Raw genomic sequence first — 144,179 nt, forward strand, 5'->3', positions numbered from 1 at the left:
ATGTGATCTCATGGGATGGCGTTGTAGCATGTTGCTTTTAAGGGCATTTTGTGTGCCATATCTATGCATCTACGTCATTGCATTTTTGGAAGTGAAGGAAAGGTGAGATTTGTCATTCATCATCATAGTCATTAGCGTTATCATCGTGGTAATGTGAAACGGTCGCTGTTTGGTTCAGGTAACAAAGCCACTTGGTTTGGTTTTGACGAAGATAATGGTTTGGGTTAAAGTAAGTTGTTATGTTACGTTTAAGTTAAATCTCTCAGCTCTCTGAGCTCTATAAAAGAAAAATAAATCTATAACTAATAGTTATTAAATAAGTGACAGTCAATCATGATTAATCTTGTGCTTGATATCTTATTTTATTATTATGCACGTGCCTCACAGCAAGAAGGTTGCCGGTTCGATCCCCGGGTCAGGCGGGGCCTTTCTGTGTGAAGTTTGCTTGTTCTTCCCGTGCATGCGTGGGTTCTCTCCGGGTACTCCGGCTTCCTCCCACAGACCAAAAACATGCTCATTAGGTTAACTGATGACTCTAAATTGTCCGTAGGTGTGAATGTGAGTGTGAATGTTTGTTTGCATGTGGCCCTGCAATCGGCTGGCGACCGGTTCAGGGTGTACCCCGCCTCTCGCCCATTGTAGCTGGGATAGGCTCCAGCCCCCCGCAACCCCGAAAGGGATAGGCGGTATAGATAATGGATGGATGTTATGATATGTATTTAATTATCAAATTTCATTAATTCATTTAAGAGAAAAAAAAATGCTAGTAGAATAATAATACAAAAGTCCAAGCAACATCAGAACAGTAAGGGGTTAACTATACATGATACCATTTTGCAACATTATCAGACATGGATTAAAACATGCAACACAGAGACAGAGCAACCAAAGAACATGTGCATCTGCAAAAGTAAGATCACTCTCATGGAAGTACGGTGGTAATAAAATGAAATACAGTGAAAGAGATAGATTGAAAAGGAGCAGCTGGGCCTGAGATCTGATTTAATCTGTCTTAAACCCCTAAAATGCCGTATCCTACATTTCCCATTATGCAAGTCAAGCGCGTCCTTCAGTGAATTGTGAATGCCCACATCTTACAAACTTCTCACCCAAAGTTTGCGACATCGGGACTATCTCAAGACCCACAGTCATCTGACTTGTGTGGTATATTTTTAGTAACTGTCAACAGTACCCAAGTGAGACTGAAGTTTATCAGAGCAAACTGGGACATGCCTGGTTAATGGTCTTTCCCCGCCATGGATACAATGCAGTAACTCTGATGCTTTGCTGGTTTTCCCTATAATCCTTAACATATCAGTGATATTTAATATTTATGCTGGCAATGTCAACAGTCTGAATAATAGAAATTTGATATTAAGAGATAAACAACTGTGAAGGTTTCTTACATAATTGTGGAGTTTGGATTTGAATCAAACATGTTGCAAGTTTCTGAGCCCAAGCCTGATAATCTCATCAGAGAAGCTCCCTCCAGAGCCACAGAAGACATTTCAGGCTGTTTTCACAAGCTTAATAAAATCACCTCTGTGATGAGCAAACCAACCTGCTCATTTGTCATTAGAGTAAACTGATTGCATTGTCCTTATTATTTCATAGACTTGACATGTGGTCAGCTGAGTAATGCCATTGTAGTATTAACGAGGGGATAACTTCACACAGATTAATAAATCAGAAATGGCGGGGGATTGTGTGATAGAAAAAAAAAATCGTGAGAATTACAGAGCAGTGGGTTCGGCCACCAGCAGAGCATTCGATGTAGAGTCTTTTTATATTGCTCTGGCATCCCTGAGAGGGTGCTATGGATTTGAATCTATTGTACTTTTTGGTTCCAGTGTTGCTCATTGAGAGGCATTATTGCCTCAGTAAATGTAACGATACATGGACGGTTCAGAAAGTCCATCTACAGGGAACAAGGTGCATCGTCTGCTTTCTCTATGAGCTCTACACACCGTGCAGTTACAGTAATTGAAAATCTGATACATTTGCAGTCTGTGCAGTCCACAACAAGCACAAAAAAAGCTCATTAATCAATTTAGTCTCTCGGGAGTGTGATATATTAAGATATTATTTGCTTTGACTGCTTAAAACTTGTGTTCAAAACTCGCATGCATTTGTAAATACATCACAGGTCCAGAGCTCTTTGCAAGTCAGGCTGTCCAAAAAAAAGCCCCCCTTTCTCTCTCTCTCTCTGTTTGATAACGGTGTTCAGTTTGAGCTTTGTAACTACTTAAATGGTGAAGTGATGAGAGCTGAATTGTACTTGTTACTCTCCGGAGGCTTGATTCAGTTCTTTAGATGCTGGAGGCCTTGATGCAAACAAGAGCTTTACCAAAAATAACATGCCACAAACTTTCAAAGACAAAGTTTTTTTTTTGTGTGCGTTTTTCAATTGAAGTTAAGATCTATTTCCTGCATTGAGCTCATACATTTTTAGAGTTTTTTGATGGCTAGAAAGAACAGAGAGGAGCACTCTAGAGCTTTGTTGGCAAAGACAGATTTAGGACGATACGGGATTTGAATTATTTTGTGCCCTTGATGATGACCACAAATAAGTTCTAGACTGCAGTCTGGAGCGACAGCAGAGATCAGATGCACTCTATTGCTTAATTTAAACATTCTTTATTTAATTGTTTTGAATCACTTTTCAATTAAAATGTTTCTCCTCGATGGTTGCTGAGCATGTTGAATTTACACGTCAGTGAAATCTGATATATTTCTCTTGCTGCTAAGGCCTGAACACTAGATTGTGGAAGCAGAACCCAACGGCTTCAAAAGACCCAGTGACATACTTTCAATCGTCTGTCAAAGGCAAAGAGGCAAATATTAAGGGCACATCTAAATGCACCATCCTTTTTAGAGACGCATTCTGAATACTGTACAAAGCTGACTTTCTGTGGTAAGAGATAAGAGAGAATAACAATTCGGTATGAGTGCTGCAAGAGTCAACAGGTCAGGGGCTATGAAGCTTCCTCCTGGTCTTTTTTGATGATTTTCTCCCATCCAGCCATTAGACCCCCACCAGCACAGTCCCTGGCCTGCAGAGACAAGCGTGCCCTCATAAATCTTGCTCATTATGCAGATTATTTTGTGGCCTGTCGCAGGTCTGCATTACACTATTTGGCTGGCAGCTGAGGGCAAGATGTCTGTCACTCCTCTGCCTAAATGCCATTTTATAAGCCTATCGTCTCTTAACACAGAGTTAAAAAAAAAAAAAAAAAATCCATCAAGATAAAAAAAACAAAACAAGTGAGAATGGAAATAACAAAGCTGCAGGTAAATTAGACTGACCCTCAGGGCAGCATGCAGATGTTGTATTTGACTGTACTGTGTGCAAAGGGTGTGAAAAGACTTGCCCGTTGTACATGTTCATTATCAGACTTGTTCACCGTGTTGGAGCTCAGTGTTTCAGTTTGACTACTATGCAAGACTGCTGTGCCGTTTGTGAGATTCATTCACTCATCTTCATACTTGGCTTTTACCCAGCAAGTCTATCTTTATTGGCCCTTTGAGAAAAATAAGATTGTGTGATAGTGTCTGCGATAGAAATGAAACATACAGTAAATAGAGCATAAATAAGGATTTCCTGTTTTAGTGGGGTGTTTTGCTGCTATTCAATATTCAGTATTTATCACATTATGCTTCTGAATTGCTCACACAGGGCTACACTACATAATATTCCAACAGATATTACTCCTTCAGGAAATAAACTATCAACAAATAAACCGCTTGGAAGCATTTTTGTCAGTCATGGCACCACTGTTTTGCACTTGTGCATATTTATTAATTTTGCAGCTGCAAATGTGCGTGGGAGGGTTGGGTGGTGCAGGGTAATGTGTACAGTCGCACAACAGTCCTCCCAAGAAGAAAGACAGACAGTTGTTTCAGGAAGTTCCCCAAAATGACATATGTTTGCGCTGCAGTGACAAAGCCCTCTGACTGCCATAAGAATTATGACAGGAGCAAAGGAGGAAGTGTTGTTATTGCAGAGCCAACAAAGGCCATGTGATGTGGGAAGATGGTCGGAGTGGATGGATGGGTAAATAAAAACTCGTATTTTTACATGGGAGACATGTCGATTCCACATTTCCTACTACAAGGATCATTCTTAAACCGTACTTATTTTAACCCAAACTACAATCTTTCCCTGAACCTTACCAAGGAGTGTTTTACATAAACCTAATCAAATCTTAACAATAGCTTTGTCATATCAGGAAACAGCAGAACTGCTATGTTAGCTTCAACTACTGTCTGTCATTTAGGGATGTCTATTGCCAAAATCTAAATATCAGTATCTATATAAATAAAGATTAGTTTCAAAATAAAACTAAAAAGATAGAATGGCTAGACTGTATGTGGATAGTTTTGTCCTTGTCTCCTTTCAGGAGCCTTACTCTTTCCACCTTTTCTGGGATGGGTTCAGCCGGGTTTGTTAGCTACAAGTCTTTTGCTGTAATGCACCGGGCTACATCGGTCGAAATTTAAAAAAAGGGACTACATTTCATGCCCATGCAGTCCTCTAAGAACCAGAACAGAGGACAGGTCAAGGCTTAATGTTTCTTGAACATTAAATACCTAAGAATGTGTTTCCTCTGAAGCAAGACTGGAAGGTTTGAAGGACAAACCAGGAGGCATGGTAACTGCCAGCATTACATTTTAATATTGCTGCCATGACTGGAAGCCACCTTTTCCATTTTGCTTTCAATGTTTGCTGATCAAAATGTTCACTGATCAAAATATACATTATAGCGAAAAATTAAAGCCTCATTCACACACAGGTCCTTGTAGACCTATTAAAATGCATAATTGCACTTTGCCAAACTTGAAAAGACTGATTTTAGTATATCTCTGGACTGTGCCATTCAGAGAAAAGCCAACCCACACATGTTGTTGCACAAGAGGTACTTAATGCCAAGGCTAAAACTGAGAACTGAATACAAACATCAGACAAGTCTCTCATTAATTTCCCAAACTGAGGACCCAACTGAACTCTGAAATGTAGCTTTAAAATATTCACATCTCTCTTGGGACCTAAAAGAATTTAGTTTAAAACCAAGGTTTATCAAAAAGCCACATCGCAGTCTATCAAGCTGGGATTCACTCCTGTAGTTTCCTATACTCTCCTCTCCTGTGCCTTTCACCTTAATCATTTTACTATCTGTAATGCAAGTCAAGTACCCCAAAGAGAACTTTTAACAAGAATAGAAGAGAGGCAAAAGATATACAACACAAACACATTCATTAATAAGCTCATGTTCTGGGCACACAACCAATTCAAAGATTCTTCTTTTGTACTTCTTTTACACTGGCTGCCCTGTTCCCTGACCTCTAACTAGCTGAACACACTGAACTATGACAGCTTAGAGAGATAATGTGATGCAAACCCAGAGAAACTTCACTTTATTCTACCAAGAATGAAATAAAATGGCAGTAATACCAATCTGACACACCATTTCAATCACCTCAGATGGTTTAGCCCGTAACACGTCTTCGGTCAGACAGTTTCGGACTGCAATTCACTTATACACCACTTGCCGTGTTTCCATCTATTGTCAAGCGAATTTTAAGCAAAATTTTGAAATGTTGCAAAAAAATAAAAACAAGGAAAATGCAAATTGGTCTCATTTCCACAAACTGGTTTGAAGGGAATAAACCTGCCTATACAAAGCACAGTTTTGTCAGAGGTTTGCGGTTTAAGCTACATTACGCATGGCTATAACAAACAGAGTGGGAGAAGAATGTTGAAAACGAGAAACAGGTGGCCACCTGAGAGAAAAATGGAAAGAGGTCTGCAGGGATTCGTTTCGTTGGGCAAGTTGTAATCGTTCTTTCATGAAAGCTAGCATTGGCAATGTCTCGTGCTGTCTGGAGATGAAGATTATGAAGACAAGGAGCATTATGGGAATATCTGGGAGGACCATGACAGCAGAAACAGCTTCTACTTTGGGTTTTGTAGTGGAAACAGCCGATGTGTCATGTGAGTTATGTTTGGTACATCAGAACTTTTTGGCATAAATGTTTCCATCTCCCATTTAAAGCATTAAGACTTTCTTTAAAAAGTCAAAAAACACCTCAAGACAACGTAAAAACTTTTTTTGTGAATTTTTTTTGAATGCAATATTTAAAAATGCTCATAGAAACACCTTGATGGAAACAGCAACTGTCACTGTACATGTGCATTTGTTATGATGACACTGCTCATGATCGAAAACCAGCGAGCTGACAGCTTTGCTAACACAGCCAAAAATCAAGCAAGTGCAACAACAGAAGACATAGCAAGCACTGCTGAAAACACCGTTAAAACCACGCTGCCATCTTGTTGCAGGTGTGATATATGGCGTCATCAACCACGTTTTCAGTAGATAGCCGTTATTACCTAGCAGCCACCCATCCAGAGGGGTGTCCCCCTGAAAGACTGTAGGGACGCTAGAATTCGCCAGGATGAACAAGTCATGTGGCGACCCGGGGAAAGTGGCAAACGTTTGTCACCAGGCAATTTAAGTCACAGTTCACCAGACATAAATGTTTCACCTGTATGTCAGTTTGAGTGATCATTGCGCATGCCGAACAAGCTTGCGATGTGGTCAGATGAGATACTGATCAAAATATATAAATTTAGGTCTGACTGTATGTGCTGCCTCCGATAGTTGCATTGAATTGTGGCTGTTGCTAATAATTGATCGCAGTGAAATGCCAGACACTGTGGAAACCTGACTGTGAGGTACGAGTGACATGAGCGCACGACTGCCAGTTTACGAAAATCCACTTGCCCAGCGGTACGCCGCTGGCGCACAGAGTTGTACGCCGCCAGCATGGATCGAAATGGGACGAAAATCCGAATGCGCCGGCTGATTATGCCAACACCTCCCCCTACTGCACGCTCACCTGCACTGCACGAAAATACCACTGCGCTGGGTGTGCACCCTGCGCCCCGCCAGCGGCGGGGACGAAAATAGGGCCCTCTGTGTGTCACTCTTTGCCAGTTTGGCGATTGTTTCCTCTGTGTTTGGACTTTTGCTCTGTTGGACCTTGCTTGTTTTGGGGGTTTTGAATTCTCTTCCCTTCATTTGAGTTTGTTTGCCTTGGACTGATTACTTTGTTTTTGACCTTCAGATGCCTCGTTTGCATTTGGGTTCTGCTTCTGATTCCTCTGTGACACATTACAACAAGTTCATCTAAGTTGATTGCAAATACTTATGCCAATCCCTCAGTTTCTTCATCTAATTTGTTTGTGACATAAATCAAGCATAAACAACTCTCAGTTTAATAAATTATTTTAAAAACTGGGACCAAGAGGACGTAAATTAAACAATTGTAAGTTGTTGGGGGGGTTCCATAGTTGGATATGTAAAATTACCTTGTGTAATCAGCCACTAAATGTGATTAAGGTTGGTAAAAGGTTTTTCATCAGTTGTTTGTGAAAAATGTGTTAAAAATCTGACAGCACTTAAAGTAGGTAGCAGCTTTGTGTTATTACACTTAAATTACAGTTAAAGCCTTATCCATCAACCCAACCTCTAACACCCACTTGCCCCCCATTAGAACGGGTCTGATATACCATGTTTTCACCTGGAAGCTATGTTGCTTATATGACCAGTACAAATTTAAATTTCCCTGCTGTGTTGGAGCTTCAGTGAAATCACTTACCATGGAGCCTCATTCTTCTCTGATCTGCTCCACTTTGCTTTGTTATGCTATAAATGAAGTCCATTCCTCCCTTTCAGTACTAAAGGCCCTGCCCGGTGGTGAGTTTTTGAGCAGCACTCCCTCAGTAAATTTTCAAATAATGCGTAAGTTGTGTGTGTATGTGTGTTCTGCCTTGAGAGGCTCTGCATCAGAAAGAAGCACCAATTTAGACATGAGTGCTTTGAGTCAGGTAAAGGAGGTTGGATTCTGTAGAGTGATTGCACCCCATGAGAGAGACTAAAACCTCCACATGAGGGAGTTCAAGATGGTTTGCAATCAAAAAAAACAAAAAAGCAGGCTAAAAACCCAGACATTGAAACCTCAGGTGAAATGTCCAGCTTGTTCACTGAGCTGCTGAAATGAAACTGTTGAAGTTGGATCTCATTAAATTTCCTGACAGCGTTTTGGTTGGAATTTGTCTTACATGGCAAAGTTGAATGAAAATGACTTATCCACCAATGATGCAGTTAAAAGAGGAGTTTGATCAAGAATTGATGAAACCACCTCAACAGTTTTAAAGAATATTTCTGTGCAGTAACTGCAGAAAGAATCCACTTCGCTGCCAAAGCAGCACATTCTCACTCCCACCTGGTCACAAATGGACTCTTGGTCAGGACCCCTTGGCATCACTTTTCAATGCACTGGGTACCTATTTAGCACAAGTTTTCAATGTGCAGGCCTCTGCAGTCAAGTTAGCAATAATAATTATTGTTAGACTACCGGACCAATAATCAGAGATTGGGTGATGAGACAAATCTCCAAACAATGACACAGTAGTTTTCCCTGTTTAATCTGGATTTGAGGACAAAAATCTATAAAATGAAAGGAAAGGAAGATGGAACCAGAGTTAATGAAATAGTTGGTGAAAGCTATTATTTGGCATAAATAACCAATAAAAAGGGGCCAGAACTTAGAAATCCAAATGATCAAGATTAAATGTAAGCATGTGTATGAGTATAGTGCCACATCCATCCTTTAATCTTTGTTTTAGGGAGGGCTGTTTTCTTACTTTTCAAGCACGGAGCACTATTTGCACATCAGTGAACCTCATTTCATTGCATTTCTTGAAGCCAAGCTATTAAGTCTACTGCTGACCTTGAGGTCAGGAACTCTCATCTGCACCTCCTGCAAGCTTTGTTTATGCAAAATGTGTACAATACCAACATCATATTTGATGGAGCCTTCTAAGTTTCTGCCTTCTTAACTGACTTATCTCTCATTATGCGGCGCTGTAGCAGAGGGGGAAGGCTGTTGATTAAGCATAAGCTCATCGCCCTCCCATCAGGGGGCCGGGTGGTGTCCCTGCTTTCCCTCTATTACACTCTGCTGCTCCAGCTTTCTGGTGGAAATAAGCATCTGTTTGGTTAAAGCGCTCAGATTTTGACCAGGAAACCCTGGTGACCTTGAATGTGCATCTTCAAATCTATCTGTGCCTGACACCCAGCAGCCAAGCTTTGCTCTCCTCTGTTACAGAGGGGTGGACTCTCCCTCTACTGAATCCCATAACTGTGGGTTGTTGTGGTGGAAAACCCTTGCTAAAAGCTTCCCTGCTGGCATCTAACACGCTGCTGTTGCTCTCCTCTCTGTTTGAAAAGAAAGCCTTGAGTTACAACAACAAAGTCTAGGAGATGTTACTCAGCACACTTTAGCTACTAAAGAATTTGTGAATACTCTCATTGAGTTTGAAATTTGACCATGAATGCATAATCATAACTTATTTTTTCATGTTGGACAGATAATTCTGTATTAATTTGTAAGTTGTTGTAACACTCTTACTATAAGATTGTCCTACTAGCATCTCAAAAGAGGTTGCTCAGACACAGTTTGGAGCTGTTCATAACATTTGAAATAAATATTGTTTTAGGGCTGAAGTCCATTTACTATTTAATGTTTTTTACACCTGCCACAGTTCTTCATTTTTCCCTGCCTGGGTGCTGATGTTTTCTAGACAGTGTGTTGTATAAAGAGCATCTAAAAGAAAATACATTTGGAAACACACAAAAAGACTGCGTGAATGCAAAAAACAAATAGAGCAAAATGTGAACTATTTTTAAATGTTGACTGCTCATTTCAGGTCAAGGGGAAGGCACGGTACAGTGTGTAAAAGGAAAATGCCAAAGGGAACAGGAAAAGGGCTCTCTCTGGCTTTCCATAGAGGGCAACAATTGTGGATGAAATCTACTTAAGGTGGCTCCAGACTGTGGCAGGATATTGCTGAAAGCCAGTGGAGGTTGTATAAGGACAGGACATTTTACATCCCCAAGGAGCTCCATTACTTACAGTGGATGTAGGGATACCAGGGCCATAGAAATCGTTGCTGGGTTAAAAAAAAAAAAAAAAAAAAAAGAGGAATCGAGAGAGAAGAGGGACAGAATTGCAAAACATTAAGAAACAACTTCAGAGTGTCTCACACCCATGAATTTTCCATTCCCTTCCAGTTGAGAATTTCAGCCCCACACCACCATCACACTGCTTTAAAGGTCACTGAGAATCAGACACTGCGTACTTACCAAGCCACCTGACCTGGCCAATCAACCACCAGCCACGGGCTTTTTCACACAGCCTGAGATGAGGTGAGCTGTGTGCAATCAGCTGAAAGAGGCTGACCCCTCAGCCATGTCAGACCTTTTTTTTTAACCTTTCAGATAAGGTGTGTCTTTGTGGAGGAAAAGCTGGTACCCTTCCAAAGCAGGGCATATGTGGTGTGTTTTGATATGATGCTGCTCACAGCATTTCAGTATATCTTGCACAGTCTCGTGTAATAACTTTGATGAATATACACACTCTGGTTATGTCTTTATTCTGCAAAAATGGGTAAATGCTAATAATTCAGCTTATGATAACCAGTGCTGAATTATAAGTGAAACATGTCCATTAGCAGTTAGCAAAAGGGTCATCACCTAACTGACACCAACAGGTTTAAACATTTGATAAATAAGTTCCGGGTAATTTCTTGACAATTGCGTTGACGTTACTCCAGAGGGTGTGTGATCATTGGAGGAGAAAAGTAAAAGATAGAAAGACCTCATGTCCTGAAAACCGATGTGAGCCGGACTGTGAGCGGGCCTGTCATGTTCCTCCAAGGCGGTGATGGCATGATGTGTGCATCTAAAGTGACAGCAGGCTGAAGCAGACGGATCTCCCATCTCTGTGACACTGACGGTACTCTTTCGCTCAGGGTATTTGGTTCACTCAGAACAAGTCAGCTGTGTTCATCAAGTTTACTTTCATAGTGTTTGTATGACAGCGCAGTCTCCCAAAAGTTTGTAAAATGAACACAAACTCTGAAATGTAGGTTATTTGGCCGCTGCCTTTGCATTTTTCTTCAGGTTTTTCTCCTCGTCTGTACCTGTTCAATATATTGGTGACTCACTGAGCATCTCGGGTAGAGGAGAAGCACACTTGCAGAAACGTCGCTGGCAACACTGTGGTCTAATGCAATTTTAGTGTTAAAATTGACAACATTTTCCATCATCAATCTCCTTTCTGTTTTGACATCTTAAAGGGGAACTCTACCAATTTTACACATCAAGCGCTGTTTATAGGTCTTGGGGAGTACTACTGCGTAAGTGGAAAAAAAATCTAAATTTCTAAAACCCTTTATTTCTCCAGAGGGAGCTGCACAACATCTGACAAATTGCCTGTGATGTCACCTGAGGCAACATTGGTTGGAGCTGAAGACCACAAGAAAATCTGTAAAACCTCTGTAATCTGCTCCACATCTCTGCTTCAAGAATAACACCAGACTCTCTGGCTGAATAGTTGGTGGTAGAGTTACGTGTTGGGTAATGTAGGTATATATAAAATCACTGTTTCATCGCCGTCTTTGCTTGAAAGTTTTGTCTGCTGCACCTTTATCCACATCCTTGCTGGTGCTCAGTAGCACGAAGCTGCTCTTTGGCACAGATTATATTTAGATTTTCTTCTCCAAGACGTTTTATTTTTCGGTCAATTTTGGATAAATACAAGAAACCATGATGCTGCGTTTTGTGTGTTAAAATTGAGACGGTCATGATTTATGTCTTGGGCCAGTTTCATGTCAATAGCATGGCCTTAACAGCCTCCTGAGTACTTGTTGGTTTTCTGTAGATAAAAGAGCTTGGTCTGTACCAGCTCTATATGGAAAGTGTCCTGAGACAACTTCTGTTGTGATTTGGCGCTATACAAATAAAATTGGATTGAATTACTTTGGTGTTGAGAGCCATAGCAAACTGATGAGTGCATCTACAGCCACAAAAACCAAAAGTTGAGATATTTACCAGGGAACAGGAGAACAGACGGGTCAGAAACAGGCAGGTTACGCAACGAGAGCTCAGTCCATATGAAATTGCTGGAGAGTCTTGCATGAAAACAATGACAGTCTGACCAAGAGCGAGTGTGGCACAGCAGCTTAAATACTGCACTGATTGCTATGAGCCTCAGGTGTGTTGACAGGTAAGCAGGCAGGTAGGCACGGCTGAGAGTGGAAAAGTACTGTACTAAATCTACACAGTAAATACTGGGTAGATTTATTTCAGTCAGGTGGTAACATTTCCAAAAATATAAAACAAAATCCACAGGACTTCAACTGTAGAAGGGTTGAAGATATTTTGTTCCTCTAAATGCTTTGTTTCTTGTTCCTATATGCTCCTCACTGCACTTAACAGCACACACACTACAGCTCAGATGAGGTTTCGGTACATAGACCATTGATGAGCCTGAAGCACTGTTTCAGCCTGCTGGCAGGTTTCAAAAACCCCAGTATTTGTGTGAAACTTCTGAGAAACTCAATCCACAAGGGAGGACAATCTCCTCACACGTCCTGAGGGAATTGTCACAGTGTGATCACAGATCACAATGTGGCTCACATTGTGGTCTGTGTTTATTGTTGTTATGGTGTTCTTTGTGGATTGTGTTGCTATTTTGAGGAAACGCCAGTGAGGCTAACCACAGGCTGTCAAAGCATGCTGAGTGTGATTGTGTTCCCTTTCTTTGGACTCTGTGATTGCAGTCCTGCAGGTGGTGGAAGGTCCAGATTACACTCATTACTGTGAATTTTAGTTTTAGTTTAGATGTTTGGATGAGGGTTGAAATGTCTTAAACCGGTCAGTTACGGTCCTGCCCAGCAGAATTTGCATGCATTTTTGGACATCTTACCCTGACTAAAACAAATTTCAAGCTCGTAAAATCTTCCAAAGGGCACAGACACAACTGCAGAATGAGACAAGTTTATTTTACCATGTGTGTTTTCAGGGTCATCAACAGCTTGCACCAAAAAGCTGTCATTGCTAAGCACCTGGAGACACAGTGCAGAGGATAAAAATGTGATTTAGCATGATCACATTGTTCTGCTGGATTTTGCTAACCTTTCTTTGTTTTTTCCTTTGTTTCTACTTGCAAGCTTCTGCTCAGTTACACACTGCTGTCTTCGTAATCATGATCACTGTCCCAGTGGACAGTATGAAACAACTATTCTATCTTTGTGAATCGTTCAATCATATCAGTCATTTTCAAAGGTTTTCTAAGTGAAATAACAAATGCTATTGAATGAAGTGAATAAGTCAATTATGATTTTTGCTTGGCCACTTGTATCTGGTTGTCTTCTTCAGTCCATCACGACTTCCAGCATGATGGCATGAATTGTGGACAGAGACGGCAGAGTTGTGAATGGATGCATCAGTCACTGTTAGCCTGCAAAAATGCCACTTGCAATGTGTGACTAGGGATTCTTGTTGTGTTTGATGCATGAGAATCATGTTCTTATGTTCCAGTTGGGTGTTGGTACTGTCACAGTTGACATTTGTCAATTTTGACGAGTTGCCAAGAAGTCTAACCTGATTGTAGCCAATCTGAGGAAAGATGCCAGAAGGAGTGTAGAGATGGATCCATGAGAGTTGCCTGTTTGCTATGATAGCAAGGAGCAAGTTTTTATTTGATAATGCAATAGACAATGTATGATAACCCTTTCTACTTGTGTCTTGTGTGTTTATTTTAACTCTAAATTAACTTTGACCAATGCCATCTGTGTGCAAGGTCGACCAACCAGTCGAGTGATCCGTGCTGCAGGGGATGAGTGGAGTGGCAGTGGAGAGCGAGCAGACCTCAAAGGGGTTCAAGTAAGGCATGTATTCTTTTTTAGCTGCAGGCAGCTAAACACATTTACAGTACAGTATGTTGTATGGGATTCAATTACCACAAGGCTTTGGGGTGACTGAATCCCCTCGACCAGGCAGCAGAAGATTTTGGACGAACTGCCAGCACTGACAGTTCCTACCAATTCAGCATTGTGACGACCCGTCCACATTACGCTCCGCTTGATAAGAGTGAATGCCATTACCAGAAATGCACTTTCATGAAGTTGAAAAGAATGATCACAATCGATGCAGCTATTATTATGCAAAAGACACTGGATCTTGCACTTCCCATAATGCAACTTGATAACATCGTTCTGGAAATGTCCTTAAAAAGTTTAACATGCTGATTCCAGCAAAGTAGGGACACTCTCTACTACGATTTAACAGAATGTAATAACTTATTAATCCTTTTTGATTCAATGTTTGACCTCATCAGCTTAATTGACTTTTGTAAATAAATGATTATTCTGAATTTGATGCCAGCAACACATTTCAAACAAGTTGGGACGGGAGCAACAAAAGACACGGAACATTTTGGAATGCTCCAAAAACACCTGTTTGGAACATTTCACAGGTAAACAGGTTCATTGGTAACAGGTGAGAGTATCATGATTGGGTATGAAAGGGGCATCCTCAAAGCAAGGATAGGGTGAAGTTCACCACTCTATGAAACACGATTCTATAAATGATATTACTACATAGGCCTGATAACTAATGTTGATTTTTCAAATATATATACTATATACTCTGGTAAACAAGACACTACAACTCCCATCTTTAGATGTTTATTTCTGATATCATCATCAAAATTTTTACAAAACATTTTCTGACAATAATATACTCAAAGAAGAGCCATATTTTTGCGCTTGGACCAGGTCTCCACAAAAATGCTTTAGGTCTGAATACAGTAAAAAGAACCAAAATCCAAATAAGAAAAAAAAAAAAAAAAAAAATCAACAACAAACCAACTACCAAAGAAAACAATGCAGCGCATATTTACACCCTACAGAAGTCAGTGCTCTCTGTAGGAAATGGATGAGAGGGAGAAGGACAGCGGGGATCCCCTGGTTTATGTGGAAAGCGTTTAAGAGGCAGCAATTTGATTTGAGCCTGCAAGGAACCATAGACTAATTCTGATATTACTTTCTATCAGTCTCTCTCTGTTTTCTCTCTTGCTGCATGCTCAAGTCAACTACAGGAGCAGAATGCAGGCCATTGAAATAAAAAAAAACCCTTCCTTTTTTCAGTGCTCACATTAAATCCAATTAGGGGCGTAAACGGGCTTTGTCAGACAAACGAAAAAGTGTGTTTCCCTGACAGAGGTTAATGATCATGCCTTCCCTTTTTGTGTCCCCTCTGACATGAGCAATGGCAGAAAAACAGAGTCAGGACAATGCCGGTCAGAGGTTAAAGACTTCCTGCTAATGTGAAACAGCATGGAACAATAACAATCAATGGGGACCGGGCTGGCCTGAACATCAGTAATGGTGACGTTGGTTCAGAGGAGGTAGAGGAGTAGGTGCTGCTATAGACACACACACATGCACGCACGCACGCACACACACGCACACACACACACACACACACAGGCCATCTGGGTACATGCGGGGTAGCTAACTCACTAGCAATGCTTCCAGTCTGTCTTTATGCCTTGCATGACAAAGTTATTAATTCTTACCACTTTGCAGTCTGCACACACAGTAATGACACACTAACGAAAATAGAAACTCAAATTTGGAATCTGGAAGTGGCAGATGGGGAGCTTTTTCTTTTTTTTCTGTTCATTCCCCCTATCTGTGTGTATATGTACTGACTCTCTGGAGTCATGACTGTGTGCTCTATGGGTATGCCCCAGCGCTGCCTGCGGGTAAGACACAGATGTATGGCGGAGGAAGAAAAGCTGCAACTCCACGTCTTGTTCAGAATTCATTTTTCAAATCTATTTATCAGGTAATGGATTAGAGCCTACTGAACCGTCACCGATGGCCTTGGGTGAACTGCAATGAATGGAAGCGTCAAAAGCTGGAGTACTTTATTATCATTTATCAAGGAATGTGCGTTGCCTGTGTTTGTTGGTATTTCCATTTGTGTGGATGCATTTATGTGTAGACTGTTCTGCAGTTAAATGCAGACACTTTAAAATGGATGCTTAATGTAAATTATGAATTCAATTCAAATAACAGATGAGTGTGTTTATCTTTGTACGGGAGCATGCATAATACATACAGTTTAGAAGATGCAGCTTCATCTGAGTAGGCCTCTTGTTTCATCTGTGTCATATGTAGCTCTAAAGATTACCCGTGTGTGACTTGCGTGTGTTTGAGCTTGGCCGAAGCAGTTTGTGTCATTTCTTACAGTGGCAATAAAGCTGACTGGGGCATTCAGAAACATCACAAAGCTTTTATTGTAACAGAATAAAATGTCCTTGCACTTACCATTTGTCCTTCTATATCCTCCCTATTGTACAGCATCTTTGGCTCCCCCCTCCCATCACCTCTGCTTCCCCCCTCCCCGAGGAGATTTGCATTTAGCTTTCCTCTGCGCATTAACACTGAAATATGAAAGTTTTCACTGCAATTCTTCAGACCTTTATTCACCCCACCCAAAGCAAAAAGGAAAAGAGGGGGAAGATAAAAAAAAAAGAGAGAGAGAGAGATGTTACCAGTGGGGACTTGAGCCCAAACTCAAAGAGTGAAGGGGGGTGGGGAGCTCAGGGTGTACAAAACCATAAACAAACAAAGCAGAAGAGAAAATAAAGCCTGTTGGCATTGCGGGGCTAGCACAGACGGCCGTTCACGGAGTTCAGCTCAAACATGCATCATTAGCATGCAGCGCCTGTGCTTCCAGCTCTCTAATGGCAAAAGAAATGGACAAAAGACTAAATAATTACTGGCAGCAGGATTCGAACATTCCGCTGAACATATCGGATTTTATCAGGGAGGTAGTCATGATTAATCAATCACTTATTAGTAGCTGATTTAATTGTGAACATACAAAGATTTTATTAGCATTTTCTAATTACACATGAAGGGCAAAATAGCTTTGATCATTGTGTTTAGACTGAATTGAACCATTATCACTGTTCTGAAAACAGAATTACTTCATATGGAGTACTGGGCTTCAGCAAGAGACTATTAAAGGGAAAGTCTGTCCCAGGAGTGAGTGCCCAACACAGGCCTCCTTCCTGTTTAACGGCCTGTATAGTGCCAGGAAATTCTACCTTGGGCAAGACAGGGGCATGAATGGGTCAGCAAACAAGTGGCTTTAAAAACAGTGAAGTTGTCCATGACACGTGATGCTGGTTCTAGGGCACTCCAGACAGAAAATATCTCCCATACTGTTTGTCTCTGGTTCAGCGCTCCTCCCTAACTGGGCATACTTTCCCAAAATATCGGCATGCGGACAGAAATAGAACATCATTAAACAGGTTCACCCGAGTCACCAAGAGGCAGACATGAAATTCAGGCCAAGGAGTTAGCAGGGGTGATATAGAGCAAGGCAAGACAATACATGGATAGAATTGAGAGAGCTCCCATTATAAAGACATTGGCACAGCTGCTATTACAAAGTAAACTCCACCAGCACTATTAAGCAACCGTACTGAGCGAATCAACTGCTTTTTATGCATTGTCCTGTACACGAAGGGGGCTGAACCCTTCTTTGTCATGAAACCATGAAACCTTTTGGGTCGCTTGTTGTTTTGGGGCTGGTTTTTGGTAAAACATTTAACAAAATAATGGCACATCAAAGAGAACATCCTTCACAAGTTAAACTCTTGGTATAAAGAATAGCACACTTCTTCTCCCCGAGTAGACTTGAAATGGCAGATGGTGTTTGAACTCTTAAACAAGAGGAGCACATTTGGATGTCGCTAACGACACGTCGTACGGCCACCTCCTGCAAGATGAAACATGTCTGAAGTCAGAACAGAAAATATGGACCTCTCTGACGTTTGACGCTTGAAGTGCATCACAACAATAGGGCTCCCGATCTTCCCTTCTTCATGTGATTGAGTGAAATGATTAGATTTGAGAAATAACCTCAGGAACATAATTTGTGTGTAATGGTAGAGTGGTGAAGGGAGCAGATAGAAAAATATTTATCATTGAAACAACAGGAGCGTTTCAGTAGGAACCTCTTCACCGAGTCATCTTGGTAACAGATTCCCACTGGAAAGTGAATAAGGCTCCTCTTCTGTTCACAAGCAGTTTGTGTTTCAGAAGAAGTCAAGTTCATACTTTTTTTTTCATCTTTAAAGATTCACTATTTACACGATAAATAAGTTCTATTCGATTTTGTCCTTTGATTAGTCTTATAGAATTTCTTGACATCATCTTTGAACACCTCAAAAACTGTCTCTTATGCTCCAAGCCAAAACGACAAAATAACAAAACAGAACAAAACAAAATTAATTCCCTATGTTTCTCTTATCTTGAGGATACACCCACTCTTGTGGGAAATTTTGGCCCCTCGCAGTTTCATCTGATAATCAATCAGCTGTGCCGTGGGTGGACCAAGCACAGTTTCCACAACTCCCGAGAGTATGACCACTGACATGTAGAAAACAACCCCAGTGCACTGCTTGGATTAAGCTGCAGATGATATCTGAAAGGCCATCGCAGCCGTATCTGAAGTCCTCATCAGCTCCATAAGTCAGTGAGTAGCAGTGCTTGACGCGGTGGCCAAAGGGTTACTGAGTGCAATAAAGTCCTGCACTGCAGACCCGCTTTCTGGAAAAAAAACAAGGAGATGTCAGGCAATATTCCCAGTACAGCCCATGGGTTCATACGCAGGTGAAAGAGAAGTCAACGTGCTGGTTCAACATGTCCCCACTCGGCACTGTTGTTCTCTGTGGTGGAGGAGAAACGGGAGCACATGGCCAGAGCTTTGCCAACCCAGCAAGACGGTGCTCTTCAAATTATCCAGAGTGATGAAAGTCAAACATTGACTCAACAACGTTTCAAATGACTGTTTGGGGCAGTGAGAGTGGTTCGACCTTCAGTAAAGTGGAGACCTTTTTTAAGAATATGTACAATACTTGCATTCAAATGTACTTATTTTATCACATAAATTCCCCATGATTACCTCTTTAAAGCATAGTGAATCATTCAGCTGGGATATGATCATATACAAAGACCTGCCATTCTGCTGTGAAAAGGGCCCCTGTATGTTCAAGAAACGTGTGAAACGTATCATATCTCCTTTAAAAGTGTTTCTGTGTTCATCACTGAGATCACGGATAGCAATTGAACTGACGTTGGGAGAACCAGGTAAAATACACCATGATGATAAATATCCTTAAAATTTTAGTTTCACTACTACTTCACATGTACGTATCACATGGTTACTCTGCTAATCTGTAAAGACAAGCCCAGTTCATCTAAAACCATCAGGGGATTTGGTTGTATTTATGAATGTGAGCTGGCAGAGGCTAGTTTAGTAGACCAACTGGCATTTTAAGAATGCCCTCAGCTAAAGCAGCTTATGTGCATCAAAAGAAAAAAAATATAACTCTTTGGTTTGACATGCACATTATAATGGAATTCAGCAAGAGATCCCACATCTACAGAAACAAAAAGTTAAACAAAAGAAAGAGAAATTCAATATAATTACTTGTATTGAGAAAATGACTCATTTTTATGAGATGATGAATGGATTTGCTTTTGTTAACAACTACAGACTAGATATTTTAATAATAATCACAGTAAGAAGCCCATTGCTCTTCACGTGATGTTCAGCTCCGTCTCTTGAATCTTTTATGTTTCTGCTCTTACTTTCTGTGATTGAGAACTCATGTTTATTGCACTTTTCCTTCCACTCCTGACTCAGTGCAAGTGGACTGCTGTTATGCTGTGAACATGTGCCCCACGATGTTGTCGGGGACATGGCAAAAAACAGATCTGGGAACAAGGTAATGCTTTTGTCATATGCTGGATTACCTCCCATAATTCAGAAGTAAGGAGTTTTTTCTATGAGGTGCTTTGGAAAAAGAAATTAAAACGATCTGCAAGGATGTCTCCCCCTCTATATTGGTGAGACTGTGTGTTTCAGATGCCAAATCCCTTCAGGCAGAATTAGAAAATGTTATCCTCTGGTTCACATACTCATGTTCTGAAAACAAGGCCCCACTGAATAACCAGCTCGCCTGCCCCTTCATTTCAAAGTCACGGTGAATCTGAGGCCCTTGCGCCACTTCAAACAGCCAGGCCTGCTAGCGTCCAAATTTGAGTGTGCCGGTGCGCTCGGCGGGAGGGAAAGGACCGCCGCTGGGACCTTCGGCCGGTGGTCTGAGGGTTGCTGGAGGAGAGCACGGCCCTGGCACAGGGGCACCTATGCTGGCAGCTGAGGGCACGGCAGGCAGCGCCACTGTCTGTATAGTGCCCCTATCACACGGCCCCAGGTCCTCCAGGCCCTCCAGGCCCTGTGGGGGTCCCTCATAGCCCATGTTGAGCCGCAGGGGCTGATGGGCCTGGCAGTAGTCTACGATAGGCTGTTCATAGCGGTAGAAGGTCAGCGCACCCAACTGGTGGGGGACCTGTTCAGACAGAGTATAGAGGAAAAGATAGATGGAGAATGTGAGGTAGATGACACGTGCAGGATTGGACAAGAGTGAAGAAAATAGAGAAAGAGGAGGAGGGAACAAAAGGTGACAGAGAGAAAAAAAAAATGTTAGCGATAGAATTTCTGTGTCCGTCAGATATACCAACAACAGAAAAGATGTTTATTGTGTTCCCACACACCCAAAAGCTGTTTCCTTCCACAAGAGGATGCTATCACAAAAAAAGGCTTTCTGCTTTTCACCCCAATTCAATTAAGGTATTTAATTTGTGGTTGCCATAGCATCGACAAATTGTATTTGAGAAACTGAAAAGCAAGACTGACCAGAAACAATGTGTTCCAATAATCCAATAGTCTTGCAGTTTTTATTGGGACCATTTATTGCAGTGTAGCTCCAGTTGCTGTTGTTTACTATGTATTAGTGGACCGACCTTTTAAGATAAAGAATAATTAATTGCTATTTAAAAAAAAAAAAAGCCCTACATAAACTGCATTTACTGCAGCCACAGCTGTTCACTTTTCAAATAAATAAAACATACTTTTGAATTACGTTTCATTTTCCAAAGCAGTTAATTTGTCACACAACATTTCATTGTGCCTGTGTGACTCCAAGCCTACAGCACATTTAGTTTGGCAGCTCACTGCTGGCCCTCTGTAATCATCCTCACATGGTGACCACCTGAGCCTCCAGCTTCCCAAAACCCATTTGCTGCAAACACCCTCCAAAATGTGTGCTCTGAAGCATCTGCGACAACTGCTTTTTACAGATGTGTGAAGCATTTAATGAAGTCTGAGTATCCTTCCCGCCCACGACTTGCACTGCAATGCTGAGTGACTGTCAGAAGAATAAGAAGATGTGTTTTGCATGTTTAGATAGGCATGCCTGTGTGAATGACACACGAGGCAGGCATACGACATAACCACAGAGGCTTTTGTGCTCAACCTTTGGTATAAGAGCTGGAGTAAACAGGCCTCTCTCCAGTGCCATGTCACATACTATGTCTGCTGTGTCACAGCCAGGAGCACACATCACATCTGGCTATGTGTCTGGTCTTGTGCTGCCTCTCCCCCAAACCTTAAAACGGCGCCAAACAAACAGATGAGACTCTCGTGACACCCTGTCTCCCTAACTTTAAATCACACACTTATTCACCTTAAAAAGGAGGCCAATTAAGAGATTTTTAACACGCCGTGAAAACAGCAGGGTAAGATGGCAGCTGACCTGGATTAAACACCGCAGCCTGGCAGAGCGACAGATCATCAGATCAGTTCACAGGCGACAAGAAACACACAACAACAGCAGGAGCTATGACACCAACACGGGAGACATGAATAATACAACCCCTGACTCTTGAGGAGGTGTTGGAAGCGGAGCAAGTGTCACAACTGCACCATCTTTCATGCACATCCTTGACATTTTATTTTTAACCATAACTGATGATAGTAACCAGATCTTGAGAGTGCTCGACAAAATACGATACAGATCCACTTTTCCAAAACCCCCCCAAAATCTGTTACACTTACAAAAGACATACTTTTCCACATATCCATGTAGGTATCAAGTCATGTTGATAGTTGTGGCCAAGATTTTCATATATCTTGATCTGTCTTCTGTTGTGCTGTCCTTCCCATATTATTAAGTTGAATCTCATTCCCCCAAAGCATTAAAACACAACATTCACCAGAAAGAATCTTCTTGTCATTTTGAGAAAATGTTCTTTTCAATGTGGTGAACTGACCCTTTAAATAAAAGTGCAACAGAAACAGGAGCAAATAGGACGCAAATGATACTCTACAAGCAATCCTAAATGAATAAAGTAAATATAGAAATAAGAGTCTTCAGCACAAGTAACCTAATAAATGCCCCCAAATGTCCTTGTGTATTTATTAAAAGGATCAGATATAGTAATTCTGATTGGACTAATCATATATGAGGGAACATAAGATAATTTAGCAGATTTTTTTTTAGAGGACCATCTGTGTCAATGAAATGCAGATATATTCTGGTTGCAAAGGGGAACTGGTGTGTGTGTGTGTGTGTGTGTGTGTGTGTGTGTGTGTGTGTGTGTGTGTGTGTGTGTGTGTGTGTGTGTGTGTGTGTGTGTGTGTGTGTGTGTGTGAGCACAGATTTCAAAGTCAAATGGAAACAGTCCGGGCTAACGCAGCTTGGCAGCCCAGGAATTATCTTGAACCATGGGGCTAAGATAAAGCAACTCTGAGAGCATTAACACCAGTTCTGTTTAAGATAAAAATAGTTTTATTTGTAGCCTCAAGCTTGACTGTAACACACTTCCATGATTCAGTGCAACATTTAGCAATTGCTCATGTAGTCATGTATTCATATAAAGCAGCTGCTGAGAGCATGTTTGTCTAGTCTAGTGTTAATACAGGATGCAGTATTTTCAGAAAATCCCCATTCAGTCCTCCAGCCTTGCCTTTTTTCAACTACATTTATGCACCTCCAGAACTACCACCTTCTTTCCGTCCATACCTCCTTCTTCCTCAAATGGACTCCATTAAGCGAGGCTGACTCATTACATTATAGGCACTCAGTGGATTACTCCCCTCATTCCCCTTTCAGTTTAAACCCTTCACCAACCCTGATGCCGCCGCCGCCGCCGCCGCCCCACCACCACCTCATCTCCTGCCACACACCCCAGTCCACCTCAGCTCTGCTCACAGCTCCCTGCCCAGGTCCAACGAATTAATTAACTGATATTAAGTCAAACCATTTCAGTGGATTCTGTCAAATTGTCAGGGCGTAAATCTGGCCTCGCGCGGAGTGTGTGTCTTGTATTTGTGCACATTTGCCTGTCTGCGACTGCACTTGATAGAGGAAGGGACAGAAAAACAGAGAAAATGCCACAGACACAGCAAGATAAGAGTTTTTAGACCAGTTTGACATTCTGCCTAAAAATTTCAGCAGTCGTTGCCGCTGTGAAAAAACAACATGTGACACTGAAAGATGCATGAATATCAAACGGCCTGACTTGGCTTGTTGGACAAAGTTGTTGACCCAAAACGCTCTTTACATCAGTTTCCGAGAACAAAAGGTGCTATTGATATTCACCGGCCATCCGTGCAGTTGCAAGGTACAGCTCGCTCATTATGAATGCTTTCCGCCTCTCTTTGTGCCTCTCAGCATTAGGAAATTATTAATTCCTCACACTGAATAGCCTGTTGACAGTGGAGACAGCCAAATATGTAAATGGATAACATCTGGTCAGAGTAACAAAAATACAAAATCAACACTTAAATTTATTTTCCAAATAAAAAAAAAAAATATGTCGTTTGGGTCCAAATGAAAAATAAGTTGGGGTTTACCTAACAGACCAAACACTGTGGAGAAGTGGAGACATCACAGGGCCAGTTCTTTCGGTTTGTGATCCCTCCACTACAAATCGAATAAAACACTTGAAAACAAATCGAGGCTCTCTTGATCCTTTACCCACCAATGAAATCCTCTTCCTGCCTGCAACTTTAGTTTCTATTATGCTACCTGCATGTAGCAGCAGCTGGTTTCTGCAGAAATTTGAGAAGGCACGTCATACACAGCTGCAAAGCATCTTCCCAGAATATTTCATATCATTCAGATTTCAGCATCTTTGCACTGCATTGCCATACATTAGAACTGAGTCGAATATTTTAGTGATCAGCATTCAGGAATGCCTTTGGTTGGACACATTTTCATTTCTGTACTTTTTCCAGTCTTGTACTGATGAGTGCAACCTGAGGTCCTCAGGCAGAAACGCTCCCTTAATTCAGACATTCAATGCTAAACAAGCACTCTGGCTTGTTTCTCCAGCTTGAGCACATAATTTACATATTCACCTCTGAATGGGCATCCAATGAAGCTGCCATTATGTGGAAAAAGTGGCTCTGACATAGTATTTTGCCGGTGCTTGAGAGATTTGTTAAATTACCACCGCTTGTCATGTTCTATAAGGAATAACTGCTGTATATATTGTCCTTACTTTGAAATATCCAACATTAATTAAACAGTCCCAGATCTGTCTTAGGAACAATAGGGGCTGCGCTTACCGCAAGGTGGAGCACAGAGTACAGTACAGGGAGTCATGTCACTGAGCGCCAGGTAGCGTAAGGCAGGAGGCACTGGGACATTTGAAAGGCAAAACAATGATCCAGTCTGTATGAATTATGTATTTCAGTTTAAAATAAAAGAAGGGACTGGCAATTATCTTCCCTCTGACAAGAAGACATGTATGAGTCCAGCACTGAAGAGTTCTTCTTGGATCCATTTAGGTCATGCCAATGGACGGCTGGCATCTCGAGGGTACATTGAAAGGTCACCAACAAACAAGGTTAGAGTTGAAATTGATTGAATTTACAATCTGAGCAAGGTGCAATACTCAGTGTCACACTACCGTGAGATTTGTCATCTCCTTTGGAAACCAATGACTCATGCACAAAGCAGTTCTGTTCCTGTTCATGTGCATCGTGTGTGTGACAGCCCTAATCAGTGCAGGTGCTTCTTGTATTTTGTATCATACACCCCCCCCCCCCCCCCCAACACACACACACACACACACACACACACACACACACACACACACACACACACACACACACCCCAACCCCAACCCCCAGACCCCAACCCCACGACTCTCTCTCTCTCTCTCACACACACACACACACACACACACACACACACACACACACACACTGGCTGAATACAGACGAACCAGCTGAAGCTAAAGACAGCACTGCTAGCACTGGGGGCTGCCCACGGCCCAGGCCAGAACACCACAGCTTGGGTGCCCTCCAAACTACAGGAACAGAACACATTTACATGAAGAAAACAAAAGTCTCTGAACTCCACAAGCTGCACTGCTGGATGAGTTTTTGCTCCTTTGGATCTCTGCCATGGGTACCTGCATGTGCTTCAAGTGACAATGACTGGCATCCTGCCTCTTCCTGGACCTTTATCTCTGTACGCCTGAACACACAAGGGTGGCCAAAGCTTTCAGACAACCTGCCAAAGAACATTAAGCCAATCAGGCCAGAGTAGTGTTGGGCAAGTTACTTAAAAAAATGCAATGTATTGCATATTACCAGTTACTTTCATTTGAAAGTAGTGTCTCCCAGTATTAATAATGACACTATCGCTGCTATAGCCTCGGCATAACCTGGTCTCTATGGCAGATTAGCTTGCCTCATGATGGTTTTTACAGGTATTCTGCTGACACGTTTTATCAGATGCATGTCTCATGCAACAGATACGCGCTCATTTTAATCCATCCAGCTGTCTGCAGCAGCTCCATGCAGGCTCACATTTCAGCTCTGTATCACGGGTGTTACGGTGACCCGCCGCATTTACTTACACTTCAGGTTGGTTTTTCAGCAAACATGCATAGATGCAAGGTTGACGCCCAATGAAAAGGCACTGAATAAATATATTTATCTACATTTGGCACCCTGGGAGGAACAGCGTATGCAGAGTAATAATAATTAAACAGAAATCTTGTCAGTAATGCCATATATTACTTTGTTAATGTATTTGCCCCAACACTTAGCAAGAGTTATCTTTTAAATCTTTACTTAAACTGTCTTGTCTGAGGCACTTTTGCTGCTTTTAATTTTATGGCTTTCTTTTTTTGCATGTCAGTATCAGCTTTGTTACATTTTGTTGGGAGGAAAATTTGGTGCTGTTCAATTAAGTCATTATTCTATTGTTAGCATGTTTTTTCTGTTTAGTAACCCCACTGTGCACAAACACAAACACACCTAATAACCCAACATTGTAAAAACCTGATCAGAGAATTGCAAAAGATTTCCTTCATCCATCTGTGGATGCTTAGTTTTGACAGCACTTTCTTGCAACAGCTCTAATTTGTTAGAGGAGTAACTTAAAAAGCCCCAGATCCCATAAATTCATTTTTATAGTATTCCAGCAGTGCTCAGAAGTTGTGTTTCTTTTTGCATTCACGCTTTTATGAGCAGCTAAGGAGGCAGTAACTGTGCCACAGGCAGACAATGTTAATGCCTCCCTGGGCTTTAGGAGTATTATGGCTCAAAAGTCTGCTGCTCTCCCAGCCAAACATTTTGATCCTCTCAAGTCACCGTATTGTGGCACACACGAGCATAACAACATGACGAGGAGCTGCAACGGACCCCCACTGAAATGTTGCTTGGGCTGTTACTTTTCTTATATTTTCATTAATGTTTCATTTTTCTGTCTGTAAACTCTTGAATTCTGTTGGATATTGCATCATTTGGAGTGGGAAGTTCATTTTTTTGTCTCCCTTTGCGGATATCAAACTAAGTTTTCGAGAAATATAACAAATCTTATTTCTTTTGTTTTCATACGGTATGAAATAACCCTATTGTTACTGACTACTGCTATTTTTCTCTAATGTTTATCTATGCTTGTCTACACTGCGTTATTAGTCTAACTAAAATGATTTGTAGGCTTACTGTTCAGCTTTGGAAATTATTGAAACAAACTACAGCCAATTCAATGAAAATAACTATTTAATTACTCTATTCTTTGCCTGTTTCTTATCCCTCTAGTCCTCTTTGTAGAAGTCTAGAGAAAAATTACCATAATTCATTTTGGTCCATCTATATTTAAAGTGGGCTGTGATACATATTTGATGTAAAGGTCCAGTATTTATGCTGCTAAAACTCTTTCAGTATAACCATGTCCCACAGTTCTGTGTTGTTGTACAAAGTATTTGCTGCCACTGAGAATAAATCGCAGTTTGGAGAAAGCTCTGTGTTTTTTTCATACGTTTGCCACCCACTGCAACATTGTTTCCTTTGCCATTACATTATATTAGATTTGATTAGCATTGAGAAGACGAAATGCATCTAACCAGAAGTGCAAAAAAACAGTACAGTGCAGAGCAATGTGTGGAGATATTTGAATAGCAGTGAGGCGTTACAGTCAATACGCTAAAAAGGTACAATATTAACATTATTAATACTTAATGTCAGTATTAACAGTATAAAAACACATACAGCCTGTGCAGCAGCCACAGCAGGTTATTACAGGTAAGTGTAAATATACAGTACAAGTGTAAGAATGAGGAATGGTAGTAAAGGGTCAAACAGGGTGAGAAATCCTTGATGATGCTGCACAGCCTCTTCAGACAAAGCTTGCACTGGGCAGCCGCCATTTTGGCTTATTTTCACTTTTACTGTCATATTACTGAAAGCTGTAGAAAGCAGCGCCATAGTATTGAACATAATGAGCCTAAAGCTCCGTGTGGAGCCAGGGCGCACTTGTTTTGTGCTATACGCCATCATAGGGAAAGAAGCAATTGGAAATTTATCACAAGTTGCAGGATTTTCTGCCACTGAATCAGACTTTGACTTTCTCCAGCTCTGGCACAGCACTTAAACTAAGTATGGAGATAAGTCTGTCTCAGTGAGACTTGGCTTTCACCATCTGAAAAGAGGCGCACAACCATCTGCATGTGTAGAACAGCCAATAGGAAATCTCTGTGTCTAAAATTACCTGTGATTGGCTGAGGCCCCCTGTTGCAGGCCAGAGTTTCAAAAGCCTGAAAACAGAACATAATGTGCAGGAGACCACTTGTATTACAATGACGGCTAAAATAAACTGCCGACCATTCACAAAGCGTGTGGGAGGAGTAATGATGGTAATGGCAGAAGTACTCTTAGATATAGGTAATGATGGTGGCAGTGATGGTGGCAGTAGTAGTAGTAGTAATGGCAGTACCAGTAGTAGTAGTAGTAATAGTAGGGATGGATGTGGCAGTAGTAGAAGCAGAGAAACTAAATCATTTTGCAAGTGGGATATAATCAAGAATATAGCTTATTTGCTCAGACACACAAACTAACAACATTTAGAAATATTAAGTACAAAACTGAAGAATGACAATGCTATGATGTGAAAAAGGATTTCAGAATACGGCACTGCTCAGTACCTGCATCAGCAGGCTGCACTTCAGTAAAGCAGGAGATCAAACATGCAAAACAACTACAGTTCACAAAAAGCTGTAATATTAACAGTGCATTTGCAAGGTGTGTAAATATGTACATACAGTAGATGTATTAATCAGTCCACAGGGGGCTATGCACATACAGACATCTCTCGTTCATCAGCGGTTTGTTATGTGCTGAACCAAGTATGAATCATAAACCTACAAATTAAGTCTAAAAACCCTCCATTAATTGAAACAGCTAAACCATAATCATGTGCCCTCTGCAAACTGTGCGTGTGCACGTGCGGGGCTGCCCGTGCATGTGGTTGTTCGCACGTGTGTTTGTGCGTGACTGTGCATCCCCGCGTGGGCGAGTGTTGTCTTTCAAATGTACGCTGCTCCAGCATGCGGGGGTAGTCAGCACAGATGTTGCTAGGCGGGCATCAATGACACGGAGCCCACCAGTCAGGTTTTCAGCAGAGCAGTGTGCATGGATGTGTCTGAGAGGGTGTGAAGCTAAACACCATCAGTTTGTTTTCAGACAGCACATCCCGAGAGGAGGACTTCCCAGCTGCATGGGTAAGTGTGTGTAATAGACTTATGCGTGTGTAGTAGCACACATCTGCCTACGTTTTAGCATCTGTGGTAATTAACATAATCGAAGGCTCCATGTAAGACTGTTGGCGTCGGGAAATCAGCATTTCCTCACAAGAACATCCTCTTTTAAGATAAATTAAAGGAAGAAAATACCAAGGAATCACTTGTCCCTGCCAACTAAATAACGCCCACTTTCAAGCGGTCAAATCAAGCCTGATCAAATCTTTTCTGAAACTATGCCCTGCCATTATGTTCCATTTGACCTGGAAATTTGTCACATTATAGAAGCTAAAGATGCCCTGATGGCTGTTTTACTGTGCCTTTAAGACCAGCTCCCATTGACTGGGATGAAAGAGGCCTCCCAGGACTGTACTAGTGGAGTCATAAAGGGTCAGTTAACTTCAGAGGCAGAATGTACAACCTTGACATTCCCTCGTAGTGCTCAGTGTGAAAATGAGCCCACATGTCCACATTTTAAACTAATTGATTCTCTAAACAAGCCGTTAGCCTCCCACTAATTCCTTAATGACTGGAGGTCCCTTTATGTGCAGTGACTCTTGATTACAGGTCTCTAGCACAACACACACACACACACACACACACACACACACACACACACACAGATAGATACACCCTAACAAATACATGCAGGACTCAATTCGGAAACCTGCTTTAAAGTGAGGAAAAGTGAGTGAGAAAACAGGGGAAAGACAGAGAAGGAGAGAGCAGGATCGAGGCCCCCTTCACGCACCAATGAATGCCCACTGTCGGCTCTTCACAACCTCCTCCCACTCTACGGTATGTACAGTAAAGGAGCTTCTGCAGACCACAGCAAATGGGCCATGAAATGTTACTCAATGCTCAACACGTTCCTCTGCCCGGTTTGCTTTCACACATACACACACACTCACACACACATCCAGCACAACATGCAATTACCACAACTAATGAAGGCGGGGGCTGAGAATCTGTGGAACAACGGAAATGAGACAGAAAGCTTGCGGTGTACAGTATGCGCTCACTGCTGGAAAGGTTTGTTTCTGAGCCTCACGTTGTCTCACTTCTGTCAGTGCAGATTAAGGCTGCAACTCCTGATTATTATCGTTGTTCATTATTTGTCGCCATCACTTGTTTACTCCTAAATGTCAGAAAACTGTGGACAAATGCCATCACAATGTCTGACAGCTTCACGTCTTCAAACAGCTTCTTTTGTTCAACAGTTCAAAACCCAAAGATAGTCATCTTGATATAAAGCAGCAAAAAAATCAGCAAATTCTCACATTGGAGAAGCTGGGAGCAGCAACTTTTCGGCATTATTTTGTTTTGCATTGTAGATTTATTATCTGTCAACTGATTAATCAGCTAAATGAATACTAAAGCAATCATCTGAGCCAAGGGGGTTAGGACTTTTACTGCCCTGGGCTTTACCTCTCAGGCTACATTCAGCATGATAATATTTACTGTGTTCCTGCAGACAAATTTAGGGGAAAAAAAGCTTTCTTATAATCATCATAATGACTAAATGAATTAGGGGTGTTTCATTTATTACTTGCCACTGCAAAGTGAAACAGCACAGTAATTTTTAATCCAAACTTAATCTGAATACCTATCAGTGACATTACATGTGGGTGGTGCTTTACACAGTGACCTTGCACACCTAAAACCATATATGTCCTTTTATTTTTATGTTATCCATATACATGCAAATGATCAATGTTAGGGCATGCTGATGTTATTTAATGGCTTAACAAACAAATTTAAATTGCCTCCAGCTCCACTTATACAATAAATCACCTGCACCCGTTGCCGAGTGCCCAAATGAAGGCAGAATGACGGGTTGTGTCAAAGGAGAACAATTTGTAGTTTCATTTCTGCTGTCCTATATTGAATTCAAAGTTCCCAAATCTCTTGGCTGGCGATGTCTTGCATTATGTGCTGCTTCCAGTCGTGGCGGCACTGGCAGTGTGTCTGAGTAATGAGCATGACCCAACATAAACGCTGTGCGGCCAACTTGGCTCTACACTGGAAACGTCAGTCGCACTTTAATCAGGGATATTGGGGAGGAGTGTGCCTGGGAAGGCAGGCCGAGGCTTTTAAAGACCCGACTAATAAGACATGTCAAAGGGAGCTGGGCCGCGGCCAGAACTGATATGCAGACTTTCTATCTGCTTCCCATCCTGACTCATCATGCACCGCCTCAACAGCATTTGGACACAGATGGCCTTTTAACAAAGCTAGATATTTACTGATACAAACAAACAACGCAAAGCATCTCGAAACAGCATGTGGCTTTTGTGGTTAGTCATTTCTGCCACTCTCCCTTGGCTCTTCTCATATTTTTTCCCCTTGTCGGACTGTTTTAAAAGCTGAGATAAGATCAGGAACAGAAGTTTTTGCCCCCCCATAACTTTTTTTAATAGTTCACCACAGTTGCATTTCTTGAAATGAACACTTTCCGTCTCCTAATGAAATGTGTGAAATACCAGTTTGTTTACTGCTTGGCAAAATGCTTCTCACTTGCTCCTGGGTCTCTGTAGATTTGCGTTACTAAGACACACACAAGGAGGCACTGCATGTGTACCTGTGCTGTTCTGTTATATAATATGTATGGTACTGATCCTCAATCTCAAGAAAAAAGATTTTCAAAATAAAAAACATTTATTTGAACCAACAATTGCTGATGCTATTGAGTGGTGCAAGTTGGATTATACTTGTATGACTGACAGGCTTCTGATGAGACATTCAGATACATTGCAGCTACTATATAATGATTGTACTGGTGAAGGTATATAATTTATTTGTAATGATAACTTACAAGCTACTGCTATAGGCTTTCATGTAGAGAGAGCTCATGTCTGGGAGAAAAAAAATAAAAAATAAAATATATCGACTGTGCGCACATAGAACATGAAAATTCTTTTGAGACAGAATCACAGCCACTAATTTAAATTAAAGCGATAACAACAACTTATTTGGCAGTAATTATGATAGATTGTGGAGTGTTGAATTAATGAGGAGGCGTATGTTTTCATCTGAAAAGGTAATTAGCCATAGGGCTTAAGTAATCGCGGGAAAATCCAGGTCGTTGCAGGCAGCCCCTGGGGGTACAGTTTTGCATACACTCGTGGCAGAGCAAATCCCTCAAGAGAGAACCTATTCACTGAGAAACCTTGACCAGACAGTTCCTTTGAGGCGAGAACATCTCCAGTCTGAATTTCAATAAGAGGCTATGCAAATGGCACTAAACTCGGCAGCGCTAAGAAAGCTATTCATCTGGAATGCAGAGAATTTATGGCAAATAACCTCTTTGATCACCTTACCATTGTTTGACAAGAAGTGCAGTCTGGAGCCTGTTCCACCCTTCTTCATTTACTTTGATACAAGGAATGTAATTCTCCACCTCAGAATATAAATCCACCTGTGTCTATTTTTCTACCTCTCTTGGATTTATCATTTGGTATTGAATTTACTGCATTGCAGCATCATCTAAATGATGTTGGAATAGAATCAGATAGTCTTTATTGTATCCCATCAATCATCTACCAACACACTTTACATCTTGTCACCCCCTTCATCTTTGATCTCTCGCTTGACCCACAGTTGTTGGTGTTTATTTTGTAGTGTTGCTATCTTGTATTGTGTGGCTGAAAAGTGTAATAGTCATTCTGTATTTCTAGTACCTTGCACCATTTCTACCACAAAGGTCCTGCAGTATATAGCTGAGTGTGTCTCTCTACTGTAATTCAACTGCTGCTTCTGCCCACTCTCTATGTGACACCTGCTGCATGTTTGTCATGGAAGATGGCTTCTTCTGTAGAGGTTTTGTTTTTTCTGAAAACAGGGTCGAAGGATTAATGGTGTCAGATGCTCAAGATTGTAAAGCCCTTGGAGACAAACTTATGTAACAAACTGAAGCTGGTTTCACAAAGAGATTTTAGACTGGTTCTGTAGTGTTGGGCCAGTCTTAAATTTGCTCTTCGATTAGTCTAATGCAAGTTAGACAGTTTGACAAAAATAGAGATGGACTAATTTGTAACGTGTTGTAAATATGCATCAATTCACCAGCGTCATTGTGAGCCTGACTGATGACTTTACCAGAACTGAGCCCTGCCCCATCAGGAAGCCACAGCACCTCCGCTCTGCCACAGGTCTGCATGTGCTAAAGGCAGTTTTATTGAATGACTGTATTGTGTTGCTCTCTTCACTGAAGTTTCACAGTAAAATATTCTTGTAACTGCCAGAGGACAAACGTTTTCTGCTAGGGTGAACAGAGCTGAGCAGCTTGACATGTTTGACTGTTTTTTCCTTTGTTTTGTTTCAGTGTTAATATACAGTACAGAGAATTCATAGCAAATTGGCCCTAATAAAGATAGTCAAGAAATCTGAATTTAGATGTCTATCTGTAGTCTGAATATTAGTTTAATCCAATAGTCATAGCCAATCTCTGGACTTATGCATATGCCTGTTGTACTATAATATGCAGTATTATAAGCAACTATAAATGAAGGAAAACCAAACATTTGGCTTTGTAGACAGACTGATGACTTAATGTTATGTTAGTTTACTGTATTCCTCTACTCCTAATGCAGACTGAAAACAGAGCAAAACATGTCGCTGTAAACAGAGACAAGCAAACGCTGAATGGCAGGACTGATGGCACCATAGTAAACCTTGCGAGATGCCTGTTTCGCAAATGGTAATTAAAACCGCCTGAATCCTCAAATCCCTGATAAATATTTCATCAGGTGGCTCTTGGTGATTGCTATTGTAATGGAGCAACAATATTCAAATTGCCTTTAGTGAAATTATTACAGCGCCTCTATCAGCACCCCCTCCTCCTTGCGATCCGCCCACCCACTCTCCCTCACACACACTTAAACACACAGACGGCGCAAGCCACACAAAAACACCAACACACGTCCTGTACAGACACATATCACATACACACACTATCAGTAATGGTGCATTTCATGCTCATACACAAACACAGACACACATTCACAGGCGTTACTGGCTCGTGTTTTAGGAGTAAATGATCACATTTTGTGCTGTTTTTAGCATCTTTTCAGGAACATAAAAATGTGAGCAAATTAATATTTCAATGCAACAATAAGCAACAAAGATTGTCTAACAATGCTTTGACAAGGTCTGCTGGACACCATAAGATCTGCAGTACAACACTGGTCAAAGAAAATGTTTCAATTCAACAACACAACATATTGTTAAAGCACCAAGTATATGTGAAGGCATAAAAAAATCTGCACATTACTCATTCCTTGCCGTTTACCCAATGCCTGCTGGGATAAGCGACTACTTCTCTGACTGCATAATAAGAATCTTGTTTGAAAAATGAATGGCCTAATGCATCTCACACCAATACACAATATGAACCGAGTGTCAATGGAAACAAAAACCTCAGCTATTCTGTTGTCAGCGAATCAAAGATCTCCTATTTAAAATTCAGTCTGAGTGATTGCCCTCTTAGTTCAGCATCACTTTTTAATATTACAGTTACACTCTCAGTTCCAAACCATAAAATGACTCTTGCACCACCTGAGGAGTTTTAGGCAGGGCCACTGCAGGATTTCAGAGCATTTCTGTTAACAGATGAGGTTACACAACCAGAATAGGGTGGTCCAGGGGGGATCCAAACCTGACAGAATTTTTTAACAGCAAAATACCCCAGTCTGGTGCACTTTGACCGGCAGTCTGTCCAAGCCTACAGCGATATGTTTCCATGCACTGTCAGGCTCCCAGTCACTGTCTCTCGCCTCCCTCCTGTGCTTCTGAGTTGTTGTGTTACCTCATCTCATTTCTCTCGTTCCCTCATCTGTACCTGCCTATGCCACCCCATTCCTTCCCTTGTTTAGTTGAGGTTGTACAAACGAGCTGCAGTGGAAGTATGTGTTCATTCCATCACCCTCATTAGTCTCTTTTTGTTTAAAGGAAAATGGATTCAAACTGATCAAAACTATGGAAGATGAAATCTAACTCCATCCTTAAGCTATTATAGGAATCAGATGGCTCGTGTCATTTCCATGCGCAATCAGAACCATGGGCCACCTAATTGCTGAGAAACTAATGAATAACCTTATTAAACATAATGCACAGGTCCAAAGAGCTGCTGATGGTGGATCCTTTGCAGTGTGTTCTGTTAATGGAAAATCAAACTCCCTGCAGCTGCCTCACAGTGCATCTTCCCAATGAAGAGCAATGGCTTAGTGTGAAGCAGCTGTAGGATGACTCTGGACACTTAGCTTGCAACAAGACAAGAATTTGGTCTTAATTCATAGTTTATTACATTTTAAATCATGTCCTTACATTACACCGCATTTTTCATTACATTCCACCTCAGATCCTCCTCAACACTTTTCTCAAACGCTTCCGCAAGCCAGTTTCAAGTTGAAAACGTTGCGGATGTTTCATCTGAGGTAAATCGTTGTCATGATTTAATTTTCTCGGCTCAAAGAAATGTCGGGACGAACCTGACAGGCCTGTCCTCCAGTGACTAGCTGAGTAATGAGCTGGCAGACTGCAGACAACAACAGACATGTTGTTAAGAAGCGTCAGATTCAATAGTGACTCCAGTAAAAACACTTTGCTAGATGTCATGTCTTTAAAAACGTCTTTTGTGCTGGGAAACAACAAATAGTGGAGCTGTAGCTTGTAGGCATTTTACCACAATGCTCCCAGCCAAGTCAAGTGTCAGCCCAAACTAGCAGTCCAGAGTCCATCTGGCTGATAGTGACAGTCAGCTTGCCAGGGCACAACTGACTGGTTTTTGCTGTCTTTGCAAATTTGACAATCAATCGCTCATTCAGCCCAACCGACAAATAGATATTCAGCCTTTTGTCGTCCAGAATTAGATTCATATACTTCATATTTAAATTAAAAAAAAAAAAAAAAGGACCAACTAACTACTAGATTACATCCTCCATATTCTTGTGCAGTGCAGATCTGTGGGCACTAGTCATGGACCATGGATGGTGAAAGGTGACAGGGAGTCATTCTGCAATGGTATCACAGACAAATTCTGTTGTTTTTGGATATTAGAGAAATAAAGATATTCATTTATACAGTCACAGCTGTCTTAGGACATGGTCATACTGCACTGTAATACTAATACTGAAATTCATACTCTATTGAGACCCTGTCAGATTTTAATAGAGTGAATTTGGATGTCCTTGTCTGAACAGTTTGTTATCTCTCACAGGCTAATGAAAGTTCCAGTGTTATTCCTTTTCGTGTTGTTACATCTGTATGGGATGATCTGAGGGTAATTTGGTTTTAGATTCATGCCTGTTCTTGTTTCTGTCCTAGTTGCAATTCGAGCACAAGTTAACATAGTAAAACTCTTTGTCTGGGTAATTACACAACAGCCCGTGTCTGTATGGCTATTTGCGGAAATATGGTAATTATTGCTATAATTTTTTCTCCTCACTCCCTTTATTTACAGGCTTATGACATCATCACTGCCTGTCTTAGCTATCATACTGTACATTGCTTCATTAGGATAGGTTAGTCTGCTGAGTAATGCCACCAATTTGCATGTGATACACACTATACATGTAGACTGTTCCCATGAAAACGAAGAAAAATTCAGAATTACTTTGGCATTGTTGCTGCTAACAGGCAACAAAGTAAGCCTGATTTCTTTTGATACTGACGAAGAAAAATGGACTATTATGAGGCAAGATCTGAAGTAATAAGGAGTGTGTTTATTTGAGGTGATTTACCAGCATTTTGTCCTCATCAGTCATCAAAGACATCGGGTACTGTAGAGGGTAAATTCTTCTGATTTTGAGCAGGGTGTTTATGGTGTTTGCATGCTGCAGTTTAACTGAGTACTCACATGAATGGGTTTGTTTTTTTCTTCCACAAAGTGCGTTAATCGGGTACTTAGAGTGAACGCCGCAACTTATCTTGCAGTGGTATATCTTGCCACTGTGGATTAAACACTGATATAAATAAAAGACGGATTGAAGTGAAACACAGATAGACAGTAAGAAGTTAGAAAGGTCCAGTCTGTGATGTGAAGGCTCCAAAGACAAATCTGCTCCAAAAAAATATCACAGGCTCTGCAGAATGTGTCCGATTTACGTCTTCAGGTAGACATATCTCTGTATAAGAATCGGCTCCTTATCAAATGCCAGATGTCGGCTGTTCTTGATATGTAGCACACTGATGTACATGACATGCAGGTCTACTGATGATGTTACAAGACTCTTATCACATCTAAACACCTCAAAATACAACACATTGTGCTAGACGCAGAGGGGGGAAAAAAATGAAAAGAGGACGCTTTCTTCAGCCTGATGTGTAACATGGATCCATTCCTGCACTTCCTGTGCGCTAGTATAGACATGAAAGTGGCCTGATGACTTCTGCTTTTTTACTGCCTTTCTCCCAGGGTAATTGCAGTTTCTTCCTTACTTTTAAAGCCCTGTCAGTCTGGCTGAACTAAATGACAGCCTAGTGGTAACTGAATTACAGGGAGGAGAGGGAGCCAGGAATCACCTTACTCTGACTTGCTTGCTAAGTGGTCTGATTGTGTGGTCATGTCCTGTGCATTAAGACGACTGTTTCCATGTCAATTTCTCATTTCTTAATGCTAAGTATTTTAGCTAGCATCTCAGGAACAACGGATTATTTTAGAACCTGTAGAAATCAACCCAGCGCCACACATTTCACCCAAACACAGGATAGCAACAGCCGCTTATTAGCTTTCTTTTTTAAAATTTACTTAAATGGCAGTCGGACTGGAAACAGCAGGTTCTTGCAAAACAGATGACAAAAACAATATGTTCATGTTGAGTGTCTTCAAAAAATATGCAAAATTGTTAAGAGGGTTTTCACTGCCATGTTACTGCGATGATTTGTCTCATTTGTGGCTGTGAAATGCTGTTTGAAATCACAGAATGTGGCACCCTGGAGTAGCTGTCATTATTACACTGTTTATGCATAGCAAGTCGTGTAAATGTTCAAATTTCTCTGCGGCGTGCTTCTACAGCTAGGGTTTGCTGAATTTAATATGAGGCATCAGGTCTGCGTTTTTGCACAATGATTCGGCTTTGTGTTTTTGCTCAGAGAGGCAGTTCAGATGAGAACCAGTACACTTCAGCAGTAGGTCAAATGGCCTTAAAAGACATCTTATAATTGTCTGATCATGATAAGACAAAGGTCTTATGTTCTGAATATGAGATAAACATAAAACTTATCCAACACTACAGTATAAGCAGTACATTACATGTGTACAGCTATCTGTTGGTTTTATGGTTTTTATGCAATGAGACCATTAACCGAAATATCAACCAGACAGAAAATTCAACATAGCTGCGCAATAAAATGGCAAAAATTCATGCCCCACAGGCAATTCTTAAATTCAGTGAATGCTAATAGTACAGTAAAAACATGTGAAAATGATGGCCAGTTTCACATATTCAAGGATTAGTGGAAGCCTGGGCACGGCTGCTGACTTCAAAAGTGAGATAAATAAATTAAATGCATAAAACCATCAAATGCTGCTGCAGATCTTCACACTTTGTCCTAACTGTGGTCAGGCAAGGATCTCCATCCTATCAGCAGGGGACCACATGACCTGGTACCCAATATTGAATGAAAGGAAAACATCAGTCAAATATATTGGCAGCCTTACTATAGCCTAACTCACCAGATGTTTGACTCTAGATAATTCCACCATTGGTTACAGCAAGGTTTTGGCTGGCTCCCTCTCCTGCTCTGCACTGTGTGTTAACATTTTCAAAGTCCCCCCACAATCTGCAACAACAAAGCTAGCAGCACAGCTAGCGGCGGAATACTAGCAAGTTTATGCTGGGAAACTGCAGCCAACAGTTTGATCCAGCCCTCATGGTCTATGCTATTCAAACAGTTGTTAGCTTAATTACAGCAGAAGGGCAGCTTGCAGGCTTATGTGATAGCTCTTTACATTTCCTTTTGACACTCTTGCATTTGGAAGGAGTGATTTGTCTCTCAAGTTAAAAACAGATTCATTCGTCAGTCCTGGTACAAGGAAACCAAAGCAGTGATAATGCAGCTTTGGTGGCTAAATTCTAATGAGTTTTAGTTAAATAGAGTGCTTTTTAAAGCCAATTTACAAAGTGCTTTACAGAGACATATTAAGATTAAAACATTTTAAGACCAGGAAAATGCAAAACAGCCAAAGATCATAAAATAGGAATAAATCACAATTACTCCAAGGAGTATAACCTATTCTACAGAAAACACTAAAGAAGAATTGATTAAAGAATTGAGCAACAAAAAGCCAAATTATATGGCAATCCCTTGTTGAGATATTTCAGTCAAAGCCATCAACGGCGACCTGCTTGTGCCGCTAGTGGCAAAGTCAGGGGATCATCTGGATTCACTCTCTGGGGAAAATGAATGTCTGTACAATATCTTAGTACAATCCATTGAATAATTGTTGAAATATTCCAGTCTGGACCAAATTGGCTGACAGGCATGCCACATATGGATACATATCACTATAAAATGAATTTGTGACAATGGCAACAAAGTGCCTCAGTTTGGGATCACAATATATTATCATTATCTACTTTCATGTTCCTTTAGTCGTGCAGTCAGTTGGGATATCTAAACCTCGGGTAAATGACACATTATAAATATAATAATGTCTCAATTCTGCAATGCATCAACACAACCTAAATGAAAAGGGTGAGATGGTATATGTCATCATCATGTTGAAGGTTGAAGAATTCCTGAGTGGTTCTAACATTAAATTGGAATGCAGCGTTTCTAGCCATGCAATAAGTGGAAGCAGGCTTCCGTCTGCTGATTGGTGCATAATTGTAGATTTGACTGTTATCATGTTCATGTCTCTGTGTGTCAAAGTTCATATTTAATCACAGGGATTTAAGCTGAAAGGTTACACAGAGAGCATTTTTCCAGAGGAAGATTAAGGATGAAATTGTATCAGCAATGGTATGTTGATGTAAAACTGATAAATACAGAGCCTCTGAGTCGCCAAAGAGAGGGAAAAAAAAAACATGTTTTGAGACCACATAATTATATTTGTAGTACAGAGAGCCACACGGCAAGATACGTCTATTGGTGATGAGTTTATTGTAAAGAAATTGGGTTGAAAAAATAATAGATTCTATACAAGTGGTCTCACTGATAATTGTACAAAAACACACAATTTCATCACTTCATTCATTGATTTAGGTGAAACTGGATCAAATTTTAAAAGTTGTGATGGATAGCTCCCTGTCCATGCAGTCAGCTAATAGGATTGCTAGCTGCACAGCTAACGGAACTAACTAGCTAAAGGCAGCTAAAGTCAGCAGCAGCTAGTGGTCACTTTAGCAAGAAAAGCTATCTGCCCCTCAGGAAACTCCATAACTCCTCCAGAAACATTTCACTCCAGAAGTGTCTGCAGTTTTCCTAATTCTTGTCTCAGTTGTGGTCTTAAAAATAGAAATTTAATAAAATTCAGTTCCCCATTTTGCTATTTTCCAAGCGACTGTAGCTGTCACCTGCCCATGAAATAGCATTTCGAGCACTCGATGTAGAAAAATGTACTTCCTGGTGGTTACGCTGAGATATGGGGAGCTCCCTATAAAAAAGCCACTGCACTCTGACTTTCTGCTGTGTTTTGTTCCTGCTCTCTGAAAGACAGCTACCATGACATATCACTGAGCTTTGCTGCGTCTTCATGAAATCCTGAACTGCATTTAAGTGTCACGTTGTCATGCCACCCATTGGTCCCCAATGCTCTAACATGTCAGCAGTCACATTCACCCCCCCCACCCCCATTTTACTTTCCTGTCATTTCCATAGCCTGTATTTATACAAAGCTTTGAGAGCAGAACTCTCATTGACTGTTATACAGCACCTTAAAAAGGAATCAGGTTTTTATTGGTATTTTATTATGCAGCACATATTTCACAAGACTGTAGAAAATCAAGCAAAATTATATTAGAAAGCCAAGAAAATTGCAAGCGTGCCAAAAGCAACAAAATTAAAATTCCAACAAAAGTTGATCATTTTGTGAAAGGCTTTCTAGTATCGTTAGTATTCAGTTGTTAGTAATCTCCATTTTGCTGTGTTTTCCACTTAAGCTAAAGAGGCTCTGTTTAGTTCAGCACATACACATAGGTCATATCATCTGTGAATTACACTTGTATGTGTCCTGAAATATCACATTTTCGACAGCAGTCCTTAAAACCACTTTTAATATCGGAACTGTATTCATTTTCTGAGATACAGTGAACCTCACTTGCTTTTATGCTTCATTTAGCATGTAAAGGCAACTGGAAATATGAATAAGAATGAGGACAAACACATTTGTGTAGGAGGAAAAGATTGATATGCAGAGTAACACATACAAATGAGAATGGAGATGGCGAGGGGAAAAAAAGAAGAGTGAAGGGGCTGGAATAAAGATAAATTGGGAAAGGTAAAAAAGAGTGAGCGAGGAAGGAAATGCAGGGAGAAGGAGAAAGAGGAGAGAACGAGAGGACACATGAGAATACAGTCATGCGCCGACTGAGCTGCAGCGCTCATGGCTGGGCTGTGGCACTCATTATTGATGTAGTAGAAAATTTGTGCCGACAGGAAACAAAGCTGCCAGCTGTCCCCCCCCATTATGACATTATCTCAGAAGGATGGCCGACAGCAGCAGTGTATCCTATCACCCAAGCCACCCCTTGGCATGTCCAGAGGAGAGCACGATCCCACAGTGGACACGCACACTTACACATGTATACACATGCGTGGGGGCTACAAAATAGAGAATCAAACAGGCGTTCATTCACAGATGAGCACATCACAACAACACTCACAAATACACTGGCTGAAAAGCAATGATTACCAACAGTATGACTGTAACAATGCCCCCACATACAAACAATACACTTAGTGATGCGGGATGCAACCTGGAGACTAACGTGATACCGTTATCAAAATAGTGAGCTGAAGAAAGCAGAACTGGAGATGCAGCACGCAGCAAATTTGTTACGTCTGATGTGCTTAGTCTGTAATATTCCTCCCGTGTTCGATGGATACTGACTCTGAATTTCATGGTTGCAGCGTTGTGCAAGCACACGAGCAAATGAGGCAACATCAGAAGAAATAAGCCTGTGGATAGGTCCCATAATAAAGGGCTGGCTCACCCAAATGACAAAACACATGCACTATGTGTACTTTTGCATTGCAGCAGCAGGTTGGGAAAGTCAATTTCCTGTTTAAATATGATAAAATGAGTTTGATGTGCAAGACCTTGAATGACTTATGCAGAGCACTGGACCTCAACCACATGAAACATCATTAGGATGAATTGAAACACAGATAGCAAGGATAGTTGCCTGCACATTTTGTCTGATGTTGACACCAGCAACTGGTTTTCACATCCCATCCCCTACTGGTCTCCTACCAGCAGTCAAGGTTGGTTTCTTTTGACCATGAACACAAGCTTTCTCTAACCTTAACCAAACAGTTTTAGCGGCTGAAACTGAACCAAAGCACGTTTGTGGGCAGTTTTGGAAGACATCAACAAACAACCTATGGTATCATTTAGGTATGAGGGCTTGTTGTAAAAAAAAAAAAAAAAAGAAGAAGAAGAAGCGGAGCTCATCATGCAGCAGACAGCAAATTTGCTACACAGTACGTCTAATGTTCTTGGTCGATAATGGTCCTCCAGTGTTCAAAGGATAATAACAGTGAATTCCATGGATGCTGCACTTTGGAAATATGAAAGAGAAAAGGCAGAGTGAGAGAGAATAACCCTGTCATCCAGGCACACAGTGTAAGCCATATCAAGGCATCCCAAGCACCTCTGCCTCACTGTTAACATGCTGCCATGCTGTTCAACAGATGAAGGGAAAACCTAACCAGTTTCACATGGACAGCATCACAAGGTGAGAAGTAAGTAAGTAAGTAGTAAGTAGGTTCACATACATTTGAACACGATACATTGAATATATTCACACAGAAAGGAATGATATGCACATAATAACGCCGGCTCGGATGGAGGGACAGCATACCATTTGTACATCTCCCTGCCACCTTATGTTTTATGCACATACTAATGAGCTTCCTTGTGCCAAGACAGTGCAGGTGATGTGTCTGTTTATAGGGCCTGGATCATTAAAACAGAAGAACAGACTTTTTCTGGTCTCGCCTTGGCAGCTTCTGTTACATTCCTGTACACCCTTATAGGTATGGCTGACATCCTGCTGAGAAGGAGCCACCCCAAAATGCGCCACACAAGACAGAAATAGATGTGAACTCTGCCCAGCAACTAGCCGGCACTGCAGCTCCCTGCACCAAGTGTGTGCCACGCTAGCGGGCAGACCCCCTTGGGGCCCGGAGAGTTCACCAAGCAGGACAGATGGAAGAGGATGGATGTGAGTAAGACCTCCTCCGCACCAGCTTTCCACTTGAACTCTGCAAGTGTCACAAAGATTAATGATTTTTTCTGGATTATTTTTGACTTTTGTCCGTGGCAATAAGGCCAAAAAAGGCTCACATCGAGTTTAATTGAAATCATGAAGAAAAAATTGTTTAAACTGTTTATTGTAAAGAAATTGGGCACAACAGCTTTTTCTTTTCTTCACTGCATTGCTACTGCAGCCTTGACTGTCACTGAGTCATCACCGAGGTAGATGGGGAAGCATGTTTTCCCTAATTAACATTTCTCGCGACAGCTATGTAGTATCTTCACTGTACTGCCCGGTGAGACCTGAGAGTTGTGCTCTTAAGTGCAAAATCTCATCATCACCGAAACAAGTGAAAGCAGTCGCTGACCTCTGTAGTGTGAACCCCTCCGGTAGAATACAAGGCTGTCAGCTTGGGTTATACCACAGGAAACACAGAGATACACACTAAAATAGCAGCACACACACATATGGGTCCAATTCATAAAAAAAGCGTGGGACATTGGAGAAAAGTTTGAAAAAATTTAAGATTTCTTCAAAACTTTACCAGCCTCAGTTTCTTCTTACTTCTTAACTAAATGCCAGAGCATCTCCAAAATGCATCTTTTACATCATGTTTCACTTTTACTGATGGGACTTGGCATCAGGCTGCTTATTAACTAATTACACTTACTGTCTCAATTGTCTGGGCTTCTTTTATTATGTGATGGAAACTTTTTAAAAACGCTGTAAAGGTCACAGTCTGAGGAGAGCCTTTGTCTTCTTTTTTTAATTACTGCTGTCATAATGTGGTACAATCGCGACGCTCAATATGAGCACTGATATACTTTTGGGAGTGCACCCATCTATGTTTAAAATCGAACCTTTCGCTCACTGAATCTGAGGCATCTTAGTTTTTTGAGTGACAGTGACAGGTAAATCTCTTATTTTTCAACACGTTGGCAGCATGTCTCTGTGATGTCAGTCTCTCTAGCAGTTGACCACTTTGATACAGATTGAAATATCACAGCAAACTATTGGATGAATTTTCAGGAAATGTTGCACTGACATTCATGGTCCCAAGAGGATTACGCCTAATGACTCTCCTGTCTTTTCCTCACCGTGACGTTAACATTTGCGGTTTTGAGTGAAACGTCTAGAACACTGTTGGATGGATGGGCATGACATTTGCTACAGACATTCAGGTCCCCCTCAGGATCAGTTGTAATTGTAACTGAATTGTCAGGGAATGGATCCTTTATGTTTTCATTTAATGCTATCATCAAGTCTGTACTTTGGTTTATGAAGATTTGCTCACCTGCAAAACTGATAGTATCCCCATCACCCTCAGCTGTACTTTGTGTTTGCACGTTAATATGCTAAACTATCATACACATTTAAGACATTATACTTGCTAAACATCAGCTTGTTAGCATTGTCATTGTCAGCATGTTAGCATTCACAGCCTCAGAGGTCAGCCTGCGCGACTGTAGACTTTGAGTCTTGTTTCAGTGGATTTTGCTCTGGCAGAGTAGCATTGTGGGTGTCCTCCACAGCATGGCATTTCTGAGGTGGCACTGTTATGTAAATGCATACTGCACTTCTGTAACCTTTTCCTCTCCTCTCTCATCCTGTAAATTACACGTGCAGGGTTTTTGGTTCTCTTCTCACTTCTTTTCAAGGGTATTAACCGCTTTGTTTGGCATGAAATGGGACATCAATATGTGCACACGTGCACTGATTCCCAAGCACTTTTTTCTCGTGTTACAGTGTTTTTTTAAAGTGCACCCATGAATAAGGCAGTGACTGCTGCAGGAACCAAATGTGTGTTTTACAGTTTTTCAGGATCACATTTGATAAGATCATGGCTCCATTTTCTAGGGAAAAAAAGCCAGACAAAAATAGACCATTACAGCTAATTTTATGTGCTTCAGTATGCCATTGAATTTTCTTTTTTACTTTGCTAGCTTGAGGTAAATGCCACAATACATGTACTGCAGATGCTTGTAATGAAAAAAAAAAAAAAAGAGTGTGCGGGTCACATGTTTGTTCAGCAAATAGGTAATGCAATGTGCTCTTTCTGCCCCTCGCATGAGTATTTACAGCTTGCCTCTAATGGGATCTTGCTGCACAAAAGAAAAAAAAAAAAAAAAAAAGCCAAGTGATCAGCAGGGCTCTCTTGGAAAAAGAAACATTTCTCACTTTTTACCATTGTGCTGTCTGGGGAGTTTCACATGGACTGTTTTTGACTCTCTTTCACCCCCCATGTTGCACAAGAGTGCATTCTGGAGGTCCAATGAATAAAAATGCCATGTCAACTAGGAAACAAGAAAGAAAATCTCCACTCAGAGCTGTCAGTGATTTTCTCTTCTTGCCTTTACCATGGAAAGCTAGTAAAAAGTTCACCTTCCTCACATAAATTGGCTAGGAGATTTATTTCTCGCCTGACATTCTCTCTGGAGGTGCCACCGGGAACCTGGGCATCTGCTCTTTGGAGGTGGATGACAGGGCTATTGTTAGGGGCGGCGGTAGTGGAAAGCTATTCTCCTGCTTCATCCCCTCTGTCCCTTTTCTATTTCTCTCTCACACTCCCTCTCTTTCTTTCTCCTTATGAAGCCTTTCAAAAAATGATGACAGCCACTTAAAAGGCAAAGGCCAAGGCTCACATCTATCTATTTCACCTTATTAATTTCAAAATCATTCCACTTTATCATACTCAAAGTCCCGTGAGACAATCCAGCCAAATCATTGGTGTCAGGTAAGAATGCGCATTATGACAGCTGCAAAGTGTGACACTCCCTTGGGTTTAAAAATATTCTGAATAGTAATTATCTTGGTCCATCTATCACCACCCCTCTTTTTTTCTGATGTCAAAAGATGAAAAGTGATATATGGATAAAATATAAGAGAGAAAAAAAAAGAAGATATTTAACAATCGCTCTATGACAGCTATAGTTCAGGAATGCAGTGAGATATGTGCCAGGCATTCACTGCCTGTAAGCCGCTCATGCGATGCTATTGTATTCAAGAATCTGGCTGACTGGGTCAAATCACGACTGCTGCTCCTCCAACCAGCAGAGGCCTCTGGAAAGGCGGCGTGGGTGTCACAGCAACCGGGACTCACAAACATACGTCATGGGGGCCAGATTAGGGGAGTATGACAGGGCAGACCCCTAATCCATCATCTGGGAGATTACAGGAACATGACACAGCGCGCCACCAAATCCCTTTAATCATCCAAATGTTCCATTCTCAGAAAATGGTGCTGTTGGAAGAACAATAAAGGCTCAGGGGAAAGGAGCTGTCGCAGAATATTTTCTCCCCGGGCCTTGCTGGCTTGCCTCATGACACTCACAAGCAGCTTAGGTTTCAGTAATATGGAAGAGCTACTCTGGATGGGGCCAAGTCAATTAAGCCAGACCAGTGTTTTTATAAGAAGGGATATTAAAGAGACAGGGGATACAGGGATGAGCAGATTGCTTGTCTTGGATGTCCCATGGGTTCTTCCAAATCCCTCCGTGGCACAGTTGCGAGAAAGGGCAATTAGTCTGATGAAGCGGGTGTGTCATCTGAGTCAATCTTATTACACCCTGAGAAAACAGACCGTCTCAATTATTTTCCTTCAAAAAAGATAAGATTCCTGTCTTCAAAGTACAGGGATGTGTTCCACATGATGGAAAGGGAAACAAAGGAAATATAGAGACAAAGGCAAAGATGGAGGTTTAAAGCAAGTTTTCAAACACAGACCATGAAACACTGAAGGTAGTTTGTCGGCGCCATCTAAAGTGACTCATGACTCACACAGAACAAGTGTTTTGTTATCTGCCTCCTCTATAGTTTGGAAACTGGAACAAAAACCCGTTTTTTTAATATTGCCATCGTCAGGAAATATTCAGAGTTTTAATTACATTCATTAAAAAGTAATCTTGCCAACATTACACGTCACGTCAAAAACATATTTGCTGTTGCAAATGAAAGTAAAAGTAACGTCTAGGAGGCAGGGTTGGCTGGGTAGACCCGGTGCACCTCCTCTAATTCCTTCCTACAAACTTGATTCTTCCTTTTTTTTTTTTTTTTTTTCTAGATCTGCCAAGAAAAAATTGAACTTAGCTGGGTCCCAGTACCCTTGCTGCAGGGAGTGTGGATTAGCACTGGACCATGACCATAGACCCACTGGCCTTGTCCATACATCTAAGCCTGCCCGGAAAAATGTTTAATTGCATAGATTGGATTGGATTTGGACTGGATTGATGTCACTTTTTTAATTTCTATGTAATACTGATACGCATCTTTGAAAGATCTTTATAGCTGCAAGCGCAAAAACTATCACTAAATGGTGGCTCCAGAGAACCCCTCTAACAACGGGCTTTTTCATAGACACAATCTAGGCTCAGTGGAAAAGATGACTGATACCCTCCAGCTATAGAAGGAAAATGGTAATAAACACTGAATGAAACAGAATCCTTAGAACTTTCATGGAAACATAAAAGACTACAATGTTTATCATTGCTTAAGTCTTGTTTGTGAATGTTATTTTAATCATGTGTTAGTACTATTAAGTAATGAAGGTGCTGAAATTCTTGTGAAATGAGCAAAATCTGTATGTGTTAACGCCAAGCGATCAGACTGCCCTAGATCTCCTGTTTGTTCTTTGCTAAAGTTGTAAAGTTGGCACAGAATATAACCACCCTGCAGCACCCTGTTTTCTGAACGTTTCCAAGGACTAGACTGCTGTCACTGTTGAAGGATCAATGTATATTTTATGACTCCACATGCATTGGACACTCCACTTTTTCATGTTCTTACTCTATGCATGAATTAAAGAAGTCTAAGCATATCTCCAAAGTAACTGTATTGCAAATGCGACCTGAATTTCCAGAATTTCTTAGCTCACTTCAGGTGACTGTAATTATAAAAAGCCTTTCTTCCAAAAGAACTCTGGAATGTTATTTTTCCAACATTCTGAAGACAAGGTAACATGCACTTCGGTGGCTTTTCATACTTCATCAAGAAGTACCTATTTTTTATTGATCCAGTACTATTTCTGAATGTGTAACTTGCACAACAATGAACTCCACAGTCTTTCATATTTCAAGCTCATCTCGAATTCTACACCCACAATCCACTCAGCTTTCCTATGTATGATACGAGTTGGCTATTGGTGAAGCTGCAAGGTACTGGACATGTCATAAGGTTATCATTACTTCTATAATAGCAATTTGAAAATTTATAAAGCTGCATTGTGTATTTACCAAAATAGGGAACACACAGTAATGATTGTTCATACTCAACACGGGAGGAGTTAACCAGTGATCAACCTTCAATCAAATAATCAACACAAAATTCATCAAAACATCAAAATGTGACACGTGTACTATGAAGAGGTTTATTCAATCGACACTTAGTTTGCAAATTACATACAGTACTCTGCTCCTGTGTCCCCTGTTTTTAAAGTACATCTTGAACTTAACTCAGTAAACATTTTATTTTTCTTTTTTTAAGTACAAGCTTACGACTCACACAGAGACAGAACAATCTATTTAGTCTGAAAACCAAATGGGCAACATGGCAACACAAAGGCTGCAGCAGCATTCAGTAGGATCCTCATTTCTAGCTGCACACACACCAAAATACACACAGATGCACACACACCTACACATACACTTACTGTACAAGGAAAATATAAAAAAAAAAAAAAGAAAGAAAAGAAACAATAAATAAGTCAGCTCCTTGTGTTCAGTCAAACGTGTTTGGACAAGCTCAAAGAACAGGGCCCTGTTCTTTGAGCTTGTCATGGATGGCACTCCTTTGAAGCTATGTTGCGGGAAAATAACGTGTTTACCTTTGCGTACTTCTTTTTGTGAGTGATGAAAGAAAACCCTGTATGAAGTAAATACTTGATACAAAATCTACTGTATGGAGAGGAGAACTGACACAGCGAAGACTAGTTGGTGTTTCATGTTGTGAAAATGACTGTAGTCTCCCAAGCAAATAAGGTTTTCATCACCCGAAATAGAGCCTGACCGATTCTTGATTTTTGAGGCCGATGCGGATACCGATATTAGGGATATGACATCAGTGCACTAATACAGTAAATCTCACTGGGAATTAAATTATTAAAAATGACCTCAAAGCATCTTTTTCTATCAATTTCTATTAATTTTTCGTCATAAATATCATCAGCTGTGGTTAAAATGTGAAATAAGAGGATCAGTTCTCGGAAACACACCAGTGCATTTGTTTCCATTAGAACTGTTCCTCTTCATTACAAAATAGACACAATACTGCAGTTGTATCATATAACTTCTTAACTGATTAACAGTTTTCAAACTTGAGTCACTTTTTTGTCGTGTTTCATCGGTTTTAACAGCCCTTGTGAGGCATCATGGTAACCAGTTATAACAGTTGCCAGCATTAAGTCTTAATGGTGACAAATAATGTTTCTGCTCTGGATTTTGCAATCCTTTACTCAAACTCATCCACCTTAAAATAAATAGGAACTGTACATCTACTGCTTTGAAGATGTTGAGCTCCTTGGCTGAGTCACTGCTTATTATGGGCTAAATTTGCTGCTGAGGAGATCATCTTGATAGTGCAAATGACTTCAAACACATGCTGAAAATTCAATAGCTCTGCATAAATCTTTTTCAAATCTGGTAATTAAGCATTTATGTTGCTTATTAGAGCTGACCTTTTTGCTCCTCCTCAAGCAGACATGTGTGATGTCAACATATTGCCTTGAGCTGCTCTATATTACTTTGCAGTTATTGTTTTACTGTTTTGATTAAACTAATATCATTACATTTTGCTTTGAATGCTTTCAATGAAGTGATTATGATGCTCGCGAATGAGAAAACTATGGTGCACCCCTCAAATCAATAACCATTGCTTTTCAATGTTACTCTTACAATCTTCTTGGTTGTATCCATAAAAATTTCATCATGCATTCCTACTCTACCCTCATCTATAGAAATATGTTTTTCAGCTGTGAAGCAGAAGCACATGGCAAGATTGTTTTTTTTCTTTTTCTCTCAAACACAGCAAGTGTTTAGGTGTCCAGCTGCGAGTCAAACAGCCTTGATGTGTTTTCTTCGAACTGTCAGCTGAGACCAACATGCTGTAACTGCTTCCAGGAGCTCTAGTGTAGGAGAAATGTAAAAAAAAAAAAAAAAACATATAGAGAGCTCTTTACATTTATTTCCCAGGAGGACGACACTCTCAGCTGAATAATTACCCAAATGACACATCCATGTTATGATGCCGTTTTGGTTCTGAGTCATATGTTACAGGGTATAATTGCTTGGCTTATACCAGCTACTCAGATCAGCTTGTTGAGGTTCTGTTGTTCTATTCTCACTTGTATGACTTCAGTGAATTTATATCACGCAAAATATGCTGTTCAGATTGTCGCGAAAAAGTGTTTGCCTGTGTCTTAACTTCACATCTCTCACCTGCCGTGTGCCGTGGCTGTGTCAGATGAAGGGTGTTAGAGGATAATTCGACTTTATTAAAACTTAAGACCTATTATAATAGATTTGGCTGTCTGTTCTACCACTTATGGTAACACCGTAATCACCAAAGTAACTGCTCTGGGAACATGCTGTCTATCGTGGTGTGAAAGAAACAATGGCCAAAACTACTCCAATAAGAAGAGAGTTATATTGGACTAAAATGATTTCACCTGTGTCGTATCTTTGATATACAGCAGCATACTGTGATCTGTGCACCAGATTCTTTAAACACTTATTTCGTGCTTCCATTGGAGCCAATTACAAAAATATAACAGCATTTTGTTGACTTGGGTTTCAGGCGGCGGGAGACCAGAGCAGACCTGAAATGAAGTTAAATTTGGCTCGGTCTTAAAGCACAAAATGCTGCCACAGTTAGTGAGGAAGAACAAAGTGTAGCCAGTGAAGCACCCTGACCTGCTGACAGAGCCGGGCATGCGCGGCCGTGATAGCAGCTGGGTCCGTCTGCCGTGTTCGGGGCAGCTGGGGTGGCTTCGAACAGGCACATTCCCATCACTAGTCATCACCGTTTCCCCTCTCCTCTCCCCTGCTGTGTTTGCGCTAGACAATGTGGTTATGTAGGCACATGAGAGAGTGTGGGCGAGTGAGAGAGAGACAGAAGGAGGGAGTGTGAAAGCAAGCAGGAGAGAAAGATAAAGAAAGGTACAGTGCATGTCTTCTCCTGATGGTGCGATTTTGTGACATGTTTCTGCGCCTGAGTGGCAACGTGCTGCACATGCCTCATATGAAAAACAGCCACTCAAGGCTCCTGAAGTGACCCTTACCATCACTGTAGGAAGGAAAACACATAAACATGGTAAATATATATACTGTACTATGTGTTAATGTCAGTGTATATATTAATGGCCCGGCAGTGGGTTGACTAATGGAGAATGGCGTGTGTGGGCCCTGCAGTGCCATGTGACAGGGGACAATCTGCACACCTGTGTTCTCATCTGCTCTGCCGTGGGTGGACTGATATTAAGTCATTACTGCAGGCGCTGCCAGCACACTCCGACTGCACACATGGCTGCCAAGGGTGAGTGTGCTGCTATTGGATCATGCAGGCTGCGTTTTTTCATCAGTCCAGCATCCTGAGCAAACAATAAAGAAAACAAAACTGCTGTCGTGGGCACTTGCGAAACTTACAAGACCTTTTGGTAGTGGAATAGCCAAAGACAAGTATAGGGCACTATTTTATTCTTATTTTTTACTCCCTTTGTCTTGCATGAATGGGGAATCAGTAGGGATGCAGGAAATGGGAAGCAGCTGAAATGTAAGATGGACGAATTTGCAAATAAAACTTCCAAGCACTGTCTTGAAAAACAGGGAAACAACAGCTAATTACAATCATTTCAACTGACTGACTCACCCCACAGTGGACTGTAATCTGGATCTAACAGGATATTAAGGTTGCAAAGGGCACACACAAAACATGCCATCCAGCTGTGGTGGAAGACGTACTACGATCTTTTACTTCAGGGAAAATTGCAATACCACAGTGTAGAAAGTCCTGCATTTAAAATATTCAAAGTAAAAACACAAAAGTATTAAAAATATGAAGTAGAAAAAGTAATAGTACTCATTCTGCAAAATGGCCCATTTCAGAATCATATACATTATACTGTGGGATTTTAATTATTCATGCATTAATGTGGTCAGCATTTTAATGTTGCAACTGGTCAAGCTGGAGCTAATTTAAAATACTTTATACTATTGGGTCGCTGGTGCATATCCCCCCAGGTGAAATTAACCAATAATAATAAATCATCATTTCTTTGTTGATTATATTATGAATTATTGATCTGAATCTGCAACCTAACTAATGGTTAAAGGTATTTAACAAATCTTGTAGAGTGAAAAAAGTGCAATATTTTAAGAGAAGGAAATGGAAATACTGAAGTAAAGTATGTAAGCTCAGTGTCAGTGGCTCTGGCTGTCGCCGTCTTGGCAATGCCTGACTCCGCTAAACTCCCAGCTAATCTAAGAATGGGCAAAGAGGTGAAGCGTGGTTGATGAAACCTAGCTGCTAGCTGTCACTCAAAGCAGCCATGCCCATAAATTTACATAACTTTAAGTCTTAATATAATTCAAATGAGTGAATTATGTGAGAATTAACCATAACTTCAACATGTAGTTGGGCACTTTAATATGAGGCTCTAAGGAGACTGACTGCTTTTGGAGCCAGCCTCAAGTGGTCATTCAAGGAACAGCATTTTTTGGCACTTCATTTTTCAGCCTCGGAGGTTGCCGCTCGTTTCCATCCAACATAGCAGTAAAGGCAATACCACCCACTTGGTGTTCTGTGCAATGTGTCGTATGTTAACTACACTGGAAGGCAAACTCCCCCTCTGAAAAAACACTGTTGCACAGCAAGTACCATGTGCTGCCTTTAGGCCAAAGATTTCAAGGATCATGATGACACCATGACGCCATTTGTCTTCTCTCACAAAGCATCACACCATGAGCCTTGGAAAAAGTAAACATTTTTCACTCCGGCACAATCGAAAGAGATAACTCTTGTTTAAAAGTACTTCACGCCAGCAAAAGATTTTTTTTGGAATATCTAAATGCTTCAAAAGGAACAAATGAGCCAGTTTTGTCACCAATGGATGGACAAATGAAATTTCTAATGGGGGTTTAAAAGCAAGCAGACAGACACACATCCACGAACACACCTATGGTGATGAAACGCATCTGCCATTGCCCCTGTCCTCCCTTTAGAGAGGTGTACGTAGAGTTTACAATAATTGTGTTCCCTGTTTCCAAGAATCAACCTCCGGCTATTCTGTTGGTTTATTCATGAGATGGATGGGGGAGTGGGGGGAGGGATGAAAGAAAGAACATGAGACATGAGATGTAGGAAGAATTCCTAACAAGATAGGATGAAAAAGTAAACACAATCTCCTGCAATTTGACTATCAATCAGGCCAGTCTCTGGGAGAGGGGGCCTAATTACGGCCCAAATGAACATTGACTGTTTTCTAATGGAATTATTCAGACAGCCTGTGTTTGTATATGCCAGTCTCTCATTTGCTATTCCCATTCATTAGGGCTGCACATTACACTTTGGTGGTCTTTGGCAAATGATATTTTTTCGTCAAGTTCAGAAACCAGATCGCCCTCACACAGAATTTGCTTCCTCACCTCGTTGTCTCCTCCCATCCAGACGGCAACCTGTCACTGCCCTCGTTTTCCCTTTTTTTCTCTGGGTGGCTTGTCAGGAGTGACTACCATTATAAGCAGCCTGATGAGTTGGGCAGAGGATTACGTCTCTATGGCCAGGCGTTAACCATGCGTTAAAAAGGGAAACATTCTTAGATGAGTGGGTTTTCCTGATGCTGCGCGGAACGGAGCCGGGGTGACTGAGGGTAATGTGAGACAGTGGGACATGCTAGTCCTACGGAGAAGGATTTAGCTGTGGGAGATGGGGTTGAAAATAGGCTGAGCAAGAGTCAGGGACATGTTGGTGGGTTAAAAAGAAGCTGGAACTGGAACTACGTTGCCTGCACGTTAACAAGTAGGATTTGCAGTTTGTGGACTTCTGCCACCATCACTGCAAATTGTTCTAAGAACCAAACCTGGAAGAGAGAGAAAGAGCAATGCAGTGAGACAGCATGTTGTGCATGTGTGCAAAAAGACAGAGAGAGGAGGAAGAGGGAGAGACTGAAATATAACGCACCAGGCCTCATGTATGCTCTCAGACTCCTCGGGCCATCGCTGCAGACTGAGTACATCCATTGTGCTTACAGTAACTTCACTCTGCAAAATGACCTCCATTTGAGTTATTTTAGGAGCAGTGGTATAGTTCAAGGTGGCTCGAGGCCATGCTCCAGTAAGTCTTTTGGAAGCGATGCTCTTCTAGTTGCAGCTCATGCTCTTGGATAGTGGATTTAGGATGGGGAGACATTGCACAGCGAGCGATTCAGCATCCTCATTTGGAGTCGACGGGGCTTTGTGAAGCCTGATGAAAGTCATCATTAAAGTTGCATAATGCCTCTTGACTGCCAACGACAATAACTTATGACATCTGTCTCGCTGTTTCATGTTGGCTGTCACAAGCAGTTAAGAGCCATTTCTTGCGGTAATCACTAAGAAGATGGATTGCTGGGGATTTTGGAAACCACTCCTACATTGTTTGCTGTCATATGGCAGGAAGACTTAAATGTTATGAATAGCAAGGTAACACTGTCAGCTTAGTCAGACACTAATGATGGCAGAGTGTGCTAATACATTTTTAAACAGGCTATTTTCACACATTTTCATTTGATGCATACATAAGTTTGGTATCTCAACATATTTTCAGTTTGTTTGTTTTGGTTTCTAATGAAATAGAGGGAAACACACAATTGACTAGACACAGATAAAGCAATATGTCAGGCTTCAGCGCTTAATGGTGTAGAAATATAAATGGAACCCAACTTAATGGCAGAATTGAGATGCTTGAGGGGGGCTGTTATTAACGTGACACCTTGAATCAATCTGTCCCCTCAGTTTAGTCTCAAGTTAAGAAGAAAGAGTCAGATAGCCTGGGATGAAAGGCACGGTCGGGGAGGGAAAACATATGCAGAAAGGACTTTGCTATGGGGAAAGGTAAATCTATTTACAGCGGCAATGTCTTGGGAAATAGGAGGGGAAGAGAGTGGGAAAAAAAGGGCTTCAGGAAAGATTTCACCAATGTAGAAGGCAAACACAACAAAGAACACGAAATGGAGCAAGAAGTAGAGCTTCAAAGCTTCCAGGTTGATTTTCAAAAAGAATCCCATTAGCATATTGTCGACTGAAGGACACTGCTTAAAAAATAAATAAATAAATAAATAAAATAAAATAAATAAATAAAAACACACAGTAAAGCTATTGGACCGCATGATGAAGCCAATTATAGCAATAGCAACGATAGTAATACGATTACCTTATACTCTAATGATAATGATAATTAAACAGGAGCCAGAGAATCATATAGCTATCAGTGAGAATATGCTGGGATTGAAAGCATGGTTAACAGAATTCATATGCAGATAAAGCACATGAGAGGCACTTAGTTAAATCATTAACACTAGCTGAAGAAAAGGCCCGTAGCTCATCGACTGAAATACAAATCATTCAGCCTCCCCTGGAAATAATTAAGGACTGTCATATCCATGAAGACAAATGGTACATAGTGATGCTGTTGGGGTTGTGGCCTCAGACAGCAGCGTCTCTGTCTTTTCCTCTCGGAATCAGCAGCTTCTCAGCTCCCTTGCTCTCCATGTCCGGCTTTTACAGGCCCTTATGTCTCATTTTAGCACCTGTCAGATGTGTTGGTGCAAGTGTTGTGGATATAGTAGAGTTGTCCTCTTCTGTTGGTTACACATCCTCTTAACCCACATAGCTTGGTAAATTAGGCGGGGATGAGGACGGCTGTATGCAATTTTGCTATGTTGCACCGATAAGACGCGGAACAATAGCAACTTCTGCATTTCCAATCTTGGAATCAAATAGTTCTTGCTCTCCTGTGAAGCACCTATGCGAGAAGTGGCTCTCCAAGCATTTTGGCAGATGTCTTATTCAGAATCTATCAGCGAGTAATATCCCAGGGCAACTACTGTATATCTGATAACTGATGGTGCACAACCCCTCACTTCCTCTTCCATTTCCTGAGAGGAAGCCTTCAGAGGGAGCATTGCAGTGCTGATAAAACTCGCACAGCCCTTTATTTGTCTGCTAAAAGATTACCGGAGCAAAGAAGCATTGTATAAGCTGATGGCTTCTCTGGTACGGTAGCGGATGTGAGATTTCGTTGCTCACCTGAGAACAGACTGGACGCAAGCCAGGTAGGAAATAAGGGGATCGGATCCATCCCACTGCCACAGTTTAATGGGCAGGAACTCACTCTTTACACACTAGAGAGTGCCACAACCAAGAGTAAAATGCAGAGATGCAAGCTGCAAAAACACAGCCACGTAGATACGGGAACATCTTTTGTGTGTCATGCTTTTCAGTTCACAAGGCGGTGCGAACATTAACAGATTTAATATGCATCCACTTGAATTGTCATCGCTGCCTGCTGCTGTTAACCATTCTTTGAGAGAGGGAGAAAGGTCTCTTGCAGAATGGATGGCAGCCGTCCGAGTGCACAGTGCACAGGAACCAATTTTAGATGAGAACCCACACAGGGGCAAGGAGTTTTCTTTTTCTGTGCGCTACATTTCCCTTTGACATCTTAAAAGCCATTAGTTCAGCAATGCACACCAATGCTTTACACAATAGGACCTGGAATGGTGCCTTTTAGACATTATATGGGGACAAGTGACAGAGCGCTTGCATAGAGGGATGCACAGAAAAGACTATAAAACAGAAATACAGTAATTCAGACTGGAGTGATTCAGGCAGGGAGAAAAGTCCAGTTAAAAAAAAAAAAAAGAGAGAGAGAGAATCTTTAAAAACACAAAAAAACTGAGATTTGTCCTAGCCAACCAAATCCATTAAGTTTTAATAAAAAGACCATCACAAGGGCAATAAACTTCTTAGAGTCTGTAAACCTTGACATGACTCACTTTGTATTTTTTATGGTTTGACAAAGTACATTCAACTACCCATGAAATAATCTTTAGTCTCAAACTTTTTAATAAAAGACAATGACGGATGTAAGCTCACCTCTTGAAGAATATATAACCACTGAAGAAACTGAAAAACCTTCATGTTTTGAAGTACAGATCCTTGTGTCTGTTGTGATGCGGCGCATTGTATAAGGGCTGATGATGATCATTTGTTCGGATTGGGTGTCTGACCGTCAGGTACATTATCTCACCATATCCACCATTAAGGTCAGTCAGATGTCAGGGCTTTCTTTGTCTGACCCAGATAGGAAACACATTATCAGTCCCTCTGAAGTCTCCTGCACTTCACTTAAAATTCCCTTCCCTTTTGAGGTTCTTTTCTCTCCGCTCTCTGACTTTCAAATTAATCAGTTTTAGTTATCTTTCCATCTTTCAACTGTCTCTCTCCCTTTCGCGTCTGTATGTAAATGGATGCCCCAGATAGGGAAGCGTTTGTTGTTGCATTTACTGGCATCGGGTAAGTCAACACAACACAGTGGAAACACAGCTTCATGTCTAAGATGATTTCAAAACCATCGGCAATCAGTGCAGAAGTAAATTTCGGCCTGGATCAGATCACACAACCACACTAATATATTAGGATATTAGTTTAAGGTTTTTTCCTCCACCATTTTCAGGCAAATTACAGTCAGTGATGAGATGTCCATAACAAGAATAGCATGAAAACCAAGATTCAGAATGATATTCAGTACTAAAAAAATTGGTTTGCTTTTTGGTTTGTATCTTAATCTTTATTTACATAAAAGCTGTAAACAAGCCCAGTTATGAATCCCTAAGCATGTGAACAGAAACCCTGAACATAAATACAATGGAAAAAAAAAAAAAGTAAAAAAAACAACAACAACAACAACAACATATAAAATAGCAAAGCAACAAGCAGCAAGCAAGAGACAGTTTGGTATGGAATGTGTTTGAAATGAGGGCATGCACAACTCAGCATTCAGCAACGTTTACCACCGCTGACCGGGAAGCATCATTTGATCAGCACTTAACGACACTTAACGCAATCGCTTCAAGACAGCCCTGCTTATTAAGAGTGGAACAGATGTTTTACCAAAGCGATCTTGCAGTTTTAATTAGCCATTGATACTAAATGCATTAGCACCAGCAAACAGTGCAGTTTGAAATATAGCCATGTGCCACAGGAGCTGAACCCCGTAGAAAATGTGAAGAAGAGCTGTGGAATTGAGGGGTGGAGATGAGTAAAGGAAAACCATCAATGGCGGTTGTTAAGAGAGCAGAAATTGTGGGGTGCTGTCACAAACAGTGATTTGACCATATACTCGTTCTGTCATTCGGGGCTTGAGCTGCAGTTAAGAAGATTCATAGCCGAATCTACAGCACTGAAACATCTGGTGGTTTATCTATGGAGTGTGCCCCATGCTGTGGCTGCTGAGAGCGTCTCTAGGAAAGAAACAATCATCATTTCTTTCCCAATATGATGCTGCTTAACAGCACAATATTGCGCTAACCATTATTCATTCAAACAGGTGCACTCATGAGCCCAATTCGAAACTCAAGAGTACAGATGGCTGCAGTTGGAGGAATAAAATAGAAGTATCGTTAACTTCAAGATTGGAAACCTATAGCTCAACGAAAAACAATTCCAGAGGCCCGTGACACTATGAGGTGCAATACACTCAAAACTATCAATTTACAGTGGAGAATTATTGAACGGTCTTATTCTTGACACCAGGACTTTATTCTAACCACAACAAATTCTGAGGGGATTTTCCAATGGATGTCTGCTGAGGCTATAATACCAGTCCATCTACTGCGGCACACTCCGGCTCCCCTGAAAGCAATTCTCAATGCCATACACAATTCCATTCTCTGACTGATCCCCGTTTCACTTGTACAGGAGTGTCTGCGTCATACACACAATCATACACACACATACACAGAGACAAACAAAGAGGGCACGGTGCTGATTGCCTTTTGTCCACCCCTGAAAGGCTGGCCACCTGGCTCCTGCTCACCTTCAATAGGGTTCATTTTGTCGGCTGTGCACCCGTCCAGCTGCTGCTTTACTCTAAAGACACGCATCTGTCTTTCTGTCTTCACCGCTGGCTCTCCATTGCTCTTACAGCCCTACACCCTTCACCTTGTGTTGGCCTGTCACGCCACAAAACGCCCCGGTGTTGTTTCCGAGCACTAACCAGCCTGTCTCTTGTCTCTACCCCTGCCCCCAAGGCCACATCTTTAAGTCGCATCACAACAATAACCATTCCTCCTCCTCCTCTTAAGATCTCGATCTTGGTGTCTGTAAATTATATACGGTTGATGTGAATGGTTTTCCCTTTAACGGTGACGGAAATGAATCCCCTGTTAGAGATTGCTGTGGCATGTAACAGCCCTTGAGCGGCTCGGTTTAGAGGGTTTAACAAGGTTAAATGAGTGCGCTGGGATGGTGAGAAAGAGGGGGGGTGGGGTGGGGGTTGACGGTGGGGTGCAATCGGGAAAGGGCGTGTGGGCAGTAAGTTTTCATGTCTGAATTTATAAAAGCATGATGATGCATCATGAGTCTTTATAAACTCACAAACACCCCCGCTCGCACCACAGGCAGTGAAGGCAATGCGACAGGGGAATGACAGTAAATGCAGCACAAACAGACTCCAAGCCGGTGGCTGTCTCTATGTAAAAGCAGAAATAATAGAGAGCTTTTAATAGGAAATGTCCCCACTTAGACTTTAATCTGCCCAAGCATTATTATTAACCAGACCTGGTAATAACTCAGAGGGAGTAATGCACATGGTGAAATCACAGCATGAACTGTACAAAGGCTGCAAAGCTCCTCCTGTGGCTTCACTCAGTCGTTGATCTTTTGGTCACCCCCCCCCCCCCCCCCTTACAAGGATTATATTACTTAGACTTGACTGACAGCAGGAAAATCTGTGGATTTGAATTTGCATTTTCTCGTGTGGCATAAACAGATAACATACCTCAGCTCTCCTGCACAGCCTCGCTCTTTTCTTTTTACTCAGTGTCTCTCATTCTTATGCACACATAGAAACACGCACACACTCATCTCCGAGTGAGACAGAGACACTTCCTGTCGTCTTCACAGTTTCTTTAAACAAATCCCTGGGACACCCTAAAATATTAAGGGTGTTTTCACAGTCCTTTCTAGGAAAACCACACTCATTCACACACACTCACTCAAACTTCCCTACAGGAGGACGGGGATGACATGAATTAGCCTCCACTTGTATTCACATTGTCACTCCCTCTAAAGTATTTAAGCTGTGGTCCCAAATGTCCCCAAGCACAACAATATCTGGTAAATTTATGAAATAATATGGTCTGACTTTGGTCAAGTTTATTTGATTTTAACCACTGTCCCTCTGGAAAGGCTTATGAGAACAAAAACCACCAGGATCCTATGACTGCAGGTCCACAGACATGCAGCTTTTCATTCATTTTCACTGCCTAAGCAGCTGAGGTTGATGTCATTTTAAGCTCAAGTGCTAGCCAGTATAATAGCAGGTAAAACATTGCTGGTGTATGTGTGTGTGTGTGTGTGTGTGTGTGTGTGTGTGTGTGTGTGTGTGTGTGTGTGCATCTCGCATTCTCCACCAGAGTGAAGCTAAATGGAAACTGCTACTTTCTGTCTCTGCGTGTGTGTGTGTGTGCATGCGTGTGAGTGGTTGTGTGTGTGTTTGATGGGGATTGTGATTGTATTTTCCTTTCTCCTGTCCCCTGAGGAGGTGACATGGTTGGTATTGTAATTCCACTCTCATTTCCTACGTTGCAGCGGCGACTGCAGACTTGTCACTCAGGAGGGGCAGAGAATAGGCCTGTCAATCAGTCAAGGACCCATTACCGGAGCAACGCCTGAAAAGGCTGCGTTTGCCCCGCTCCTTGTTAGCATAACTAAATTTTAACACTTTGTCCAGCTGCACACACTATGATTTGGGCGAGCACAAGGAAATAATTGGGAGCAAAAAGATGGTAGAGTGGAGCGCCTAATGGAAAAAATGTGTAAAAAGGGTGTCATTAGATTACACTGTCTTTGCTGAAATACACCAGTGCAGAGAGGGGAATGTTGAATCGCAGAGAAGTTTTAAGAAATGTAAAAACAGCTTACATGTTTACTGGAGGAGACAGTGTTATTAAAGGGTATCACCTTATGCTGGAATGATGGCAAAATGCAAATGTGGTAAGAATCACAACACAAAGTATAAGACAATGATGGACTGTCTGCAGCAGACAGATGCACAGCAGGAAGAAAAATAGCGCCAGACGAGAGGGAAAAGCCAACAAATGGATGGAGAGCCACAGCAAGGCTGCTTTGAAAAGGAGAAGCGGTAAGAGAAAATCCTAAGTAATACAGGGTGACGTGAGCAGGGTGCGGTGCGTGACAGGTAGAGTGGGAGGTGGCGGGGTGCTTCTGTCCCACTGTGTGCCTTAAACAGAGCAGAGCTCTAACCAGAATACCATCCATCGCACAGTCAGTCACAAGTGTGACATGACAGGCGAAACCGTTCCCTGTCAGGGCAGAAAAATACGGAAGGAGAGCGCGGGGCGGGGGTAAGCTAAAACAAAAATAATAGAATATGGAAAAAAAAGAAGCTGTGATTAAAAGGAGTGGAGATGCTAAGAACAGGCAAGACAGAGGGAGAAATGTGAAATGTGAAAAATCACTTTGGATAATTTCACTGTATCCTATGCAGGGCTGGAACCTTGACATCTCAAGTCCTCATACAACCATCCATCCATTCATTATCTATACCGCCTATCCCTTTCGGGGTTGCGGGGGGCTGGAGCCTATCCCAGCTACAATGGGCGAGAGGCGGGGTACACCCTGAACCGGTCGCAAAGACAGACAAACATTCACACTCACACTCACACCTACGGACAATTTAGAGTCATCAATTAACCTAACCTGAGCATGTTTTTGGTCTGTGGGAGGAAGCCGGAGTACCCGGAGAGAACCCACGCATGCACGGGAAGAACATGCAAACTTCACACAGAAAGGCCCTGCCTGACCCGGGGATCGAACCGGCAACCTTCTTGCTGTGAGGCACGCGCACTACCTGCTGCGCCACCGTGCAGCCCCTCATACAACCACGTTTCCAAAAAAGTTGTGATGCATACCCAATCGTGATACTGTCACCTGTTACCAATGAGCCTGATTACCTGCGGAATGTTCCAAACAGGTGTTTTTGGAGCATTCCACAACTGTCCTAGTCTTTAGTTGCTCCTGCCCTTGTTGTTTGAATCATTCAGAATAAGCATACTTTACAAAAATCAATGAGGTTGATAGGGAAAACATTAAACATATTATCTTAGTACGCTTATTGTTTTTGTGGCCCCTTTTAGCCTCTTTAGCTTGTTGTTTTGGTTTTATGGCACATTAACTGTATGGTTCAGTCCGGTCGCACTCATCAACCTCATTTCAAGCAGCTGCTTTTGCAAAAAACAGGGATTTGATGGAGACCACACCAGAGCTATAAGGAGAATGAATACTGAACTTACATTCATTGTGGTCATGAAACATGATCCTAAACGAATGATGAATGACGTTGTTTAATGTGTGCTGGATGTGTAGGTAACTGCTAACACATCAGTTATACCATTTTTAGAAGGAAACAACATATCAGAGCTGTGTGTTTTCATCTTGTTGTCTCTGTATGCAAATGTGCCGCATCTGAAATTTGCTTTTTATTCTGTCTTAACTCCCCTTGAGAGTGTCAGACTATGTCTGCCCTTATTAGCTGTTCAACCAAAACATAGTATGTTTCAAGTGGTGCGAGCCAATGACCAACACTGTCATTTATTTCAAGAACGGGCTCTGTTGGATACTATGTAGCATTTATTCTCACATACACCAGTGAAGTCTAAAACAGCCAAAATCCATTTATTGGTGGGTGTTTGGAATCCCTCCCATAGGCCAGTGTGCACCCTGGAGAGAGGGATCATTCAGCCTTGTAAGATGGTTATACTTTGTATTTTATCTTATGTAATTCATTTCATGGCCAACAGTTTTCTTTAATCTCTTTTTTATGCTAAACAGAAAAAAAAAATCGCTTTTCCTTACTGCCAGACCGCATGTTGGAACAAAGCACACCAGTGAAAAGCGTTTATTGCTCAAAAGGCCGCAACAGTTATGATTTCAGCGCCGCGATGAAGAGCAAGACAAATGTTGGTTCTATGAGTGTTGGACTGAATGAGGCCACATGTGTTAGAAAGTCCCAGTTTGTTTGTGCTGTAAAGAACAAACAAGCTGCTGTTGGGATGAAAAAAAAAAAAAAGGAATCAAGTGTGCATCTCACAGGATCTTCAGGGGATATAGTACAAACTAGCCCTCTTCAGGAGAAGCCCCAGGAGCCATTAGGGTGAGGAACTGCAAAACACTTAACCCTTTCATCAGCCGGACCTCATTCATCCTCTCCATTCATTTTTGTATTCAGCTCCATCCCTGGTTCTCTCCCTTCACATCATCTCTCTCTTGAGGGTTAGTCCCTCCTCTTCTTCTCCTTTGTATGCTCTTTTCCGCTCTCTCTCTTTCATTTTTCATCTCTTCTTGTCTGTGTCACTCCATCTCTGTCTTCCTATCTCCCCCTTCTCTGCTGCTTCTGGCGCACGGAGCAGAGGGCTCCACAGGGGACCAGTTATCGATTGAACTGAGTCAGCTATGTCCACTTTAATTCATTAAACCCCCGCTGTCAATGCCCATTGGGCAATTCCAATAATGTAAAGGGACGAGCCAGACCCTATACATGTTGGGGTTATGAATAGGCGTATGCATAAGGACCACATGAAAGCAATAACATCATAAGAAAAGGACACTGCTTTGCTCCATAGCTCTTGGTGGGAAATGAAAATGAATAAATCAAGATGTAGAGGGGAAATGCAACTATACTTTCTTTTAACTTCAGCGGATACTAATAATTGGACTGAATGCAATGTAATGCATATGGTAATTCACAATGTTCCATGCGTGTCCTAGCTTGCATGCATGGATTGCAATTCACACACCTATCTGACAAAAAAAAAATAATATTCTTAGCTGTTAGACAAGCACCGCTCTGAATGTCTAGAAATCAGTTTTAGTTGAAAATCAGGCTCCACAGAGCGAGTCATTAGCATGTCAGTAATTTATGACTTTACATTTCAGCTGGAGTGGCGAGTAAAAAAAGTAGGAAGAGGAAAAGTAGGAGTAGAAACAACAACATAAGGAGTAAAGCAAAGCTAATCAGAGTGGATTTATCTTCAATCAGGACCTTGCTCTGTTTCATCTCTTCCTTGCCTAAAAGGGCGAGTGGTATCAAAACCACTCTGATCCCTCTCACAAACTGTTCGCCCTGCTGCGTGAAAAGGAGTCTCAAGAAAATAGAAATGGAGCTGCGTGCATGCAATCACATTACACACTTGTCAGCTTTAAAGGTCAACATATTAGTTTGGTTCCAGCTCCATTTGCAAGCAGCTCCAGTCAAGTCATCATACAAACTCAGCACTCTTGTATTCACTTGCTAAAAAAGAAAAAAAAAAAAAAATCTATAGAAATGTTCTGTATTTTCTATATGCAGCTGATGGCATTTCATATATTTCCTGGTGTTGATCAAAGCAGCCTCAGAGGACAGAAGGAGAGAATTGCACTACAGCCGGGCCAGGCTTCCATGCGGAGATGCATTACACACATTTTGACACAGGATGTTGCTGAGAGTAAAGAGTGTGACAGCAGCAATCCAGTGAGTGCATCACAGCAAGCCGGCATCGCCGCCGCTTCCACATTTCAAGATCGATCGTAGGAGCAGGCACTGTATGTGTAAACATTATGCATGACTCTGCTTTCATTTGCTTTGGTCAATATGAGGCAGCATTCATCTATCTGCATTACGCTTCACAGATGAGTCTCCTCTGCCTGATGTGCCACCTTTGGATGTGTCACATCACGCTGCAGTCGGCTGCTGATAGGCAGCGAACACTAATACAAGCCCGGTGCAGTGTTTCACCGCCGCTGCATCCTCCCTGTTCCCTCCCTCTCCTCATTGTCAGTGAGCTCTGTGCTTGACATGTGAATATGTGAAAGCGCTCTTGTATTCACGCGGCCCACCCTCGCTGCTCTTGTATGGACAGTAATGGCATTACAAAGTGTGCAAGGGTTTCCCTTGTGGCTGTCTCTGCCAGCTCCTTAATTTACCATTTATAGATTTACTTCTGAAGTAATTTAATATCTAGAACATATTCACCAGTGTGTCTGTATCTTTATAATACATGGAGGTTTTATATACATACCAGGCATTATTCGGTGCATACACACACCTACACATGATTTGTGCCTCTACCTCCTTCTTTATACTATGTGTGCATGTGACCAAAGATGTGTGAATGCGTGTGCTCGGCTTCCCTGGGGAATGAAGCGGTGGTATTCAGCAGCCCTTATTAAAATGCCAGTCTGGCCTAACAGAGTTAGGGAAGGCACAGGCGGCTGTCCTTGATTTTTCTCATCAACCCTCCAACCCCAAAAGACACACACACGCACACACACACACACCCTTCTCCCCCCACGCTCTCTTCACAGTAGGCCAAGACCCGATGAACTCAGTTGTTTTCTCTGTCCGTCCCTCTCCATCTCTCTCATGCTCTCTTTGTCATTGTCTCTCCTTCAGCACAAACAAGGAGGTGAAAACCTAGGAGGTGGGGATTGATGGCCTTGCTTAGATGCATTATATATGTGAGAGTCTACTGGGATTTCTACATACTTAATTCATGTCACAAATATTAAATTTAATATCAATCCATCAGGGTGTTGTTATCTCTGTATTTACACAACTTATCAGTGAAAACAGTGGCATCTTATATATCACTGATATAATATAATATATTCAAGAGTTACTTACATTAAAATGTACTTACAATAGATGTACAGACAGTAGAAAATTGGATTAACATACAGCATTTACATTTATGCTTTACTGGAACCAAATCTGTTGAAATGAAATTGAAAATCTAATTAGTTGTTACATGCTTCCTTTGCAGTTTCAGTCATAGCTAAACATGATGACATTTCGTACCAGTTGCGGAGTAATGACTACGCTTAAACATGACCTTTTTGCTGGTTGCAATCATTCACAACTCGATTGTGCTCATCCACCAGCACATACTGGTTTGACACTGTTAACTCAAAGAAAGGACTGAAACTATTGTCATTTTCGAGCCTTTCGTTACTCTTAATTTGAGTAGATGGAAGCCATAAGATGATGTTTGCACCTCAAACTTTAAAACTTCAACCAATTTACACAAGACATATTGCAGATTTCATTAAAAACATACCTAATCAGATAGAAATCTTATGACACATACAGATGCTATCATTTAATTAAAGTTAATTTGAAGTTTCATTTAAAAGTTTCATTAAACTAATGAGTACCACCAATTGGGATTGAACTCATTGCCCAGTACTGACCAAAAATAATCACTTGTGATAATTCAGGTATCATGATACATAAAGAAATGATCGATATCTCTTTAGCAAGCACCTTGATTGCTGCTTTGCATGAGGGTAAAAACAAACCTAAAAGGACAAATACACAGACGCAATAGCCAGCCATTGTAGGAGAGCTCAAGCATTTTAACCGTAAACCTAATCCTGTACTCATCAGACCGAGTACGGTCACATATCTGCAGTGACAAACGCTCATGGCATTAGCTATTGCTTTGGTCTGAAGCAGCAGGAAGAATCTGTTTTTGTCTCGTTCCGCTGATTGACGCATTCAGGTGATGCCATAAATGTCGCGTTTGAAGTCTTTCCACAGATGCACCTCAGTTTAACATTGTTGGCACAGAGGTTGACATTACTGCAACAGCGACTGTGAACATTTGTGTCACATTCTCAATTCCAGACGCGTTACACCCCTAATCAGGTTTGGAGGTAACACATCACAAGAGCAACATGTAACAACAAATTATTACCTTTTCCCAGTAATGAAATGACAGTAACATCTCTGTCATTCAATACACTGGTGTAATAGCGAACTGCAGTAATGCTAAAACTATAAACCAGCACAAAAATGACAATTATCCACATAAACCACCATGTTCTAAACACACACATTAATGCCTGTAATGCTTGCATCTTGGAATGCAAAACAACAAACCATTCAATCCAGCGCAGCATGATGGGAAATGGGAGACGTTGCTATACCTCCAGTTTTCATGAATAGGTGTGTATGTGCAGCTGTTTCTATCCACAGAGTAGCACACTCTCGCCCTAGGTTGCAAATTGTAGATAAAAATATTTATTCAGTAGCTTTATTTAGTCATCAACTTCACTTTTATGAGCGAATTGTTGAAAAAGAGAGACTTGAAGTGTAAATAAATGCTTCAGATTGCATTTACACCCATGAGACAGAGCAGAAATGCGGGCCAGCAGTGTTGATGAAGACAGCTGCAGAGATTGAAATGAGAGCGTATCTGTTGCAGAGGATGCACAAGTAGGAAACACTGACCAGATAAAGCTTGTTATCAAAACCAATCATAAGGTAAGCTGACACTAGCATAGAGGTCAGGTTATGCTGAGGCTATAGTAGTGACAGTGTTATTATTACAAACCATAATATAATCATTATATATAGCCATATATATAGCATGTTTGGTGTTTTAATGATTAGAAAAAGAGACTTAAAGCGGAGGAATCAAAATGTTCACCCATCAGCAAGAAGGGGTGGGATGGTAGGACTGTTTGATTGATCTGTAACCACACGGAGGACTTACCTGAGTGACACTAGACAGGGCTGCTATCAATACAGTGCACAGACTGAACATGCTTTCCAATTGAAGCACATTTTCACAGCCTGGTATTTTGTTATCCCTGCAGACCTTGTGACTATTTACTTGCAGGCTGTCTCTTTGAGGAAGCCATGGTTACTGATCTATTGTTTACTCTGCACATGAATCCTCAGCTGCCAAGACCATTTTTTTTTCTGTTCACATACGCACCTAAAATTTGCTACTGAACTGCTCACTGTCATCAAAAATAAGCAATGGTGATTGGACTCTAGTGTCTCACAATGTGCATTTGGCTAGTACAGTAAAAAAAAAAAAAAAAAAGGTCTATATGTTGCCTGTTTAGTGTGTTTTGGCAATGCATTTTTAGAAGCATGCACAACATTAACAACACAGCACAGCAGTATATTGTGCATGGAGTGAATCTGTCCACAAATGGGAAGCCTGCTCCACCAGCTCTTTCACACTTGTTCTGCATTCACTTCTGACACTCTATCTCTATTTGTCATTCACTTATACAGAGGAAGACAAGTACCTCTAAAGCACCACATCCTCTCACAGAGAGCTCACCTTCAGAGCCTAATGAACACGTTGAAATTCAATGAATTTTAATTTGCCGTTATATTAGGGACAAGGGATAAAAGCGGGGAATTTATTAAGAGGGAAATTGAAAAGAAAGGGCCACACTTCTTGATTTCTAGCACATTCTCCATGAAACGAATAAGGATAGAAAAAAAAAAACAATTAGCTTTGAAACTATAATCTTCATCTTAATGGATAGAGAGGTACTTAAAGAGGAGTCTGAGCTTATCATCCTTGCTCAGTTTTTCTCATGCCCTCTAATAAGTCTCAGTTTGCCACAAAGTATGGTGCACACAAAACAAAGAAAAAAGAGTAAAATAATAGAAAAGTAGACAACAAGGTGTTGACTTTTCATTTTCTCCCCTGCAGGTTTCTCCTCTTGAAAGAATGTAGTCGGAGGAAAAATAAGGTCATGGAACGCATCTACAAAAGGTGAGATTTGACAGGAAAGTCTTTGCCCCTTCTCTTATATTTCCGACGAAACATAACGAAACATAATTTGTGTGTGTTTTGATTTTGTGTTTGTAACTCTTTCTACATCTCTATTCTCTGCCTCCTTTTGCAAGCAATATCTCACATTCGGGTGCTAATGCTAATGCTAGATTCTGGGAAACCTGAAGAAAAGTCTTCTTTTCATGTGCGCTAAGATGCTGTTTCCACACAGACATGAGGTGCACTTGCAAACATCCACAAAATATGTCTCTATCTACACAAACAGACGCACACCCCACCCTCGCCTTTACTCACACACGCGCTTCAAGCGCAGAGGTGCCCGAATGTACGCTTGTGCAATGCAGCGTAGTTATAATTAACAACTGGCCTAGTAATTCCTCCCTGTAAGTCTGCCCACTAGGCACACTACTCCTCCAACATAGAGGGAATCAAACCAAGGGCTGACCCTGCCTGGGTATAAGACATTTTTAGAAACCACCCCGCTTTACCTCTACATGGCAGCACTTCTCAGCAGCATCGTTGGCAATGTGGCACAAGTGATTTTTACACTGCAGAGGATATCAAGCCACATCCACAGAGAGGGCAGGCTGCAGGTAGTAGTCTGTCGGCCACTATAAAGCATGGCTTTGTCATTGGGGGTGTCAGCATGAATTGTCACCGGTGAGCCACATCCATCATGTGGAACTATCTGGCAGTCGGTGTCTCATCTCCCTCTCTAGCCTACTTGCTGTGCTGCCTTACTGCTTTTCTGAAGATGAAAAGGAAAACCAAGTGAAGGTAAAATGTACACATCTTAAGAGTGCGTTCTAATAGTCGCTTATATACTTACACTTATGAAAAATCAATCAACTGACAAAGTGTAATGTTACAAGGGTCACCTGCAGTGAGACTTGCAGGGAATAGCTCTGCAGCTCTACAGAGCTTTTGATCTCTGATAAACCCACTTTATGCTGACTTCCCATCTCCAAACAGAAGGCAACATCAGTCAGTGGAGAAAGTGGAACATAGCAGCTAAGAGCTAGCTACTGAAAAAAGAAACAGAGCTGAAAGAAAAGTGAGTACTGGACTTACATTCATCAGATGAACAGTGGGTCTCAACAGCTTTATACGGTGATCATATGTTAGGGTTATGTGTCTGTAAGCTTGTTGTTAAGCTCTACTGCCCCTAGAGGCCGAAAAATTAATGATTGCAGCTTTAAGTATGGTTGCAAAGCGACAGCACAGTCAGTATATTGTGGTGGTCTGGTCATCTGGCACATTTAGCTGCATTCAGCACCTACTGCACATCCGAAAGCATGTGCAACATATTATTGTGAAAGAGAAAAAGCAAAAGTATAACATACCACAAATCATTGCCTCCCAAATGAATGCCTCTGCACCCTTTGGCAAATGGTCTTTTTTTGTTAAATACATTTTTCAAGTAGTGCAGCAGCAGATAATTTCTCCGCAGCCACCATATTGTCAAAGTTGAAACTTTAAGAAAAGCTAAACGCATGGATACTTTGGGACTCCAGCGGGTGTACTTGGTTTACTGCTCGAGTAATAAATTAAAAGATGAGTGGAATGTGTACCCACAGCTACACCTGCACGGCTTCTTTACACTGTTCATACATTGCCCCTTAAAAACTGGACCGCATGGGCTGCTTTACCTAAAGTGTGAAGTAAATTTGGAGACTACGGGAACACCTGTGCAGTCTGTTAATATTTTTTTCTACTTGAAAAAAATAAAATTAAAACACTGGAGTTTATTTTCTGCACTTGCAGCAGTTACAACAGCAACAAGCACATGAAACATGTGCTCTCTGTGTGCGAGGGCTGCTTTATAATATTCTCAATACTGTCATTTTATTGCAACATATACTGTATATTGTCACTTAGTACTGTGCTATGCACACCAGGGAACTGCAGTGGCATGAGAAAAAAAGACAAATGAACTCTTTAATCTATCAGCAGAGCAACTCCACCAATGCATCAAATTGAACAGCTAAAAGCTTCTGTGGCAGAATAAACAAAGAGTCAAAATACATAATGCATCGGTAGCTCTTATAATCCCCAGTTTGATATTCTGTAAATGTCAAAAAGGTGGAAAAAGATGAGGCCAGTAAAGAAATAGTTATAGTAGAGGGCAGATGTGAGAAATGTGTCAAAAGATGATTCACTGAAAAGGCTTATTATTAGAAAAGAAATGAAAATAATAATATAAATATATATATCATTTATTTATTAGGAGGGTGTAAATGACATAATACTATGTCTTCACATGTATTCAAGGCTGACATGTCAGATCCCACTGACAAAATTAATTGCAAATAACTGATAACTCCTCATAATAAGCGACTGAGAAATTAATCATAATACTCAGAACAATTAATGGCCCCTTGTGCCTTTAAAAACAATTATTTCTCCAAGCTGTCATTTTTCTTTCTCTGGCAGTAAAAATCCAGCACTGTTTCTGTGGCAACTCCATTTCAAAGCATCAATGCTGAATGCCAGACATCACTGGGTAAATGAAGGTTATGTAAGTCTGATTCCCGGAAATGACTGCAAATTGAAGACTGGTGGGCAGAAAACAGAAACATGTAAAGCAGGAGAAATAGCAAATCAGTTGAGAGACATAGAAGAAAAACAAAAGTGACCCCAACTCTGTAGAGATGTGGACATGACACACACATATGCATTAAGAAAAAGACACCGTTCTAACTAACTTTGCACCCACACTTGATTTATCTCTGTGGGGGTTGTACCTAGATGACATCAAACTCCACCTATATCTCATCCCCCTCCTCCTCCCTCTCCATCCCTCCTGTGGTAGGAGTGAACCAGTCCTCCCACACATCACCCCCCCCCCCCACCTCCCCGCACCCTGTTTGCTCCTCGCCCACTGGTAAACATTTCATCACTCCTCAAGGAGAGTCATAAAACACAATCACTGCTCAGCGGATGATGCACCAGGAATCCACCAGCACAGAGTTCTGCGTTTCAAGGGAAAGTCTGAAAGGATGGGCACAAATTTAAGGACAAAAATATTATACATGAGTCTTTAATTTAAAAGTAAGACGGGGTGTTCCCTGGAGCAAACGAGATAAAGAGTTAGAGACAGAGCCGGAGAGAGAGAAAGGGAAATGTTATGTGGTTTTCTTGTTGCCTGGATACAGGGAAAGGGTGGTCATCTCATCTTATTGCTCTGTATCTAATGCTTACATTGGAATACACACGCTTTTCACAGCACAATTTTCTCACACAGACATGATACTTATCTGCTTTAGTGGTTCCATCCATGCACGTTTCAGCCGCTTCCTAGTGAAAACAGCCTGAAGTTGCACTTCTCATCAATGCAGTGGGGTAAACAAAATATATCACATCTCAACCGTTGGTGCTGTATGGAGCTATATTTCTGTACCGCTTTCTTGAGACGTTCATTGTTCATCAAAATGGAGTGTAAGTTGCTCAAACGGATTAACAAACTTCCCCAAACAAACAATCCAATCTTCTCAGTAGTACACATTTAGAGTGGGAGTCTGCTTGCACGCCGCTCTCACTCGTGTGTGAAGTGCTGATTTCTTGCTGCTGAACCCAGAGGAGAAAGGAGCTCATTACAAACTCTGAAAGATTTACGAGCTATTACAGAACAACCCCAACTGTTCATTTACTTAGATGTGCTTTTATTTGTTTACTTCTGTATTAAAGCACGGATTAAGTGATTAAAACTAAACATAATGAAGGTTGTTGTTCCTCTCGGTGGGGGAAGAGGACTGCTGTGTACCTCTGTACCTCGGCTTGTAAGGAAGCGGGATGTGAAGGCAGCGCGACAGCTTTATGGTGGGAGTAAAGCTTTACTGAGAAAGGGAAATCATGTGCTAAGCCGTTAAATTAGCATCTAAAGTGGCCGGTCTTAATTTCTCACTGTCAGATGGAAATGTCAACAGTGATGAGGCACGTGGAACCTCTCTGGAATTAACTTCCTACCTTGCCCACTTTGAACACTATAGAATTTGTTTGAATTCTTGTTAAGCTGATCACAGGCATCTGTGTAAGTGGGGACAAAATAACATTGTAATTTGCTGGTCCAAAATTAGGGTTTTGATAAACTACTTTTTGAGCGTCCAAGGGGATGTCCATTTTCATTTACTGTAATTGTTTCTCAGTCATGTGTAAAGAAACCAACTTGTAACTGGTCTTGTGGGACACCTGATCAAGGACGGGCTGATTGGATACATATGCTTTTATAAAGAAGGTTCAAACCACAGAGGATGGACTTAGTTGTGAAGGAAATGGGAAAAGCTTATACAATTACTAACCTCTGCAGTCCCATTCGCGATGGAAGCAACAGAGGACTTTCTCTTCCAATAAACTTGCCAAAAATAGACATAGAACCATCTGCCTAACATCATGTCAAGATGATGCAAGACCATGAGAGAAAATTCAAAATTCAATTCAAAATTTCATTAAGCTTGCAAGAAAAATGAGGGGACAAAAAAAGCTGAAACATCTTTTTTTTTTTTTTTTTCAGAGCATGGCACCCAGCCAGCTGTTGTCGGGCCCAAAGTAGCATGGGTTAAACCAATAATGCATTAATAGGACAGGTGTGACTTGTAAACGGTCCAAATGTGTTAGTGGGGTAGGAAGGTGTTGAGAAGGGGAACAAATCCGAACCAGAAGATATAACATTAAGTGAAGACAATGAGGTGATAAATTGAAAATGGATAATTCTAGTTATTTCTCTTTTCGGTTCATTTGGGGTTTTTTGGCCATCAGTTCTGATGGCATTGCACTCACCAAAGGATGACGATGGGGTAAACAAAATCACAGTGGGAAAAGAAAGATGGAAAGGCTGAGATGGGCGGAGGGAAGAGGAAGGAGCGAGAGCGGAGGAAGGGCGGGTTGAGAGAAATGTTATAACTCAGACCCACTCTCTGGGGTAAGGTCTCTAAATTACAGTGAGATGTGGACAGCTTGTCAATGCCGAGGCCTGAGCCAGAGCTGTGGAGCAACACCACACACACACACACACACACACACACACACACACACACACACACACACACACACACACACACACACACACACACACACACATACACGAACACACTGCACGCTTTTTGTGAGCTTAATGCTTTCATACAGTTAGTCATCTATCTATCTATCTATCTATCTATCTATCTATCTATCTATCTATCTATCTATCTATCTATCTATCTATTAGTTATTTGGTTATGTATTTTCTTTGCTGACTCTAACCTGAAGTCCCCATGTGTTACCACTAAAGCATGGCCTTCCATACATACAGCTAACACCCACAGACATCTACTGAAGCATAAAATTGGATGGCCCATCCAAATTCCACGCTGGCCACTTTCCCTTTCTGCAAAGAAACATTCTCGGTGCATTAGCAAAGGTCCTCCTGCCTCTCAGCTCTCAAGTTGCAATGACAAGTGGCTTGCATAAGAGTTGACTAGGACGTTTTTATGGTTCATCACACCTTCACCTTAAAAATCAATCTTCTGCAGCGAGAGTTAAATAAAATGTATTAATTTGTCTTAAAGATTCCATAGCTGCAGTCTACAGAAACCTTACAATGACTGCGCCTTCTTGTAAAATCAATTTCAACCCTCTGTGTATGGCTTCAATGAATGCCACTTTTCGCATTGAAGTGTCTCTCATTAAATCAATAGGATGACCTCAGTGCAGACGTTGTGTATCTACTGCAAATGAAAATGGATATTAGCTTTGGATCAGATATTGTTTATCAGCATTACTCAAGAGGATATTTAAAACGTATTGAAATGGTGTACTGGCTATAATCCCCTAGCTCAGAAAGTTTGCTTTAGAGTTCTGCATAGAGAATAGAAAGGACAAGGTCTTGAAGCAAGACGAGAAAATAAATTATTTCTGCTAATATTGTTGCCACACGACTTCTATCTAATTAACAAAGATTGTTTTGCAGTAATTGGTGGACTGGACAGCAGAAAAAGTGAACACATGTTATTTGGTTTTCTTAATTATATGAATGAAGCAGAAGTGGGCTTTGTATTTGGTGGATAAAATGGTGATCCAATTATAGAACGTGTAATAAGTCAAATAAACACATTATGCATTCTTCTATCCAACACCACAATACACCAGAATTTGTAATGATGGTCTCTTGTTGGGTTCTTCAAGGCTTCTTTTTTCCAGTGCATGTGCATGTTCTGTGTGCAATATCAATTATTTAGAAATCATGGTCTTGTTAAAAAATAATAATAAAAAAAAATTCCTAGTCCAATGTTGTGGGCTGGAGCAAATAATTGGAACACGTACTTTAATACATGACTGATTCTGCTGCTGTGTTCCAGCAAGACCATCAAGCCCTCCTGTCTTGCTGCAGGTATACATCTCTATTTGTTCAATAATTCAACCACTGAAATGCTTTATTTAGTAGACCCCCTCGGCTCCATCTAATTCTAATTTCTGCCCTTGGAGTGTGGAGACAGTATTTATAACGGCAAAGAAAACTCCCCAAAAACCCAGGGTGCTGGTGGTGATTCACAACATCCACATAGTTATGGAAAAGACAAAGTGAGAATCACTGAGCCGAGTTCATGCATCTCTGCCAAAACATTCCAGCAGGATTCATCATTTCCAGCCTATCTGCAGAGAAAAATGGTGGTGGGCTGCCGTTTCTTCCGAAGCCAGCCATCAACCAGCTGGAAGACAGTCAATTAGCCTGGCGCGCACCCCTCCCCCCCAAACCCCAGCAGGCTGCTAGTTCCCTCAGTGTCAATCAATGTAGATAGCTGTCAGTCACAGAGGGAGTCAATGAGGAAAAAAAAGTCCTGAAGAATCCCATAACACCCCTGCTGTGGCTCAAGGCAGTGTGAATGATTGGATATGTTGAATCGGAGTGTCTGGTCTTAGGCCTCTTGGCTCCCTTGCCTCACCCAGCCACCATTCTGTGCCCGCCCCACTCCCCGCTGTCTGCTCCCATGCTCATTTACAGTCAGCTTGTGTTGTTTTTATGTGATCCATTTTCTCCAGCCCTGCCACAGGCTTCTGTCTGCTTGCTGTCCAGCTCCCTCTGAGAGGAGGAGTTGGAGACAGATACCTGCTGAGTCAAGCAAAGCTGCTCCATCACCAGCCTGATGCACCATAAAGGACCGCGAAGGACGCCCAGAACTTATTAGCAGTCTCTCAGGAATCAGACTCTTGTTTTGACTAACAAGGAAGGACAGGATGGAAAAATTGAAAGCATGAAGATCTGGAAACAGTCTGGCTTTGCGAGGCATTTCTTTGAAGAAGTTGTGAGCTTTAGGAAAAAGGATGCGGCAGATGAGAAGCGTTTGATCATGTTTAAGGTGCAAACTAGGTTTAGTCATGTTAGACACTAATGCACAAAGTTATGGAACAATCTTCAAACCATACTGGAAAATGAGAAATATCTGTGTCCATGGATGCACTTTGGCATAATCTGACAGGAATAAGGGGAAAAAAATTGAATGGGCACGCTTGTTCTTTTCAGAGCAGAACTGTTTTAGCTATAAAGTGCATTGTTGAACCTCTGATGCATAAGTGCTGCCCAGTTTAACCACTGTCTTCTATTTCTGGTTGCTGAATAGCTCTAAAACCAGCAATACTCTCAAGTAAGTGACCTGCTCACGAGTAGCTGCCTAGGCTGGTGAAGCTGTTATCCATTTACTTCTGCCTCCTACATTTACCCAGAGACAGAAACAGTGTGTTTAATTACATTACATGGCATCTGAACCATGTTACATAACGTATATTTATTGTCACGACCCCTGGTGCCTTCTTGGGGTTTGAAGTTGTACCTCTATTTGCTCTGCAGGCAGCTGATTGGTGTGACGGGGAACACCTGTGGTGCTTGGTGCACCCAGGTTACATAAGTCCTGGCTGCAGGCAAATCACGCTCTCTCTGCTCTCCCACACAGGCACACCCCACGACCCCTTTGGTGATGGTTCCTTATCTTCCCTTTAGGTTTTGTTTTGCGCCATGCACCTACACTCTTCACTGACTTTACAGATTGCCAAACCCCATGTTTGGTTATTTAGTGTGCCACATTAATTTGGTTCCATTTGGTTTCAGTTGAGTTAATAAAAAACTTGGATAACTTTAATAATCAGTGTATCTCCCTATCTACAAGATCACTTGAGCTAAGTCATAACACGATGTTTTTCTTCTTCCATTTAGTCGATGTTTCTGATGATTCTCCTGTCCAGAAAAGCTTAAGTGACCCTTGATCATTACTGAATCACAATGGTGCTACTGGACTCTAAATATTTTGAGAACCTGTTTTTCTCTGTGCCCTCTGGAGTCTACTCAGTGGTTAGATTGAATAGGTTTAAACTGTGTATTTGTCAGTCCATAGCATGATTGAGCTGATATTCTGTGATCCAGTTCCAATAATGCTAACCCAACTAACATTTTCTTTCTATATTTAAGTTTTAAAAGTAGCTCTGCAAGAGTGCGCTTGACTCTGAAGCAGGAATCTGTGCCAATTGAAAGGTCCAGTGTGTAGGATTTAGGGGGATCTACTGGCAGAATGTTTTTAATTAGTGTATAATCACCCGAAAATCAGAATCATTGTGGTTTTATTACCTTAAAATGAGCTCTTTATATCTGCAGAGGGAGTGGGTCCTCTTCCAAGGAGTCTGCCATGTACTTACAATAGTCCAGAGCAGACAAACCAATCACTAGCTCTTCAATTCCCCCCCGCCCTCGTGTTTTTAGATGTTTTACGGAATTGAGAAACACTGAGAGCGCCTTTCTCATTTTTTTTTTTTGCAGCTACCGTAGGTTCTCCTGGGGGTGAGGGGTAGTTATTTTGTCACAATTTGCAACCTCACCACTGGATGCCACCAAATCCTTCACACTGGCCCTTTCAATCTGCCTTTGATGCCAAGCTTTCATCGTCTTTTACCAATGATCGGTGATATCTTATGTACTTATTTAACTGTTCAGAAGTATCTTTGTCTCTTTTCTGTCCTTTCATTTGTCAGTCTGGTTGGACCATTGTACAGCCATTTGTTCTCCACATAGAAAACATTACTTAAAAAAAACAACAACAACAACAAAAAAAAAACCTAGAAAAAAACATCTATTTATAAAGAGGACTCTCTACAGCCTAAAAGCATGAAAGTCTATTCAAAAATATAGAGTAGTCCTCTCAGCCGTATGACTATATCGAATGAAGCTTCTGTAGCAGGCTGTTCCAAACTGTTGAATGGCTCTGTATATTTAATGTGAACTGTACATAAATTGCACATAAATCTGAACATTATGTTTGTCTTCATTTTCCATTCCCCAGGAGACAAGCCACAAGCTATGTCTTCACACAAGCTACGTCTTCAAATTTAATCCTGTGCAGTGTTATGGTTATACTGTACACCATGCTGACAGTTTTGCATTTATATTTACATAATACATATGTAGTGAACTTAAATATAGAAAGATAACACACATATGACTTCTAAGTAACTGTGTTACTGCAATTGCTCAATTTGAGCGAGTCTCAAAGACAGATTCCTTGCATGTGAATACTGATTTGAATGAGGTTTTTCATGTTGAATGTGGTGAAGCACATGCAAAATCCATGAACAGGTGTGTAACTGGGTTCCCTTCCAAGAAATGGTCAGTGAAACTGAAAAAAAAAAAATTTCAACTAAAACTGACAAAGCTGAAAAAGAAGAATGAAGGGCAATAGTTTTCATGCTCTTACATGGAGCATTCACTTTCTGGTGTGGTCCTGGCTGTCCCACACTTAGCACGATGTACACTATTAATAATACATGGCTCCCAGTATGTAGCAAGCAGAGGATTGAGTTTTGCACTGTTGCAGCAGACAAGAACAGGCAGACAGATACTTAGAAAATGTGCAGTTGAAGGCACTTAATAAATGCTCCTTTAAGTTAGAGTGTGTGAATAGAAGAGAACACATAGCATGCCAATAGTCCTTTAAATGCATCGATAAATCTGTTTCCCTCTCCTCCCTCAACAACTCTTTTTAAAAGAAATAAAACCCAAATTTTCCCAGCCCTTCTTCCATCAGGCAATTTTCAGGGAAATATGCAGGGATTTGTTCAGCTTAGCCACGATGAAACGTGGCAGGAAATTTAAACAAGCTTGGAGAGGAAGGTGGGAGACGGAGGAAGAGGAGGAGAAAGCAGGGATGTTGGGCGAGCTACAGATAACAGAGGGAGCAGCGAACTCCCCCCAAACTCCGTAAAGCATTTGAGCACCCACTCAGGAGAGGGGCTCAGCACCTCCCGTGCAGTTACAGAGAGTACACCTGGAGAATAAGAGCGCCACTGAGAGCATAAGAGAGCTAAATGGCCCACTGAGACTCTCAGTCTCAGCAGATGATATGAGGGAGGAGGGAAGGAGTCAAGGAGAAGGAGAGTCATTAAAAAAGATGGCAAACACGATCAGAAAGGCAAGATGGAAGGGAAGCTGTTTGTTGTTCTGGATGTTCCCCAACCTTGATTTTATGTATTTCATTGCAGAATCCAGCATTCATTTAAACTACATGACTCTTGAGTTCATGTGCAGCAAGCTGACTAACATTGTTAAACCTTCATACATACTATTGTTCTTATTATGACATAACGTCATGACATTCCACAAAAAAATAAATAAATAAATAAAATAAAATAAAAGCAGAGCTACTGTAAATTGATTCAAGAATGTGCAAAACTATGAGATTCATAGGCATTTGTGAGTGAAGGATTACTTTGTACCCTGTAGAAGTGCTTATCCCACTCAAATCCCACTCAGAACACAAAGTTTGATTGAGAAACTAGAGTACATGACAAACTCAATTTGGAACGAGTTGGAAGCCAGAGGATCCGTTCAGAAACATAGTCTAAACATTTCAGATTAGTAAATGGTCCCCACAATGTGGAATCCGCCTGCCAGTGGCTGTGTTTGTAGCATTTTCTCCAGAAGGTGAAGAAGGGAGACGCTGTGCACACAAGCACAATTTACCAGGGGGCTCGTTAGACGTACATCAAGTTTGAGCCTGTCATAACCAAGCAGCGTACACCTCTGTGGCACTAGGGGCCCGGAGCCTATGCTGTTCACCTCATGCCTCGCTAAGGGCCATCTGTGGTCATTATATCCCACCAATGAGTCATACCCACGCTCCTGAATGGAGCCTTTACTCTTGCAGGGCCACCGCTGTGGGTTTCTCTACAACACTACCACCACCGCCACCGCTGCTGTATGTCGTTGCTTACTGTGGCTGTTGTTATTGATGTTTATTCTCTCCTTCTACCCCCTCAAACACACCCTACTGACCCACCAGTATGCCTGCAGTCATGCAAGGCGTTGTTTATCTGCCAGCAAGATGGGTGAGATACACACACACACACACACACACACACACACACACACACACACACACACACACACACACACACACACACACACACACACGTAGACATGCCAAATATGGACTCTCTAATGGAGGATCCTCTCACGCTGTTTCTCCTCGCCGAGTATATCCTTTTCATTCTGGTTCAATCCCCCGCTCTTACTCCACATCTCTTCTATTCAGCTCCTTCAATCTCTCTCTGTCTCTCTGCACTAGTATATCAGCCGGTGTCTGGGCCCAGCTGTGGATTAGATCACTGTGGGTAAACCCATAGCGGTGTTCCATCAGGCCTGGGAACGGTGGGCCGTTTCATCAAAAAACTCATTCCTCATGTGAGAACGAATGCACTGTAGGCGAAGTTCTGGCTGTGCCAAGGCCAGGATATGCGGATTCAGCTACTGCTGCCCCCAGATAAAACCCCAGCAGCAAAATAAAAAGCACAACCCATAAAGGGATGTGGGGGGAAATTTATCGGCCTGCAGCCCGGGCCAGTGGCGACTTTATCTGTTTGTGTGCAGGGGCGGACAGCTACGTTTCCACAAAGTGTGTCGACATGCCCTGCTGTGTGAGCACGCATTTATATGAGTGTTTTTCAGTGCGTGTTGTGTGCATGGATGATAGTGCCCAATCATGTCTACACATCAGTACGTGTACCTGCATTTTTTTTTTTTTTTTGGTGTTATTTTTTTCAAATTTTGGGGGTTTATGGGCTATCGCACACTGAATGATGAGGTTAAGGGCAGTTGTCATGCATTTCTCTTCCTCCCCACTAGTGGGCAACTCCCAGCAGGCTTTCCACAAACTACAAATACAGCCGCATCCCTGCGGCTTCAGTAATTACACCACCCATCAAGACAAAAAATGAAGAGGAATACCAATGAGTGTGGAGAGTGAGGACAACAAAGCTGCCATAACAGCATGGACTCTCATTTATACGTGCCCGGACAAACCCTTGTTATGAGCGAGGAGCCAACTCCAAAGGATGAAACCACTCATGGCCAATGGAATATAACAGCTATTCCATACAAATAAAATTACACATTATTCAGCTGTGGGAGGTGGGCAAGGCAGAAGACCCCAGTGAGGAGAAAACTGGATGTCAAATTAAATTTGACAGTAGGAACTCTCTTTTTTTTTTTTAACTCATTTTCTCTGCACTGATTTCTCATTCCAGCTCCCAAATTGACAATTGCGGGATGTGGCCAGTTTTTGGCAGTTGACGATATGGAGCGACATTGTATGCATGGTTACTGTGAGGATATATTCTGTCACTCGTTTCGGTTCAGAGGGGAACTATCTTCTGTTTCAGGGGGTAGTTGCCGAAGAAGCCAGAGGAGAATGATGAGACAGCAATCATACACAACGTCCATCTGGCTCTGCCAACTTCAAGCGCCAAGGCCTTTTGGGAGAATGAAAGACTCAGCTGAAGTCCTCTTAGACAGGCTATTATCTGGACCAGATTCCCTAACCTTCAGGGCAGCACAGTGATAGCCTCATCCCAAGGGGAGATAAGAAGTTAGACAGAAAAGGAGACATATAAAACTAAGACAGAAATGAGAAATCTGCATCCCTCCTTGGCAGAGTCTGTATGGAGAACAAGTCCTGTGTTTTCATTGATAAATGGCTGCGGAGAGAGTGAGTGGGCATTGTGCCTCACTCTATCATCCAAACAACAGTATCTCTCTCAGGGAGTCCTTCCGCTTCCAAACCACCCCTACTGGCTTTGGCTTTGGACAGATCTGCCAAGCCTTCTCGCCTGTAGCCGCCAAACACAGAATTATCCATTGCTTGCTTGCTCTCTCGCTCATTTCCTCCCCTTCTTCCCTTTTCCTATCTCTGTTCTTCAGTGGAATGAAGCCACTGACAGGCAGATGGGCAGATGGGGATCGACAGTGTTCCCCGGGCCGAAAGCTAATTGGGAGAGACTGGGAAAGGATTTGCGCTGCTGAATGGCCCTGACATGATGGGAAAATCAATGCACACTTCCAGTGTATTTGCATCATGCTGAAGTGAGAGACCACAGCCTAATGTTGTCTCTGCTAGGACTCATTAAGAGTTTTGTTTCAACTCTGACCCCTCGATCTGACAATCCAACCCAAGACTGATTGAATCGAGCATAGCTGGTCTTGTGGGAGTCGGAGAGGTGATGCACCCATAGGGTTCATGCATTTCTCAAGACAGCCAAGTGCCTGCACTCACCGACACTTACTGTAAATTGAGCTGTTGGACAGCTCTCCATTCTGACCATCAGAAAATGAACATGACCAGAACTATACTGAATCATTTTCATTGCATCTACATGAAGCATGAATCAGACACACACGTGCTGTCAAGCTATCTGTAGGCTGCAGCTGGTTGTCTCTCAGCTCTTTCAATGCTTGTGTTAAGTTTAGAGGGGACATTAGGAGAAGTTTAGTCATGTAATTGTGTTGACATACTGAAAGTACATCTACAGTGTTTACAAAGTTAAACTACTTACATATTGAGAAGTTTAAATATTTTACCAGCAGCTTAGACAGACCTATTAAAAGGCCGCATGTTCTGTGCCTGTTTAATTTCATCATCATTTAGTACCAAAACCAGGAAGTATTGCTAATGTTGAGCTGGGAAAGGCGCGGGAAACAGTGATGCTGCAATCAATTGCAAGTCGGAAGTCGATAGTTCCGAGTTGGTATTCCCAACGTCCGATCCCTGTGCATCTGCTCTGGAAAACATGGATGCCTGCAGCAAACTGATGGTTGCGTGGCAAATCTCTGAACAGTACACTGTACAGGAGAAGGGGGAAGTAGGCTTGCACAGCAAGCTCACAGAGACTTCTGTCAAGCACACACAAACTGAAAAGAAATGGCAACTACATAGTTGCACATTTTATAACACAAACATGGCAAAATACAAACTGAAGACTTGGATTTTTGACTTGTATGACTGTTCAGTTGCACTTTTCTGTGTTGGAGGCCATTTTTTGGATGGATTGCAACATAAAAGCTGCCTAAAACATAACCCTCTCCATCCCTGTTATTCTTTTTGTTAATGGTGATTCAACCACCATAGATCAAACCTCAGCCTCGCACTTTTTGGTTTACAGTTTCATGTCATTTTTCAGCAATGATATTTCTGAAAATGTGGGAAAATATGGATTCCTTAGTGACATGGACACCGACCGTGCACTCAATAACATTTACACAGCTGTAGTTAAAAATCTGTGCATGTAATAATGGTAAAAGAAAGCGATCAGTATGGATGTTTGAATGCCATATAATCAATGAAGTGACATCCTTTTAAATAGAAATCCATGTATGTGTTGATTAAAAGAGAAACTGATCAATGAGCAGTGGAAATGGGGCCTTATTTCAGCCTTGATAGCTAAAAAAAAAAACAAAAAAAACCTTCTAAGACGCTTGCCTTAAATTTAAAACACTGTTTCCTGCTATGTCTTCTTCTTCTCTTCATGTGTTTTTGAGCAAGTTCATGTCTCAATATGAATAAATCAAACCAGCTATCAGAGACACTTAAAAGAAGCCTGAGATTTGCATAATTCTAAAATTGTACTTTGTCAGAATGTTAATGAAGCTCTGTGGTCAAGATTTGGATCACAGATAATGAATAATGTGCGGCTCGGATGGGAATCAATATGTAGCATGCGTATAAGTGCTTCGCTTCACTTCTCCATTTGTACCAGCCATCTTGTTTTCTACAATGGCTGCACTCTGAGACTGAAGCATCTCTGAGGAGGTCGAACTGTGAGGTGTCATTCATCACTGGATTCATATCATTAAATCCACCATTATTTGATTGCCTCGCTGACATCTAGAAATACTATCCACTATTGAAAATAAATATATATGTAACACCCATGAAATGACTCTGAAACCAAAACGTAATATACTGATATAGCACCTAATAATCTGCTTCACTGAAAGTGAAATGGACCTCGAGTATAACTGTTGCCCAAAGTAAATACATCTTGAAAACAGTGCATGCTAGCGTCTAGTGTCTGTCAGCACCTTGGGAAGAGACTCAATGCTGGGAGGGGGTGGGGAGTTAGAATCTACGCTCCAGAAAAAAGCCCACCTGCAGCTCCCAAAATGAGAGATGGTGGAATATAACATAAACGTACTGCCTTAAAATCAGTAAGCCTACAGGGGACTGTTTCTCTCAGCTTGGAACAGATTGGCCTCATCATTTTCCAACTGCGTGACAATAGAAAAGTGGCCTCTGATTCTGCTATAACTCCTTTCTTCTTTCTACATCAGATTTGATTGTGCACAAGCTAACAATGCCTCGACAATACAACCGAGAAACACTTTATATGGCGTTTTATGGGAGATCTTATCTGAATCAGTGCCATCACTTAGTTTCCTCCTAATAAAAAAAAGCCTCCCACAAATGCTGACTGAACTGTTGCTGATAAAGTGTTGGTTCACCCAAATCACAAAAGAAAACTTTTTTTTTTTTTTTTTAACTTACATCTAGTTATATCCAGGCATGCAGACAGTTTTTGATTTTACCTGCTGATGTTTCTTTTGTCTTTCTCACAGCAGAGAAAAATTAATTTGTTAATTAATTCTTTTCAGAAATAATGCCTAGGTTACCCTGGATAATAAACTTTTCCCTGGAACTACTTTCTACTCAAGGAAAAGTGCCTATAAACACTGTTGGCAGTGTGTTTTGTGGTCCACAACTTAAGCACTGATTCTGATGTTCGTGATCTTTTTAATGCATTCCTCAAAGCATTCGAGCACCACAAAGAAATATAAGGCATTAGTTGTATCAGGTAGTGGTATAAACCTGGCCAAATAAAGTCAACACTATCTTCGTGGCCAGATAAGGCACATACGGTGAGTGAGAAATCAACGTAATGATAGCTGTGAGCAGAAGTTTAGGATGCTCCCTTTTTTTCTGCAGCACTTATTAACCCACTAGGATGGACTGAATCGCCGCTGTGTGTCCGTATGCAGCATCGCCTTATCTTGGATCACAGTGCAGTTACATTTCATCCTGGGGATTTCATGAAGAGCAAAGGAAACATCCTAAACCCGACGGGTTGTTGTTATCTTTATAGTCAACCTTGGGATCTTAACCTGTGCACTCTTTGTTCTGTTGGACAAAGGCAAATCTCCTCCAGCACTTACCAAAACACACTTGGCAGAACGTGGAGTGTCTGAGAATATGAGCATGACAACTTGGTTGTTTTGATTTTTGCCAAGATGTTAAAAGCAGATGTAAGACATTAGTGGCTCCACAGCGCAACAGACCATAATTTTACTCTCACTGGCAGCGCTTGATGGCGAGCAAGCAGAGTGACGATCAAAAGGCACAGCTTGATATGAGCAGAATTAAACAGCGGCACGGAGGAAAAGATCTGAGGAGCAACGTGACAGTGAAAAGAGAGAAACATTGCTATCACGGTGTGGACAGAGCAAGTGTTCCTCTCATTTGTGTTCTGCGTAGGGGAAGCACGTCCCTGCTTAAAGACCGTTTCCCATGCAACAGCTCAACACAAATCAGACAGACGGAGGAAAATTTTCGGGTCGTCATGGAAACATCATCTGTCCTGGTGACATTGCCCTCATTGTGACAGGCGCTTCCTTTACAACGACAGGTGAAATGAAAAACAGCCAATTCTCATTCTCTACCAGTCAGCCATTATATATGAACCCTGCTCTCCCCTCTCTATCTCTCATCCATTTCACATCTTTTATTTGCTGCTCCCATCTTAGGAAGACAAACCTCCATGTCTATCTCCTGTTCTCTCAAAGAAACCCCAACACTGACTCTGAGAAGTTGTTTATAGTGTATAAGGAACTTCCTCCTGGGGTTCTGGTGTCCCAGAAAGCCTTGCAAATGCAGTGGGAGATTAGCTTTCTGAGATCCTTTTTTTTTTTTTTTTCTCCTCTTCTTTTTTTTTCATTTTTCTCCCCCTCAAACACTGGAGAAATGCATGCAAACGTGTGAATGCTGCTGATAATTTGCTATGAAGTGCTGTATTTGACACTTACACATGGATCTATATTCTTTCTCATCTCTGCAGGGAACATTTAAAGGAGAAATACTGAAGTACCCTAGAGGTATATAGAGAATTGCACTCAAATTGACAGGTTGACTTTTTTTTTTCTTTTTTTTTTTTAATACTGTCTCTGCTTTTAGGTACATGGTGCAAGTGTGTGAATGTAACTGCATATTTATATGAAAGGAGGTGGCTGGCAAAACTAATATGGAAGGAATATAATGTGAGAAAATCTATGGAACAGGGAACCATTGCAAATCATCTCACACAAACGTGTTTTGGGGAATCTTAACTTCATAATAAGCAACAGAGGAAAACAAATCATGGATTTGCAAGCAGGAACACAGATTCCTCTCAAGCCGAAGAGACGCAGCTGTCTGCTCTTGACTAGATTCAGCTGTTGCGCACATCTGAAACTCAATTCAGAAGGGACTGTGACAGGTAGAAATAATCGCACCACCCTTTGTGGGTAGTGACTGTTCTGAGATGTTCAAGAACCAAGACAAACTGCATGTCAAAATGTAGTGCGTACTCCCCTGCTGGAAATCTGTTGGGTGGGATCAATAACCTTAATTAGCAGCAGAAGCCTTGGAGTTTTTTTTTTCCTTTTCCCTGTGTACTTTGATAAAACCTGTGCTGTGCCAGTCATGCAGTGCTTACAACGTTCACTCCCTATCTCTCTGAACTTCTGACTTGCTACAAAAGGAAGGTTTTCATTATGTTCTGATAAGGTATTTTGACTTCCTACTCCTCTATCTTTGTGATGACAAGATGGAAGCTCTAAAATTAGGCGCATTAACAGACATGTAAGAATAGCAGTGTGGTTATTATTACACATATTCACCATTAGTTGCTCATTAGCATGCATATTCATGGCATATTGCCTCTTTATTAGTTATTATAAAGCACTCATTAATGCATAATTGTGGGTGTTGGGGGGGTTAAGGTTGTTAAGGATCAGGGTGATGTTATTGAGATCCTAATTCAAGTACAAAGACTTCCTTACTTACTATCAATAAGCACTAATTAGGATTGAGGTTATTGAGGGAAAACTCTTAGTTAATGGCCTAATAGAACAAGGCATTAACAAGTGCTTCATAATGACTGATAAAAAGCCAACTGCGAGTCATATGCATGCTAATAAGCATGCATCTTATTTATGACAACTGAGAGGAGCTGAGTTGATATAGTTATTGTATTGAGTGTCTCTCTTTTAGAGAAAAGTGTATTCACCCAACCCTAGTGTGTGATTGATTGGTCAAGATCCTGAAGGGAAGTATGGTCCTGGATGGCATATCACACAATGTAGAGATCACGTCTTAAGTGGATCACTTCATTCAGAAAGCCCACTGGTAGTCATGGCAAAGGAAGTGTTTACTGCTCAAGTGTCTACTTGTGGGTATTAACCAAACCCCGTACAGAAAGTAGGCCATGCAAATGATGCCGAGGAGGCCCTGGGAAAGAGAGAGTGCTATAGAAATAAAAGCACAAAGGCAACCAAAAACCCACACAGAAGAAATGGGCCACAGTGAACAGGCCAAAAAAAAAAAATGCACCAAAAAATATTCCGATATTCTCAAAGAGGAGATGCAAAGCTGGTGAATCACACCGTCAAAGAAACAAGAAATGTGGGAGAAAGAAACATTAAACCGGAGCAGACTAAACAGATTTACGCTCGGTGCTCAGGGACTGTGATGGTTAAATCTGCAGACTGCAGTGTTGTGGTGAGTCACTATACACCAGTTAGAGTGCAGAACCTTGAAAGCTCCCAGATCTCAGACCCACACCGCCTTGGAGTAACCTGGGATTACAGGCAGGGGTAAGAGTTAGAGACAAACTCACCAAACCAGAGAAAGCTTGTGTTCTGGCCATGTTCTTTCTTGGAAGAATCACTCGATCCATGGCTTGCCTGGAGCTGAGCTGTATGATATGCTCTATCTTACAACAAGCTAAAGTACACAGCTAAAAATGTTCACGTCTCAATCTCCTAAACCTTTAAGTTTCCACCTGAAAACTAGGGAAATGCCATCTCAAATAATCCGCAGGATTTCTAGCTCATCTGAAACCAAGTTTTCCGCAAAATGCCACCAAAGCCTCATCTAATATGGTGAAGGCAATCACAACTGAGACTTGACATTTGAATCATTATTACAGTGGAGCTTGGAGGAAAAGGGATTTTTAGCTTCTGGAGTGTAAAAGACAACTTCACCTCGACCCTCTTCTGGTCTCAATCTCAGATTGTACCCCCATGGAAATAAGAGCTCAAATGTGAACGAGAAAAAAAAAAAAAAATATATATATATATATATATGTATATATATATATATATATATTTAGAGGGTGAAGATGAAAGAGGAAGAGAAAGAGAGAAAGAAAAAAAAACTGGCAAGTGTTCTCTGGAAATGCAGCAGGGATGCAATATGACCTTGATACACAAATAGCCCGTCTTTACAGGCAAAAAAGGGAAAAGATGGGAAATTATCCCTTAAGATATTTATCAAATTATGGTCGACTGGCAGTATGGCAGATCTGATTCATGTAATTATCACCTTCTATTCTATCAGTTTTCATCAGCTTTTTTCTTTTTTTACCTCATGGAGTTAAGGTGGAGTTAAGGTATCAAACTAAACTCATTTGCCCATGCATACAGACACAAAGCAACATAAGCGTTCATTTGGAGTCTTGTTTCTGTCCACCGTTTTAAAAATGATTTCAGTTTGACATTAACGCCAATAAATTGGGTACTTTTTGATTGTCTGTGATACTAATCTATACATTTGAAGTGGAGTATATTACCTTTCCTGCAAGAAAGACAAGCAAACCCTGATGAGTTAATCATGCGGCTCATTACAAAGCCAGCATGGTGCGTGTGAATGTCAACAGTTAGTCTTGATCAGTATTCACAGTGCAGTCATTTTGAATGGTCATGGCCACTGGTGGAATAACTGCCTCATTATTCTGGGCACAGAGTGAGTGGGCCGGGCCTCGGCATTGCGCAGTGTCATTAAAGTCTGCATCTTTCAACACAGCAGCCTTGGCCCTGCTTCCAGCTACTGCCATGGCCTGTTGTCCCGCCATGCTGGAGGGATGCATCCAGTGTTTTTCTGTGCCAGTGTGTGCAGATTACTGCCGTGATCCGCACGCAGGAGGTGCGGCTCTTGGGGCATGGTGCCATCCAACCACACAGTGACCACCTGCACTGTGAGATGCACCGTATATCTCTAAAGACAATGTGGCGCAGGCAATCTCTGCCACCTACAGCTGGGCTTTTGTCTGGTCCTCTAGTGGCAACACAGGCAACAGCACAGACAACCATAGCTTTGCCTAAGCTACCCCCTGCAGCAGCGTGTGCTTGTTTATCACCTCCGAACATATTGTCACCATTCGGTCAAGCCTAGAAAGATGGCAGACCAGAAAGATCAGGAGAGAAGGGGAGGACGAGACAGGGAAATACGGTAGGAGGAGAAAGAGAGAGAGAGCATATCAGGAAGACAGGAAGAGCAGAGGAGGGAAAGGGATCATCAGAACATTGGCGAATGCGTCATGGACGGGAGAGAGACTAATTAAGGAAGGCTGGATTAATTAGGCTTCCAGTCTGCCTGCCTCTCATACTCCCACTGAGCTTCATGCCAGTACAGGCCCAAAACAAACTCCCAAAAGCCAGCCCATCTATTGTTCCACAGATCTTCCATTCATTCACTGGAATGTGTTCACTGTCAACGCAGGCCACCACAGGGTTTACTGCTATGCTGTAAATTCAGTAAATTACAGTAAATATCTAAAAAGGACAGACATAACCTTGCACGGATAGATTATGCTTACCTGTGCGCATGAAATTTACTGGGAGCTACATTTGGTTAATGATGCTTAAATTTGCAATAAGGTGAAATGTGCTCCAGTCGAGGGACACGGCCTTTACTTTGCATTACAGTGCCCATGGTGCTACCAACTCAGCATGTACTGTGCACTGCAAAAAAAACCCAAACAGCTTTTTTTTCTTTTTACAGTTGTCAATTACAGACAAAAATGACTTTGAGGTTTCTGTAAATTGGATGAACTCTGATATTCAGCTGATATTTGCTATTTATTCACCATCGTGACGCAGAACAAAAAGATTCGTCTTTGTTTCTCTTTGCACCCATTTGTTGCCCTGAGTGAATTAATTCAACACCAGTCCATGATGATGAAGAGGTTAAAGTAGGTGAAGAGGGTTCTAATGCCTGGGCAGATACAAGAAAAGCTTTGTCGCCATATTCAAGAAGATGCTTTCAATGGCTCTTTCCTTCTCCTGTGTGATCTAAATGGAATGAAAAGGCTTAGCTGTCTTCATTTCAATCACAACAAAAACAACTAAAGACACAAGTGTCCCCTTTATCCAGTGTTCAGATTAAGCAGGGGTGGGGGGTGCTCAGTCAGAAAGCCATACAATACTGGAAATATATGAGCAGTGGGGTGTAAATTGTAAGAATGATAACTGATTAATAATTAAATGTATTAAGAGCAATAATATGAAGATACTAAGGGGATATTAAGAGATAAAACTAACATTTTGCTGTAGTGATCTTCCACAAGAAGGAAGAAAAGCTGCCACCCTAAATTAGTTTCTACTATAAGAAATTAGAATTTCTCTCTTGAGCTTGTATGTGTATTTCTTTTAATGTGTTGAATTCTTTATACATTTTGGCCAGAGGAAGGACACGTGAATTGCCTCTACAGTTTCCGGTTCTACTAATGAATCCAAAGAAAATCCTTCCCCTCGCTGTTGATGACAGAGACGTCCCCCTCCAGTCCAGAGTGTAATTTAAACCTGCCTTTAGCTCTCCTTCACCTCATATCCTTGGCCTGAACTATGGTGGAATATGATGGGATGAATATTTATAGCGGGTCCTGGCTTTGATGGGCTGCATGGAAAGGTTGGAGAAAAAACAAAGTGGGAAAGAGCTGGTGTCGCCATTTCTGGCCTGATTGACACTCCAGCTTGCAGCAAGTAATTCATTCCGAGAGGGAGGCACAAGTGCTCCTGCTCCTTCTCCCAGCACAAGTTTATGATAATCCTAATAAATTATGATGCGCTGCACAGACATTAAAAACTCTGATTGGCACTAAATCAAACAGGCTGTGCCTCTCAGGTCAGAGAGAGCTGAGAGAGTGGCTGTGTGTGTGCTCTTTGCTGCTCTTCCATCCAAATATCAATTTCTGTCTGTCCTTAAATTCTACATCACTCTCGGTCCACCTACCCATTTCTCTCCCCTCTCTCCTTTTGTCTCCTTCTATCTTTTGGCTCAACTTGTGATTTTCCATTTTCGGTGCCCTTTCTGTACCGCACCTTCCTTTGCAGCTGACTTGATAAATTCAGGTGACAGCATAACATGTCCCCTCAACAACAAAAAAAAAAAACCTCTGAGACATGGAGTAAGGTCCTCTGTACCCTTGAAGTATGTGTTATTGCACATCTCCTGTATTTTTCAGGATTCCCTGTGTTGCTCTGTATGCATTTTTATCCTTTTTGCAGGTGATTTAATTCACAGTTGAAAGGATAACCAGATTGACACCCACCACTTTAATCTTGCCAGAGCACCCATGCACTCTGTGCAGATTATTCTACCATCATCAGCTACAGCGGTCAAAGGTCCAAAACATCAATTTGTTAACCCAAAGCTGGTTAGCCTGATGTTGATTACTGCTCTGCAGTGGCCCCTTATGATGAAAAAAATCAGAAAAAAAAAACTCACCTGCCTTGATTAAAAAAAATCTGCTTAACTGTTTAATTTGTGGGCATCTCTTCTATTTAGAAAAAAAATCTGAATGTATAATTATCAGTGGTTCAGTACTACAGCGGTGGTTTTCCACTCTGAAAAGCGCAGTCGCTTAAAGGCTGGAATCCTTCTTTAAACACAGAAGGGCTCGGTTATGGCAGAAGCTGCATTGTCACATTGGTTGCGCTTTAGCAGCAGAAGTGAACAATCCAATAGATCACAATAGAGTTGAAGGAGTTTGACTGAGGTGATTAAAATTTTCTACTTGCCTTCATTGTAATGCACGTTGGAACACATCCCATTTAAATGTCCATGTTACAAAGACTTGGTGAGTGCACCCAGTAAATCATGTTGCCTGATGAATGTTTTAATGCTGAGGGTAGTGACCTCATTCATTGACACACAGACTGCTTGTTAATGATTATAATCAGTGGCAAAATAGCAGTGGGGATCGTATCTCAAAGGCAGCATATCAGATGGGATGAATAAATGAAATAAGAGACACACCGTGGATGAAAGAGGCTCAAAGTCTCTTGATGTTTCCACCTACTGAATCCACTTTACGCAGTAGATGAAGGACAGACAGGTTGAGGATGAACCACTGGGACAACTATAACAATTATTTTCATCATTGATTTGTCTATTTTTTTCCAACGACCAGTCTCAAAAACAGCTGTGCAACAGTCACAAGGCATGGGAAATGCTTATTGATAATGACTTTCAGTTTCCTTTTTCAAATTCATTACTTATGAGCACTACTTGAACATTAATTCTGTAGCACAAAGACTCCTAACTGTCCCTTTAAGGCCCTTAGAGTGTAACAGTCTTTTACTGCATGAGTCATTATGAGGGTAACCAGAGGCAACATGGAGTTCAATATGCAGTGGAACTGTTTTCCTCTTTTGGATGTACAATAAATTGAGTGAGCCTCTCAGATGGTACATGATTCACTGGTAACTACTGCAGAAATATATATGATAAGGATCGTACTTTAATCTTACTTTGCGCTTTTAAGGGAAATGTACTAAAGTATGACCAAACATCTGATGTATTGCCAACCAGGCAAAGAGGGAGAGTGCCCTGGCACCTAATGACCCCAGGTTTAAGGTGGACAATTCTTAAAAATTGATCAAAATCAATGCAACCAAATCAGAGATCTTTTTTTTTTTTCATTCTTTCTGGTGGCAACATTACTCACAATGCCTCTTGACTGTTCAGAGGTTCGGGGTTTGTTGTGTTAGAAGCAGTGAGCTAATGTAGCCTTGCACTGCTAGTTTCCAATGGAGATGAGGAGTAAGATAGAGATTTAATAAGCTTACTTCTTTCCAACTCCACACTCCACAAGACTTGTAGTCTTCAGACCCAACCGTCTCAATCACATCACTTGAGGCAGTGTATCAGAGTTTGTGCAGCTTCCTCTTGAGCCACAAAAGGATTTATAGAAGTTTTTTCTTTGTTTCGCTTATGCAGCAGTACTCCCCAAGAGTTGGAAATATGAAACACTATCGTACAAAATTAGTCAATCCATAGAACCTTAGGATGCCCTCTGCAGAAATCTAGATTTAATAGCCGGTACTGTACTGTACTGCATGGCACATATTCTGAAATAAACGTGTGTTCAACTACATTATTAAACTAACTGATACACAGCAAACTGGGAGAAGGTAGTATTTCTGGGAAAAAAAATATTAAAACTGCTTTGTGTAATGCTCTTGGTAGGCAGCACAGACACCTCAAATGTACTTTGAGCTGCTAACACATTCACGCACAGTGAACAGGTTAAACTCCATCATGCTGGCACTTCACAGAAATTAAATGCTGTTTTGGAGGCTAAAAGTGGAGTTACACGTAGACACCTTGTCCTGGTGTAGAAATATAACCAGCGCTGCACTGGCTCCACTCTTTCGGATGATGTAATACTGGAATTTTTGAGGAAAGCTGACCGAAGGGGGCAAAAAATGTTAATACCCCCAGAAAGGCTGGTTTGACTCTTGTGTCATCCTCCACAGTGTGAGCGAGCCAACTGGTAATAATATATAATCCGAATTATATACTGCTACTGTGCTAGTCTTACACATAACCATCCCCCAAGACAACCCAACCCAGTCAAATCCCAAGCATGATGGCAATGTGATTATTAATATTATTTAAAATCATGTGAATGTCATCACTCTAGCATATCAGGTGTCATGATTTATAACAGACAACAAGGCTCAGGTGGGTTTTGCACTCTCCCTCATTTTGTCTTTTTATGATCATCATTATCTGTGATCTTTTCAGCATTTGGAGAGACAGTCGATGAATACAGAGAAGGGTCCTGGTCCATAAGTAACCTCACTAGCTTCATGGCACAATCAATCCCAATACATCCATTGTCAGTTTTGTCAATGCAGAGCTTTTTACTACCTTCCTAATTCAATCGATATGAGGGACCATTATATATTTTACTGCGAACCATGGCCTCTAAATATATGACATCTGTTACATGGAGCGTGTTGCATGGTAGGGCAGAAATTGCTTGAGAATGTGTATTGGAGAGCTATAATACTGTATCCACTTGCTCTCACCTTCACTTTCTCTCTTCACAAATGTCCTGGGATGTCATTCTGTTTGTGTTGGAACACCGTACATGGAAAAAAAGGGGGAAAAAAAGTGGACCACAGGTTGGGACTTATTCTTGCAGCATGTGTTTATATGGTCCTCGCAGCTTGGACATGGTGAGGCTGAGAATACTAAAGTGAAGCTGTGGGAGAATAGAGGACTAGAAGTCATCAATCATGAGAGGTGTACATTTTCCTGCAGTGGAAGACATTCAGACCGATGCAGTGAGGCAACAGAGTGGAGGTTGACAGAGACAGGTAATTAACTAAAAATAATATGTGCTTGATACAGCAAAGAAAGGTGCTTAAGAAGGAATAGGAGAAACAACAGAATGAAGCCTCCGAGAATTTCCTAGCTGGGGAGATGAAGGTTACTTTGTACGCCGGCATGAGTGGATGCAGCACATGCAGTCAGCCTGCTCTGACACCTACACGCTGCAGAAGGATCAAACTTGAAAGGCATGGGAAATTTCATTAGATTTTCAACATCAATATATTTCACTCACCCACTCCCCTTCATGTGAGTTCTTTATATGTACAGCATAAAAGACTGGCAGCACATCACAGCGGTAGTGGAAATGTGATGTCTGATTGCTTTTGCTGCTGTGTTACGATTCTTGTTGGAGTGGTGTAACTTGTGGAAATGTCAGGAGTGGCACCCTCACTTGGCTGCCTTTGATTTGAATCATGCATGATACATGATTTGTTCAAATGCAATATAAAACTGAAGCAGTTAAATCATGTGTGCTAATTAGATTTTTTTTAACCACTGAAAATCCCACTTAAAGCTTAAGATACAAGGCTAAAAGCTGAGAGCAGACACGCAGTTTTTACTGTAATTGACAAAACTTCAGCTTCAGCACTACAGTAAACTTAAATGGACAGTAACAACATTTCGAATGTTGTCACATGCTGAAAAGGAATAAACATTTATGTGGTCTCGTGCAGATTCTATTTATCAGTGTTACTTACACACTCTAGCAGTAAATACAGTTGTACTCTTGTGTTTTCATCTCAGTTGTAATTTTCAGTCCAAGTTGCATAATTAACAAAACAAGTTTGACAATCAAAAGTGCCCTTTATTTCTGAGGACACACACGCATATTCACCCGCACACACATACCATCTTTGGTGCATCGCAGTTTTGATCTGACCACTGAGGAAAACATGCCAATCTGCTGGGCCTTGCCTCAGACTTATTATCTTACTTCAGAAAAGCTTTGAGCCATCACCGATCAGAGGATGGACAGCTGTCCGTGGACAAAGGCCTGTGTGTCTTTGTGGACGGACGCCTGCCAATCTAGCTGTCGAGTCTGGATGACTGCCTGATTTCTCTGGCTTTCTAACTGCTTCTCCTGTCCGCCTGTTGGCTGCTCCGTCCTGTTGAATGTGCTTCTCTGCCAGCTCCTCATGCCTACCTGTCTTACTCTACTTCAGCCCCCGAGTGCCAGTCTATCATTTCCTGCCTGTTGAATCTGCTGAACAGGATGGGTTGTGTTGTGTTGTAATGTTGTCCGTACCAATAAAAGTACAAGCATTATGTACCACCACCTTTTTTTTTTTTTTTTACATAAGCACACTACTGGACTGTTGCATTGCTCACTATCTATCTACTACCTGCATCTGACCCGTTCTGTTACTGTTCATCCCTTTTATGGGGTGGTTTCATTGTATGGAAGGCTGCTCACATTAAAGTCCATGAATAGAAATGAGAACTAACCAATAACAACAAAGTAAATGTTCACATGCTAGACGGGAGATACAGGCGATGTCAATCATGTAAAGTGTGCACACGCCCACACAGTGCTGAGAAGATAGTAATAGGTTAGGTGAGAACACCTGAGGGGGTGCAGCAAGGACACAAACCCCACACAAGAGGTCAAGACAAGACTTTTGGGTGAGGAACTTAAAAAAAAAACAACAACAACAAAAAAAACACTTTGCAAGAAAGCACCAGTGCAAGAGAAATAATAACGTATGTGTGCTTTGTGTTTTGGTAAGGAACAAAAAAAGAAAAAAGAAAAAGGAAAGAAGGAAAAGCAGGCCAGATAACAGAAAGACCTTTGTAGATATGTGGTCTTTTTTATTCTTAATACTCTGTCCACCCACAGAGAGCTGCAAAGACAAGGCCTCTACCCTCTCTTTTTAGAGAGTCCCTCTTAATTACAGTAGTAAGTTAATTAGGACCAGCAATAAAATGAGATACCAACTCTTCCTAGCAGTAATGAATTGAGAGTTTAGTTCCTTGAAAGATGCAGTATTTAATTCTAAGTAAGTTTCTTGACACTAGGCCCCATGAAACCTATTAAATAGAAATATAAAATTGACTTTGGAAAGCTAAAATATTTTCATCTGACAGCCGCGTTATGCAAGGATGACAGGCTAATTATACTAGACTCATTGTCAATTCATTAAATCGCACATCATTTTCTGGAAAGAGTGAACAAGTCTGCACAACTTCAGCAGAAGTGCTTCATTCAACAGTGAGTGTTCCTAAGATTACAAAAAAATGGATTAAAATGCCTATCATAGCGATGACTTGATTGCCTTTTACTATTTCATTTTATAGCACTTTAAACATGAGCACATGTACTGCTGCAGGTACTTAGCAGTGTATTCAGATGCAGATCCATGAATGACTCATCTCTTCCCTCAGACTTACTGATTTGAACGAATTTGAATTTAGTGACTAATGGCCAAGGTGAAAGTAAGGCTGTCCAACCTTACTGAATGTGATCATGTAGTTAATGAGAAAAAAATGAGTGCCTCATAAGCTGTACTCACACTAATGTCCTGCAACCTTCCTTTAATACCACGCAACTGCCATGCATTTAATATTGCAAACAACTTACAATAACTAACCATGCAAAGGGTTAAAATGTTAAACGAAACGCCAGAAATTTAATGAGAAGTGTCCAAAAATTGTGAAACAGATGTTATTGTTTCCACACATTACTTTTTTTAATTGAGTGATTGAGTATAATTTTTATTTAAGGCCCATTTGTGTTGGATTTACATGGATTTATTGGCAGAAATGGAAAATGATACTGATAATTTTGTTGTCATTAGTGTAAAATTACCTGAAAAGAAGAGTCCTTCTGTTTTTAGCTCCTTTCTCCCCTTTATATTTTTAGAGAGTGGCTCCTCTCCACAGAGACTGCCCTGTTTCCACAATAGACCTGAACAGACAAACCAAACACTGACTCTGGAAAGCACCTTTCATGTTTTTTTGCATTTTAAGCAGCCACCGTAGAGGAGGGTGAGGCAGGGGGGAATTCAGTTGGTTGCAATCTGCAACCTCACCACGAGATGCCACTAAATCCTACACAGTGGACCTTTAAAATAAGGTTTTAAAGTAAGGCTTTCAGAAAGAACTAGCTTGATAGGATGGCGATGCGATGGCGATGCGATGGCGATAGGATGGCAATGATAGGACACCTCTGCTGCACAGTTTGTCAAACGGGGAGAGTTTTATATTACATGCTGCAATAAATGTAGTAGATGGAAAGATACTAATTTAGGAACATTTTTAAACCTTTGGTGCTGCACCTAAATGTTGTGTCAAAAATCAGAAGACTGAACACAGATCACTCTGGAGCAAGCAAGTTGCGGCTCTGTGATATAACCCTTTCAGCTATAGTTCTCTGCCAGTAATCTGGGCTTCTTGTATTATACCAAATTTAGAAAAACAGGCCATCATTTTTTGTCCAATCACATAGACTTACAATATGCCATTCTTGTTTTCTCATTCATATGGAGAGTCTGGAAAGAACAAGCTGTGTAAAGCGGCAGTACTTGCATCAGTCAGTTGTGATACAAGTAAAAAGGGCAAGAGACTGGTTTGAAACAAATCATGCACAGCTTTGAAAAACTGCTTTGAAAATGAACAGACCAGGAGGGGAGAAATAATAATTGCTGAGCAAGTAGGTACAAAATAAGTACATCAGATGTAAATTGTAAAAGATTTTAAGATGAGTATGAGTAGAAATGATAACAGAGGCAGTGCATCAGGAAGCTTAGCATTAATGATGCTCTTGGGTTGCATTGTGAAGGCTGGGAGGAAAAGAAAAGAGTCTTGCCTCTTTTCCAGGTAATGTAATTGCTGTATTGGTGATCTAACACCCTCATTAAGCATGGATCAAACGGCGGTGCAGAAAGCAGCGGCATGGAACCACAGTGTGAAACAGACAGGATTAGCGGATGAGAGAGATGTTCTCTTACGCACGGTGCATGTTTTGAAGTCTCCCACATGGCTAATTGTCGACTGAAGACAGTAGCATCGAGAAGTTCAGCCTCCCCACTGAATTACAGATAGCTTGCTTGCCCTTGGCTAGCCTCCCAGTGTTTGTGTTGATTTTTTTCTGAGCAATTAACAATCTGACACCATGACCTTGGACTGTAGAGGCAGGGAGAGAGAAACAGGGAAGGAGGGAAAGTGCCTCATACCTTAAGAGATAGCTTGCCTACCACTGAACAATGGTGCAGGATGATATTTTGACATCTTACAAAAATCTGTGTACTTTTTTTGTTTCAGATCTTTCTAAAATAAGGACTTTGGCAAAACCACAAAAATAGACATATCTCACACTGTGGTTATAAATTGAGCATATTGATGCAGTTTGTAAGCAGAGGTGCATGCTTCAATTTCAGACTGTCCTTGCCAGAAAAAAAAACGATGGCTGTGTTCAACTTTTCCAAAGGCAGAATGAGCAGGATTTTCCAAAACCAATATGAAAGTAATCCCTCTGAAACATCACGTATGACCTACTAGAAGTACCCTGCCCTCTGCCTGTATTTTCTTATTTTCTTGTGTTCTGGCCTTTCTGATCATCAACCTTTGGGCAGTGGGTGTGTAGCCCTCAGCCGATAAAAACATGCTGACCAGGTGCCAGATTATAAGCATCCAAGAGGATCCTACCTTTAAAATGACCTGTTTACATTTCCTGATAAGTGATTTTGTCCCCTTGCAGATAATCACTGTTGTGTGTACATATGAGAAATGAAACTCGACACCACCACAAAAAGTCACAGGGAGGAGGTTGGGGTGGTTGGTCTGGCATACAAAACGTGTCACTTTGGCACCACGATCCTGCAACAAATTGAGCCAATCATTTCCTCAACAAAACAATATTCTTTCAAGCAGAAAGTTGCCCCTCAGATGCAAAACAGACCGTCTAGAACAGATTGGGGGCTGTTCTGAAGGGGATCTGACCTGCATCGGGCCTGCAACCTCCCACAGGCCTGTGAGCAGCTTGAGATAAAAGACAGCAAGGGCAGAGGAGGAGGGGGGAAAAAAGGAAAGGAAAAGAAAAGAAATTGAAACAAAAGGAAACTGAAATAGACATGCAGATGGATCAAAGAAAGGGAGTATAAATTAGAAATAAATGAAAAAAACTCTGGCCTGACCCAGATGTCCTGACATGCCCTGATTCTTTCCCCAGGCCTCGTCATCCTCAGGCCCCGACCAGACATTTTTCCTCAATACCTCTCTGTCTTTTCATCCTTACAAACAGACAATCTCCATACACTCACATAAATCTACTCTCATGCTAGTACAAAAATAAATCTAAATGTATCTATTCAGATTTACTCAGGCACCTCCTTGTTATTTCTTTTTTTTCCTTACTTTCCTTACTTACTATTTTTGTTGTTTTAGTGAGGGCTTACTCTGTACAAGATATTTTTTGCTGAATTTCTTTCCAGGATGGAATATAAAAGTAGAGTTGAATCAGTCATCAGCATAAGAAATAGGTAGTGGAGGAACCGATAGATTTAATGTAGTGAAGTTCAAGCATTCGGGCTACAGCTAATAGTTATCTTCATTGTGGATTAATTGTCAGAAAGCCTCCTTCCTCCTCTCTTCCCCTGTGTCCCCCCTACCCCTCTGTATCATGTCATTTCCCCCCTGTGTTTGTTTGTTACAATCTCAACTCACCCACACCTGCTCCCCATGCCAATCAGCCCACACAGCTGTAGCCAATCCACACTCATCAAAACCCAGATCTCCACACCAGTCTTAAGCAGATTTTTGTTCTGACCAGCCAGGATCATCACCTTGGGTCTCAAATCTGCTGCCTCTGCCCAGCTCCAGTCCACCACCTGAGTAAAATGCTGACTCACTTTACCCTACCTGCCCGCTCCCCACCTGGGTTTCTTTGGATTGCATCTTTGTGAACATTATTACAACTTTTGGTGACAATAAATTCCTTTTGCCCTTCTAATGCCCCTTTGTTTGTGTTCTGCATTGGCAGTTCAGTCAGTTATACCAATTCTAACATTAACTTTTTTTTTTTTTTTCATTTACACTATAAATGTCCAATAAATAAATAAATAAACTGCAATCATAATTTCCCAGAGCCACTGATGTCTTCAGTTTTTCTGACCAAGGGCTTGAAATGACTGGAGAAATGACTTCAATCAATTGATATTCTTAATTAATCCTAAAATCAACAGAAAATCTATTTGATTTGGGACAACAAATACAATTTGGCAGTGTCTTATTTTCCCCTTTTGAGTGACATTCCTGTAAATGAACTCAAGCAAATGCCACAGGTCAGCAATTTCAGAACTTTGAATTATTCCCATGTTAAAGGCAGCTGGTTAAGAATCTGGGCAATTTCTCACATGAGCAGCATGTCAGACCTATTCAGAAGCTTGGTTAAAGGGCAGTGCATTCAGAAAAAAGTAGGAGCCGTCCAAATTGTATCAAATTTAGCATCAGAGTTGGGGATTCTTAAAAAAATATGACCAACATTAATTAATTAAAAGACAGCTGGTATACAGTGTGACATTATAGTAAGTGGATGACTGCAGTTTGGAAAAGGTCAGCAGCACTATCAGAAGAAGGGACGAGGAGGTGGAGTCAAGAGGGCTGCTGGAAGAAATGAGTTTCAGGACTTTTCAGGGCAAGCTGTGTAAGATGAGAAGGTAGCGAGTGAATTAGAGGTAGCGCTACGAGGTAGTTGGCAGAGCAGGCCTGGCATATCATTAAAGTACTTATCAAAGAGCAAGACTTGAGCCACTTTGTGTCGGCTGCAAAAAGCGATGTCTGCGAAGCTCACTCGCTTGCTGGCCGCCAAGGGGCAGGATACAACAAATGAGCAGATCATGGTGGAAGGTGGCAGAGGTCAAGGGATGATGATAGGATTGCTGGACAGATGGAAATTGTAGAAAGTGAGATGAGAGGAGAGAAGGAAGGAAGGAATTATGGGGGGAAAAAAAGCCACAATTGTTCTTGTGTGGTGGGCCCACCAAAATGGGTTTGAAAAAAAATGGCAAACGATGCCAAGTGATATTCTGATATATAAAGTGGCTCAGACACATTAAGAGTACAGCTAGAAAGGGAAAGATCAAAGGAAGATAGAAACAAAATGATAGATATAATCCTTTTTGTAAGAAGGTTGTAGTGACATAGGAAAACGAGAACTACACCATCTTCAGGCAAAATAGGCTGCCAAACTCACATTCATGTCAGGTGCATCTGGGGACTGATAAAGGACAATCATGTGAAGAGGTCCAGGGCGAGTTATGGTGATGGCAAAGAATCTGAATGAAAGGAATGGTGCGGACGATGCGGGAAGAATAACCAATTCCCACTCATCAGAGATGAGCAGACCTGAGCTTTGAGCCTGAGGAGAGGCGGCGAGGCTGTGAGGTGGGGAGAGTGCAGCAGGTGCTGCTGCGTTCCGCTGAGTGATTTATGTCCATGCAACAGCAACAAAATGTGGAAACAAGATCGGAGCACATTCTGAGATGAACTCAGGACTTTGTGGACTGCTGACTGATAGTTCTGTCTCCCTTTTACAATGTTTTAAGATGAGACAGAGGGACAGATAAGGTTGGAGAGAATGCATTTTCAAGGATATCTGAAGAAACAAAATGGAGGAGAGTGTGCGGATAGGACAAAGGAAGCTCGTGGAACAGAACTGCAGATGTGACAGGAATTAGTAGAGCGCCAGGACTTCATTTAGTTTTCCTCCATGTGTTTACACAAGCTGATATTCATGCAATATGGCTTCATATTATGGCTAGATTGTTGTGCTGTCAGAAAACTGAGGCCAACGTGCAGTACTGCTGGCAATAACAATCCCCTACAGGTGGACTGAGTTGATGAGGGGACAGAGTAAGAGTAAGTAAAAAAAAAAAAAAAGCAGCCAAACCACCAAATCTGTTACTTTACTTTATTCTAACATTGCATAGGAATTTCATTCCTATTTTTTTGCCAAAAGTGTGTCTAACAACATTAACTGAAGCATTTCCAACAACCACCACTGCAACAGGTTATAGTTAGCAGGTCCAGGTCAAGATGCAGGTGGGATCAATCATGATAGGCTGTTTTTCCTCCATGGAAATGTACGTATGTTTCTTTAAGTGAAAGATATGTTTACTCTTCTATATGACCATTTCAGAGCAATTAAAGGGATGATGATATTGATGATGATGATGATGATGATAATGATCAGGCAGTTAAAGTTGCTGATTTGTTGAAGCAGGTAAAGATAAATGAATAGCCAAATGATGGTTTTGGTGAATTGTTGACAGGAGTTAGTTCTGTTTCAAGCAAAGCAGTAGCAGTGTAGAAGCTAGTGTAGAAGTGAGTGATAAGTGATTTTCAATAACCATGAGAGCCCAACAAGCTAGACCCAGACTCCCTCAAGCCACAGATCCTCGCTTTCTTTGATAGAAAGGGATGCGGACAGCAATGGCACTGAGCAATGTCATCCCTCAAAAAACAAAAGCCAGAAATGTGCTAATTAGCTTTGTGAGCAGAAAGCGGAAAAACGCTGCTCTTGGGCAGGAGAGAAAGCTGAGGGGCACCAATGTGTATGTCAACACCTGACCGAGAAAAATGAAGACATCGCCAGACAAGCATGTTACCAGGAAACAGAACAGAAACAAAACAAGCAGAACAGACTGCAAAGTGTTCAGGAAACTAAAAGGCTCACCAGAGGAGGCAAAAGACATGACACTGTAACTCAAACTTGAACTTTAGAACTGCTCATAACAAGCTTCGTGTGTGATTATCATTAATTACATGTTGTGATGATGATTGACAGATGTCAGTCATTTCCTGCACAAATTCAGTCATCAACTGATGATGGCACTGGGCCGAACAAAAGGCTTGGTATTTGCTCAGGTGAACATCTGTGGCATAAGATACATGACCTGAATAATCTGGCGCTTGCCAATTCCATTCATAAATTAGTGGGATTTATCACTTATTCAGATTCATTCACTCCTGCAGCATTATTTTTTTTTTTTAAGACAGGGCATTATCTTCTGTATTTCTTTATGAAGTTCTTGTTTATGTCTTGTGTCTGTTTCTGTATACAAAGAGTTTGACTTGAATATTGATTGGTTTTCTAAAAATTGCCCATTTCATAAAACTCTGATGTCTACAGCCAATGTTTGCAATCCTACCAAGGCTGTGACACAACCTACCAGGATTTATGCTCTCATCAATGGCACAAACACTTCAACTTGCACTGATCAAATTTTCACTAACATACGTGAGTTGTGTTCACAGGCAGTGTCAGTGACAGTAGGTCATAGCTCCTGCAACTTGATTCATGTTTTCATGTTTGAATGATGTTAAAAGATTGATAATGGTCTGACATATGTCAAGAACATGATGTAAATGTTGCTTTGAAAAATGTCATAAAATGGTCTGTAAAGGTCAGACTTGCACCATGGTTAGATGATTTCTAGAGAATATTGATGTTCAGAAAATCAGGGTGCCTTTTTTGGATAGAAGTTGCTCTTGAAAGTGGAGAGCTCTGTAAATGATTGTCAAAAATATTTTAACTTTGAATAAAATAATGTGTCAGGCATTTTCAAAAACAGGAGGAATGTGCAGGTCAGTTCATCAGCAGGCGATGGGATGTTGCTAATTATTTAGGTGGATCATTTGAGATCTTGTTTGCCATTGGATTCATTAAAATTAACTTGCTACTGTGTTAAAAGCATAGTAAGTAATAAAACATGTAGTTTTGCATTTAATGAGGTTAGCTGAAGAGATGTTGCTATATCATTTAAGACGATACATCTCCTGGAAAAAAGCAGGACAATTGTGCACCTATTGTCAAATTGCACATCTTTGTCTGTTTTTCTGTTTATTTATTTATTTCTGTTTTACTGTACATGTTTTGACATTTTTTTGTTCTTGTTTCAACTGTGGCTAACTGTTGTTGGTTTCTTTATGTGAAGTTATTTCATATGTTTTCTGTTCTTTATACCTGGCTCACACTGAAACAGTGAAATTTTCATTTGTATTTTTTGCTGATGCGTCAATAAGGACGCCAGGAAGACTCGCGACCACCCTGTGAAAGCTTATGGGGTTCCTGTAAAGAATAAAGAATTTATCGCATTCCTTTACTTTCAAGATCTATTCCTGTTTGGCTCTAAATTATTAAAGACAACTCAGCTTTTCTTCTGGCTCCTTTTTCTTCCTTGACAATTTTCTTCGAGTGCTCGTTGATGAATCACAAATATTTCCAGCCCCCACCCCCTGCCCCAAGTTGTCACAGTCTGCTGGCTCTGTAATGTTGATTTGGCCCTTTGCCCTCTTAGTATGGGTTAATTCCTGCTTTATTTGGCTCACAGGATGAAAGAGTCAGCTAAATTGCCAAGTTCAGTCAAGTCAAGATAAAAGGCTAATGATAGATGCAATGATTCCACTGGTAAACAGCACTTCTAGCTTACACCGATGGAAAGGCTGTGAGGTATTTTGTGTGGGGTCCATTTGAATGGAAGCGGGTGGCACCTTTCATCGTAGATAAGGTCTCTTTTAGGACTGGACTGTGCAGTATGAGTGTGATAATAGTCTGATCCAACTGGCATGGGGCAAATGACAATCAGCCATTTAATATCCCTTGTAATATGACATACTGGAAGGAAACCAATGTATTTTTTTAATTATTGCCATCACCTAGTGTGACAATATCCTCTCATCTCTACAACTGTTAATGCCTCCTGATCCGCAGCACTATGGCCATCCATTGTTGGACTAATATTATATTACCATGACATTAAAAATTCTCTAACAAACACGGGTAACATATATGGTTACAATTTTAAGGCCTCTGATTTAAAAACTCATTGTGGACTGCAGGTCCAACACATGGGTTGAACTAATCTTATCGACCCTTTGTAATTTCAGGGGACAACTTCTATCTAGATTAAATCAAAATAACCAGAGCATGATGAGTTTACTATCACATTTTCTATTATTACATCTCCCCCCTTGATAAAAGACAATCAAAACTAAATACATATTTAACCTTTTTTTTTTTTTTTTTTATCTTTGATTGAGAATACCAATTCTTCATCATAACCTCTTTTAAAGTTCATCTTTACTGCAACTATCATTATGCCTTTTTCATATTGATATGATTCTTGTGGGCAGCTGTCTCCTGCGGTGTACTTTGCAAATTAACTTCCTAATTAGATTTACTCATTATTTAAATCATGGAGGGCAGCCACAAGAACACCTGGACAAGCTTATGGAGTCCAAAACACCCTTATATTGAATTTTCTTGCATTGAAAAAAATCATTACATCTCCATAGTATTGTCAATTGTTATTTAGCTGGATTGTGCACTATAGCCTATGCAGTATAATTCAAACTGAAATTTGCTTGGCAGTGTAATGAAGTACAGACTTACATCTAAAAATTCAAACTGAATATAAATCTGCGCTGTGGGCTGAAAGGAGGCACTCAAAGTCCATATGAGGGAGGGCAGGGCAAACAACAAGAATGGCAGCTGTGATTTGTGGTCCCTCTTTACAATCAAACCAGTGTGAGCAAACGGCACGTATAGCATATTAGAGATAACCTGCCTCCAGGAAAGCCAGACAGTCAGTGACAGAAATGGAAAAGAATGTGGAGGATCAAGCCCTGCTGCTGCTCCTCCTCCTCTTCCTCCACACTGTTTAAACCTCTGCATTTACAGTCATTCCTCCAGAGAGAGCCTGCTAGAATTTCATGCCATGGAAATGCTGGGGAAAGAACTACACTGAGTATGAGTGGGCTGGTAAATATATAGAGAGCTCAACAAAAATATGTCTTACACCTTTGGGTTACAGCTTCAGTGAGTGGGCTGTCTGATCATCCAAGTGGGCTCAGTCCATCCTTCACCCCCTGTTATACCAGGGCCACTTAATCTGTGATGAGAAATACATTTCTACAGAGGCTTTGCTTAGCTGTAGCTGGGTAAACTTGGATAAACTCAGCAGTAGAATACAAGGTTTAACCAAGAACAGTACAGTATGTCAGTACACAAGAGTGTAGCAGCTGAAAGCAAGGAGAGAAAAGTGGTATTCCCACTCTGCTATAGTCTGTGAATACTGTTTTGAAGAAATTCACATGCCTGTGTACGCAACATTTCAAAGAATTTCCGCTCCTTTCGGGACTATCAAACACTACTTCTTTGTGTGTGTGTGTGTGTGTGTGTGTGTGTGTGTGTGTGTGTGTGTGTGTGTGTGTGTGTCACAAAATGTGTATTTTGTCAATCTCTGTGTGAGTTAAAGTGTGGATGGCCAGTGAAAGTATGCATTCCAGTTTATGTGTGACAAATCAGTTAAGCCAGTGAGTAAACAAGTGAGTAACTTCAACAAGGCAATGTGCAAAGGAAGGGAAAACAGAAAGGAAGTGCTGATGGTGTATTTTCCAACAACTATTTTGAGTCATACCTATGTCAAGAAAAGTGTGAAGTCTTCAGCTCAGGGGAAGGTCTATTCAGTGACGAGAGTCTCTATTTGCATTCACACCCAGTGTCCAGAAGCGAATCCCCAAAATTCAGCTATTCTCCCTCCACAATAGTGCTAATCAAAAACTGAATAGCAGCAGAGCAAACACACAAAGCACAAAGCCTGTGATATGCAAGCAAAAAAGCAAATGAGTACCTAAACAACCACAAATGTCTTATCACAAACCGCGTATCTTAAGCTCAAGATTACGCAGAATAGGAAACGTAATCAGTCTCATTTATCTGTACTTCTGTACAATTCTGCAGCAAAACAAACATTTGCATCTCGACAGAGATTAGAGTTTAAGCGAATATACAAACACCCATCTGAAAACAAGAGATATCTTATTATACACAAAGTGATGCTAAAACCACCTCTGCTTCATTCAATTATAATCCATACACAGTATTTACCTAACCTGCTGTGTAAGCCTAAGTAATCAAGTAGCAGACTTATCATCTATCAAAGCAGAGTGAATAATTACCTCTGGTCGTCTCGCTGTGGACAGAGTTTTGTTTAGGAGGAGTGGCGGTGGTGTGGGTCATACCTCGCATTCTCGGGAGCCTGAGATCGTATAGGTGCAGGGTCCGGTCCCATTGACAAGCACATCCATGGCCTCAGAATTGGTGGGCTTGTAGTCCACATAGTACTCCTGCAGTGGAGAGCTCAGGGTGCGCTCCGTCTCTCTAGCTTTCTTGCGGCGTTTGCGGGCTGCTGCCGAGTGCTCCTGCAGCTGCTTGACACTGCTAGGATAGCGTTTCCAAGACACATAGATTACCAACAGGATCATCGCAACAGATAGAAAAAGGGCAACGCTTCCGGCCACAATCTTATGGAAGGACACAGGCTCCAAATCTTGCTCTGGGGGAAGTGCCACAGGTGGGGTAACAGCTGATGATGTCGGGCCTCTGATAGATCCCTCTCCTCTCTTTCCAGAACCAGTAGGTGAAGCCAGAATGGCTGGGCGACGTTCAGTCTGCACAGGGACACTGGATGGGGTTGGAGGAATACTCACAGTGAGAGTTGTAGCTGGGTTTGATTGACAAACACCAAAAGCTTCAACAGCATCCATCACTTTTTCCCCCTGGGCTTTCTTGGGGGAGGCGCAGATCATGGTGGTCTCCTTTGCCCCTCTGAAATTTCTCAGCCAAGCCACCAGAGGACAGATGGCAGGGCCACAGTCCCAGACATTCCCAGCTAAGCTAATCATAGTCAAGGAGATCCAGGCATCAACAACCTCCTGGGAGACGTTGGTCAGCTTGTTGGAGTCCAGATTGAGGGTCTGCAGGTTTGGTAGGCATTGGTAAACTACAGCGTCAACTTCCGTCAGATCATTCCCAGCCAGATCCAGTTTCTGGATGGAGGCCCAGGTCCAGGTCAGGCCCTGGTTCATTGAGCGAATGCGATTCCATTGCAGGTAAAGTGCCCGCAGATTGTAGAGACGAGGAAAGTGAGAGAAATTGATCTTTGAGAACTGGTTATGCTCCAGGTGCAGCTCAGTGAGCTTGACTAGGCCTGAAAATGCATTCCGAGTGATACTGCGCAGACGGTTGTATCCCAGGTCCAGGAATTCAAGATTTCTACAATCTTGGAACAGACGCACTGGGATGATTTTTAGAGAGTTTGAGCGTATGTGAAGACTGAGAAGCTTCCGCAGGCCCTGGAACTGTCCAGGCTGCAAGGCTTGCAATTTGTTGTATGACAGGTCTAGATTACGCAAATTAGGGACAGGGTGGAATGTGGTGTTGTGGAGCGATGTGATCTTGTTGGAACTCAGGATCAGCTCTTTGAGCCTGCGGACCCCCTGAAAGGCCATTCCATCCACAGAGGCAATGTAATTGTGGTCCAAGTAGAGCCAGATGAGGTGGTTGAGGCCTACAAACTGGCCTGCACGAAGACTGGCGAGGCTGTTGTACCGTAAAGACAGGCCTTCACAGCCTCCTGAGAGGTTCTTAGGGACATCGCGAAAGGCGCTTGACTCACAGTAAACAATTTTTCCATCACAGCGACAGCTCTTGGGGCATGGGCGCTCACTTAAAGATGGATTTGCTGCCAGCCACACCTGCATCAGGAGTTGGACCACTAGCCAGCGACGCCGCAGAGCAGAGCCTATAGGGAAAGACAGGGGAAGATGCAAACAAGAACGGAAAAACAGGTTAAGAGATGAGCTTACTGAAAACTCAACAAATGCATGCTACACACTAAGTATCTTATTTTTCCTCATGATCAGTATTGGAAATGATGTTGTCCCCCAGACTATATGCCTTGAGGCAAGAGGAAGAGATCCAAGTGACCCAACAATCTTGGCATCTTTGCTTACCATTTCTGAAGAGTTATCTTGAGGCAAGCATCAAGTATCTAAACATGATTTGGATGGTTTTGTTTGTACTTATCAAGTAACAGCCCTGCTACAAAAAGCAAACTCTTCTGTGCTTTTAGCTGATATTCTCTGTAAAGATCAATGGCAATGCATCTGAATAGGAAGGACACTAACACATTTGCCAAAACATTAAAAATGCTGAGAAGCAAAGTCAACTAACAACATAACATTGTGATGTGAAAGTCAAGAAAATTAGAAATAACTGCTGCTATATCCTAAACAAAAGAAGACTGTTCTACATCCCGATTGATGTGGAGATGCCAGAACTTAAAAATGAAGGCCAGCCTTCAGGGCCTCCCTTATTCAGGATTTTTCTATCTTCCAAAATGGTCAGGCTACCATTCAGAGATCTCTCCTACCAGTGCAGCAAATCAGTAGTCCTTCAGATTCATACTCATATTTCTCTGTGCAATTTCTACATCTTTCTTCCATCACATTCCATACCAGGTCTGTTCCCTTCGTCCACAACCAAAGCTGACAGATTCATGCAGAAATATGACGCCCCTTCCAGTTCCAGGTTTCTTGGTTGTATTTTCTATATCTTGGAGAGATACCTCCACTCAATGGTTACCACAATGTTGTAATTCATCCCTTTTATTTTCAGTCTCCAAGGTTGTCACGTACATTAATAACACTCACCCCGACACTAACCAATGTTCACCATTCTTTCAACACACCTATTTACACCTACGTATGTCCAGTCATATCACACCATGCAACTGAGGAGAATGTGCTGAACAAAAATGCAACCAACATTATCTGCAGCTATATTTATTTCTACATACATTTCTACAACTTCTACATGGGTTGTAGCAATTGAAGACTTAACTAATAAAGATCCTTAGCTTCAAAATATGTAAACCAAAGTACATCTCACAAGCTTTTTTTTTTTTTAAACTACTGGATTTGAGTGTGCGTTTGTCTAGCTTGTGACTATGAATGATGTGGCTCCCAGACCATGTGAGCATTTTATCATATCATATATCATATAAGAATCCTGTGGTCAGATATTCAGTGGGTGGTCCGAAGGGACAGAAGCTGGTCTGACAGCAACTTGTCCTCCATGACGGAGGCAAAAATGTTACCAGGGGTACAGCACGATTTGTTTAAAACTCAAAGTAAGTTCATAGCACTCAACATAACTGCAATTTTGGAAATGACTCTTGAGACTGTAAACTATACTATACTAAACATGACTTGGTCACAACACTGTTTAATCCTCATCTCACCTCTGCTCTGTGAGCGTCTTAGGTTCCCTATTTCAAATAAGCAGCAGGCTTTTATTGATTGATAAAAGCTGATTAATTAAAGTAATTACATACTACATAATATTGCTTGTTTTGATCAATTGACAATAATGTGTGGTCATTAATTGGTATAATTTGCAGTATTATTTTAATTACAAAAACATTTTCTGTTCAGATGTAAAGAAAAGTTCACAATGTGTCAACATATTATCCAAATGACATGGTCTTAGCTGTTTGGACTGATGTCATTTGCGCTGCATGTTTATAAACGAATGCATATGAATACACACAGATAACCTGCGTTGAAGCAAAGCTGCTTGCAATTTTACTCAATCATATCTTTATCTGTATTTGTATTCAGTCATCCCATAAACCATCATTGCACCAATGGAAGTGACAGATAAATCGTGAAAGGCAGCCTGTACAGAGCAAATTAACTTTCAAGAGCTGATGGTTGTGTATACAATCCTGGAGGCATTTCAATTTAGACTCCAGCCATTTCATGTGTAACCAAACCAAAGCAGTACAGCAGCTAAATCTGATATGTCCTATCTGTGGAGAATGGCTACATGTGTATGAGGTACATTTCTTAAATTTTTGGGGTAGATGCTCCATTTCAAATAAGATTTGAAAAGTGAAGAAAAGTGGCCAGTAGCTTCCTGTGATATCGCTCCTTGTTCGGAGGTGAGACAGAGTTGTTTCCATTAAAATCGTTCCCCTTTAGAGAGCCACTAATGATCTGTCATTAAGATACATTGATTTCCCCTTGAGGAGGTGGTATGGGGGGATTCACTACTTATGTGTGTTTCTCAAGGCAATATAATCAAGCATGGACTTTATTACCATTATTATAGTGAGATAAAACTGATGTGTCAGGATGGAAGTAGTCCATATTTGAATTAGCTTGCAAAATGTATGATGTGTTGGCAGACCCCATGCTGATTTCACCATCTCATTAGAATTAATGTTATGTGATGATGAACTGGAGCTAAAACATGGAATCTTTGGGCTTTAAGGATACTTGTGGTGTTATTGAGGCAATGAGCATGATTACAGTTTTCTAGCGTTTTCCATAATCTTTGCAGGATTTGTCAGAAATAATTCCCTGACATAGAGTGGCTGAGAGGCATCATACAGCATATGCTATCTAACATAGCCATTTCGCTCCTTGCCAAGCATCTGCTGATCCCATATGGGTATTGTATGCGTGTGTTTGTGTGTGCCTAAGAGTGTGGCTGAGAGAGAGACACACTTACTGTTTGTTTTCACAGGAATCTTTCATCATTCCTTACAGATGGAGGGAACCATGGAACTGTACAGATAATTTGTGCTGGCTATTGATTATACCAGCAGATACATCAATCATGTTTCTTCATCTTGGATCCCACAGTTGTGATACTTTCACATAAATATGGCAGAGAGAAAGATGGTGATCACAAGATGCAGTATTTCTGAGAGCAGCCAATTTGTTTTTCTCAGGTTTCTGAATGTAACTTCAACTAATTTGCCAACAACACTGTGCCTCAGAGACTTACAATAAAGAAACAGACAGAGACAGGAGAAGAATACTGATATAGAACAATGCCCATGTGGAAAGTTCCATGTGAACTGAAATAAATTGTAACAGACAACACTTGACTGGGGAACAAATTGTGTGGGCTGTTAAACATGAATGCATGCTTTCTACATTTTGTGTTTTACTCTTATCCCAGGAGGATGTAGAAACACCCCCTATTGCTTTTATTTCCCATGTGCATAATAGGCTTGCTTTATTAGAAGTGACTGCGCCATCTCTTTCAGATTGAGCCTGCCTCACAAGACACCTCTCTCCCCTTACTGACACTGTACGTGGTTTAATGAGCGCTCTGCGCGCTAATGCCTCTGTAAGCCATCTCCTTCACCACTACTCCTCTAATCTTATTCACAAAGGAGCACAAGTCACCCTCTGAGGTGTCACTCATGGGGGTTTGTGACTCTATTACCTCTTACCTTATGTACCTCTCACCATTACTGTTCTTATGCCATATCTACTTAGATGAACAATTTCTCATTCCTTTCATTCTCATATCCAACTGAAAATCTGCTAGTTATGCATGTCCTTGAACCCTGCAGCCATCAGGATGTTTTTATAATGTGAAACCTATTTTTATGCATGCGGTCAAAAAAATCTCCTCAGCCCTTTCACTTCCCTTTTTGATTTCCATTTTCGCTCCCCAACCATCTTTCTCGCCTTCTCACCAGCTTTCAGATCAAACTTTTAGGATGAACAGTTTCCTTGCTTTTGTTTTACTGTTTGGTATAACAATATATCGCTATGTGCTTCTCATGTTTCTATGTCACCCGCTGCAGTTATCTGTCTAAATCTAATATGGCTGGATAGGTCGAAGCTAAAGTTTGTCTGAAGGCATGTGCGTAATGCTTAGTTATGCAGCAGACAGCCCTGCTGTCCTCAGCACGAGAAGATAGCTATTTCTGCCTCTCAACCCTAACACATAGAGAGAGTAAGTGCACTTTACTGCTGACCTAAAATAAAACCAAATGTAGCTTAATAACTTGGCAAATGGACTCGCTAACTGGTGCACTTTGAGTGCACACAAGTGGCTCATTGCTATTTGCTGCCTGTCATTGACAAAATGCTACCAGCCTCAGCCTTGACTGCACATAGAGACTGGACAGCAGCCGAATACATAGGGAAGGACGTCCCCAGACCAGCCTAAGCCATCCTATTAGTCTCCAATTATCTTTGAGATGATAGCAGGGCCTGCCAAGTTAGACCCATTTCAACAGTGGTTGGAAAACATTGTGTCCTGATGCGCCTGTCTTGTATTTGTAGCACTGATCAGGTGGAATATAGAAGAGCACCACAGGGAGTATTATCCTACACACACACACACACACACACACACACACACACACACACACACACACACACACACACATATATGTATATGAGCTTCCTGAATTTTTCAATCAAAATGCTTTAATTTATTCCCAGATGACTAATATTATCACAGCCTCTGTGTCTGGTGAAATATGGTGGGTAATTAGCAGCAATTTTTTACCAAACATGGCAGATTCACACAGGATTAAAGGCACAGAAAACCTCCACAATTACACACAAATTACAAGAGGTCCCCAGGTAATACTAGTCTTGTGCAAATAGGGTTTAAGTGACACATTGCTTAAGGAAATTTGGTTCAGGTAGCAGGGTTAAATACCAACTAGGCTGTAACCTCATAAGTCACTGAGAGGGTGTGTATGTTTCTTCTACCAAGTCAGGTATCAATCCTGGTCAAGCTGACCAAAAGGTTCATCACTGGGCAACACAGCCCTGCCAAAAGGGTGCAAAATGCTACAACACCAATCGTTCTGAAAGTAGACAGAAATCATATCATGTGCCTTGGGGGATATATTTTTTGTTTGTGAGGACTGCATTTGACTTTTAGATCTTAAGTTTTTGGAAAGTGAAGATATTTTGATCACTCCACACTTCTTCACAGGGTTAAGATTTGGCTTTATTTGGGTCAGAATCAGGTGGAGGCACAGGCTTAATACATTGCAGAGACACTATATCATCAATAACACATGTTGTTCTTGTTGTTGTTCTTGTTGTTGTTGTTGAAGCCCTGTACATCAGCTGTTCCGAGGGCCATCCTCTTAACCAACCAGAATGAACTGCGCTTAAGCTCACCTGTGGTCTGTAACTTCCTACTTCTTCCATGCTACATTTTATTGTATGTCCGGTTTTCTTTGACTGTGGCCATTGCCTAACATTGTTGGGTTGTCGTTTGGTTTAATACATATTTACAAGCGTTACTGGCGAACCTTTCCACGGTGTAGTCAGCCTGAAGCTCTATGCATCCAGCCCTTACAAATCTGAACAGGATAAACACACTGGAGATAATGGATGCTGGGTCCCAGGTGCTTCACAAGCTATTGATTTTTTTTTTTTCTTTTAAAATAAGCAAATGTAAATAATAAATGCCAAGATATTGCCCTCAAAGGTACTGTTGATTCCCCTTCTCACCTGCTTCACCTGACATTTCAACAATGCTGCCTGTTGGATGCTGTAAGGCCAGCAGAAGGTCATCTGTTGCCTATATGAATCAACTGTGAACTGACAGACGAGCCAGTGAGACTGGTATCACACTGATTTTCATTTAAACAATCTGTTGCATCTATTGGCAGGTTCACAGCAAAAACATGTTTTAGATGAAGGAAATGTGTGTGAAATGTTATTGCGGGGTCTCTAACTTTATCTTAAAGCTCTGCAGCTGCATCTCTGGCTGTGGATTTTTATTATCTCTACCCTACTGTCCTCTTTCTGCAAAGCAGATCTCTAATAATATGGTCCATGAAACATAAGTGCATTGCACGCTGTTAATGAAGAGCATCACAGTCAGCTACACTGGTGGATAACTGAGACTACAGCGCCATGTAATCTTCAAATAATTGTGGGCTAAGACATGAAGCTTACATGCTTGACAAAAGTTGAGATTTTGGGCTGGAACATTTACCTGGACACAATGTGTTTGCAGGCACATGTGCTCACCTGCATGTGCGTGTGAGTCTCAGTCAAAGTCGCTGCACCGAAAGTGCGCAGGGTTTTCTGACATCCTCTGATATTTAATTTAGAAACAGGCCCATAAACCAGACTTCTTTGACTGACCATGTATGGTTGCTTTGCAGTATACAGAAATTGAGCTCCTACAGCCAGTACTGTATGGCTTTGTGTGCTGTTGTAGCTTATATTGATGTGGTGCAGTAACCCACTGTGGGTCGATATATCATGCAGCCTCACAATTAATGGCACAGCACCACCAGTGAACTTGGCCATCTGTATAACAGTTAAGAATGGCTGAGGAGATTAGGCTTTCTTAACGATAGTATCAAGCCAAGAAAATGCAAGTGATGGAGAACAAGCCCAAATTATTAGAATTTTTTGGGGAAAAGGAGTGAAACAACGATAAACAGAAAACAGTTCAATTCCAAGAGAAGGACGGAGGAGAGGGGTCCAAGAAGGTGATGGGGGGTGGTCTTACAGTGTGTAACACTGTGCGCACGTGGGAAGCAGAACGGGGCAAAATGGTAAATTCAGATTAGATGTAACTGAGAATAACATGGAGAAACACATGCACGCGCACAGGCACAGAAATATAATCATGCATTACTAAAGGAGAGGGGTGCTGAGAGAGACACTACAGAGTACTGATCGATGGACGCACAGTTTTATGCTCGATTCGGAGAGTCCCTCTTGATAGCAGGTGCAGAATACGACAGCTTTCTTGAATAAGAATCAGTCTGCTAAGCAAAACCTGCACGACCAGTGCCTTCAGCCCACAAGAGTTTTGGGGAGGCGTTAGGACTGAGCTGAAACTGGACAATAGGCTTCGTGCGTACAGATTAAGGACAATCAATGATTATGCAGGGCCACGCTTTATAAAGTTGACTGGCGTCCAACATTTACCGTAATTAGCATTTGAGTCCATGTCAATGAGCCAGACAGCCCAACTAGTCAAGAGAGGAAAAAAAAAAAGGTTTAGTCCTCACTCAGACAGAAAGGCTTGTTCGCTTTGATTTTGAGCCGAATCGTGAAGCGCACAGCGTTGTGAAATGCAAAAAATTAAATAAAATAAAAAGTGTCCTTAGTCTCTAGTAAACCATACCGTCAGGAAATGGAGGAAAAACACATTGCAGCTCTGCGACTAACAGGCTACAGCACAGACTTCAGCCACATTCCTCAAGCTTCCAGAAGCACTTAGCAAAAGACACAAAACCCTGATTAGATGTCACAACAGCGCATTCGAAAAGACGACCATTTTTGATGCAAGCATCTGATTCAAACCAGGCTGTGCTCGGAAGAGGCAAGAGATTTTGTGGTGCGTTATGACAAAGGAGGACAACTGGAGTGTATTTTGCAACAGCCCACGCTATGAAAAAGATGGTAACAGAAACAGAACTTACCCATATCCGCTTATCTGTCAGCTCCAGCCCACAGGTTTTAATGGCTTCTAGTGCGCGACATCCGAATCCGCATGACGCGCTCTCCACAGACAGGTACCGTCCTAATCCACTCGCCCGGTCTCTCCGCGCAGCCGCCGACTCCAAAGCGCACCTGCCCTTTACTCTCCCGGACCTGGATGTGCTATCCGGTTTAGTTCTGCGTCTATAACCGTTCAACAGAACCGGGGCGAATGTCATTTACTTCCAACTCCAGATTAAACTGGGAAAAGAGAAAGGAATCCGGTTTCAGAAGTCCCTATCCATGTTTTCGCTGGAAAAGAATCTTTCTCTTTTTTCAAGTTACAGCCAAAAAGAGTACTGCAGTAGGCGCAGACAATAACGGAGCCACATCCAAGTGATTCATGTCAGTCTCACATGCGCAAGGAGATTCCGAATATCCTGCCACAACGCTTCACAAATACGCTAGCATGATGCAAAAAAACAGGACGTAATTTTCCAAAGGAGCCACGCAGCCCTTAGATTCCTTCTCCCAAGTAAACCCCCGGCGTCTCTGTTCTCAAGGATGCTCAGTCTGATCCGCGCATGGCGCACAGAGGAAAGTAGCGCTCGTTTATCCACAAGTCTCTGTGAAACGCTGCCAGCGAGTCTCGCGGAATAGTCAGATATCCAAATATCCACCTTTTTGTCCAAATGTTCCTTTCATTCTCGCCGTGGCTCGGTTTGAAATACAGCATGACGCTGTTGTTAATCACGTCTGCATGTCAAGGCAACTTTGTCAGGCAGAATCGGAATGCCCTCTTCTGGTGAGACTGCGACCCGTGAGGTTGTCCGAGGGTGCATCGTGAGTTAAATGTTACGGTGGCACGACTTTAAGGAAGGTTGCCACGGACGGAACCGAAATGTCACCACTGTGGAACCAAATACTGCAAGAGAGCCCTTCCTTCGTTTTCAACAGCTTCGTTTTTTGCTTGCTGTAAAGGAAATTGTGTTTTCTTGAATAAATGTCATCACAGTTCACGATTAAATGCAATGCACGCATTTGTAGATAATAAGGAATTCATTAGTTTTCCTTTCATGAAACCGTACTGTGTGTGTGTGTGTGTGTGTGTGTGTGTGTGTGTGTGTGTGTGTGTGTGTGTGTGTGTGTGTGTGTGTGTGTGTGTGTTTGTGCTTGTAGTGTGAGACTTTCAGAGTCAGGGCATTTTATGGAAATTGATCATTTTTAGGAATAGGTTTGGATTAAGGTTGGGGTGATTGTACATTTCACATTATGTTGTGGTTCCTCACAAATTGCCCATACACATATACAGAAACCTTCGTGTGAGAGAATGAGTCCATTGTGGGAGCAGCCATAACCACACACTGTGAGCCAATACGAAGGGCTGCAGGACGTTGTCCATGGTCCTGAAATGGTGCATTTGAGTGACTGAATACGGGCGGCCTGATTCGTGGAACTGCCCAGGGACTGATTGCTTGCTTCTGGGTAAACAGGTTATGAGAAAGAACTGAACCGAAAGTCATAAACAGAATTATACTTAACATTCGGCACTAACCCCTATTGGAAATGCAATGGTACTTAATCGACAGCGGCCTCCCCCTGTGTCACCCCGGCTGCCTTTTAAAGCTTGGGTGTATTTAAGGAGGAAATAGGCAGCTGAATTTTTAATGTGCATTGCATCTGCACTGGGTTACTAATATATGTTGCCCCTTTCTTTTACGCTTGAACATAGCCGGCCTCATACTGATATCCATGGGATTTATAAATAGCTTTCGAGTACAAGAAATGATTTGGCAAATTTACAAGTTGTTTATTAAAGGCCTTATAAGCAGAAATACTGCCACTTTACTCCGGTGTTTCCATGCTCTATGCTTGAACTCCACTAGATTCCAGTGATAAAATACTTATTTCTCCAATATCATTCCAGGTTAAATCCAGGTCTTTCACGATTAATGGAGTAGTTTGTCCTCATAGTATTTTAAATTTCACTTCAGTTAAAGGTCTGGAAACCACCACTAATCTTTGGTTATCGTCAACAGAATGCCCTTGAAGCCCCATTGAGGCTAAATAGAACATTGTTCTAAGGAGGTTGTGTGTCTTTCACTGACTATTTAAATGAAAATCTGTCCGAGATGCATTTCAAGCTAGCACAGTGGTTTATCCCTGCAGCACATCTTGCACTTATTCTCAGATAATCACTGGAGCATGATTGGCACCAAATGCCCCTCTTCACCTGATGATATAAGATGTTTGTGAATACTAAGCAGCATTGTAAATCAGTGCCGTTAGAGCGTGTGGCACATGAATATCAACAACGGCCGCACCTTTGACAACTCTATCACATCTTTTTTTTATAGTAATCATGTTCTAATGAATTAGCACTTTGTCATGCTACCAACCTACAGAGTATTCAGTGTTCCACCCATTCATCTGCTCAGTGGTGGTTACCAGTTCTTAGCACAACTCTCAAAAGCCAGACCCTCTCCAACACCATCTTAAAATTCAGCATCTTGCACCGTGGCTCAGTCCCACTATCAGCTCCCATGCAATTTGGCTGATGACTTTACTTCTGGATTTGGTTCAACAAGCAGAGGCCATTCTGCTGACGGCGCTGAAACAATTAATACCCTGTGAAGTTATGGAGATACAGACAGTGCCAGCCTACAGGCTCGAAGTGATTTCTCTCCTCAAGAAATATAACCGTATCGTTTACCCTCACCTTTTTACTCCACCAATGAATATCCTCTGCTTGTTGGTTTAAGTGTCTGTCAGGCAGGTAGTATTCAGCATTTGTGGGGAAAAAGGAAGTTAAATAGAATAACGCGTTAAAGGCTTTGAAAAGAGAAAACTCTTCTGCTCTGCTCTCACGTAAAATGTTTTTTCTTTGTTGTGACAATGTGTAGCAAACTGCGGGTTATTTTAATATAGTTTTAAAGGTAATATTTACCAAAACCCCTTCCCTGGTTGGAACTGTGTTTGTTGCCCGGCAACGTTCACATGTTGAATAATCGTTCAGGTCACAAATGTTGAAGCCTTCGGTGATTTCAATAGCACTTCTTTTTCAGCTCTCTCTGAAGCTATTGATAGAATAAAATGGAACAAACATCCTGCACATGCTTTCTGAAAATGTGTGCGTATACACATTAAAGTCAACAAAAACAGTATGATACGGGGACTGTAAATGTAACCCGATACACAGAAAGAACATGTATATTCTTGTGAAAATTAGCACAGGAAATAGATTGCATTAAATCTAGTAAATGTCTGATTGCGTGACTCAATGACTGAAAATAGAGGTAATCTGTATTCCCCGAAAGCAATTCATAAGCTTATAAGTAAAGCTGCTGGGGACTAAATAAATAGAGAAATGTGTATGAGCCAATCTATCCTTCTTACTGTTAATAACAAAGCTCCATTTTGATAAATAGAAATTGAAGATAGAGTGTTAGATTTTTTTTTTTTGTCTTGGTTTTTTGGGAGAATAAGAGATACAAGCTACATTAAAAAATGGGAATATAAGATAGATACAAAGATGGATGAGCTGGCTGTGGATGGATTGGTGACCGACCTGTATTTTGGAAATGTATTGCCTTTCAATGGTGCATGTGTTCTGTCTAAGTGATTCTGACAATAGGAGATATTTCCAGGCTATCTCCAGGGTGAGAGACAGCTCAGTTCTGTCCTTCCCATGTTCACATTAGACTGGGACTTGTTCTCTCTAGTGTTCTTTTCTTTTTCCATTTCCTCTGATCTTAAGCCTGGCAGAATCATCTTAACCTGCCTCAAGGCAATTTTCAACCTGACACTGAGTTTCTCGAGTTCACCTATGAATGTGAATCATCGAGCAAATATCCAGGGACAGCTTATACAGCCAACACTATGCCGTGCGAAAATAAAACATTTTCTTGTTCCCCTTTGCTTTTTTTCCCCCTTTAAAAAGTTGTTTTTTTGGTACAAAGGATCTTATGATGCCAAGGTCTGCCACAGCAGATGCAGTAGCTGTAAATCTCTGTTTTGCAGGTCGCTTCCATTAACCTTTACCCCAAGCTGGGTTCCAATCTGGAGGGCTGTGTTCCACGCATTGCAGCTCAGGTTGGGGCTGAGGTGTTTGGGCTTGGATATACATGATACCAGACATATACAAAGTGATTGAGACATGTTAAACAAACAGGATAAAGCACACTCTTTGTATTGATCGCAGAGGGGGAGTAGAATTCCAGTATGGAGTGAAAAGACTGCACCAGTGGTTTTGCATGTTTTAGCTCCCTGGCTACACATCCAAATGTATTAAACATAGGAAAAACATTTTGCCAACCATTGTTTTAGAAATGTGAATGTATTTCATCTAGCATTCCAGTTACCCATTACCTTCTTTAGAAAAGGAAAATACATCAGTAGACTCTGGAAACATGCTTACATTGTTAAATTCATCATGAAGTCCATATTTGTTTTCATATTTTTGTTAGCAGCATCGTAATTCATTGCTTAGTAATGCATTACACTAATGTGATTACTTTTCCAGTGACGTAGTGAAATGCTTTGTTGCTTCATAAATTTGGGGGTGGGCTTGTTTCTTGATTTATCGGGGAAGGGATGACATCAGTTTTGTCTATTGTTCAGTGGAGAGACTGGATCTGGATGTCTTAGATCTGCAAAGGAGCTGGAGGTTTCCCCTTTGACCAAAAGGGAGGAACTGTGATGCCTGGTCTTTTTAGCTGGCTTGCTCATGTTAGCCACTGGTAAGCCTATAAGGAATCACCTGGTTTTATTCAGAATTGGAGGGGCTTTCACTGTGAGGATGAGACAATGGAGTGCTGCGTGCACCCATGCTAATGTTGAGGTGATTGTTGATTGTAAAAGTGTGGTTGCCTGTAAAGTCACAATGTTTTCTATCTTTACATTTGCAAAGTAGATACTTCTGATGGAGCTATGTTGAAGAACAAAAGTAATGTAATGAGGAATCTAATTATTAATCTAATGCAATTCCTTTATGAGTAATCTGTTAAGAGTGATAAGTAACTCAATCAGATCATTAATTGATAATTCAGTGCATTTGTGGTTTGCAAAGCTGCATCACCAGCACCTGCTGGAGCGCAGTGTCGAGCGGTACCAACAGAATACCTTTTAAGTAGTAAAGTTACTATATAACATTTCCCAGCGCAATGTTTTGCTTCCTTTAGAACTGATACTCCCCTTTGTTTCTTATCATAGTCACTAGATTCCAGCAGTCTATAGATTTGGCTGATTGCAATGTGTGCATTATAAAGTTGGGTGTTTATCTACTGGATGAAGTGTTTGAAACCTACGCATCAGGAAATGGTGGTTTCCTCTTCTCAGTTCCTGGCCTGCATTCCAACAGCACCAACCTACTGTTTCCCTAATGTTCCAGCACAATTTTTTGCATATGTCTTGTTGTAATGAATTCAGTGTACATTTACTTAATGGAGCCTGTATATCAACTGCCTGTGAGTTTAGAGATCGTTTGGCCAGTATGTCGGCATCCTCATTACTTTCCACACCTAAAGAATATTGTGTTTTTGTGAAGACTTTGCGTTCTTCATACTTTAGAGTTCTTAAAAGCTATCAGAGGCAATTATCACATTCGCTATGCTGTTCTCCTCCACCCACTGAAAAGCTTGTAATATTGTTAGTAATTCAATAGTATATAATGATAATTAGCCTGTTGCACTGTTGCGTTATTCTCGATGTAGGTATATCAATTAAGTTATCTTTCTTTTCATTTTATGGATGACATCTTGAGGGAGGTATAGCTGATAATGGAATTGAGGGACAGTATGGTAAATTACACAAGCCTATATATGAAGGCTGGAAGCCTTTGCTTCCCGATCAACACAAGCCTTCTGAAACAGCATACATGCATTCAGAGCCAGGCCAATAAAAAGCTATTTTATGCATGATTTGTAATGAAATAGCTAAAATTGAAAACCTATTGATTTGGTCATTTAAGCTCATTCTGTACCTTACATTAGTAGAATTCAAAGCATAAGATTTGTCAATTGTAAATCTGCATAAACACAGAGAATAATTAGCCTTTTGTGTCTGTGCCAGACATGATGAGAATTTTTGCCGATTAGACACATTTTATCTTTGTCATATAAGAGTTTCACCCTTCCTATTCATCTTCCTTCCTTGAGTATTTCTCCCCAGATTTTTGTTCCCCCGACTGCTTGATTCCATGCCTGCTTCATGTGTTTTGTCTTGGCAAAGATGTGCGAGATAAGAGGTGGGCATCTGTGTATGGCAGTGCCTTGCCATCTGTCAACTGCCCATGGGGTCTCTGTGGACATAAGCTCACATGGGTAGAACATGGGTAGGCAGATAGTTTCCAGTTTAGTTCAGGGGACATTCAACATACAAGATTATTATTCTAGGGGATAATATACATATCTAAAAAAACAAAACAAAAGAAAGCCATAAAGTAACTTGCATAGCTGTGATGTGGTCTCATGTTGGTACTATCAGATCGAAAGAATACCAGGGCCAAACACACTCTCACAATGTGTATTTTTACCTCAATATTTCCCCCATTCAGAGAATCCTTTCCAGCCATGTGGGGTCAATAGTAAAGACAAAAGGGATGTCAGGTAATGCTCTTGTGATATGGAAGAATTTACATAATGTAAAATGATAAGGATCTATAAACGCAGCAGATCAATGAGGTCCAATTACAGGCCACTGGAGTTTCTTATCTGTTTCAGTTTAACTTTGTGCTGCCTGTGGTCCTCCACTTTCATTAAATCCCCAATGTGATTAGGCTGGCTGATTGGCACAAGTTGAAGATTATCACCGAACACTATCGCTGTTTGCCTGCTTACTTTTGTGTTCAAAGACACAAGAAAAGCATCCTCAAGGACACATTTTATGTGGTTAGTGACAAATAGTATTTTGTGTTTCTGTGGAGGGGATATCATTTAGCTCTTATTACATTGTATCTCATTATTTTCTCTAATTCGAGCAGTGTTTATGACTTTAACTTGTGACCTTTGCTAAATGAACACATGCGATAGCCATGAAAAACAGGGTCGTTGCTATGTTTTTGGTTTTTCCTCATCTTGCAGTTTTTGGGGCCTTTGGGAGGGCTGTGAGCTGTGGGACTGCACCTTTGTTAAAGTGCATTCACCTGTGAGAGAGTCAGAGCCATCCAAGGTTATAGCCAGGAGGCGTTGGGGGAGAAAACAGACTCTTTTGCAAACCTGTACACACAGAGACACATAACAGACACACGCACACACAAACTGCCACAGATTTCCTCAAAAGTCCAAAACACATTTTTCCATACCTCTCTTTTGTGTATATTTGTTATTCTAAGACTGATGCAGGGCTTCATTTGATTGTTTGATGTTTCCCATTTATGACACCTGAGCTGAATGAATAGTATTTCACAGATGAAGGAAACTGATTTCTCATCCTTTCCACCCACTTTATTGTTGACACGTGGATCACCGACTCGGTGTGAGCATCTCTTTCTAATGCTGAAGAGGAAGGGGAAAGAGATTCCTGCACATAGTGTTTATAGTGTCATGGTGACACACTGGAGGCGCACAGATTAGCAAGGCTCTGAAGAGCACTTCCATGTGACTCAGCATGTTTGGCCAATTACTCGGCATGCTACCCACTCCCTTTTCCTCAACACACCCACTTCACGCCACATCCCAACAGTAGTGGTAGTTCGTCTGACTGTGTCCCCTCATCCCGCTCGCTCCCCTCATTCCTCTATTTTTGGCATCAGACATTCTGGGCACGTAGACCTCAGCACAATGTAAATTATTCAGCCTGGCTTGCCAGAGGCTGGGAGCGAATCATAAATCGCAGATGGTCTCAGGCTATTTCATACGGGTGACCGTGGTTAAACACCAATGCACAGAATCATTTTCAAACCCACACAAATATAAGGTTTCATTACTTGTAGCTCGGTGAGAGAGTATTTGATTTTGAACTCGTGCGATGTGGCCCTTTTGTTGTAGTCAAATGTGCACTGTGTGCTTGTACCATGTACCATGTACAGCACCTCTGATTTCTGGCTCAGCATCAAAGAAGATTCCTGCAGAGGTTAATTAACTGTCAATGAATGCAGGTTTTTCCTAATCTTTATCTATCTATCTAGCCATCTATGAAATATATGTCACTATCAGTCAACAGAATGATTTAAGTTGTAATAGAAATATTTTCCAAGATTCTTTGCACTCGGACCAAGTGTTCTTATGCAAGTTGATAACAATAAGGTCCAAACTAGCAGGCAAAATATCTGCAGCTTTGCCAATATAAGAAGCAAAATACTATATTCTCACCTAAATTAGAGGTGGAAATACACATGAAATAAGTACATTTCTTTATATGTCTCAGTATCAACCTTAAGTTGGCATTTAGCCTGGACAGTGTAAAGTAAAGGAGCGGAGAGAACTGAGTGAATACCGCTTCCTCTTTCAGTGCTATTGTCTTTGACATTTCACAACATTTTTTCTAAGGAATACATAAGCCTCATCTTCAAAGTGTGCTCTTTGCTGTTCTCTAATAAATGGCATCTCAGTGTTCTGGGATATGCAGCATAATGAGGCACTTTGAGATGTGTTACTTCAGGTGAAACAAACTTTTCTTTGTGTTTTCCGAAGTTCCTGACTTATAACCCATGAGGTCGATGGCATGGCGCAGGTCTTTTCCCCTGGTTTGCTTGTTGACTTCTTTGACTGCATGAAGTATGCCATGAAAAATGGGCGAAGGAAGCCAGTCTGGTGTCGGGCACAGATGCCAGAGCAAGGAGGCGCTCAGTAGGGCAGCGTCCATGTTTAGTGAGGCAGTTTGCTGTTTAATTACACACTGTGGGAGTCACCTTCCTCAGACCTCGGGGTTCACACACTTAGGCCAAGGGCACAACGCACTGGCTTGTGTGACCTAGATTTGGATGGTATGGGAATGGACAACACAGATGCATGCACACGCACGCAGGCGCGCATCCGCGCAGACACACGCACACACACACACACACACACACACACACACACACACACACACACACAGAGTTTGGCATACTTTAGAGGACATTTAATTGACTTTCACTCATTCCCTTGAGTCTACTTTAGCCTTTAACCATGCCTAAATCTAACCTTTGCTTTAAACCTGCATTTTTAGGTCTCTTGGAGCCAGAGGAAAGTTTCAAGTTTGAATGAGAAATTGTAGCCAACACTTGCTTATTTACACATTTAGCAGAAACGAAGCAAGATTATGATTCATTTGGAGTTGTGTGTCCATCTGGTGAATAAGTACACTGTCACCTTCTTATAGCTCTGTTTCATCTCCACCAACTCCTAAAGGAAATGGCTCTTTAGCTGCTAAATACTCCACTGTGTTCACCAGCTAGTCGCTAAATTTGTCTGCCATTTGGTCCTGGCTTGAGTGGCTTTCTTAGAGTTTATTTGCTGAAAAAAGCTGCTTGCTGTGTCAGGAAACTACACTGATGAGGAGCGGTGACAGTGAGTCAAAGCACTAACGTTGCCAAATGTAAAACCAAACCATGAGTGTAAAGACTCTAAAATGCTAACAGGTACTGCCAAGTTGGGTGATAATTATCTGTAGATTCATCACTACAAGTGATGAATCTACACATTACACATTACACACAGACATGATCTAGTGCTAATTAAAAATAAAAATATTGATTATAACTGCTTTAAGGTCTGAATGTACTGTGTACACATTAAGGGAAAATGGCACATTATTCTTACAAATGAAAAGTTACATGTAGAATCAATAACTCTGAATTCATTAACCTCAGCGATTTCGCTGCTCCAGCCTGACATTTTAGCTAATGGACCTTTGGTGGATATTTCTGTATTACTGTGCCAGTTTGTCAAATAAATCAATTGACAAGAACAAGTGAAATTAAAAGAATATCTCATCGAAAGATGTGCTTGTGATTTCCTGCTTGTTCTCTCATTTGATCGGCTCTCGTAATCACATGATATCACAACAACTTGTGACTGGGAAATATTGGGAAATTTGTCAGAGTGACGGCTCTGTAGCGATTGTGGTCCACGTAGTGGCTACAATCAGTATTGCAGGCACGAGAAGCCCACGCTGACCCAAAAAGGCTTTTTCCTCACACACTGAGCCAATGATTTAGTAATGGTAAAGTTTCAGAAAGCCATGGCAGTAAATTACTTTCATGCTATGAATGTGTGCCAGCTCAGCCAGTAAAGCATTGTACTGCACATGCCTAAAACTGCAGATGCCTCAAAACCCTTTGTGGCGTATTCGCCTGGTGAACAACTCTTAATACATCCAATTTGACAGCATTCACAGCCCATTACACAATCATGTATTTCCATGTGCAAGTCAGACAAACAACTTGAAGCCTAAAAAGATGCTTCAGGTTTGTTTTGCTAGGTGGACCATGAGGTGGACCGCTGAAAAACACACCTGAAAGGCGACCAGTGTAATCTAATCCCAATCAAGTGAAAAGTTAAATGAATGTGGCGGCGCTGTATTAGTTCTAGCGGTTCTCAAACAAAAGGATTCAAAACTTTGTCCTCAAATGTAGCCATAGACATAGAAACACACACCCACAGGCACAGACAACAGAAAGATTCACACAAGGTGCACATAATGAAAATCACTTTCAAATTTCCTATCATGTGTTTGTCTGTTCAGCTTCACTTTCCCTTCACACTCAATGGACTGTCTTGTCCTTGACCTCTCATGGTCATGCGTGCCTCATTTGTTATGGACAGTGACCATCTACTCTGTAAGTACCTTTCACTTTTCACATTTTTCTTCACGCAGCGTCCACACTCACTCCATCCCCGTTCACGCTAATTTCCACTAATGATTAGTCAAGGATAAAGAAACGATGGGGCTTCTCACACGTTGCTAACAAGTCGAAGTCTCTCACCCCACAAAGATTAAAGGCAGGCTCTTTTGTGCACCATGGAGCGAAGACCAATAAATCCTTATTGATGCTCTCACAGGGTAATTATCACAGGGCCTGGAGGCAGAGATCAAATCACTGCGTGCTATTGACAGTATAGCTTGATACAAACAGGTATGTTAGATCAGGCCACCAGAGGAAGCACTGTGGGGTTAATAAGTTTGACTTATCAGCCCTTGATAGCTTAAAAACCTTGCACGACCTATTTTATCTATCTCTGTAGGGTTTTGGCATATCCAGTGTGGCAAATTGAAATGCATGATTTCTGAATTGGAAGAGATTCAGTGTGTACACTAATCCACACTGACAACGTTAGATGAGAATAAAAGAAAAGCAAGGAAAGAAAAGTCGGTAATAACGACACAATTTATGACAGAGCAGAAAAAAAAAACTTGATTAAGAAAAATGGGTCCATTAAAATGAAACGTCAGTCATAAAAATAAAAAAAAAAGCCAGAGGTGTACAGGAATATTGACTGCTCGTGATGCAAGACACTTGCGACTCTAAACTCTGTTTCACACCGTTTGAATATCTTCTCTATTCTTTACTTCTTCCACGCAGCATGCACCTAATAATCTCAGCTATTTCCCTTTAATGCTATAGATTATTTATAAAAACATGGCTGAAAGGTTCTGAATGACAGCTTTCCGCACAAATCCCAGCTTGATGGGGTTAGCGGCCGTGGAAGTGGAGGAAAACAAGATAATCTCTGAATAGTGTGAAGTATTGAGGGGTGGGAGAGGCAGGGAAAGATAAACAGACAGAAAAAAAGAGAACGAGAGGCCAAAAGAAATAGAGAGAGAGAGATATTCAATTCTTCCCTCCTCCTCCTCGTTCTCGGGGTGTGTGGTGTGTCTGCTCTGTATGTGTTTCCGTGCCTCCAGAAGGACCGGTGTTTGTGTGCACACACTGATGATTCTGACAGCCAGGCAGTATCAGCAGAAACAAGGCCTATAAATTGCACTGGTTTCAGATGCTTCATGCAAGTATTGACTGCTAATATCTTGGCTGGGCCTCCATGGAATAGCACAAGAACAAACCAGCCACACAGAAATATCGGTTATCTCTGAAAGACACTGTGATTCTCCAGGAACACATGTGTGAACGTAGTTGGAACCAATATACATACATACATTTTAGTTCACACATGCATACTGACATGTACATTTTACATATACAACCATGCTCTCTGTGTGTTCATGCTCTGATGCTTACATCTACTGTATATGAAGTGTTTGTCTTGCTGAATGTGACACCTTTTTTACTAAATATTCACCACTCCTGCACATTCGCCAAGGCTACTCTGACTCTGCAAAACAGGGCAACATTGGGGAATGCTTAATAATAAGCATGTTTACTCAGTTCATTAAACCACTTATGCAGTCTTTTAAATGCACAACACAAAAATCAATCACAATTAAAAGAGCAACACAACAGCTGTTTAGCTAAAAGTGCAACAAACTTATTTCATAGCCAGTTGTGACAGACTGGAGATCATGTGCTATGAAGAATATACAGGGGAATTGCCCCTGAGCTAATCTGTAACAAGTTTCTTTTGGCCTGTAAATATAACCTAGATTCCAAAAAAGTTGCTTGTGAAAGACTGAGCTTTTCGAAGCTGCCCCTTTCACACACAATCACGATACTATCACCTGTTATCAATGAACCTGTTTTGCCGTGGAAGGTTCCAAACAGGCGTTTTTGGAGCATTCCACAACTTTCCCAGTCTTTAGTTGCTCCTTTTCCAACTTCTTTGAAAAGTGTTGCTGGCATCAAATTCAAATTCGGTCTTTGTACTATTTTCAATTGAGTATATGTCAAAAAGGATTAGCAAATGATCGCATTCTGCTTTATGTTTCACACAGCATGCCAACTTTTTTGGAATCTAGGTTATATTTACAGGCCAAAACAAACTTGTTACAGATTGGCTCAGGGGCAAATGTCATGTTTATCGTTACTTATTCCCCTGTATATTCTTCATAGCATATGATCTCCAGTCTGTCATGACTTTCTGTAAAGTAAGTCAATTGCACCTTTACCTAACAGCTGTTGTGTTGCTCTTTTAATCATGATTGATTTTTGTGTTGTGCATTTAAAAGACTGCATAAGTGGTTTAATGAATCTACCAAACACTGCTTTCTTGGAGTGTTCTTTAAACCTCCTGGAACATTCAGTCGCTAGAATAAAATGTTGGCATTGCATGTTTCTGCCAACCATGGATATGTTCAACATGTATGTCTGAAATGTGATGCCATCGTTTCTAAAACAAGTATCAAAGTGAGGTAGTTCAGATTACTGCTACATGTGCATGAGCAGGTTTCACATCAGGAGGAGGAGGGGTTGGTGGTGGTGGCGTGACAGCTGGGTGAGATGACTGCCAAGCAGCAGACTACTGTTTAAGCTGCGTTTGTGGTGACAAAGCTTGATATTTTAAGCCAAAACATGATCTTTTCCATCCCTAACCAACCAAGTGGTTTTTGTGGCTATACCTAATCAGATCAGAACCACAGCACTGTCATGGCATACAATTAAAAACTGAAATATATGTAAAAGTGTCAACATATTGGTGGTTTGCAGAAATGTAGAATGCCCACATTTATTCTGCTGGTCAGGTCGGATGAATCACTCCTCCGCAAGACAACAGAATCGAACCAGGTGAGTGTTATAGTGAAATATGTGGACCAAACAGCAATGTCAACGTGCTCCTCTTGGGACAAAAATTGTGACCTTTTAAAAACAAAAATAGAAGCACACCACATAAACAACACAAACTGTTCATCTACTGTCCACCAACATACACATCATATCAGATGACACAGTCAGTAGTTTAGCAGTCTCAATTAGTCTGCCATGCATATACCAGCGTCCAGCCCAAATGGATTTGTAAAACATAAAATGCTGTTTCAGTGGTGAAACATTTGTCAGACATCAAAGTAACTTCGTTTATTACGTTGCAGACAAACATATTTGTCTCCTGTCACATGCTCTACAAATAAATTCTGCCACACTAAGGTCCCCTTCTTTAAACACAGCTTAAGTCCCTCATCATCATTCATCCAGAAGAACTCAGAAATTAAGAACATTTTCTCAGTAGACCTGAAATCATCACATAATGAACTGTTAAACAGGAATTGGACTTTGTCTTCAGTCTCACCTAAATCACATAGCAAACAAAGTCTTTTCTCTTCAGGGGGACCACTAAACCTGCCTGTTTTTATGGTAATGTACCTGAACGGAATAGTGCACACTTGAGTTTGGTTCATTTCTGCCTCATGTAAGGCTCCACACTGTAGCTGTTTTTCTAACAATATGCTATTTAGGTTTTCACCACACATTGACACACACAGTGGCCACTTTTTTGTACATCAGGAACAATTGAGTAATTGAAACAAATACTGATTTCGCCATTATCCAGGCATATTCACTGTTCCAAAGCCAAATGATCTCACATTCATGTCTGACTTTTGGAGATTCCCATCCTAAACCCCATGAATAGCCAAAGCTGTTGGAAGCCTGTGAACACTGAAATGCCAGAAATACCAAAATACCAGTCTGAAACAGGACTCTCAGAATGGTGGCGCAGTTGTGTGTATGGATCCCAGATCTTTACATAGTTTGACTGATCCCAGATCTGTATCCTAACCAAAACATCAATACTCATCCAACATAAAATCAAAACAGCGTGGACAGCAAACTGAACAACAGGGTGACACTGTGTCACTAGGCAACCATGCAAAATTGGCAAGCACATACATACATGACTTTATAAAAAACAGACACAAACATCAATCCAAAACAATGTAGTAATGCCCGAGTAACATCGGCGGTAAAAGCGAAAAACATTGAGCAAAAAGCTAAATTTGGATGAGATGATGGATGAAGCAACGTGGGCAACAAGGACTGTAAACTCTGCAGAGACAGTTGGAGATGAAGGGAACCTCACACAAGCTTCACATTTTCCCATTTTTTACTGTTTTTGAAATGTATTAATCTTAGACCGGCCCTGACTCTGAATCTCTGAATCTGAAACTCTGAATCAATAAAAATGAAGGGACAAACTTCATCATAAGGCAAACAATCTAAAAATTAACCATCACACACTCGATGACACCCATCTACTGACTCACTGCTTATTCACTGTCCAAGAATGTGACAGACATGCTGTGTGCCTGCGTGCAATGACGGCGATGAAGTCTCAACAACGGTGAGGGTGTATCTATCTGTAAATCCAGTCAGGCCTAATCTTTGAGACTCAGTCAGGTTAAGAGGCTGTAGATCCCATCCATGTTGCGGGGATCACGGCATTCCAAGACATCCATTAATACTCATTAATGGGATTCACACAGGCTTAAGGCTGAGGCTGATCTCTTCGAGCTGGTGTTGCTTTCTCTCCGCAGCCAGCTGGGCCGACCAATGAATGGATGATGAAGCACGAATAGTGCCAAGGTAGTTCATCAGAGGCTTGGCCAGGATCTGAAATTTGTTATTATTAGACAGAAATACATCCTGGAGTTCATTTCATCAAGTAAATTTGGGGTATTAGAGTGGGGCAGTTTGATTTATTTTTGAATGGGACACATTGGCAAGGGCTACAAACATGCTGATAAGATTTTGTAAACTCCTAGCGCCCCCCATCCATCTATATCTGTCTATGTATCTATCTATCTAAATTCACTGTGGTTGGCTTCTGAATATGGGATCTTAAAGCAAAACACAGTTGCCGCTCTATTTGTGTGCACAGCATTCTAAAGCTAGTCATTAATTTTCATTAAGTGCTGTCAGTAAGGACCATTAACCAGGCTAGAGAATAATCACCTCCCCAGAGTGGTGACCCGTTTACGGCACAGGTAAGGGTTAACAGAAACGGCCCACCTTTGATGTACCAACACAACACCCACAGCACATAACACAGTAAGCATTCTGTAATGAACCATTTTGCATCAATAACACCAAAGGATAAAGCACTCCTCTGAAAAGGGTAAAAAGGGGAAAGAAAAAAAAAAAAATTAAGCCCATATTTTTTGGGATGCTTTGACTTATGTTGAAGCTTAAAAGTTCAGAGGAGAATTTTCCTTATCAGACAAATGAAAGGATTATATACTTAAATCCCACTTATCAAAGATTATTATGTTTACATTTCTGATTTCCAGGAACATTATTTGCATTGGATAAATGCGTCTCTGTTAGAATACCCACTTTAGCATGTTGGCACATGTTAACGCCTATAGTCTGACCTTAATCTACTGGGTAAGAGCATTATCGCCTGTATTTCACACTACAGCTGTGATCACTGGGATTACAGTGAGCATTATGCAAGCTTTTTTTTTTTTATCAAATACATCTTCCAAGATTAAAATGTGCGTGTTCAGTGATGGTTTAGAGGGGGTGATGGTGTGACAGTTTTATGAACATCATATTGTGAACTCAGCTAGAACATTACTCTTTTGTGCTTTTTAACAAATGATGATAGGGTTCAGACCGTAATCTGAAATCTGAGCGTGATCATGTCCTGAGACCTGACACTGGTCACTGCAGAAGCAACATACTGGTAGAATTTCAGACCAGTATACACAGGCTTCCAGTGTGGTCCTACAACTGTTAGCATACTATGCTAACGATGAGCAATAGCATGCCAAGATAACACAAACATCCAAGTGTGATAAAGTGCAGCACATCATATTAAATCACTGTTGAAAATCCATCCATCCATTTTCTATATGCCTATCCCAGCTGTCAACGGGCGAGAGGCGGGGTACACCCTGGACCGGTCGCCAGTCGATCGCAGGGCAACACACAAGACAAACAACCATTTACACTCACACTCACACACAGGGGTAATTTTAGAGTCACCAATTAACCTAATGAGCATGTTTTTGGTCTGTGGGAGGAAGCCGGAGTGCACGGAGAGAACCCATGCGTGCACGGGAAGAACATGCAAGCTTCGCACAGAAAGGCCCCGCCTGGGGATCGAACCAGCAACCTTCTTGCTGTGAGGTCCGTGCACTACCTGCTGTGCCACCGTGCTGCCCACTGTTGTAAATGTTAAATCAATACGACTAAACTGTGGTTCAGGTGTGGTCAGGTTGAGGCACGTAAGCAACACTGTTATGTTTAGGGAAGGACTGTGGTTTGGATTAAAGTAAGTACTTAGTAAGGCTGAGGAAATCAAAGTACAGGAACCTTTGTTGTCATTGTTATAGAAATGTAAATGCTTGAAAAAAATTGTCTCGTTGAGCCATCTATCTACCCTGACCAGCTGCAGAAGCCTTTCTCAAACTAATGAAATGCTGTTGAAGTACAGCTGATGCTGTAAAATAAGAGGTGAGGCTGACAGAGTATACCTGAAGAGGTGAAGCTGAAAGTCTGAGTCTGACTCTGATGAATGGTGAGGTATGTGAGACAAAATGCAACTCGGACTTACGAAAGTTGAAGAAGCCTGTGTGCTGCGTATGCGTGCAGTAGGTTTGACTACTAGAAATAAAAACTAATGTGCTCCTAATGTACATCTGCTTGTCATACAAACCAGTATCTGCATCACATCGGCTGTATCGGTTTACATTAGCATGATCACACCTTGCACAACGCTTCTAACAACTTTTTAACTTTGACCTTTTGGAAACCAACTTGTCATCCCAACCCGACTGCCAACTCTCTGTATGGAGTGGCTGTGATAACTGGGAATATTTATCTTGAGGGCTTGAAAGCATGCAATCTCCAGCTGAGGTAATAGAAAATTCTGGCCAGGAACAGAAAAGGTCAGTTCTCAGTGTGAAAAGAGTAGCGTTTCCCATTCGCAAATAAAAACTTCCACCTTTCAACATGTCAAGAGTGTTACCTGGTCCAGGAGAGAGTGGAAATGAGCGTGACGATCACTTCACAGATGCTATTGTGATTTAAAGTGGGAAACTGAACCTTTGAAGAAAGACATAAAGCACTGCAGAGTACATGATTTTCAGTCCCTTTTTTATGTATATATTTGCAACTATTGTTTTCTATTGCGGCCATGAAGCCCATTGAGGCTGGAACTCTGGTTACAAGTTCTAAAAATAACTTTTTTAATAACGTGTTTCTGAATGAACACATGCAAGCGAGATATGGATTACAGGATGTCATGTTACATTCCTTTGAGCTGGGACACAAATAATAAAAGTCTTCCTATGTCTGCGTAGATTACTGGACATTAAAACCATCTACCATAGATGCATAAATCTCCTCCTAAGATTGCACTCTGGTATAAGCAGCTGCTTTTCAGTTGTTAGCGTGGCACAGCATTGAAACCCTCGGGTGTATTAGCAATTATAGGCTTTTTAAAATCACTCCAAATCCGACAGCCCCCAGAACTTTTACAAGAGGATGAAGAAACAGAGTGAGAGCAAGACAGAGAGAAATTCTGATAGCGTTTATTGGATGTTCATAAACACAACTTATATTTTAGAAGAGTTTCATAAACGACTTTTCCAGATGGTGAAAGTTTTTATTGACTGTAAAGGCTCTTTGGACTTTGGAGATAAGTTGTCTGCAGCAACTCTGAAGAGAATAATAGACACTCTGAGAAATCACTGAATTCCACAGACAGTTTTGCACACAAAATAGACTGTAGGTGGGATTAACAATAGGCTGTAGCATTGTCCCTCATCAATGAAAACAGGAAGTGAATATGCCACACCAGCCCAGTCTTGAAGGCACATTACGAGCAATCAACCATTTCCACACCGTGCCTGAACTGCGACAAGCTTCTTTATAGAGTCTTTGAAAAAAAAGCCAGAGAGAGAAAGAGAGAAAGCAAGGAACGCTCAAGCAGCCAGTGGAAGCAAGCAGCAGATGTTTCACACCCAAGAGGGTAAACAGCATTTGTAGGGCATGAAATTGATTCAAAGCTTTTTGATGGGGAAAAAGGGGAAAGGAAGAGGAAAGAAACATTAAGGTAAAAGAAAATCCACTGTAAGTTCATTCCAAGCTAATTGAAAAGAAAATGGGATAGATATGGAAAACATCAATGTCTTTATTTACATGCGAAAGGATTTTCCTCTGAAGATTCAGCTCACTGAGGACGGCGAGTGCAGCGATGTAAGGTGATCCCAGCAGGCATCTCACCTCTTAGTCTAAAGACCCGAGGCAGGCTGTGTGACACACATATTGTGCAATTTTTCATATAACACCTTTGGTTTGGGGGGAGGTGACATTGTCTCTAAGTACAGTGAGCTGTTGAGCCTGGGGCTGTGTGAGAATGGGTGCTACATCTGTTTCACTGCTTTTCCCTGCTGAATCCCTTTAATGGACCTGAAACACAGGACCGTGAACATGACTTTTGTTTTGACTTTTTCATTACAAATTTAATACTGATTTAAAATAGATGAATAAAATAATTAGTGTCAAGTCGTAAAACATCCATTAGCACTAAGACAATTCTGAGGGGGAAGGCATTAGTCTTTAGTCTTTATGCAATATTTGATGGATTTGTAGAAGAGAAAAAGAAAAGATAATGCTCTTCTTCCCGCAAAACAAAAATATTTTGAGCTCTCTTAATCATTTTCTGTCTAAAACGTCAAATAATCCACACAATATCAATCTTAAAAAAGGCGATGTTGATTTAAACCGCCGGTATAAATTGGCTGTCTGAATATTTTGTAGACTTAGGTTCAACCATTTTTCAGTCTTTTCAGTAGATTCAGCAGCGGCAGCATTGACTTCAGAGGCCTGGACTACCTCAGGCTGCACCACGAGCTCTCCCAGGCCAAACACTTAGTTCTCTCCTCAGCAGTCCCTGTGTAATCCCAGATCAAAGGTCTCAGAAAATCAGGACAGATTCTGTTGGGTAACAGCCACGAGTGATATGAAACCGTTTTTTTGTTTGTTTGTTTTTTTCCCCCTTTAATCTAGCTCCTGCAGGTTACCTCCTGGTAGGCTTGCAAATTGTTATTGTAGTTTTTATTTATTTATTTTTAATGTTACTTTATTCCCAAGCTTTGTGGCATGCAGTCAAATCGAAATATAGTTATAGTCGATATTTAGAAATGAACTAATTTGATCGCAAAGACATAAGCAAACCCACACATCCACTTTGTCATAGAAGTAGTACAGAAGAAGTTACATTTTTCCATCTTTATGACAACAATAATGCAAGTCTACAGCCATGCAGCTCTGTGAGGCTGTACCTGGGCACAGCAGTGCTTTGAGCTAAATGCTAATGTCTAAATGCTAAGTTATGACAATGCTAAGCAGGTATAATGTTCACCATGTTCACCACCTTAGTTTAGCATGTTAGCATGCTAAGCGCTAACTACAAAGTACAACTGAGGCTGATAAGAATGTCATTCTTTCTTTCTAGTTTAAGGGATCATGAACATTGCATATCATCCTAGGGGGGTATGAAAGCCTGAACCATCACAATCCAAATATGGATGTTCGAGAGGTTTCATCTAAACCACAAATGTTGTCCTAATGGTGGCAATAGACCCTCTGGGTACCATGAACACCAGTTTTCATATATCCCTTCAATCTAATCCTCTGACACCCCCCCCCCCCCCCCCCCCCAGACTTATCATGTGATGTGTGTGATGATGTCATGTGTAGTGGTCTGGTTCTCCAGGTTGAAAATGGCGACGTGAGAGAACAGATTTGAGAACAGCTATTACAATGTTTGGCAAAGTAGATACAATTCCCATCTCTGAGCATTTAGAGCCTTCACACGTCAAATCCAGCCTGCAGTCACTCAACAGACTGTTGTGTCACTTTCATTTGAATTTGCTGTCAGTTTCAGGTGTGGATTGGATTAAGGTATGAACAGTGAGTAGTTTGTGGACAGTTGGAAATGCGTGAGTGGGTGGAGAGCCGCAGCTGAGCAGACAGCCTCATTTGGTTTCTCACCGGGTCTTTCTATGGCTCTGAGCAGATGTGCACCACACAAGCTGTATTTCCTAACTCAGGAAAAGTAATGTGACGTCTGCACAGGAAAATCCTGAGCTTGCCAAACACACAAACATGTACCAAATAGACACACACACACAGCACCAACCTACCACCATAGCTTGTTGTGTTGTAAATCATTGCCCTCTCCCTGGTCTATTAAGATATGGAAAGCTCCACATAGGATTTATACAGTCAATCTATTTTTCTGGTCTTTGGTCTCAGTGCTGCCATCAGGTTTGTTCCTTAAGTGCCTTATCAGTTAAATGCAGCTGTGATGGACCATGTATTCAGCTGCAAATGTGAGTGTGACTTTAGTATGAATAGAAAGCTACAGAATATTTACTGCATACAATATGTGTGCATACATTGAATGTATATGCCAACATCATAGTAAAAAATGTCAGTTTTTGAGTAACTTCTGCAAAACTAGATCGTTGTTATATATTTTTATAACTAAGTGACACTCTAAACAGTGTTCTGATCGTGATCTTTCCTTAATTTAATACCACCTGTGACAACATTTATCTCCTCGACCAATCATTAGCTTATCTGGACTAGTCTTATCATAGAATATTCTGGAGGAACTTTTGTCTAATATCAGACTGCAAAACATTGCAAAATATTCAAAATTGCACAACTTCAGGAGCTTGAGGTTGTTTATCAGGTAAGTAAAATTCTTAATTCGTCTTGAACAACCAGTTGTAGACACTGCCATTGTCATGCAGCTAATATGAAATACAATTGTACTTTTTCAAACTAATTTTCTTGTTTAAGCAGTCAATTTTAATGTCAGATGGATATAAAATGTAAAGCATTATTAGAAATACAGTCAGAAGCGAATGGCTTCACCTTTCTCCCTCTGTTAGAAAGCTGATATTTCCCAAGCTGCATCACACTGTAGCCACAGTAATAAAGATTATGCCATGGCCTGTGTGAAAAGCCTATTACACTCCGCTGTGTATTAGTGAAATATACAATAAAAGCGAATAAAAAGGTAGCAAAGCTAAATCTCATTTCTAGAAAGGGCGTCGCACTGCTGGATTGTGCATTCGAGGTACCCGTAGGTTCCCAAATTAACTGAGAAAATCCAATAGAGCAGAATAGAGCTCCCTGGATCAGTTAGAATTGGAGAACACTTTAAATAGATTAAACACCTGGGCATAAATATAACACCAGAGTGTTTGACTTTCCCAAATTACGAGCTGTCATGTCTTTAACAGCAACTGAATGAGTAAAGAGATGGAGGTCAATGCCCATTTTACTCATTGTAGGAACGAGTGTAGTAAAAGTGCAGCAATTTTATGGTTCAGAGAGGGATCTCAGCGTCCTGAGTGAATTCGAAGTTCCACTTTTTCACACATAGTTTTACAACCTACCTCAGTCTACTGCCTTCATCAGCATGGGATGAACACGGGAAGAACATGCGATTGCAAACCACCGTGGACATTTTGACGCATGCCTCAGTGCAGTACACTCTGAACGTGAGCATTTCACAAGATCTCGCAGACATCACTGACTCCACAAATAATGTTACCAGTGCTGCTCTTCTCGTCTTGTCCTCTGCTGACTGCTCTGACCACAGCAGCTTTACTGAAGCATGACATTACAGTCTGTTGGCTAACCACTCCCCCCCACTCATGCCACACTCTGGTATTGTTCCCTGCTTTTTGGACATCTTTCTCATTTTCAACACTTTTTTTAACATGTTGGCAGCTGATGTGCATTCGAGATATTTCTTTTTTCTCTCTCTCCCTTTCTATTCAACATGGTTGCCAGAGGAAACTAAGCACTTACCTTTATTACAGCGTGTTGTATAACTGTATTAAACATGCCCTTACGTAAACTCAGCTTCATCCATACAAAAAAATACATCACTGCGAATGTGAACAGCTAATCTATATAAATGGATGTACATTTTGTAAATAACAAAGACAGTAACCTTTTACAATCCTCTGTAGTGCCACTCGCAGTATGGACATCTTTTATGGACTGCTAGTGCTGTGAAAATGAGCATGTACATGTGATATATGCTTTACAGGGAATGCAGTACGAGTGAAAATATGAGGTTTCCAGGGGGTGAGTATTAAAGGGTTATTAAACAAAGGAGGGAGCCCATCTCTGAAGTTTAAAATTGATGCTTCATTTAGAGAGCAATTCTCTAAATGTATGCATACAGTGTTCAGCAGAAACAAAGAGTGCTGGATGTGAGGATGTACCAGACAAGACATCAGTATTATATTGATGAACTTGCTGGCATCCAGGAGACTCTTTCTTATTGAACATCCATCTGCTTAATAACTGGAGCTAAACTAAATATCTTTGATGCGATTGTAGGCGTGGTACCGCGATGTCAAGTGTCCGTCATGCTACAGGGACATGTCATGGATCAAGACAGGGCAAATGGAGGGAAAGGACTTGCAACAGAAGAAACCGACAGTACAGATAGGACAGGCAAAATAAAGAGGCAGAGGGAATAAAGAGGCAGCAGCAGCAGCAGCAGCAGCAGTCAGTGATATGTTCACAGGAATATAATAGTGTGACATTTTAACACAGCCAAGCTGATTAACCTGTTGATCTAATGACCAAAGCTAACTGAAATGCAGTGGACTGAGGATTGAGCTATGGATGGCCTGCTGACTGCTTCAAGTCAAGTCTTTGACTTTTTGGGGCATTTTGTCTTTCAGTTAGCAGCTGAGATAGACTGAAAACGTGGGGGTGGCACACAACAAAAGTCCCCTGCTGCAATCAGTTCAGGCATTGTTTCCTCCAAAATGGTTTGCCGGTTTAAATTAGCTATATACGAACAGAATTCATACGAAACACAGTTGGCAGCCTACAAAAAGTCAGTCAGGGCTACATTTGCTAAGGCTTCTGCTCAGGGCTTGTGAGGTGTGCTTACTGCATCTGCATTTTAAAGAGGTTTGTTCAAATAATAGGTGGAGGCATGTCAGCAGAGGTTGGCTACGTATGCCACTGAATTTACTAAAGCTGTTGTAATCAATATCTTTATAAACACAAATGACTGTGTGTATGCAAAAGGGCTGCTCATAGCGACCAACATGTAATCATCACTAAGCATAGGCCTATATACAATTTAAAAAACGATTCAACGTAACAGTGCTTGGTAATGAACACAAGCTCTGATTACAGTGACAGCAAATGAATAACAGCCTGTGGGTTGTGTTGATCAAACCTAATTTTGAACTTGATGTTCTGTGAACAGAGGAATCACTACAGGTTAAATACAGGTTAGCAGCTGCACTCCTCTTTGTTTTGACAAGGCATTTGCCGTGAGTGTTTGCATTTAAGTCAGTGTGAACATCAGCCATAGCAACACCCTGCTGGAGTCGCCGCTCGGTCCCTCTCTCGAATTCAAAGAAACTCGCACTATGCATTTGTGCTGCTGTACAGTTAAGTCTGGACCTCAGTATTGTCTGTCTATGTGTCTACATGGCTTCCTCTTTGCTGATCTGTCCACCTATGTCAATTTTAAGTGTATCTACATGCCTCCTTGCCTGTCTGCTAATTAACTCATCTAAGTCTATGAGGAAAAACAGATTTTAGCATTCCTTTCTGTGTCCCAAATGCACTAAATGCATAAGCAGGTAATTAAAAACAATCACAAAGACCTGTCTCCCTTTTCTGTGAAACAACACGGCGGAAAAAACACTTTTGATTGTGGAGAACTCAGGGGAAATAGGTATATTTAAAAGACTGAATCAATAGAAGTAGAGTGGAGTTCAGATCCCATCAAAATGTGTAACAAACATCCTTCAGAGAACAGCGCATTATGTCGGAGCCATTGATCACATTCCCCCATGCTATGAAGTCAAACTTGTGCAAGTTTCCATTCCTGTTTTCTCCTCAGATGATGAACTGAGCCGAGGACAAACAGAACAGAGCGTGAATCGATAGCTCCATTTACAACATGAAAATTACCTGTGAAGAGAGAGGGAGAGGAGAAACAAACTGATAATCTTCCTTCTGTCATTCCCCTTGTGCAAGGGGAAATCAATCACAGGTTGTGTTTCAAACAATGTGCACCTTGGAAATCACAATCATACATCACAATAGGTACATCCCCATAACTGAGCGTAAGGGTAAACATACAAGCAAGGACAGTATACACACAGTGATTTTTTTTTTTTTTTTTTTCTGTGAAATTGCACTTTTCAATGGATACACAAAACCCAAGAAATGTGTCCCTCCTCTCTGCAACATCATTAAAAAAGCTGGTCAAGTGCTCTGAATAAAAATGGAGAGGGATTTACATTTTTTGGGTTTTGCACGTAAAACGGTGCATCCAGTGGGATTTATTAGTATTTTAAATATTAAAATATGCAACAATCTAATTAAATAGCATTGATACAAAAATTCGGGTGAAAGTTGGATTTCAAAGATACAGTTTGTCATGTAACCGCTCTCTTTTTTTATGAGCACTATTCTTCTTTTTCTATCTGGTGCTTATTTCTATTCCCTCTCAAGAAATATCAGGGTACTAAAACAGTTAAAAATTGATAAGACAGATTTTAAGTGTTTTCCAGGATTAACTACGTGTGTGTGCGGGCGCGTGAATTTGTGCATGCACAAACAATAAATGTCAAGGAGGAATTAACAAACAAATCCAACCAGACACATTGTTTTAATGGAATTCTGGGTTTTTAATTCACTTAATTTAAAAAGACAATTACATGAAGCTGGGCAGACACTGTGTGTTTCTATTAATCTGTTATGTCGTGTTAAGTCTACATGTCTTTGTCAGCATCCCTGCACAAAGTCTATACAGAACTCACTTCATACGGATTAACTGACCGGCCACGACGGGGGTGCTCACACTGAACCCGTCCAATTCATATGTTTAAATAAGACAACTGTTTTCCTCACAATATTGGCAAACGGAAATAAGGCAGCATTACTTTGTGCAATTTTAGTGTGAACAGAAAAAAATATGGAGCAGCAGATGGCTGCTTCAGTTTTACCTCACAGCAGTGTCAGCGTCAGTCAAGACTGCAGTTTTGGCTACAATATTTCATTAACTCAGAATCAGAGTCGACTTTATTGGCGCATACAAGGAACTTGACTGGTTTAAACGTTGCACACAAAAAGAGAGACTCAATAATAACTTAAGTAGTGCACAAATCTTAAATAAACAATAAATAATTTTACTGTGCTTCATTTCTAGAGAAGGTTTACTGCACTACTAAACCCCACTATGTCCTTGTTTCAAGATGGGAGGTGTGTGTGTGTGTGTGTGTGTGTGTGTGTGTGTGTGTGTGTGTGTGTGTGTGTGTGTGTGAGATCTCATCTCACTGTGGCCCTTTGCCCCATGACTCAGAGACGTCCAGTGTCAAGATTTCGCCTCAGGGCCGATGTCATCTGTGGAGTCGGTGGGGAAAAGATGCGGCACGCCAGCACCATACACCTCCCACTCACCGTGCTATACTGCTATCTCTTCTCAGCTTCCATACGGATCATGAACATACTTGTGTCTGCTGCATATATGTGTACATTCCCACACACACACGGAAAGAGGGAGATAGCGTATAGCAGGAAGAAGCAGGGAGGCAGCGAGAGAAAACACAAAGTAAATGAGAAGAGTAGTGACTGAATACTTAAAAAAAAGAACTTAATATTCTTCAAATTCAGCAAAGTGTTATTCATTGTTGGGGCGAAGGTGCAAAAAGGCATATAAAAGCATGAATAATCAAGTCCCTAAGAGGATGAGGATGAAAAAAAAAAAAAGACTGCACATAATAAAAAAATAAAATAAGAGATACTCACCAAATTAAGATAGCAAAAATCTAGAATTTAAAAGAGCAGAAATATTTTCTACACATACTTATAAATATTCCTCCTTCACCATATTATTACCCTTCCCTTGCAAATGCATTCCATATTTATTTTGCATGACTACACAGAATGTTTCCCATTGCCTTGTCAACCTACATAATCACTGATTAATTGTGGTATAATACCTTTTGTAACACACTGATTCATTTTCAGGAACACACACAGGGAGTCCCTTCATTCCCTGATAATATTTTATTAATCCCAAGCTCACATTTCATTTTTGAAAATGCAATGCTGTTTATTTTGAAAGAAGAACAACAAACACTCTCGG

General features: G+C 41.3%; 1 protein-coding gene across 2 annotated transcripts; it reads right to left on the reverse strand.

Annotated features, from left to right (window-relative positions):
- Positions 1 to 14,583: 14,583 nt before the first annotated feature.
- LOC139348591 (leucine-rich repeat transmembrane neuronal protein 4) lies at positions 14,584 to 118,011 on the reverse strand. Of its 2 annotated transcripts, none has more exons than XM_070988836.1 (3): positions 117,210 to 118,011; positions 108,166 to 109,727; positions 14,584 to 20,349 (listed from the first exon to the last, which is right to left on the reverse strand). In XM_070988836.1, the coding sequence occupies exons 1-3, from the start codon at positions 117,211 to 117,213 to the stop codon at positions 20,026 to 20,028; spliced, it is 1,890 nt and encodes a 629-aa protein (XP_070844937.1). In that variant the 5' UTR covers positions 117,214 to 118,011; the 3' UTR covers positions 14,584 to 20,025. The 2 variants fall into 2 exon arrangements, 1 of the variants encoding a protein (XP_070844937.1); XR_011603410.1 differs by having other exon boundaries at positions 20,249 to 20,349; positions 108,103 to 109,727.
- Between the last annotated feature and the right edge of the window lie 26,168 nt (positions 118,012 to 144,179).

Source organism: Chaetodon trifascialis, chromosome 20 (genome assembly GCF_039877785.1).
Source record: "Chaetodon trifascialis isolate fChaTrf1 chromosome 20, fChaTrf1.hap1, whole genome shotgun sequence".
Taxonomy (NCBI): domain Eukaryota; kingdom Metazoa; phylum Chordata; class Actinopteri; order Chaetodontiformes; family Chaetodontidae; genus Chaetodon; species Chaetodon trifascialis.

Bases quoted from the DNA above. Each gene is read 5' to 3' on its own strand.
- LOC139348591 (XM_070988836.1), bottom strand. The intron at 20,350-108,165 runs GTATGACCCACA...CTGTCTGAACAG, and splicing joins CAGGCTCCCGAGAATGCGAG to GTCCCCCACCAGTTGGGTGC.